Source organism: Cyprinodon tularosa, unplaced genomic scaffold (genome assembly GCF_016077235.1).
Source record: "Cyprinodon tularosa strain WSP-4 unplaced genomic scaffold, ASM1607723v1 ctg385, whole genome shotgun sequence".
Classification (NCBI taxonomy): domain Eukaryota; kingdom Metazoa; phylum Chordata; class Actinopteri; order Cyprinodontiformes; family Cyprinodontidae; genus Cyprinodon; species Cyprinodon tularosa.
Window position 1 is genome coordinate 421,898 of NW_024039102.1, and position 136,226 is coordinate 558,123.

The 136,226-nt window shown below is 37.9% G+C and overlaps 4 protein-coding genes and 1 long non-coding RNA gene across 5 annotated transcripts; 3 read left to right on the forward strand and 2 right to left on the reverse strand.

Moving 5' to 3' along the window:
* Positions 1-5,401: 5,401 nt before the first annotated feature.
* Positions 5,402-67,788, forward strand: LOC119791265 (titin homolog). Its single transcript, XM_038297282.1, has 9 exons — positions 5,402-5,702; positions 5,800-5,853; positions 52,276-52,317; positions 52,477-52,530; positions 53,566-53,607; positions 56,155-56,196; positions 65,157-65,240; positions 66,726-66,857; positions 67,098-67,788. Exons 1-9 carry the CDS (start codon positions 5,453-5,455, stop codon positions 67,379-67,381), a joined length of 984 nt encoding a protein of 327 aa, XP_038153210.1. The 5' UTR covers positions 5,402-5,452; the 3' UTR covers positions 67,382-67,788.
* Positions 26,932-38,808, reverse strand: LOC119791250 (zinc finger protein 260-like). The gene is made up of 3 exons (XM_038297253.1): positions 38,610-38,808; positions 31,880-31,994; positions 26,932-30,832 (listed from the first exon to the last, which is right to left on the reverse strand). Exon 3 carries the CDS (start codon positions 30,818-30,820, stop codon positions 28,505-28,507), a length of 2,316 nt encoding a protein of 771 aa, XP_038153181.1. The 5' UTR covers positions 30,821-30,832; positions 31,880-31,994; positions 38,610-38,808; the 3' UTR covers positions 26,932-28,504.
* A 13,849-nt stretch (positions 67,789-81,637) lies between the features above and the next one.
* Positions 81,638-91,888, forward strand: LOC119791276. Its single transcript, XR_005281826.1, has 3 exons — positions 81,638-81,690; positions 90,396-90,619; positions 91,848-91,888. It is a non-coding gene; the product is annotated as an uncharacterized LOC119791276 (long non-coding RNA).
* A 20,239-nt stretch (positions 91,889-112,127) lies between these two features.
* On the forward strand, positions 112,128-114,386 carry LOC119791262 (zinc finger protein 84-like). Its single transcript, XM_038297276.1, has one exon. The coding sequence runs from the start codon at positions 112,145-112,147 to the stop codon at positions 113,465-113,467; it is 1,323 nt and encodes a 440-aa protein (XP_038153204.1). The 5' UTR covers positions 112,128-112,144; the 3' UTR covers positions 113,468-114,386.
* Positions 114,387-123,450: 9,064 nt separating this feature from the next.
* Positions 123,451-125,483, reverse strand: LOC119791272. Its single transcript, XM_038297293.1, has 4 exons — positions 125,391-125,483; positions 125,095-125,187; positions 124,016-124,302; positions 123,451-123,918 (listed from the first exon to the last, which is right to left on the reverse strand). The coding sequence occupies exons 1-4, from the start codon at positions 125,398-125,400 to the stop codon at positions 123,586-123,588; spliced, it is 723 nt and encodes a 240-aa protein (XP_038153221.1). The 5' UTR covers positions 125,401-125,483; the 3' UTR covers positions 123,451-123,585.
* Between the last annotated feature and the right edge of the window lie 10,743 nt (positions 125,484-136,226).

Here is a 136,226-nt window from a genome sequence, read left to right on the forward strand (position 1 = left end):
GACTTTCAAGGTACTTCACCATCTTGCCCCCCCCATATTTGTCAGACCTCCTGCATGTTCCCACCCCCTCCCATGCTCTTAGATCCTCATCTGCTTTGAACCTGTCTGTCCCCTCCGCCCGTCTTACCACCATGGGGAGCAGAGCATTCAGCCGCTCTGCCCCCCGCCTCTGGAACTCTCTACCACCCCAACTTCAAAATACGGACTCAATTCTCCATTTTAAAATACAACTCAAAACCCATCTGTTCAAGATTGCTTATTCTCTTTAAAAATATCAATTTCACTGTCACAGCCTCTGTATTTTTTAAATGTTTTTAAATGTCTTTATAATTATTATTTTTATTTTTTCTGACACTTTTTATGTTTTTGTACGGTGACCTTGAGTGTCCAGAAAGGCGCCTTTTTAAATAAAATGTATTATTATTATTATTATTATTATTATGGACACCTGTTCCCAATGTCCAAATGTATGATCATGGCATATGGCACAACATGAGCATCGGTGCAGAAGGATTTCGCATAAAATTACCAAAGGCTCAGAACTTTGCTAGGCAAAACCGGCGTCAGACCAAGATCTCCCAGCTCAAGAAAGAGCTCAAAGCCCAGAATCGCCAATATAAGAGGGCGTGCGAGGAGGAAAGGCCAGCCCTGAGAGAACTCCGGGACATCCTGAGGCAGAAAGTTATTTCTCTGCGTCGGGCTGAGTGGCACAGGCGAAGAGGCAGCAAGAGGGCTCGTAAGTGAACGGCCTTTGTTGCCAATCCCATTGGATTTACGAAGCGGTTGTTGGAGCAGACGAGGAGTGAGACCCTGCAATGCTCAGAGAATGAGACCAACCAGAGCCTTAGTGTCACATACAGTGACAAAAGGAGGGAGCAAAATCTGCCTACCTGCAGAGAGCTACCCACACCTCCAATACCATCTGTATGGAAGTAAATCTGTGTCACTGGGATTTGAATTAAAAATGCCACTGAAATTTAAATGTTGTATGTTTGTACTTACTGTTTCAGTGTTCAAATATATTCAGAACACATTTTTGACCTAAAAAGAAGTTCATTGTCATTATTTCTACACAGTTGAAATTTAATTTGTTATTTTCTCTTCAAGCTAAAAATTCACATTACTATTTCAAAGTGATTACATTTTCAATACTTACTTTTCAGTTTAATTTTGAGGGTTAAAAAAATCTGCATTTAAAAAAGTTCAAACTTTCAAAATTCAAACTCAATATTTTCAGCCTCCTGAGATTCAACTGGCTCTATTTCACTGTCTTAAATTCGGTGAGAAGATCACTGAACTCAGATCCCTTGTCCTGAGGAAGGGGAAAGTGGAGGACAAATACAGCTTCTATATGTATGGAGTCCCAATTCCGACAGTGTCAGAGAAGCCCATAAAGAGCTTAGGAAGGATCTTTGATAGCACCCTGAAGGACAAAGCAGCAGTGGAGGCAGCCCATGTAAAGCTAAAGGCATGGCTAGCAGTAGTAAGTCTGGTCTCCTGGGGAAGTTTTAGGCATGGATATAGCAGCATGGCATCCTGCCAAATCTTCTGTGGCCGCTACTGATTTATGAAGTTCCAGTAACCATGGTGGAGGGCTTTGAACGCAATGTCCAATACCTACGAAGATGGCTGGGTCTGCCAAAGAGCCTCAGCAGCACTGTCCTCTATAGTAGGGTGACCATATTTTCATTTGGGAAAACCAGGACACCTTGGAGCGGGGGGGGGGGGGGGTGTAGAGGGGCGGGGGGCCTGGGTGTTGATTGAAAGAACAAATGTCTCATCATCGGGATTTGCTCCGTGATCAGAGGAAATGTTACTTGGCGCAGAACAGTGGTGAAAATTGGAAGTTCAGTTTAATATAATACAACTCTGTGAATAGTTCCGTCTGAAATGAATGAAAATAGTTGTTTTAATGGTTAATGAGTCAGATATGTGGCGGTAGTGTTTGATTTATCTAAAGGTTTTTATCTGTTATTGTGTAAATGAGTTTGGCTGTAATTTGAGGACAGATTCTAATAGATCTGCAGAGTGGGAACTATAAATCTGATAGGAGTTTAATTTTTTTCTTGTTGTTTTGCACAATATGCTTAACTAAGTATCTTTTGTTGTTGAATATTAGAGATTTTGCAGATATATTTTTATAAATACATTGTTTAGATTTACTTATGTATTTCTAACCCTTTTATAGAATAGAAAATCCCTTTATTGTCCCACAATGGGCAAATTTACTGCAGCAGAAAGATTATTGAAAATGGTCACACAAATGAGGACCTTAGAAAAATGTATAAGAATAACATAATAGGGAAGAGTTAAAATATAAAAAATACAATTCTGTAAAGTGTTTTAACAATATAAAACTGGAGAATTAATAACCAATATGCAGCTATGGACATTTTTACAGTAATGGATATTTGAAAATAGCAGCAACATCAGAGATGTGCAGAATGACAGCAGCAGGTTATTTAACTGACTAAGGTTTCTATCATTTGATTTTATTTGTTCCTGCTACCGGTGGTTGGAATCTTTATTCCACTCTGGATTCTTGTGAGTGTAGTCTTTGTTCACTTTAACTTTTTAAAAATAAATAAATAAACAAACAGTTTTGAAAACCTCGGTATTCATTCTTTTCCTGCTTTGTGTGTCAGCTTTCACGGTTGCTAAGCAACAGAGCATACGCCGGTAAAACCCGCCAAAGGGTGGACCTGTTCGAATTTACAGACAAAACTCTTCTGGCCTCCTTATTTTCAAGGACTTCGAAGGATCCAGTCTAGGTAGACCGCGTCCTTGGAGGATGCAGCCCAGGTTTTCGAACAGAGCCTCTGATTAAGAGCAGGGCTGCCTGCACTGAAGCGGCTCAGGGATTACGTCACACGGAGCGTCGTGCGCAGTGAAATCAGGACATTTCCTCACTTTCTAAAAAAAACCCGGGACGCCCGGGACAGGACGTGAAATACGGATATGTCCCGGGAAATACGGACGTTTGGTCACCCTACTCTATAGGCACTCCAACAAGCTGCAGCTTCCTTTGACTGGTATGACAGAGGATTTTAAAGTCACCAGAGCCAGGGAGGTTTTGCTTTACAGAGACTCTGCTGATGGCAGAGTCTCATCTGCCGGCATCACAGTCAGAACTGGGAGGAAATGGCGAGCACAACAGGAAGTCAACCAAGCAGAAGCAAGACTGAGACATAGCGTCTTAGTTGGCTCTATGGTAGCTGGACGAGTCAGGAAGAGATTCGTGCAGAGGTGGAGGAGGAATGCCAAAGAAGGATGGTGGCAATGCACCAGCGAGGAGCCTGGACCAATTGGAACCATGCGTCTGCCCAGAAGATCACCTAGACAGAACTATGGAAGTATGAACCAGCAAGACTTAAGCTTCTGATCCAGTCAGTGTATGATGTCCTTCCAAGTCCATCTAACCTTTATACCTTAGGCCTTGCAGAAGCACCAACATGCCCACTGTGCCCGGGTCATGGTTCCCTGGAGGACATCCTTAGTTGCTGCCCTAAAGCACTGGGAGAGGGAAGGTACACGTGGCCCCATAACAAGCTGTTGAAGGCATTAGCAGACACTATCTACACTGGAATCCTGGAGTCAAAGCAGTAGTCTCCTTTAAGGCACAATATCTTCTTTGTCAGGGCAGGGGAGAAACCTGAGAGAGCAGGTAAGGGCACATCTGGACTTCTAGCCATGGTTCGGGATTGGCAGTTGCATGTGGACCTTGGAAGGCAGCTAAAGTTCCCAGAGCACTTTGCAAGGATGTCACTGAGGCCAGATCTGGTCTTAACATCTGAGTCGACAAAGCAAGTCGTGTTACTGAAGCTTACAGTCCCCTGGGAAGAAAGGATGGAGGAGGCTCACGAAAGGAAGAAGCTTCTTGGTTCCTGATATTTGAAATATCTTGAGCTGATTAAGGCATGCAGATGCCGGGGATGGAGGGCCCACTGTGAGCCAATAGAAGTGGGCTGCAGAGGCCTCCTCAGTCAGATTGTGCATCTGACATTCAGGCTCCTTGGCATCAGAGGGTTGCTTGAGAGAATAGCTACCAGAAACATCAGTGAGGCTGCTGAAAGAGCCTCAAGGTGGCTGTGGATCAAGAGGGGAGAAGGGTGGAGTAGCGCGCTGCTTGAACACAAACTGGGGCCTGAAGATCAAAGACCCGAAACACCCTATGGCCCTGGGTCCTTCACTGATGATGTGTTCAAGCTGCACCGGCTAGGTGTTTCAAAATCCAATTATAATTTAAAAACAAATGAATCCATCCCACACTCTAGTAAAAATTAATATTACAACTTATATTTGATAAAAATATTTAGGATGCTAGAAAATAATTAAAAACGGTTCCTCACATACGGTCTCAGTATAATGTTCAGAAAGGGAATCTATGGCCGTTTCTCAATATGTGTCCTTGTGTGTTCTCATGTGCTCGTGAAATATCATCAGCCTCAGCCCAATTCCAATTCATGAGAACACAAGACCGAGAAAAGACAACGTCCCTGGACCTTGATCTCACCACTCAATGCAGAGCTGTCTGCTCTGAGTATGCATCAGAGCAGACAGCTCAGCAGCAGCTTCCAGTGGAAGCACAGAGCTCAAAGTATTAAAGGTATAGAAGTAGATGCTCTTTTTCCAGCTGCATCATCAAAATAAGTAGTCCTCCTAATTGTCAATCATTCTGGTGATATATTTACATAAGGCCGTCCTACGTGCTTGTCCCGATTTTGACTTACCAGTGGTGAGTCTATCATAGTGGAGAATTTGCAAATCTTCTTTTGGAAAGTAAGCTTGTATGAGCGATGCAAACAGCAACTTTTAAACAGAGCTTGCACGAGGAGAAATGGGCTCGTGCAAGCTCTCTTACGCGTTTAATATGCTTATACCAGCCTTCAGAATCCAAAATCAATTGAACTTAAGATTCTTCTACACCATTCATCTTTAATCATTAAAATATGAGAGAGAAAAATGGCGGGCTTGTAGGATTATCATGAGACATGACAGAATAATTACAAGATAATTACCATGAGACAGTTAAACAATGTAAATTGTAACAAAAAACATCCCAACAACAACTTATTGTCCTTAATATGGTTCAACTTAGAATATCCTCCAGAAAATAATATCGAAACTTGAGAAATTCAAATTGTTTTTTACTTTAGTTAAATATGTAGAACCTGTGGATTGTAGTACAGGCGATATCATATTTCCTTATGATTCAGATTTGAGATTAAAGTTCCATCTCTACAAACAGATAACATTTCTATGTTTGCTTTCCAAGGTACTTATTGTTTCCTGAAGTCAAAAGGCCAAGGTTTCAAGTCTTATCTGTGTTATTTAGAAACACGTGCAGATAAAATAAAACAGGTTAATGATTAGTCCTTGGTAATACATGGGATATTTAAGGTATGGGTTCCAAACAGTCCACAAAGCAGACCTGCAGAGACTTAAACTTAGAATGGAGATGACAATGTTTTTCCGAGCACTGCTGCTAATCTGCTCTCTGTCTATATCTCAGCTCCAGGCTTTGACCCACAAGGAACTAATTTCCCATTCAAGGAAAAATGGATCACAGGTAGAAGATGCTGAAATTGTTCCTAACCCTCAACAACCAATTCCACAGGACATCAATACTGTGCTGAGAGAGTTGATCGCCTCGGTGGCTGGACTGAAGGTGGAGACAAAGTACCTACAGAGAGATCATGAAGGTATATTTAGTAGCAGCTGTCTAGAATGGTTTCTTTGAATGCTTGTCTCAATGAAATAACAGCACAATTTACTGTTTCCTTTTTATTACTACAACAGCTAACACGAGAGAGCTGAAAGATGAGTTGGAGAAGGTGAAACAACTGTACCAAGGTTTTTATCAAACTACATTATTGCTGCTTTCATGTGAAGAATATTTTTATATTATATTTTTAATATTCATTTGCTCCTTTTACAAGTAACAAATTTTCAATATCTAGAGTGTAGTACAAATATATCCGTTACAATCTGCAAGGAACTGCAGATTGTGAGAAGAAAAAAAGAAACCTCTTAGTGAATCCAGATCAGAGTGCTTTTATTTGACATTGTACCGAGTACAATTCAGTTTCTTTCAGAACAACCCATGCAAGAGACACAATACAAAAACACATATGGTCAGACAGCTGCAGCAATTGGAAGGTGAAAGTGTTTCATCCTGGTCCTTTATTTGTGAGGGAGTGATCCCTGTGTAATACAAAAAAAAAAAGAAATTTTTAACCGAATTTATTCCACTTAAGTTTAACAGAAATATCTTATATTGAGCACACAATACAGATAATACATATAATCATAATTAGATAATCGACTAAGGTACACCTCAACATTTCTCTCAGAGGGTGCAGTTGAGTGTGATCTTAAACAGGTTTTTTATTCATCCGAAAGCTACAACCCCCTTCTTAAGATCTATCTGAGCCAAAATCTAAAGGAAAGCTTCCTGTTAACAGTTAACATGTAATTTCAAACAAAATATAAAAATACCACACATAGGGTGTAGATGAAGATACGTGGTCCAGTGGGGTCCTGTCGTTATGCCTCCAAATCATGATGCACCCTGGCTACTTGGCTAAGGTAAGTCCCTTTGGTCTGCATGCATGACTTTTGCCTGGGAGTCTGGGGATTGAATCCAATCCATAGATGCCACACAGGACTAAGACTTTTGTTTATGATAATATTTAATAGCACTAATACACAACACCTCATCTCAAGACCTTTTTCAAAGAAAATTAAATCACCTCAAACGGTCAGACTGGTAAAAAATTTTCTAAGGAAAACCAGCTAGAGTAGGTGATGTTAGACATTTACCGTATTTTCACGACCATAAGGCGCACGGTACTAAAAGACGCAGTCTCAGTTATGTGTCCCATTTCTGTATTTAACACACACATAAGGCGCACCGGACTATAGGGCGCGTTTTTTATATACAGGTACATGTCCTCTACTACCTTTAAATACCTCTAATGCGTATTTAAAAATACAGCGGGGGCAAAACTGAGTATGACTGTGCTTTATTCATGTATTTGTTAAAAAGTATTAATCAAACCTGGGAGCTGGCCGTGAGACAGACACATCGCAGATGACAGAGCGCTGTGATCACTCCTAAATTAACTTTAAATCCTGAAACCTGCCGACGGAATATGTTCGCTTTTATTACCGGTATCCTGGTGCCTGCAGTTTAAATTATTTAGATGAAAAACACCTGCCAGCAGCCGCGGTGAACCCGGAGGCGACCGGGCCCAGAGGCTGCTGATGAAGGGATTTCTACTGTCGGTGTACCGCTGGTATGTCGGGGTCTGAGCGCCTCCGACAGAAATAGATAATCTGGATGAACTGACTGCAATTATTAAGTTTTCAGGTGGACTTTCTCACTTAAAAACATATTAAAACTACTTAATTCCCACTGATCACAGCAAATATAGCTGCAAGATTTAGATTATTTAGATGAAAAAACACCTGCCAGTCGCCGAGGTGAACCCGGAGGAGACCCGGCCCAGAGGCTGCTGTTGAATTAAGTTTTCAGGTAGAAAAATAGAGCGGGAGCAAAACTGAGTATGTTTGTGCTTTATTCATGTATTTATTACAAAGTATTAATCAAACCCATCAAAGTCATCATCCTCTGTTTCTGAATTAAACAGCTGCGCTAAATCAGACATGCCAATTTCCCCTTCTTCGCAGTCAGAGTCACTTTCCGTGCCGGGCGGCTCCTCAGAAATAATGTCGGCTTTGGCGAAAGCTTGAACAACAGTGCCAGCAGACACATTAGTCCAAGCATCTACAATCCATCCGCAAACGGTGGCGTAACTTGCCCGGCGCTGCCTTCCACTTATCCTGAAACTGTGGTCTCTGTCTGTCATCCATCGCTCCCACGCCGCTCACAGCCTTACTTTGAACGGCCGGTTCACATCGATGTCGAGCGGTTGAAGTTCCTTTGTCAGACCCCCGGGATAACGGCGAGCACAGCGTTTATTTTTTTTCACTATGTTTTTCACATCAGCTGTGAGATGGGCACGCATGGAGTCACATATTAAAAGTGATGGTGATGCGTGGAAAAAAACACCTGGTCTCCTCACATACACCTGCCTCAGCCACGCTTTCATCATCTCCTCATCCATCCAGCCCTTTCATTTGCTTTAATATCATATGTCATCAGAGCGATGTGTCGTCTCGCTGTCAGCTCCCAGATCAGTTTCTCTGATTCGTTGATGCGGCGCTTCCAGCAGCAAAACTTCAATTTTTCCATCTCGAGCAGCAGCAGCGCGTTGGCGGCGCGCTCCCGACGCGCCTGCTGCTCATAACGCGCTGCGGGACCTTTTGCTGCGTCTATACGCTCGTCAACCGTTGACTTTGCATGTAAACTCGCTGCTTCTGCTGCACCTGCTGCGTCCGGTTCACAGCGAGCACAGCATTAATTTGTTTCACCATGTTTTTCACATCAGCTGTGAGATGGGCACGCATGGAGTCAGATTAACAGCGATGGTGTGGTGATGAGTGGAAAAAAACCACCTGGTCTCCTTACATTCACCTCCCTCAGCCACTCTTTCATCATCTCCTCAATGAGGTGGTCTCAAAAGTCGCAGTTGCAACACAAATAGGGCGCACCGCACCAAAGGGCGCACCGCACATTTTGAGGGAAAAAAAAGACGTTTATGTGCGCCTTATAGTCGTGAAAATATGGTATTTGCATTTTCCCATTGGCTTACAATGATCCATTAAAGCAATAACTTTGTAATTTGTTTTCACACACAGCTAAGACAGAGTTGGACAAGCTGAAACAACAGCACCAAGGTATTCACAAAGTGAGAAAAATGTATAAAGAAAGGAACACCAGCTTCAATAAAAGTATAAACATACAAATAATTTTTTTATATCACCACATAAAAATGGAAGCAAAATCTTGTTTGATAAGTATTGTTTTTGGATCAGCAGAGGTACCAAGTAATAGCCTGATAAACCAGACTAAATGGGAGATGGAAGGTGTTATTTAGTCTGGCCCAGATGAATGAGACATCGGAAGATTGTTGATGAGAACAACCCGTTGTTTGTGCCTATTGGCCAACGCTCTGACCAATGAGCGCAACTGACTGTGACGTAGTAAGTGCGACAGGAAGCTGGTGAGGGAGTGTAAACAAACAGCCTTTTGGTAAAACGGCGAATACGTCCTTCTTAAAAATTTATTAACGCAGAGCCTCTTCCTGCTCACGTTTTAAACGGAAACCCCAAGTCTAATCCTTCCAAAACTAATTCAAAAGCTGAGTCAAAAATTGCCATCAGGGCCAGCAGTCCTTCACACACGACTATACAGAGAGAGGGCTGCTGCAGACAGCCTGCTTGGCTGGTTTGCGGCAGCCCTCTTAACTTCAGATATTTTTTTTTTAAATTATGCATTAAATGGGTAAATTGACCAGATAGTGACACTTTAAAGTATAATATTCGCCTAGAATTATCTTAAAACATACTTTTATTGAACAACAGCAACAGAAAAGAAAACTTTTAACGGAGTGCTCCATTGAAAGCTGCTGCTGCAGCAGTGCATGCTACTGTTGTGCTTTCTCCAGCGTCGTTCAGCTTTGTTGTCAAGCCCTCAGAACCCCGCCCGCTTTGCATCCAGGCATTCAAAACGCATCTCTGCATTGTGATTGGTCCGCCTGGGGCATTGGTCGAGGCTAGACCAAGTCGCAGGCAAAAATGATTTTGGCCGCTGGCGGGTGGGGTTGGTTTACTAGGCTGACCAAGTAGCAAAGTACAAATACTTTATTATCTTACTGAAAGGCACATGGACTTTGAGACCTTAAAAGTTGTAGTTTTTCAAGAGGATGCATGGTTAAATTTGACACTGTTCCTATTAGTTATAAAACTGAGAAAATAAAGTATAAGAAATTATATTCCAGAATTGTAGAAAAATGCTCCTTTAAAAGGCTAGTGCAGTCTGTCCTTAACGCTGTCAGGGTTTGGTTGAGGTTTGAGGACCCAAATGCAGGGGCTGAGATGCAGAGGTGAGTTCTTGCTGTTTTTCATGAATCAATATACAGGTAACAGACGCAGGAATACAATATCGAACTTAAAATGTAAAACTTAACCAGAACCATGGAGACATCAGGGGAAAAGAACACGTGGAGTCAGGGAAAGGCAAGGAGAGACTAGGTAAGATGAGGAACGAGCATTGAGGAACTGCACAAGGAGAGTATTTATAGGAGACTGAACAAAGAGGGGACGAACAAGCAGATTGGGAGCAGGTGTGAAGAGAGGAGTCTAGAAAGGAGCTAGGGAAAAGGTGACCAACACATGAGGGTAACAGAGGGCAGCAAATAAAAACCTAAGAACTCAAACATATCGAGAAAACTCAACAACATAGAAATTAAATGAAGAAAACTAGAAAACATGGAGCAAAGTAAATCTGAATACTAAAAAACTAAATAAATAAATAACAGAACCAGGACCGTGACAAACCCGTTTTTTTTTTCCGGTGTTACTTTTAGACTTCAAATAGTTTTAAACATGGAGTTTTTACTTGAGCAAAAAGGTTAAGTTGATACTCTATCTTCTACAAAAGTGTTTTTAAACAGTAGGATTTCTACTTCCACTTGAGTAATAAATGTTTTTACTTTTGACACCTCTGTGCATCAGACATGCATAATTAAAAACAAAAACAAAAAATGGTTTACATAGAAATAAAGAAATAATGAATTTGATTTGGAAAACCTATGGGCTGTTCATATTTTCTACTTTATGAGTTTTGGCTAAATGTTACACGAATTCTATAAAAATATGTATTATCGTTAATATTGTAGCAGCTAAAATCCTATATTTTAGGCTACTGGTTGCCATTCATGAAAGGTGTTAGTTTTATGTGTGCTCAATTAAGATTATCATGCCGACCTTATAATACTTATAATAAAGTCATTAATGAACAGAACAGTATCCATTGTTTTAGTACTTTCCTTTCCATATACATAAATTCTACATTAATCTAAATCAAACACAGTAGAAAACTGTTGCATTCTCTCATTAACAGCAGAATCAGGGTTGGGCTTAAATAACCCCATCTTCCATCAGCCAATCAGAACTCAAAATGAAATACGCCCCCTAGTGATGACAAATACAGGAAAGGACAAAAGGCTCCTACAGTTATTAGGCCCGAGCAGCGACAGCGCTGCGAAGGCCTATTGTTTTGATTGTGTTTTATTATCGAATGTTTTGCTTTTTATGATTTCAGCTCAGATAAAAGAATTGATCAATATTAAAAGCAGGGCAACCATCACTGAAAACAGTGTGGAGGCTCTGAAGAAAGAAGGTTCAATCCTTCGAAGCAATAACTTTGTCAAATATTTTTATCTATTTTTTCCACACAGTTCAGACACAAGAGTTGGACAAGGTGAAACAACAGCACCAAGGTATTTAAAGAATGTGGAATTACAATTGGCAAGGAACACCAACTTCAATTAAAGTATAAACAATACATTTTTATTAACTGCATTTTTATAACATCACCCAATATAAAACAAGCTAAATCTTGCATGATAACTAATGATTAATAAGTATAAGAATAATTTTACTTATTGTCATGGTGTCTGCTAAATGAGGTTTAGCAAAATGTTACAAAACTTGAAATGCATATTTTTATTAATATCATGGTATTTGATGTATTTTATAAAAAATGTTTTGCTTTGTATGATTTCAGCTCAGATAGAAGATCTTATCAATGTTAAAAGCAGGGCAAACATCACTGAAAATCAGGTGGAGACTCTGAAGAAAGAATCCGAAGGTTTGTGAATCCAGAAATTAACTTCTTTGTCAACCATCACAACCATTAAGGTGCATTCACACTGAACACATTGTCCACTGTTAGAGCAGTGGATTTGCATATTGTCTTTATGCAAACTATACAGGAAAGAGTGGTCAACACTCGGCTCTCTCCACGTGCTACTAGTTTGTCTGTTTTAAGCTTATTATAAAAAAACACAAAACAAATAGTGTATTGTTCTCACTAAAAAGTTGGTAATTTTTTAATTCTATACGTTGTGAAGTATTCCTCAGCTAATGTGAATTTTTCTTCTTAATCAAAACCAAACCAAATCACAATACTTTCTTCCTTATAGTGAAACGAGTGGCTTTCTCAGCTTCATTGTTGGCCTCAGGCTCAGAAACTCTTGGTCCATTTAACTCGCACGTCCCTCTGATCTTCAGGCATGTTGTTACAAATATCGGAAATGCCTACAACCCAAACACAGGTAACTTGGTTTAATAATTGTTTCATATACTGTTTATTTATATCGTTCAAAGCACATGTCAAACTTTGGCCGAAAGGTGCTGAAATGATAATGTCACGTAAGAAAAAAAATTGCCTTTATATCATGTCTATTGATTCTGGAAAGGTTACTTTCTAGATCTCAATGGTGCTATTGAAAACTGGGAGTTTTGTCACAAATTTTCCAAATTATTGTTAGAATTATTAATTTTTTTTTTTCTTCAGGGTTTTTCATAGCACCACTGAGAGGAGCCTACCACTTTGAGTTCTATGTAGGTGCACATGGACATTCTTCACATCCTTCAGGTGCTGTGCTGGTCAAGAACGGAGAACACATTTTTATTGCACTTGAACATCAAGTTAATGGATATGGTTCTTCAGCCAATGGTGTCACATTGTTGTTAGAGAAAGGAGATGTTGTGTTTTTGCGTCAGTGGCAAAACACAAGAATATTTGATAATACAAATCATCATACAACCTTCAGCGGCCATCTGCTTTTCACCATATGAGAAAATCTGATTTCTCTATCAACATTATCAATTAGCAGAAACTATTGTTTTATGTTACAGTTTTAGTTTCATGTAAAAAAAAATGTAATCAAACTAAAATATAAATGATTCAAACCAACTCTGCTGCCCCGTAGTTTCCACAGGTTATTCATCTTGTGGTTCTGAAGGATTAAGGTGATTGTATTCAAGAAGAAGCATTAATAACTGTTTAGAAGTGCTGTGTGAATAAATATCTTTTATAAATTAATCAGTGGATGACTGTAGTGGGTATAGGTTTGTTTGTGTGTAATGCGTTTGTGTCTGTGTCTATTTTTAGATCTATGTGCATGTAGCAAACTATTCTGAAAACATTTTAAACTAAAGTATAAAATGTATTTCCCTGCCTTTGAATAAAAATGGAAATTGAAAAACCCAAAGTTTGAATTGTGATTTTAATGCATTTAAATACTTCAGTAGTATTAAAAAGCCTAGATTATTCAAACTATTTTTCTACTCTAACCCCTTTGGAACAAACCCCAATTTCAAGGATCTTTTGGACAACATAAAACATCAAAATTTGTTGTCATTGCTCATTGTTTATGTTTTACGTTGTCCTATTCTGACTGTCAGTATTGTTTTTGTTAGTTTAAATATCAATATATTTTCAATTATTTATACATGTATATAAATTAGGTTTAGTGAATTAGGTTTAGCTAAAACAAAAAAAAAAAGCAAGCAAACAGTTTGTTTCTTGTTTCTACATGGAAAAGTGATATTTCTTCGTCTGATAACTACATTTATAGTTTATATTTAATACCTACACCTAAATATTAAGTTTATTTAAACTTATCCTGAGTTAATATTAAAAAAATATTCTAAAATTCTACATGCAATATATTCTAAGGATATTCTACGATATCTAAAAAAAAAATCTTCATTATTCAGTTAGTTTTCTAAGCTTCCTAAAACTATAATATCTATTTTTACCTGAAATCAAACAACAAGCAGTAATGCTTGCTATTGCAGTTAATCTTAATGAAAACTCATTTAATTGTTTGATATGTTCAATCTGCATGATTCCTTAAACCAAATATTAAGAGGTGTCTTTAATCATGCGGTTTAGATTTTCAACTTATCTCCAAAAACATTCTGGAGCGTTTTTTTTTTTTGTTTTTTTTTTTTTTTTCCAGTTTAAATAAAAGCTGGTCATCATTTAGCACAATAAGATTACCATATTTTTTTTATTTTGTATTTTTATTTTTTTAACAGTGTCCTGTCTGGCAATGTGGCAATAAGAATAATTGTCTTGATGCCAAAAAGAGCCCAACAAATTTATTTTCACAAATGTAGCAGTATGGCAATTGCCATATTGCTCCACTTGTTTCATGCATATAAATTGTTTTAATATAATTATGCAGTGAATTTTACTGTTTATATGGACACTGCAATGTAAATAGAGCAGAAAAACAGAAGAAGTAAAGGAAAAAAGAAAGATGAAAGAAAGAAGAGATAAAAAGGAGATAATGACAAAACATTTTCAGCCTGCTTCATCACCTGTAACGAGATGAAAAAAGAACAGCACAACCGAAAGACATGCTAAGAGACATACAATAAAGCAACATCTTGAACTATCGATAGTTCAAGATTACCATGTTTTAACATGTATTATTATGTCTTTTACCTTTCCATATGAATCCATAAATCGTTATTTTCCAATGAATAAATTGTTATCTCTATAGGGACTGATGGAAAAAGAAACAGTATTTGTGACAGAATCTTCATTTTTATAATATTAATTAGACCATTAAGATCAGTTAGCATTAACCCTTTTCAACTCTTTTCACTTCTTTTGTAAATAGGGGATAAAAAGTATATGGGTGATTCCGCTAGCCAATATCACTTTATAACAATATATCTTATTTGCAGCCATACATCTTGGCTATATGGAAACATTCTTTCAAGGCGCAAACTCCTAATGGTTCAGTTTTTAAAGCTGGAGGCAAAAAAAAAAAAAACGTCTAAAAAAACGTAAAGCGTGTGACAGTAAATGTTTGGATATACTGTACAACCACAATATACATCCTATTATTCCTTGTTAATTGTCCAGATTGGTACCATGTGAGTCTCTGTGTACCAAAAATTGTAGCCAACACTCGAATAATTTTGAAGATATGGCACACTAAATATTTCTTAAACTTGTTTTTTTTCCTAAAATTTCTGGAACAGAAGTTTAACTTTACAGTAATTCCATTACAATTATCCATATGTATAATTGTGGCGAGAGTAGGTGGAATTGTAAGATGTTTTTGGAAAATTTTAGTTTAATAGGTTGCTCAACAACCTACCCACCCTGGGAATTTCACCCAGGGAATATTACCCCTTTGGTTTAAGGTACACAGGGTTAATTATGCAGAAGGTAAAACATCTGAGTTGGCACTTCAGAAAGTAGAAAAATGTTTAGTAAATTCTTTCTAAAATACTCGGTTCTTAGAAGCCAATTCTTTAAAAATGAAAAACAAAAACAAACCAAAAAAAAAACTGCAGTGGCTGAGGTTGCCGGCCGAAGGAGCACTATGGGGGCAACATCCAAACACAGCAAACCAAAAAAAAAACCTTTGACACACCAGACGCAGTGAGATAACCCAAACCCAGGAATCACGGCACACAAAAGAGGTAGACACTGTCACCACACGGACGCCGGACCTCAGCAACTGCAAACAGAAAAACAGTTAAACAAAACTAATTTAAACACAACAAAATAAACAAACAATATTTTAGAAATAAATCTTCAAGTTTAGAAAGAATCAAAACATTTGTAAGCAAAATAAAAATAAAGAAAGAGAAACTAAGAAAGAAAGAAACTAATCGATGTAGAAAACACAGATTAAAATAATCATCAAGGCTGGGTGCGGTCCTCCTGCCACGCCACGGTCTGCGGCATACTGGGTACGACGAGGCCACACCCCAAACGCAGCGTCGGAACAGTCCAAGTTTAAAGCAGGTACGCCGCCGAATCCAGGTAAAGAGACAAGGGCGTCCAATAAAAAGATCCAAAAAAGAAGAGAACAGAGCAGAAGTGATCCAAAGATGAGATGGACCTTTTAGTCCACCCAACCGCACGCACACACGCACTGGCGATGAGGACAAGGAGAGCGGCAGCGGGGCGCGTTACCACCAGCAATCAGAGCAGTTGTACGAGGTGCGATCCGTTGCCTCTTTTCTTTTGGTCAAAAACCCACGGGGCGCGAGCCACACGGTGGTGATACACAGCGGACACATGTCAAAATGAGCACAGCGGCCCTTTACATACCCCGCCCACTTTACCCGACTGGAGCTCCACACCGGCCAATAATTAGTATGGAAATACTAATATTTCCATACTTCCAAAAAAAAAACATCCTGTGCCTCGTGGCATACATACCTGTTAGAAAACTCATGTTGTTTAGATGTTTTCCATTTGAACCTGTTCATTTATATTGTGTTTTCGGTGAGCTTTCATATGTCTGAAACTCATGAATGCACCATAGGGGTTCGAAACCCCATTGTCCGCACCACACCTGCCTGTGAGATGCATGAAAGTTTTTTCTACTGATACAGCAGTGTACAGCTCGTTATTTCCCAATTTTTCCTAACATTCATCGTTTATATCCATATACCTACTTGACTTGCCCTACTGTACATGTCAGAAGATTAGTTAATGGTATTTAATTGTGCTGTATGGTATTACATGCAAATTTAATATTGGATGCCTAATGTTAGGCATTTTATGCTGATGTTCAGCTACTAAGCTAAGTTGCACCATGTTCGATGTGTGCTGTATATTCCTTTACAATATATGAGTCATATATGAGTTATTGCTGAATACAGTCTTTGATGTTAAGAGATACATATTTTATGTGTATGATGTATGGTGTGTTCTGCACTGATTGGTGTTTGTATTTCTTTATAGAACCACAGTAAATCCACCACAAACCAGACATCTGCCTCCGTGTCTTTTAATGGGAACGCATGTCATACACCTCGCCGCTCTAAACCAGCTAACTTTTGGAGAACAACTTATCTGCTTTTAATACCATTTCTAGGGCCAGGGCTCAAAGACAAATAGACAAATAATTAAAATTGTGTAATGTGCGTGATTTTTTTGACACAAACAGGTATAAACAGGTACTCTGCTAATAATAACGACCCTAAAGCTCCTTAAACACATTGAAATCTTAGAAATAAGAAATAACCAAGAAATAGGAGAAAAGTGCCCAAAAGTTGTGTTTGAATGTGGATAGATGTGCACCATCTAGTGGATGACTGGAGACAATCAAAGAAAACCCAAAACATCTCCCACAAACAGAACCCTAACAGTACCCCCCCTCAACGACTGCCAACTGGCGGTCCAGAAGAGCCCAAGGGCTAAGAGGAATGGAAGTCCGAGATGAGGGAAGGGTCCAAAATAAAAGAACTGGGCACCCAATATGTTAACGTACAAAGGGGGGTGGGGGGGGGGGAGCTCAGCAGGGGGGCACAAGGGGCTGGAGAGGACAAGCTTAAGCTGAGAGACATGGAAGGTAGGTTGAATCCGGAGGGAGGAAGGCAGGCGCAGGCGGGCAGCAGCTGGGCCAACCATTCTCTCAACCTCGTAGGGACCGATGAAATGAGAAAGTTTCCTAGACACAGACTTGAGAGGGATAGCCATACCTTCTGTCCAGGAGCATACGTGGGAGCGGGCCTCCTCCTACGATCCGCCCACCTGCGATTCTGCTCCGCAGATCTGTTTAGGGCGGCAAGAGTTCTGACCCAAACAGCTTTACACCAACAGATATGATCCTGGACAGAGGTGACAGCAATGTCCCTCTTATCAGCAGGGAACAGTGGAGGTTGATAACCCAACGAGAACTCAAAAGGGGATAAACCAGTGGCAGATGAGTGCGTACTCTACCCAAGGCAGGTAAATTCTCCAGTCAGATTGGTTGGTTGTGGTCAGACATTTGAGTGTGGCCTCCAACTCCTGGTTCATGCACTCAACTTGACCATTAGACTGTGGATGATAACCAGAGGTGAGAGAAACCTTGGCCTCGAGTGCAGAACAAAAACTCTTCCAAACCTGAGCAGTGAACTGTGGACCACGATTGGAGACGATGTCTTGAGGGATCCCATGTAATCTAAAGAAATGTTTGACCAGGAGTTGGGCTGTCTGAAAAGCTGAGGGCAGCTTTCTCAATGGAATCAAATGGCAGGCTTTAGAAAAACGATCAATGATGGTCAGGATTGTGGTCATACCTTTAGATACCGGAAGTCCAGTGACGAAGTCTAAGGCAATATGCGTCCAGGGCCTCCTAGGTGTGGGTAAAGGTTGTAATAGTCCAGTGGATTGCTGATGCAAGGGCTTGTTCCGTGCACAGGTTGTACAGGCTTTACATCCCTTTGGATGGTGGGCCACCAGAATCGCCGGTTGATTAAGGCCACAGTCCTACTAACGCCTGGATGACCTGAGAACTTGGAAGAGTGCATCATGTTGATAACTCGACCTCGAATGGCTGTGGGGACATAAAGTTTATTGGGAGGACAAGTACCTGGTACTGGCTCTGACTGCTGGGTCTGCTTAATGAGATCCTCAATCTCCCAGGTAACAGAGGCAACAGTGCAGCTTGGAAGGAGACTGAGATCGGGAGGCTTCTCAGAATCCTTAGGGGAAAACTGTCAAGAGAGGGCATCTGGCTTTCAGTGGCGGCTGGTGAAAAATATTTTTGGTGGGGCTGATATAGCCTAGTGTATGTCTCCAACTAATCCGGAATAAGAATTAGATTAAACAATTGGACAATACATACAATTTAACAGTAATGATTTAATTTACTATATAATAACAGTGATGATTTGGGTCACTGTGACGGGGTTCTTTGGCCTCCAAGAATCCAGGCTCAGTCGGGTTACCGGTGTTGGTGATTTATTGAGCTCAAAAAATCAAAACAGGGTGCAAAAGAAACTAAACATATACCAGATACTCTGGGCCTCAGCCTCCCTCCAGTTACCAGCAATGTAACAAAGAAACAAAACAAAAATTGCCGCTTTTCTTCCCACAGCCCTCATTAAATAGTTTAAGCCCCTCACCTCAGGCTCTCTTATTTCTGATTTCTTCTCATAAATCAGTTTTGTCCATATATTACCTCCACAAACAATTAATTTACAAAAACAAATAATTTTTACAACTTAATTCTTTTACACAGATTCGTTGACTTATTCAATTACACCAAACTGGGTTTGAACCCAGCAAAGATGCAGCCAGACTGAAGATGACAAGTCCCCATAGCATAAACACGTACACACCCACACCCACCACACACACACACACACACACACCCCACATACCACACACACACACACGGCTAACCCCACTGAAATATTAAGTGTGCACCCTCAATACGCCAGCAGGTAACCAGGAACAGCTTGTGTGTTTTAAGTTCATGGAGCTACTGGTCTCAGCGCGAGTGTATTGGTCCTCACAAACACAGTATAACAGGAACGTGTGTGTGGCGCGCAAAGTTAGAGAGGTTGTTTTAAGCGAGGAGGTGGATTCGTCACAGTCACAATAACCATGACATGAAATGTTCATATCCTACAACAGGGATGTTCTTCCGGCAAACGGGTAGATAAATAAGGATCTCACCGAATTTGGTGGAAGCTGCATCTTCCTTGTTACGTTCGCCATCTTCCCTCTCATTGTCTGCACCTGCGCTTGGGTTCTGAAGCCTGTAAAAGCGCAGTATTTTCAGCGCCCCAAGACCATAAAGTTCAGAGACGCTGATTGGCCATTAAATTCACCTAGCAAAAGTACATGATTGACAGATTCTCTGCAAATGTGGGTCAGTCTGATCACAGCCCCCAGAACAGAGACGGTAGGAGTCTGTCTGTGGAAATCCACAAATTAATGACAGTAGATAGGGAAATGTAGTTTATATAATTTGTTTTGCTTATAGGTACACAGTCTAGAGAGTAAAACTGACATTTATGAGTTAATTTCTAAAAATATATTTTACGTTTCTCTCTTCTTATCAGGGAGGGCGGTGCCCCAGCGCCTCCTATGGGCCGGCCGCCACTGCTGGCTTTACATTTCTGGATCCTGGGCGAAAAGAAATAGACAAGTTGAACCGAGAGAAAAATAGGTACCAACGAGACTGTCGAGGGTTAAGCATCTTAGCGGTCTGAAGATAGGAAAGATTTTTGTGGTCTTCCAGACCACCACAGGATGTTCAGTGCCCTCTAGCCAATGTCTCCATTCCTCAAGGGCTAGTTTAATAGCCAGTAGCTCTCGGTCCCCAACACCGTAATTTCTCTCTGCTGGAGACAGCCTGCGGGAGAAAAAGGCACAGGGATGAACCTTCTGATCATGCTCAGAGATAGAGGAGAGAACAGCTCCTACTCCAGAGTCGGATGCGTCCACCTCTAAAATAAACTGCCTAGAGGGATCGAGGTAGATCAGAACAGGTGCGTTAGAGAAGAGAGTTTATATCTGGGTAAAGGCAGCTTCAGCCTCTGGTGTCCAGCTAAAGGTGGTCTTGGTGGAGGTTAAGGCCGTTAAAGGGGGAGCAGTCTGACTGTATTTTCGTATGAATCTCTGATAGAAGTTGGCGAATCCTAGGAATCTTTGTAGTTGTCTCCTGGTTGAAGGAGTGGGTCAATCCAGAACAGCCTTTATTTTCTCCTCTGTGGGTCTTACCTGTCCACCCTCAAGAATGAAGCCCAGGAAGATGACAAACTGTTTGTGGAATTCACATTTCTCTGCCTTCACGAACAACTTGTTCTCTAGGTGGCGCTGAAGAACTTGGCGGACATGTTTCTTGTGCTCAGACTGGTTCTTAGAAAAAAATCAACATATCGTCAATGTAAACAAAAACAAACATTTTGAGGAAGTCTCTCAAAATGTCATTAACTGAAGCCTGAAAACAAGCTAAGGGAATTAGTTTAACCAAAAGGCATGGCCAAGTATTCGAAATGTCCAAGTGATGTCTTGAAGGCAGTTTTCCACTTATCCCCCTCACTAATGCGGAGCATGTGATAGGCGTTCTTCATGTCCAACTTTGTAAAAACTGTAGCTCCCTGGATTGGCTCAAAAGCAGAGGATATGAGAGACAAAGGGTACTTGTTCTTTATGGTAATCTGGTTTAAACCTCTGTAATCAATGCAGGGTCTTAAAGAGCCATCTTTCTTACCAACAAAAAAGAAACCTGCGCCAAGGGGAGAAGATGAGGATCGAATTATGCCAGCAGCAAGGGACTCCTGGATGTACTTCAGGGCTCGATGTTAACGATCGCCCGGAAGCAAGTAGTTTTTATTGTTGGGAGAGTACAAATTTCATTACATTTGCGCACCGGGCAAGTGCAATGTTCGCAAAAAAAAAAGTTATTTATCTCTCAAAATTACTTTAAAATCACAGACATTCGCTAAAAAACGACCCAGAAGCATTGCCGGCGCCATTTTTGTTGTTTTTGTACACATTCACGCCTGATTAGAAAAAGCTGCGTGATTTTCCGCCAGATGGCGTGATTTTTAGAATTGCCGTGAATCATTCACATTTCTATTGACTTAGCAGGCTAAAAAACAACCACAAGGCAAATAAATGTATGTACAGTAACACACCCACCACCTATTTTACCCTCCACCCATTTCACCCACCACCCAGATAACCCTAGATTAAAAATTATGGGTTGGGGATTAGAAAAACTGGCATAATTGTATGCCATGCGCACAGTGTAAATATGGCTATCATATGGCAGTATTCTGTACAGTGATGCAGGTGATACATTAAAAAATGTTCATAAATTTTTTTTCTCTTAGACATTGGAGAGGTGCATTTAAATGTTATAGAGCTAAACATGTTAAATTGGTGACCTGTTATTATTATTGTCTTGTTGCTGCATTTATTTTGTCAGGGAAAACTAATTCTGAGTCAGTTAAAAGTCAGGGAATTCTGAAATTATGTAAGACTGGGGAAACCCTGTATAAAATAACTATGTATAATGATTCTCTAGAAAAGTCACATTATATTAATAGTATTATCTTGTATAAACATACCGTGACTCTAAAATAAAAGTTATTCATTTGTGACATTGACTTGACTTGTGATTTATCTTAAGTTTTCAACCTGTCAAGTTTTTTTTTTAGATTTTTAACATTACAATTTATATTTTTCCAAGCACACAACAGTTTAAAGCAAAGTTTAGTTTGAAAAGAATGTGCAGGAAGGATTGAAAAGCATGTTAACACGGTAATGTAGGCTTGAGTTCATTATGTGACGCATGCATATACACACCAGAAACCTGTAAACTTAAAAAATACTGAATTACAAAAAACTTTTAAAAAAACAAAAATGTTTCATTGACATATATACAAAAATGAATATTAGGAACTATATTTATCAAACATTATACTGGGCAAATAAAAATTGTTTCTGGGCAAAGTAAATGTGAAAGTCACTTGCCCTTTGGGCAAGTGGTAAAAATCCTTAACGTCAACCCCTGTAAATTAGTATGATTCATAGAAATACAGCAGTGGGATTAATAAAGCAGCAGTATTGATCTATGTCCCCATCGCATTTAAAACAACACCTCACTTGGGAATTTGATGACCTTCATTCAGATTTAGAACAGCGACAGGACGAAGACATTTCTTCTACTAGAGGAGAGTGAAGTCCCTTTCTACTCAGCTGTCTGTGACCGTGACTGGGACCGAGGATGGAAGAGCCCAGGGCAGAGCACGAGACGGCAGGACAAAGAGAGCAGCGGTTGGATTTCCTCGAGTTCTGCTTAAAATTGGTATATAGCTCATATCCTTAGTAGAGATTTGATGTAACTAAGAACCAACTTCACCTCAGGCCTGTGTCAAATTTATATCTACATTTTCCGACTTATCCTCTCTCAAACTTTTATCCAGAGCGTGAGCCTCAAACTCAGTTGTACTTTGTATGTATTCTGCCTGTTTTACTCTTAATACTGATCGACTGTGCTGCTCAAGGGTCTTTCCAGTCCTGCGAAGATGAACAGCTGATGCAGGAGGTAAGATTGAGCTCTGAACTCAGGAAGCCGCATGTAACCATGAACTGTATTCTCTCTCAGTAAAAATTGTATTTTCCTTGTTCCCGCCCAGCTTGTAGCTCTGGGTGTCTTTGCTTATTTCGTGATGGAAACAATAATCAAGATGGTGGCTCTAGGGCTGCGTCTCAATTCGCAGGCTGCGTACTTGGTAGGACGCATTTTGAGGCCGGTGACGTTACAACGCTGCGCGGAGGCCGTCCCCTTTGGCAAAAATTCTGAGGACGCTTAAAATGCGTCCTCCTTTTCCCCGAATTCTGAGGATGCATCGCTACCGTCCTTAGTGGCCTCGCCTCCCACTAGATTTCCCGAGGTGCTTTGCGCGCTTCTTTTTTTTCTTTTTTTTAGTAGTTGAAGAAGAAGAAGAAGAGGAAGAAAGTCGGATTTTCTTCAGGTTACGGACAACCGAAAGCAGCAGCAGCGCCGACAGTAGTGCGGAGAACACCTTTAAATGTAAGTTTTTTTTGTTTTGTTTTTTTATGAACATCTATTAAAATACATGACGGTAACGGAGCCACCGGAATGTGTAGGACCTGCTAAAGCTAAAGCTTAGAGCTAACCTGTTGATACGTGATGTTCATCAACAGTTAAAAGCCTTCATACAAATGTCTATTTTTTATTTTAACCTACATCTTACTGTACTGATAGCCGTATCCCTCACTAATCAGATCTATTTATTCTCAAACAGTTTATTACAAAGGATTAGAGCTGTTAAAGCTTAATGCAGCTGAAGAAATAACATTAGTCCAGTTGTACTGGGCTGTCAATACTGCAAACGTTTTGTTTTAATACTCAATAACTAATATAGTTAATTTACAGTACAGTATAATACGGTTTAAAGTAGAATTCACTTGAAGAACAATACAGGCATAATTATACAGAACAGTTATTTTGCCTGTTGACTTAACAGAAATATGCTTTACATGTCATTTTGTTCCAGGGAGCAGACAGAGGAGTTGATAAAATGACCACCTTATCATCGGGGCCAAAGATACTGCTGCAGGCGGATGGAGGGAAGAGTTGAGGCAAAATTCCATCTACATGTTGCATTTCTATGTAAAAGTCACACAAGTTAAAAGAAGTCCTGTTCAAACACCAACGTACAAATATAATAATTTGATCACAACAAATGATGCTCAGATGCCACTTTTTGTAAATCTCATATTTGTGATAGAAGTGATCCTTGTGTGGGACAACTTAAAAAAAAAAAAAATACAAAGTATGTTCAGGTTTGGATAATGTAATGAAACACACACACACACACACACACACACACACACACACACATATATATATATATATATATATATATATATATATATATATATATATATATATATATATATATATATATATATATATATATATATATATATATATGTGTATGTATATGTATGTGTGTGTAGGGAAATTACATCTTTCATTTATTATATTCATGTTAATTTACACTTTGAGAAAACTTGAAAAAGTAATCTCCAGGTTACCATTCCAAAGTCTTTTTCTGTAGAATTTCATCAATCCATCCAAATCATGAAACATTCCTTTTTTCTAAAAAAGTTAAAAGACTTTAAGAACACACCGACAGCAATAACTTTTATAAACAATTTAATAATTTAATTTAACCATAACAGCAACACAGAACTTGGTCATCTGCTGTTTCGTCTGGAAAACAACCCATGCAACATGCATTATAATGCGATTTTCATATTTAATTATTACAATAACCATAACCGCGAGAAGCAACCACATTTTAATAGACAGTAACAATTGTGGTGCTCAGTCGCTGGGTGCATTTCTTCCATCACTTCTTTTTCTGGGTCCTCGGACTGCATTTCACCTTCATCAATCTCTCCAACTCTAGGTTGAACATAACTCCTGCCGGTTGGGTCATGACTGGATAGTAACAGGCTCTGTGCGTTATCTGACCTAGTCCTAAACCCTAGAGATGGTTGTGCGTGAAAATCCCAGTAGATCAGCAGTTTCTGAAATACTCAGACCAGCCCTTCTGGCACCAACAATCATGCCACGTTCAAAGTCACTCAAATCACCTTTCTTCCCCATACTGATGCTCGGTTTGAACTGCAGGAGATTGTCTTGACCATGTCTACATGCCTAAATGCACTAAGATGCTGCCATGTGATTGGCTGCTTAGAAATTAAGTGTTAACGAGCAGTTGGACAGGTGTACCTAATAAAGTGGCCGGTGAGTGTATGTGTATATGTATATACATGTATGAATAAATAAATATATATATATATATATATATATATATATATATATATATATATATATATATATATATATATATATATATATATATATATACACATGTATAAATATATGTATGTAGACATACACTATATTGCCAAAAGTATTTGCTCACCTGCCTTGACTCACATATGAGCTTAAGTGACATCCCGTTCCTAATCCATAGGGTTCAATATGACGTCGGTCCACCCTTTGCAGCTAGAACAGCTTCAACTCTTCTGGGAAGGCTGTCCACAAGGTTTAGGAGTGTGTTTATGGGAATTTTTGACCATTCTTCCAGAAGCGCATTTGTGAGGTCGCACACTGATGTTGGACGAGAAGGCCTGGCTCTCAGTCTCCGCTCTAATTCATCCCAAAGGTGTTCTATCGGGTTGAGGTCAGGACTCTGTGCAGGCCAGTCAAGTTCATCCACACCAGACTCTGTCATCCATGTCTTTATGGACCTTGCTTTGTGCACTGGTGCACAGTCATGTTGGAAGAGGAAGGGGCCAGCTCCAAACTGTTCCCACAAAGTTGGGAGCATGGAATTGTCCAAAATGTCTTGGTATGCTGAAGCATTCAGAGTTCCTTTCACTGGAACTAAGGGGCCAAGCCCAGCTCCTGAAAAACAACCTCACACCATAATCCCCCCTCCACCAAACTTTACACTTGGCACAATGCAGTCAGACAAGTACCGTTCTCCTGGCAACCGCCAAACCCAGACCCGTCCATCAGATTGCCAGATGGAGAAGCGCGATTCGTCACTCCAGAGAACGCGTCTCCACTGCTCTAGAGTCCAGTGGCGGCGTGCTTTACACCACCGCATCCGACGCTTTGCATTGCACTTGGTGATGTATGGCTTGGATGCAGCTGCTCGACCATGGAAACCCATTCCATGAAGCTCTCTGCGCACTGTTCTTGAGCTAATCTGAAGGCCACATGAAGTTTGGAGGTCTGTAGTGATTGACTCTGCAGAAAGTTGGCGACCTCTTCGCACTATGCGCGTCAGCATCCGCTGACCCCGCTCCGTCAGTTTACGTGGCCTACCTCTTCGTGGCTGAGTTGCTGTCGTTCCCAAACACTTCCATTTTCTTATAATACAGCTGACAGTTGACTGTGGAATATTTAGGAGCGAGGAAATTTCACGACTGGATTTGTTGCACAGGTGGCATCCTATCACAGTTCCACGCTGGAATTCACTGAGCTCCTGAGAGCGACCCATTCTTTCACAAATGTTTGTAAAAACAGTCTGCATGCCTAGGTGCTTGAATTTATACACCTGTGGCCATGGAAGTGATTGGAACACCTGATTCCAATAATTTGGATGGGTGAGCAAATACTTTTGGCAATATAGTGTATATTTAAATCAACAAAGTCCAATCTGTGATGGTCATTTTCTGAAATTGTGATGAACTTTTTCTATAACAGGAATGACAAGCAGAGCCAAACAGGCACCACCCTCTGTCTTCATTGATGGCATTTAGTACTGTGCTGATATAGGTCATTTCAGTGTGATCTTTTTCTGGGTTACCAAATTTTGGAAAATGTCAAAGACTGTAGTAATGAATAATCACAGTATTTGTATGCAAACTTATGTGGCAAAATGAGATTAGTGATGTCAAGCACCAGTGCTGGAGGACCAGTTTTCCTGCATGGTTTAAATAATACCTAGCTCCAGCAGGTCCTATTCCAATGATGTGCTCATTACCAGGCCTTTGCAGAACCCGGTAACATCCTGAAGATATTCAGATACACCAGCCCATCAGGACTGAAGTTTGACTCAGTTACAGTGGCGATTTGATAGAGGATGAAACCCATCTCTTAATGTACATGAAAATAATTCACACCACAACAACCAAACTGTTAATGCATTTTAATAGTTGTCACTTTTTCAATACAGGGAAATTTGTCCTTTAATTATTTATTATCAATAATTCCAATACAATCTGTTGAAACTCTGATTAAGCATAAACATGTATCATAATTTACAACAATTCCTAAGTCATTAACAAACACCCTGACAGCTTAAGGTGCAGACCAGGAAGCAGAGTCATAGTTTAACACAACTCTCTGTAGCTTCTCTACTGTTACCCACACATTAGTCCATCCAGACAGTGTTTTGCCCACGGCCAAAATCAAAGAAATTAAAAAAGAATCCCAAAGGAGTAAATCATGATAATGTAATTAAAACTAAAATAACTCCCCATTGGGGAAAAAGTTACATTGATTTAATATGGTTTATTTAACAGAAAATCCCTTTCTTCAAAAGGTCTGTTAGTTAATGACTTGAATTGTAATAATCACGTTGATTTATTTTGCCTTACAGAAATTTGGCTGCAGCAAGAGGATTATGTGAGCATTAATGAGACAATCTCCCTTTAGATATGTAAATTTTCAAATACCCAGAAATTCTAGGTGAGGAAGAGTAGCAACAATATTTCAGTCTGACTTAATGATTATCCAAAGGCAGTTAATTTAGTGAATTGTCTTTGTAAAGTGCCTTTGACATGACATGTGTTGTCTGCAAATTTATGGCCTCATAGTATAATGAGCATCGAAGAGTATATGAATATAATGACAGACAATATTTTGAGGTGTACTTTCTCACTTGAAAACATAGCATTATGTGTATCGTGTGACAGAAAATACAATTTGCTCAATTATGAAGGCTGAGATTTTTTAAGTCTTGGTAACTTGCTCCTGCTCCTCCCTATCCTGCCCCCACAGTGTGCTGTGGATGCATTTGTAATCTGGGCTCTGAGCAGCTTCCAGTTTGTTTTGAATGCTGTATTGCTGAGTAATGTAGCCTAATTATGTGGTTGAAATTTTTTTGCATGGCTCATGTAAAGGGTTGTAATAAGTTTATAAAGTTTTTTTTTATTAACTCAAATATTTTGCCAACAGTTTGATTGTAGCCCCTTTTAGTAGCTTTGAGAGCATGTTAAGCTAACAGGCTTTATGTTAATGAACATATGAATGGATTATTGTAGCTGCTCAACTTATGTTTTTTTATTTCTGTTTTTTTCTTTGTTTGGATGCATGTGTGTTGTCTGTCTTGATTATTTTGGACAATATTGTAGAAAGCACTGTACAATACAATACTATATTTGCTTTATTTTCCTATCTGTTATATATATATATATACACTTTTCTAATGTGAACATTTGGTGACCACTTTTACTATAACCTTTTGGTGTAACACCAAAATTTCCCCATTGTGGGACAAAGGAATTTTCTATGCTATTCTAATATAAAACATACTGTTTATTGTTACTCTTCCCACCCCATTCACATTTATTATTCAATTTCCCTATTCAATGTTTCTCATTTTTTGTCTTTTATCCATAATATTGATTACAACTGTTACTTGGATTAAAATCAAAAAGATTATGCCTTCCACAAACAATGTGATTATATAAAAAAATTACTTTCTATTTTGTGTGACTTCTCATGTGGCATTCCATTTTATATTTGCGAGTAAAACCTTTCCCACATTCTATACAAGAGAAAGGCTTCTCTTGCAAATGAATTCTCATGTGACAGTTCAATAATCTTTTTTCACTGAAAGGTCGTTTACATATATTACATGAGAAAGGCTTCTCTCCTGTATGAGATCTGATATGGACATTCAAAATACTTTTTTGACTGAACTTTTTTTCACAGATTTGACATGAGTAAGGCTTCTCACCTGTATGAATTTTCATGTGAATATTCAAACTTTTTTTTTCAAAGAAACCTCTTCCACATAAAATACATAAAAAAGGCTTCTCTCCTTTATGAGTTAAGATATGGCTATTTAAAGACGTCTTTATACGGAACTTTTTTCCACAGGTTACACAAGAAAAAGGCATCTCACCCGTATGAATTGTTATGTGTCTAGTCAAATGATCTTTTTTACTGAAACCTTTTCCACATGTTTCACATGAGAAAGGCTTCTCTCCTGTATGCGATCTAATATGCATATCTAAAAAACTTCTAAGACGAAACTGTTTGCCACAGGTAACACATGAGAAAGGCTTCTCTCCTGTATGAATTCCCATATGAACATTTAAACCACTTTTTCTCTTAAACCCTTTCCCACAGGTTTTACATGAAAACGGCTTCTCTCCTGTATGAGCTCGGATATGGCTATCTAAATCATATTTCCGACGAAATTTTCTTCCACAGGTTTGACATGAGTAAGGCTTCTCACCTGTATGAGTTCTCATGTGTGTAGTCAGATAATCCTTTTTACTGAAACCTCTTTTACAAATAGTGCATGAAAAAGGCTTCTCTCCAGTATGAGATGCGATATGGATATTTAAAGAAGTTTTAAAACGGAACACTTCACCACAGGTTTGACATGAAAAAGGCTTCTCACCTGTGTGAATTCTCATGTGGATTTTCACTTTTTTTTTTTCAGAGAAACCTCTTCCACAGATAATACATGAGAAAGGCTTCTCTCCTGTATGAGATCTTATGTGTGTAGTCAAATGATATTTTTTACGGAAACCTTTTCCACATGTAATACACGAGTAAGGCTTCTCACCTGTATGAATTCTCATGTGAATTTTCAATTTATTTCTTCCAGAGAACGCTTTTTCACATATATTACACGAGAAAGGCTTCTCTCCTGTATGAGATCTAATATGAACATTTAACACTGTTTTTCTAGTAAACCCTTTGCCACAGGTTACACATAAGAAAGGCTTCTCAGCTGTATGAGCTTTCATGTAGGTATTTGGGCTGTATTTTACACTGAAACTTTTTCCACATTTTACACATGGATGGGGTTTTTCTTCTGCAGAAGGGATCATATTCAAATTATCTTTTTGATTGAAAGATTTTTCACATTTTAAACTACACAACTCACACAGTTTCGATTTTTTCTCTTTGAAAACAATGTTCTCCTTTGTGTTTTTGTCTGTTTTATCACTTTTACGTCTGGTTTTCTGACCTTTCGTTAGCTGCTGTTTATCTCTGCTGGATCCTTGTTGATGTTCCTTTTCAGTAAAGTTCTGGAGGGGAATTTGTTTTTCACTTAGTTCAGATGGCTGGTGGTCTGTTTCATCATAAGAATCTGTTCCTATTAAGGTTTCGGTCTCTTGCTTCAGTGCATCCTGGTTTTCAACCTCACTCTTTACTGGTTGCTGAGATTCTGAGTTAGGATAATATTCATCATCTTCTGGTTCATCTTTGTTTTGCAGAGATTCAATTTCCTTGTTGTCCAAAACACAGATCCCTTTATGGTTGATAAAAAAATAACAAGCTAGTACACCTTGTGCAATATCCGAACTAACATCTAACTTTATTTGTTTCAGGTCAGGGTCCTCTAGTTCCATTTTTATTTCAGGAGAGCCAGAAACTGTTTCTCTTAAAGTTTCTGTCTCCTGCCTCAGAACATCCCAGTTTTCATTCTGACCAACACCCTCAGCCTCAATCTTTACCATCTGCTGAGATTCTAATTCACTGTTATTTCCCTCTATTTGATTCAATTCTATTTCTTCTGGTTCCTCTTTTATTTCAAGAAATCTACACACAGTTCCCATTAAGGTATCTGCCTCTTGCTTTAGAACTATGTAGTCATCTTTCTTTGCATTCTGCAGATGATCTGATTCATGCTCTTCTTCTTTTACTTGAGCAAGTTTAGATAGATCATCTTCTCTAGTTTTGAGAGTTTCTGCTTCCCTCTGGTCCAGAACAGTCACTTCTGTTTTGTTGGAGATAGAGTGATGTGCATGAACATCTTGCTTGATAAAAGAAATCATTTTGTGGCAAATCTGAAAAAAAAAGAAAAACAAATATAAAATGTTTTACATTTCCCTCATTACATACATTAATAGTTTCTGTTTATCTTCCATTGACCAGTAACTGAATAAAGAACTGGACTGATAGCTAAGTAAGTAACAACAGCTAACCCACAGGTAAAAAAAAACAAATAAAAAACTAAAACACATACCATTGTTAGCTGAACTGACTCCTTTAAGCTAGTAGCTAGGACAGAAAACAACAGGCCAGAGATCGAAAGTTGTCAGGTCACAACCACAACTCTGTTTTAAGAATTGCTTTATAGCTATAAAATAGCTGCCCTGCACAAGATTGAAGACCAATGAGAGCATGAGGGACTCAACTAAGCGGGGAAAGCAGCGGTTCCTTAAAATTACAACGCACAAATTGAATATTTGTCATGTCAATCAAAAAAATTGTTTCAACAAGTTCCTTTATTAAAAAAATGGATTCAACTACTACTTCTCCTCATCCAGGCAGAAATACCTGTTTAAGAGTAAATTGAAGGGATTCTTTACATTTTTATTGCTAAAGTAGTGGGAAGAATCTGTAGTGGAAAAATGTAATCTGATCATGTTACCTTGTTTATCTTGAGAAGTCATTTTATATTATTAACTTAATAATTATATCAATATTTGGTTCCAAGGGATGGTGTATGCTGCCCCTTGATGGCTTTTTAAATCTTTGCTACCGACAGTGTTTAAGGGGTTGGAGTCAGGCACATTCCTCCTCGGACGTAGACTGTGAATTTTCTCTAACGGACTGGTTTAGACTAGAAACACTTTGAAGTTTCTAGGGGGCATACACCCCCTCCTCTCTGATGTATTAAATTGGTTTCACATCTCCCTTCAGTGCTTTTTGCCTCTCTGGGTTCTGGAGCCTTTCAAAAGCTGTATGCCTTTGAAATAAATGTGCAAAGACCAAATCGATCTTCTTCTTTCTTACTGAGAAGTGTTCTCTCCCTCTTTGATAAATGAAAATTCCTCAACAAATCAGACATCAGGTTCAGAGCTCCAGGAAGCACTGTCAGAAGGTCTCACCCCGGTGGTGTTTCTGGATCCTCTGGTCTTCACAGCCCACTCAGAAGAACCTGGACTCAATCTTGCATACAGCAACACGGAGACTTGGCACAAGTTTTGTTGTGGATCACTGAACCTAGGGGAATGGAAAAAAACATTGTTTGGTTAACGCATCATACTGTTAATATGGTAACAGAGCTTCTGTAGCTGGGGTGCTCACAAGACATTTATTACCAGTATGTTCAATTATTGTGTCTCCACCTGCATTTTTTGGGTCATTTTTGCTTGGCAGGTTTGTTCAGGAGATTCATCCCTCAGGCCACACGGGTAGTTGGTCATGTCACCGATAAATCAATTACTTGGACAAACCCAGTCGATGTCGTTACTTTTGGTGCATAAATCTAAATTGGGATCACCATCATGACAGGCTAATATTGATGGGGTTTTTAGGTAAAAATGGGTTTTATATTTCCAAAAAGGAAATTTAACACAGATTGAAGCCTATACACATGAGCTCTTTCATTAATAATAAGATTTAGTAGGAATCCTAGCTCTAGTTAGTCTGGGTTTACAAATGTTGAGCTTGCACTGCCTGGGCTTTAAGCGAGGTATGTTTTTGGTGGTTGCAGGTCAGTAAAGGTTTAATTACAGCTACCATAAACACCATAGGTACATATCCCTGAAACAGGAATAGATTAATCATATGTAAAATGGAGGTAGATATCAGGGGGAATACTTTCTTAAATAACTTGGTTGGAACTGGATCTAACATACAAGTTGAAGCCTTAGATAAACATAATAGTTTTGCTAACTGAACAGCTATTCAAGAGAAAGGCAAACCAAAACAACCCCCTTCACCATACAATTAAAAAAGGGAAAGTGACAGACAGGCTACACACCACACAGAGACAGAATGACCTGAGGCACACAGCCAGGATAACCAATGAATGGCTCTGTTAAGCATATCCAGATTCTGATGTGGACTAGCCAGTCTCCAGACCTAAACCCAATAGAAAATCTTTGGAGGGAGCTCATCTCTATGTTTCTCAGTGACAGCCCACAAACTTGACTGATCTAGAGATGATCTGTGTGGAGGAGTGGGCCAAAATCCCTCCTGCAGTGTGTGCAAACCTGATGGAAAAACTACACGAAACGTTTGACCTCTGTAATTGCAAACAAAGGCTACTGTACCAAATATTAATATTGATATTCACAGGTTATCAAATACTCATTTGCAGAAGTAACATACAAATAATAAAAAATATAAAATTTCTTTTTTTTTTCTTTTAGATTACAGGTGCTGGTCATAAAATTAGAATATCATGAAAAAGTAGATTGATTTCAGTAATTCCATTTAAAAAGTGAAACTTGTATATTATATTCATACATTACATACAAACTCATATATTTCAGATGTTTATTTTGTTTAATTTTGATGATTACAAATGACAACAAATGAAAATCTCAAATTCATCATATCAGAAAATTAGAATATTACTGAAGACCAATAAAAACTAAGGATTTATAGAAATGTTGGCCAACTGAAAAGTATGAACATGAAAAGTATGAGCATGTACAGCACTCAGTATTTAGTTGGGCCTCCTTTGGCCTGTATTACTGCAGCAATGCGGCGTGGCATGGAGTCGATCAGTCTGTGGCACTGCTCAGGTGTTATGATAGCCCAGGTTGCTCTAATAGTGGCTTTTAGCTCTTCTGAATTGTTGGGTCTGGTGTATTGCATCTTCTTCTTCACAATACCCCATAGATTTTCTATGGGGTTAAGGTCAGGAGAGTTTGCTGGCCAATTAAGAACAGGGATACCATGGTCCTTCAACCAGGTACTGGTAGCTTTGGCACTGTGTGCAGGTGCCAAGTCCTGTTGGAAAATGAAATCTGCATCTCCAAAAAGTTCGTCAGCTGCAGGAAGCATGAAGTGCTCTAAAACTTCCTGGTATGTGGCTGCGTTGACCCTGGACCTCAGAAAACACAATGGACCAACACCAGCAGATGACATGGCACCCCAAACCATCACTGACTGTGGAAACTTTACACTGGACTTCAAGCAACGTGGATGAAGTGCCTCTCTTCTTTTCCTCCAGACTCTGGGACCTTGATTTCCAAAGGAAATGCAAAATTTACTTTCATCAGAGAACATGACTTTGGACCACTCACCAGCAGTCCAGTCCTGTTTCTCTTTAGCCCAGGCAAGACGATTCTGACGCTGTCTGTGGTTCAAGAGTGGCTTGACACAAGGAATGCGACAGCAGAAACCCATGTCTTTCATACGTCTGTGTGTGGTGGTTCTTGAAGCACTCACTCCAGCTGCAGTCCACTCTTTGTGAATCTCCCCCACATTTTTGAATGGGTTTTGTTTCACAATCCTCTCCAGGGTGCGGTTATCTCTCTTGCTTGTACACTTTTTTCGACCACATCTTTTCCTTCCCTTCGCCTCTCTATTAATGTGCTTGGACACTGAGCTCTGTGAACAGCCAGCCTCTTTAGCGATGACCTTTTGTGTCTTGCCCTCCTTGTGCAAGGTGTCGATGGTCGTCTTTTGGACAACTGTCAAGTCAGCAGTCTTCCCCATGATTGTGTAGCCTATAGAACTAGACTGAAAGACCATTTAAAGGCTTTTGCAGGTGGTTTGAGTTAATTAGCTGATTAGAGTGTGGCACCAGGGGCCATCAATTTTGAACCTTTTCACAATATTCTAATTTTCTGATATGATGAATTTGAGATTTTCATTTGTTGTCATTTGTAATCATCAAAATTAAACAAAATAAACATCTGAAATATATGAGTTTGTATGTAATGTATGAATATAATATACAAGTTTCACTTTTTAAATGGAATTACTGAAATCAATCTACTTTTTCATGATATTCTAATTTTATGACCAGCACCTGTATGTCTCTCACAGTGTAGTCTCACGGTAATTGAGAGAACTTGTAAAATAGCAGGGTGTTCAAATACTTATTTTCCTCACTGTATATATAATGTGAGGATGTATAAGGTCTGGATTAGGGCTCCCACTAATTATTTAACAAATCGATTAATCTGTCAATTATTCTTCCCATTAATCAATTAATAATTAATTAAAGAAGAACGGCAGAATATTTTATCTTAAATGCTAAATATTTGTAGATTTTTTTTTTTACAAATTTTGAGGTAAGTACAGCTCTAAGATGGTATACTCCAGTTAACCGATAATCGTTTACTAAATTAGTTGAAGATTATTTCAATAATCGATTAATCATGTTTAATCCGATTCATTGTCTCAGCCCTACTCAAAATATATATGATGGAGGCAAAACTTTTTTATGTCCTTAAGATGAAACAGTAGTACTTATAAAGATAGTTTTCTGAATATAAAACAAATCTATACGAAGTCTTAGAAGCCACTGATAAATATGCAATTCTCTGTGAATTAAGGCAACTGCTGGAGGTGAAAAGAGGATAACTGAGAAGAAGCAGCAGCTGCCCAGTGTCTGTGCTGGGAGGTAGGACCACAAAACAGTCCTCCTAGGGCTAAATAAAAGCTATGTACAAACCTCTCTAGAGCATTCCCTGCTTTATTATTATTTGTCAAAATTATTTTCTCTATCTTACATTGTGATTAAAAAAGCTTGTCTAAGCTGCCGCCTCCTCTAAAACAGTGGTCAATTTATGATACTTCCTCATCTCCAAATTGTCATACTTGATCATTGTATATGAGACAACAGTATTGAAGAATTTTTGGATTTGATGCTGTGATCTAATGTAAACAATCCTCGTAATAACTTGACAAGATAGGTAAAGTGGGTATTAGAGAAGCCATCCTGTACCATGATGGCCTTTATATCTGAGGGGAGAGGAAGTGGGGTGGGAGTTATTCTCGCTGCATTCTGCCCTAAATGTTACTGAAAATTACATACTTAATTAATTAATTAAAGGAGACAGAACATCTGCAGGGCAGTGATGCTGGACCAGAACATTTCCAATTCAGTGACCATCAGCAAGGCTGAGATCTTCCTGCTCTTCTACCGACCTGATACCGTAGCACACCTTTTAGAACCGCAGCTGGATTCTTGCAGCCAGTAATGGATGCTAGTCATACCCTCCTCCTCCACCGTGGGCAGTTCTAGACAAGGGCCAACAGGGGCCAGTGCCCCTATAGATCATGTCCTGGCCCCTGTTATGTCCCCAGTACTGATGATATAATAGGGCTTGGTCGTCGTGACGTAGGCACTTCGCGTCGCCGCCATGTTGAATGCGTCTTTTACCGCGGCTCAGACTACTGCCTATGACTACCGGGTACTGTACTCCCTCTCAGCCGTGTTTTAATTTGATTAATTTCACCTTAACTTGATTTCAACCATGGTAAACCGTTGCTGTATTGTGGGCTGTAACAGCTCAACGCATGATCGCCATGGAAACATAGAAAATGGGTTAACTTTCCACCGCTTTCCTGAATGGACGCGTAACCATGGAGACCAAGCGTCAGAGATAAAGAGTCGTCGGCTAGCTTGGATCGCGGCTGTAAGACGACCGAACATAACTTTCCACAGTATTCCAATGTCATTGAGAGTGTGTTCACTGCATTTTCATTCTGGTAAGTTAAAGATGCACGGTTTTATTTTATAGCCTACTTTGTTTCTTTCCTTCAAAGTTGAGATCTTTTACGGGAAAATATTTAAAAACGGCAGCGGGAAAATGCTCAAATACGTGAGAAACCCGGAGGGTTGGCAGTTAACGTTACTAACTACACCTTTGAAACACATAGCAGCTAGTTAAAAGTACATTACATGCGTGAGTGGTTGTTAGCACTAGCGGTTAGCAGTTGCTAAACTAGCAGGTTCCAGGGCCCTGTCGCTACCCGATCCGTACCGGTAGCACGATCCGTACCATCAGCTCATTTGCGCCTGCGCGAACAGAATAACTTCCGGGTTGCCAAAAAATAATGTAATTACGGTACTGAAAAAACTTTATTTATATCCTTAAATAATTAAAGAATACTAAACTACATCGTAAAGACAATATTGAAGACTTTTCTGGAAGAAATGGATGCTTTTTAAATTCAATCCATTGTTATTGCTTGACGTCATTTTTCTGGAATAAAAATCCAAATTTTCGGGAAATGTTCCCTTATCAATGAAAAACTGCAGGTCACGAAAGGTAGCAAATGAATCCATTGTGGGATTAGTACTGCTGGAGTGCATAGTTAAGTACAGAGTAAATCAAATATTTAAACAAATTTAAATATATACGCTGTGTGAGGTATATTTGCGCATGCTCAGAGCAGTCAAAGTAACTATCACAAGGCGATTGAACTTTTTTTATGTATTTCTGTTTTTTTATTTTTAGAAAATGCAATATTGACGAAAATACAAAGATATACAAAAAGAAACCCATGCCTCTAAAAAATAAAAAAGAATAAAAAAGTAAGAAAAAGGCCACCGGAAGTTATTCTGTTTGCGCACGCGCAAATGAGCTGATGGTACGGATCGTGCTTCCGGTACGGATCGGGTAATGACAGGCCCGTCTGATCACAGCTTACCTTCGTACGAATTACTGTGTTCCCACTGTTTGATGGCTTTATGATCTGCAGCTCCTGAACCCATCCATTCATGAACTGCACATGAGACTCCAAGGACATGTAGCTTCGGAACTGTTTTGAAGTATAGGCGCTCGGTCATCGGTGCTCCACTCATTGTTTGGAACTTTATATGGATCCAAATGATTAATAATGCTGATTTTGTCACCATACCGGTCCCTGGCTTCTCTATTTAATGTGTCCCGGTAAATTCCAGATCCTTTTCGGGATTTTAACATCTTTTTTCTCTCTACTTCTGTCTCTTCTTTCAACAACAGCGTTGTATCAGAGCTATGTTTACGTTTGCGTAGCCGTCAATATGACCGCGACGTCCCACAATGCAACGTGGATCCCGAGCCCTATACTCTAACGATGATATGTGCTGGAATAGACAGGGTTACTGATAGGTCCTTTGGATCCATTTCATTTTTTTCTTTACAAATTATTTTTTACTAATTATTTAAAAACAATAAGGTGATAGCATCAGTGGTGTTTAGATAAGAACTCAGGTTTCATCTGCTAAATGTTTTTTTTAATACAAATAAAAAGAAATGCTCTAATTTTACAGCTGAATTTATCAGATTTTCTTGATTTCTAATTCAGATTTGAGTAAAAAAAATTGTCATTTTGACTTACATTAAAATAAAGAAATATGTAAAATTCCAGAATTATGAATGTATATTGACCTAATAAGAAATAGGATTTTGATTAAACCTAATCGAATAGAAATTTCACTTCATGCAGCTCTCTTAATATATGTTTTTTACATCATGCCTTTCTTTGCCCCCATGAAAACACGCTGGCCCCCTGGTACATTTGGTCTAGAACCGCCCCTGCCCTCCACCCTCTCCTGCTTTTCTAGTTTTGAAAGCTTCTTTCTGGCATTTTTTTGGAATAACACACAGCCTCGTATCTTCAGAAGCTTACCACAGCGCAAGTGGTATTTCTTTCCTATTTCTAACAATCTGCTACAGTGAAATGTGGTTCTGAGTCTCCAATCAATGATCATTAGCATCAACACGTTCCTGCTAATTAGATCAGCTGAATCGGGGCCCAGACTCCGGAACATCAGAGTCAGATGGTGAATTCATCCTAAATTTGGAAGTGTCCCTTCATCAGAGCGCAGACTGCGGACATGATGCAGCTGAGTGACCTGCTGAGTGTGCAGCAGTTACTCACTGAGCGGATCCCTGTCTGTTCCTCCGTTTCTGTCCCTGGGAGGAAAAAAGTAGCCTCTTTATCCGAAGAAGGTAGAAGAACTTAGCTTCAGTAGTTCATGTTTAATTAATTCTGTTGTTTTATGGTCTTTATCAGTAAGAACAGACTGAGCCCGACTTTAGCTTAGCAATGGTCTTTTTTCCTCTGCACATTCGTTCTTCTTCTGCTGATACCTCAGCAGAACACAATAAAAATGTGCCAGGCTCCATCTAGTGGCTGGAAACACAAACAACATCCATGAAATCTTTCTCTTAATTATTTTTTCATTAACTTAAATTTCGTACAACTTACTTTGAATTTCTCAGTTTTAAAAATTCTGCGAGGGGCTGAGCACACACCTTATTAGGGGAATCTCAGGGAATTTAACAGAAAAGAGGGCTTTTTATTAAAGCCTTCTTGAGCATCTACCATCTAGTTTGAAGTCAAATAGTTTAATATGTGCAGTCTGTTGCATATACACATGAAAATACATAATTTGATTTAACCCATAAATATCAGAACAACAGATTATGAAAAAGCCTTTGGAATGAAATTATTGTCACTGTTGGATTAATCAAAAAGCAGGGGTGAGAGCGATTTCAAATTCTTGTTTAACATAAAATAAGTTACTGGCTGCTGTTATTTTCTTACTCCCTGTATGCATCTTGAAAATACAGGCCAATATAATCACATTAAACAGCTAAAATGCAGATTTTTTTTTGTGTGTATTGGATTACAATGGGCTCCATGTTTACACCATTAAGCTTTATCTCCCTGATTATTTCATGAGAAGAGATCACTTGGAACAAAAACCCTTTGTAATGTATATGAAATACATAACAATGAGAGTTGACAACAGGTTTAAGCGTCAAAGGTGTAATTTGTAGTTCATTCTAGATTATTTTAAATGAGGACGTGTGATGGAAGAATGCGAAGAATTAGATGACTCAGATAATTGTAGTATGAAAAGTGATTATTGTAAAAGAAGTGCAAAAACGGGAGACTGGCAAACAGTGAACCGAAGAAATAAGAAAAGGAAAGGATTTAAATCTCGTAACGAAAAAAGAGAGGAAAATAAAATAATGAAACTAAAGTGATTCTTAGATTCCAGAACCCATGTGCTTTGAATCCTTTAAAAATAATTGAGGCAATATATAAAATAGTAGGAGAGCTGAAAGCAATCAAAACATTAAGAGAGGGTGATTTATTGGTGTTATGCAGAGATAGAGATCAGGCGCAGGGACTAGTGAGATGGAAAACAAAATATTGGGAAAGACAATCAAGCCACAAATATTGCAGGAAGAAGGAAAAGTAATGGGAGTAATATATAGAGTATCAACTGATCTGACGAAGGAAGAGGTTAAAGGTAATTAGCTCGGGTGATTAGAGTAAAGCACTTGGATGTTACAAGAGAAGGAGTTAAAAGTCCTAGTAAGTCAGTTATTTAATTCCTAGAAGAGGATAGATTACCCAAAAAGTGATTGGGTGTCTCCGTTAAACAATGAGGCGATACATTCCTCCACCAACCAGATGCTGCAAATGTCAAAGGTTTGGACATATTGCTGCTGCTTGCTGAGCTAATGCCTGGAATCCCTAATCTGGAGGGGAGAGGGGAGTATGGGAAATGTTCTAAATGAACTAAGTTAAGTGTTGTAATTGTGGTGGGGAACATAGTGCTGCATTTAAAGGATGTGAAGCTTAAAAAAGAGCAGAGCAGGTACAACATATACTGTATGCGTAAAAGAAAAAGTTACCTATGCAGATGGTAAGTTCAATGTTAATGCTAAAAGCATTTCTGTGCACCAAACTCCATCTCAAACAACAGAGTAAAGGCAGAGCCAGAGAACCTTACGAAGTACAATGATTGTGGAGAAAAATAAATTTGTTGCATTTATTATGGAAGTAAATTGTTCAGCACAGACAGATAGTAGAACAGAGATAATTAAAATATTTCAAGCTGCAGAAAAATACCTTGAGATGGTCGTCTTGTCTTTTGAATCAAATTGCAGTTTTAACAACTGGGATACACGAAAGTCAACAGTGCAATAAAGATGAAACTTGATGATTTTATCCATATTAAAGTGGAATGCAAGAAGCTTAAGTGCTTATGGCCAAGAGGTGTTTTTTTTATTGAAAGACAGAATGTTTAACCAAATACAGTCTGTATTCAAGAAACCTGGTTAAAACCATCAATTGATTTTATTCCTAATGGATATATAGCACTATGTAAAGATAGAAATCCATTGGTTCCGCAGGGAATTAGTAATTCAGTTTTGAATATCAATAAAGAAATATAAGTAATTGGGGTTGAGGTATGGATTAGTAAATAAAAATGTAACATTCTAAAATTTTTTTGACTCTTGCAAAAAAAAGAGAAAGACTTGATTATGTGAACGAAAATGAAAGAAATATTTCATGTGGAGATTTTAATGCTCATAATACCTTATGGGAAAGTAAAAGGACTGATGAAAATGGGAACATAATTGAGGAATTTATGGATGATTATAAGTTAACTTGTCTAAATGATGGAAGATGTACTAGATTTGATACAGGACATGGAGCAGAATCTGCAATTGATCTTACTCTAGTGTCAGATCACATAGCAGGAATTAGTCAAGTAATTAATGATAACCTCCTTGGAAGCAATCATCATCCTATTCTGCTTAAGTTGTATAATTTTAAGGTAGTAGTTGAAGGAAATTGGTATCCTAAGTCGAGAATGAGTGAAGCTAATTGGGAATTACGCCAAACTTAAGCAACGATATTGAAGAAGTAAATTCAGTGATTGCAAATATGAATCTGCAGAAAAGGCCATGGAGAAATAAACTGGATTAAAGGAAGATAAAATGGTTCCTTGTTGAAACAATGAATGTACAGAAGCTATTTAAGTTAGGAATAAAACATTTAGATTTTTATTAAAGCATTTTATTAAATAATAATAATGTAACTTTATTGATCTCATATTGGAGAAATGTACCTCTGGGTTTAACCCATCCCCTTGAGGAGCAGTAGGCTGCCATCGTGAGGCAGCAGTTTTGGGGGTTAAGACTTTTGGTCAAAAACCTACAGTGGCGGTCTGTGAGAGTGGGGCTTGAACCTCAGGATTCCAAGCTCTATGCCCTAACCACTAGCTGCCACTCCCCTATCATTCATTTCATAGTTTAATATTATACAAATAAGCACAGTATAAAGTTAGGAAAATAGTTAAATAATCTAAAAAGAATTATTGGAGGGGTTTTTGTTGTACAATTGGAACAGAACTTAAAGTAAACGAGATCTGGGGAATGATGGAAAGATGGGAGGAATTAGAAGGGATTAGAAGGAATTTTTCTTTACCAAGAATTTAAGATAATCAGTGTGGAGCTATAAGAAACAAGGAAAAAGCAGAGATGTTTGCTAAGTCTTTTTGAAAGTGCATATCTCTCAAAATTTATTAAATGACGAATTATGATGGAGATTGAAAATGATTGAAGCTAATAGAGAAATTTTAAATAGGAAAGAGAAAGAAGGAGGTGTTTAAGATAAAGATTTTACATTGATTAAAATTAATAGATCTTTCATTGGAGGTAAGCATACATCTCAGGTAAAGATAGCATATGCTATAGGATGATTGAACAGTTATCAGATGCTGCCAAAGGAATAGTTTTAAAGTTCCATCCATTTCCTGACACACTTGAAGTGGGGTCTCAAGGGGTGCTGGTGCCTATCTCCAGCTGTCTAAGGGCGAGAGGCGGGAAGAGGCACCCTGGACAGGTTGCCAGTCTATCGCAGGGCAACACAGTGACAAACAGGACAAACAACCATTCACGCACACACTTACTCCGAAAGAGAATTTAGAGAAAGGAAATTAACCTAACATGCATGTTTTAAAGCATGCTTTTTTCTAAGCCAGCACCAGACATATAGGAGAGCACATGCAGCATCTTTCAGCAGCCTGAGAACACATGGGAACCAAAAGATCAAGTAGGGTAATCCAAGCCATACCCTGCAAGGTATGAGGCAACCTGAGAGACAGGAAACAGTGTTTCGAATTAGGGTACAACTCCTGTACAGTTACTCTTTGCTGGGATTTTCGTTGTTTCTTAGCTCCTCATGTGTGTTTTCCTCAATGTCTCCTGGTTTTCTGTGTTTTGTTATTTTTGGATTTTTGCCTCAGTTTCCACCCTTTGGATATTCTGCATCTGCAAGAAACCAATTCAGCTTCCATCTCTGCATTTTGGTTCTCTAGAAACCTCCACACAACCTGAAAAATATAAAGAAAAATAAATGTATTTTTAACCACATTTTGCCCTTTGCCATAATGACTCATGGTAAAAACGAATTTTTAGACTATTTCATTATTTTGTGTAGAAGTGAGTAATATCCAATGAAGGCATCAGAAAAAAAAACTGAACTATCCCTTTAATGATATCATCACTTCTGCTGCTGATGTCATCGGGAGAGGTGGAAAATTATTTTATATATATATTATAAACAAAAGCAGCATAAACAATAATTTTAACAACACAAACCTACAATTATCGTATTCTGTGGGGTGACAACTTAGCAGGAGCACCAGAATAGGGTTGAGCACAAGACCAACTAATTTTGAGGAAGAGGGTGTGAGTTTAAATGCTGCATATTACTCTAACTTTGTGCTCAAAGAAATTATGGCCACCCTTTTCTCACGTGTTACTTTATGAGGTAACATATAAAAATCTGTGAACAGTCAACAATTTCTAATAAATGAAAATATTTAAACTAGCTTAACATTGCTGCCAAGAATATTTAACAATTTCCTTAACATTGTTTACTATATAAACAGATAACTGTAGAACAAAGTCCATCTTGTCAGCTTGTAGGTTCACTGCACGTGTCTTTAATTGATGATTAACTGTTGATTATGGGCTGAGGGCTCTAGATCCTTTATACCGTACTTGTACATCTGCGGTAAATCAAGATTTAAAAAAATGGTGCCTTTAAAACTCTCTACAATATCTTAAAACGGATCTGGGAAGTTATCAACAGACCAGAGTGGTTTGACCCACTTTGAAGCAACATCACTACAGATAAGCTGAAGCTCCTTGATTTATCTTTTACTGTCCATTGTGAGAGAGGAGGATATCTGACATGTTTTAAACAAAAATATCCAACAGTTCATATGTCCTTCTTGGACAGGAAAAAACTTTGTTTAAAGTTGAACCTTTGTAATTAACCAAATGCCTATTTCACACGGTGATTTACAAAGATAAATTCCTTAAATATCCTATGTGACTTCCTGTTTTTTTTCTTTCGCTCATTTTGTCTCCCATAAAATAACAAATCCCTCTAATCTTTCTAAGTAAAAGCATTCAGTGGCTTTTTTTTTAACCTTATTTATGTTCATTTACATTTTTGTTTTGTACATTTTTTATTAGTGTCCTAATTTTTCAGGAGTTTCATATGTACATTAATTCTAACATCTTTAGTGTTGAAATAATTTTTCATAATGAATAAAGCTTATTTTATTCCTGTTTCTACCTGTAAAGCTGCTGTTTGCAGTCTCATGACGTAACTTCCTGCTCTCTCTCCTGCACTAGCATCAAGCTCTGAGCAGTTACACCTGTCTGGTGTGGTCTGGTACTCCAGTACCCAACGGAGGCAACCTGGCTTCTGATCTCTAAATTGCAGGATGTCTCTGTATGTATGTATTTATGAACCCTTGCCGGTAGGAGCTGTTGTTTGCTCACCATGTTTTGATCTGTCCGCATATTTACAAATTTTCTTAGGTGAGCAGTGCTGAAATTCTGTCCCCACGGATGCAGCATGGAGAAAGTGGAAGCCAAAAATTACGTCATTTGGCTGCGGAGACCTCGCGGACACGTAAAGCATAAACAAAGTTTATTTAAAATCAATGGGGATGATCACACCCGATTTCTCACAAGGGGGATTGTGTAGGTCCGACTGAGATAAACCTCAGGTCTTTTTTAGTCGGACCATGCAGCAATTCAGCTGCAATTTCATGGGCCTAAAAGGAAGAGAGATGTAGGTCACAAGGTATTACATATCCACTTTGGGGGATAAAACAAAATAAAATCTGTTAAGCGTACAGGAAAAGAGTCATTTTTGGAATTGCACAGAGGATACACAGCAAGCAGGACAGACTAACGCAAAAAAAAAAATCAATGAAACATTAAAAAATAGAATACTTTACCCATGATAGGAGTTCAGGAGGACACAAAATATAGTAGTTATCCTCTTTGAGCCTTGCAAAAAAACGAGGGACAAAAAGCACCACTTCTCCTAAATTATTTTAAGTGGATGAAAAACGGAAAGTGTAATATAGTGATCCTCTTTGAGCCTCAAAAAAACTAAATAAAGAGGGGCAAACTGAGCAGGTAAGCGTGATATATATCTCTCACCTCGTTATGAAAAAAAAGAAAAGAAAAACTTTGATAAACTTCCCAGATCTGTCATAGTTCTGGTTCTTTTATGTTTTCTTTTAAGTTTTCAGTTTTACTTTGCTCCATGTTTTCTTGTTTTAGTGGTTTAATTCTTATTTTATTGTGTTTTCTGGTTGTTTTCAGGTTTTTATTTGTTGCCCTCTGCTGCCCTCTTGTGTTCTCCTCTTTTTCTTGCTCTTTTCCTGCCTGCTCTGTTAACACCTGCTCCCAATCTGCTCGTTAGTCCTCTCTTTGTTTCAGTCTCCCATAAATACACCCTCTGTTCAGTTCCTCAGTGCTGGTTCCTCGTCTAACTTCCTCCAACTCCGTCTCTCTGAGTCTTCCTCCTCGTGATTGTGTTCCCCAAACGTCTCCTTGGTTTTTGGTTTGTTTTTGACTTTGTTTTCATGTTTGATTTTTGGATTACTTCCTCAGTTTTTTGTTAACTCTTCATTAAATCCACAAGAAACTCTCCTCTGCATTTGGGTCCACAAACCTCAACCAAATCCTGACAAGATATCTCTCTAAAAGTCACCTTTAACTGCCACAATCAGCGTATAAACCGCCCCACAGCATTTATTGCTGTTTTTTTCTTTTCTTTATACGTAGATCTCATTATGTTTTTAATATAGGAATACAAATGTTCTCTATCTGTTCTGGTTTGATATCCTGCACAGTCTCGTTAAGTGGGGCTTTGCTTCATAGAATGCACCAGTGTTTTTTTCTAATCCTAATAACTTTTCATAAATGTAGGAAATTTAAATTTGTCTGTAGCACAGGGACAGAAGAAAAAAATAATTGTGCAGATCTGCACTGCCTAGTCAGAGCTTTTGTCCGAGTGACAAGGAGATTAAAAAGTCGTATGCAGTCGGGCCCCCACTCCATTTCTGTAGGTGGCGGTAATGCATTTTAACGTTTTTTGTCAACCATTATTCCCACTAGAGGGAAGAAGATTAACTTCCACATGAGCTAAAGAGCATGCTAAAGAATACTTGATTGTTCTGTTTTGCCAAAAAGTGATGGTTTGCCAAAAGGTGATTGGCTAAGATCAGGTGCATCCTCACAGAATAGCAAGCAGCAGGAGGAGGGACTTGTTTACAGGGGGAATGAGCCTAGGCTGCCTCTGTTGTGTCAACTGTCTTTCCCTGTGTTTTAAATTTTTAAATTAAACACTATTAACACTAGTAAAACAGTTGTATTTTTATACCAAGGTCATTGCATGTTTGTCTTATTACCTTTCTACCCCTCTTCTTCTCATGCATGTTTGCCCTCATAAACAACTGCATCCAAACAGACTTTGGCAATAAACATAAACTTTGGATGACATATCCTCACTTTTTGATGTGATTTAATACTATTAAATCAAAATAATTTGTGCACCGTGTCCCGAGCCCATTGCATCATCAATGACCCCATACACACCTACGGTGGACTGTTCTCCCTGCTGCTCTCTAGGAAGAGGCTTTGCAGCATTCAATGCAGATCCAGCAGATTCTGCAACATTTTCTTCTCCACTGTCATCAGACTGCTGAATGTTTTGTAAAATGCTTTGTCGTATTGTATTTTATTTATCATATTTTATCATTATATATAAAAAAACCTGAAATGTTAGAACTGTAAATTTACAGTCATATGTTTGTATTACTGTTTTTATATATTACATATCCTTTGTATGACCATGTTCAGTTCTTCTACACCCCTCAACTTTAATCATTAAAGGTGCTATTTGGCTCATGCAGAATCCCCCCCTGGCTGCTTCAGAATGGCTTCCATAGAGCATGTCCGATAATGTCCTTAAAACAACCTTAAACGTTCTTTTTTTAAAATATGCTACTCACCGGGTCGTCAGCGCTGTTCAATGACGTTCCAAAAAAAGTTTCGTAAAGAAAAACCGTTCCTGTCTTGTTTTATTTAGCATTTTGTAAATCCCAGAACTATTTTTTCCGATACATCACAACCGCTTATAAACTCCCGCTTCCCGTTCGAATCTGAAGCGTTGCACACTCCAGACCACTAGTTGGCGACGGTATCCTCTACCGTCAAACTCAAAGTCCAATATGTCCTCCTCAACAATCCACCTTTCGTATTCCATTTTCAGAGTTTTTTAAAGTGTTTAACAGAGACGTTAGCACCTTGACGTCGGAGCACACAGAGTGAAGCAGAAACACTTGGGCCTTGCGAAAAGACTACAACTAAGCGTAAACAGGCCCCATTTCCGTTTCCGGTGGTGGAGGGATATTGACTATTCCAACAGAACTCAAGGGGATTTACAAAATGCTAAATAAAACACTACAGGAACGTTTTTTCTTTACGAAACTTTTTTTGGAACGTCATTGAACAGCGCTGACGACCCGGTGAGTAGCATATTTTTAAAAAAGAACGTTTAAGGTTGTTTTAAGGACATTATCGGACATGCACTATGGAAGCCATTCTGAAGCAGCCAGGGGGTGATTCTAAATGAGCCAAAAAGCAGAGACAGGAGCAATTGTCAAAATTTTGGTATTGATCATTCGATTTCATCCTGGACACTACAGAAAATGGGCTTAAAGTGTTAAAAACCGGAATTTTCCTTTAATATATAGTGAGAGAAAAAAATGGCAGGCTTGCAGGATTACCATGAGACATGACAGCATAATTACCATGAGGAAAAGAGGTATCTATGTTGAAATGACAACTTAACAAAATGTCAAGAGACTTTGAAAAAAATATATAACCTGCACAGATGCCTCACATGCCTAAAACTTCTGCGGATTTGGTGCTGTCAACCAAACTAACATAAGGGAAACTGAGAGATTTTAAGAAGTCGGCCACTGAATGCTTCTACTTTGAAAGATTAGTATGTTGAACATAAAGTAAATGAAATTGTTTTATTTCTGTCCAAAGAAGACACACTAAATGTTGGATATTTTTGTTTAAAACATTTCAGATAATCTCATGTCTCACAATGGACATAAAAAAATAAATCATAAATATTAATATTATATATTAATCATTAATATATCAATATTAAAGCACAAGGTACAAGTACGATATAAAGAGTCTAGACCCCTGAGCTCATAATAAAAAGTTAAATATTAAAGAAAAATTGAAAGACAGTCCCCACATGCTGACCATGATGAACTTTGTTTCAGAGCTATCTGTTTATATATTTACCAAACAGGTATTGAGGAAATAGTTAAACCTTCCTTGCGGTAAAGTAAGCTCATTGGAATATTTTCAATGTTTAGAAATTGTGGACTGTTTGCCAATCGATGTTAAGCAATTTTCATTGAAACCCAGCTTTAATTGAAATTCCAGAGACTTAAATGTAATAACATTTCTATTGGTAGATAAATTTATAAAGAAGGACCAAACATGGTTCTTTCCTTGTGTCTATCTGATGACCCAAATACTTTCCATCAACAATCTGATGAGCAATGAGTATTTTATTCATTTTTCCTCAATAAAAGCATTATAAACACTTTTAATCTGCAATATGTGTTTCTAAACAATATTTAAAAAAAATTAAGGATTAGCATTGTAGGAAAATTCCTATAGTCTACTTTAGCTATCACTCCAGATTGACATGATCTTTGAAAATTGAGAAATTATGATCAGCAATCTATCTACATGAACTTTTTTTTTGTTGTATAAGTATTTTCATAAAGGCTAATAATCTGAGCTACATGACTTTCATACCAGTTAAACTATGTAAACAACAACGATTTATTGTCCTTAATATGGTTCAACTTAGATTATCTTCCAGAATATTCTATCCTTGAAAGAAATTAAAACTGTTTTTTAGCTTAGTGAAATATGTAGAACATGTGGATTACAGTAAAGATGGTATCATATTTCCTATGATTCAGATTTGAGATCAAAGTTCCATCTCTACAAACAAATAACATTTATATGTTTGCTTTCCAATGTACTTATTGTTCCCTGAAGTCAAAAGGCCAAGGTTTCAAGTCTTATCTGCATGGGATTCTAAATAACACGTGCAGATAAAATAAAATGGGTGAATGATTAGTCCTTGGTAATGGGATATATAAGGTATGGGTTCCAAACAGTCCACAAAGCAGACCTGCCAAGACTTAAACTTAGAATGGAGATGACAATGTTTTTCCGAGCACTGCTGCTAATCTGCTCTCTGTCTATATCTCAGCTCCAGGCTTTGACCCACAAAGAAATTGATTCCCATTCAAGGAAAAATGGATCACAGGTAGAAGATGCTGAAATTGTTCAAAACCCTCAACAACCAATTCCACAGGACATCAATACTGTGCTGAGAGAGTTGATCGCCTCGGTCGCTGGCCTGAAGGTGGAGACAAAGTACCTACAGAGAGATCATGAAGGTATATTTAGTAGCAGCTGCATAGAATTGTTTCTTTGAATGCTTGTGTCAATGAAATAACAGCACAATTTACTGTTTCCTTTCTATTACTGTACCAAGGTTTTTAATCAAACTACATTATTGCTGCTTTCATGTGAAGAATATTTTTATATTATAATATTTTTAATATAATTTGCTACTTTTACAAGTAACACATTTTCAATATCTAGAGCAGGGGTTTTCAAAGTGGGTGCCGCGGCACCTAGGGTTACCGCGAGGTCACTACAGGGGTGCCGCAGGATTTTTTCATAGATTGATGAGTTTTTTATTGAATGTACATTTTTACATTTTAACAATTTTGTAAATTTATTTTGATGTAAGCAAATATATTCTAAGACGAGGGGCTTCATTTTATGTTTTCTTTACTACCGTATTTTCACAACCATAAGGCGCACCGTACTAAAAGGCGCAGTCCCAGTTATGTGTGCCATTTCTGTACACACATAAGGCGCACCAGACTATGGGGCGTGTTTTTTATATACAGGTACATGTCCTCTACTACGTTTAAATACCTCTACTGCGTATTTAAAAATACAGCGGGAGCAAAACTGAGTATGACTGTGCTTTATTCATGTATTTATTACAAAATATTAATCAAACCTGGGAGCTGGCCATGAGACAGACACATCGCAGATGACACAGCGCTGCGATTACTCCTAAATTAACTTAAAATCCTGATACCTGCCGACAGAATATGTTCGCTTTTATTACCGGTATCCTGGTGCCTGCAGTTTAAATTATTTAGATGAAAAACACCTGCCAGCCACCGCGGTGAACCTGGAGGCTACCCGGCCTAGAGGCTGCTGTTGAAGGAATTCCTACTGTCGGTGCACCACGCCTCCAACAGAAATAGTACAGGCAGGATGATAATCTGGATGAACTGACTGCAATTATTAAGTTTTCAGGTGGACTTTCTCACTTAAAAACATATTAAACTACTTTATTCCCACTGATCACAGCAAATATAGCTGCAAGATTTAGATTATTTAGATGAAAAAACACCTGCCAGCCGCCGCGGTGAAACCAGAGGCGACGCGGCCCAGAGGCTGCTGTTGAATTAAGTTTTCAGATAGAAAACAGGAGCGGGAGCAAAACTGAGTATGTTTGTGCTTTATTCATGTATTTATTACAAAGTATTAATCAAACCCATCAAAGTCATCATCCTCTGTTTCTGAATTAAACAGCTGCGCTAAATCAGACATGCCAATTTCCCCTTCTTCGCTGTCAGAGTCACTTTCCGTGCCGCGCGGCTCCTCGGAAATGACAGTGCCAGCAGACACGTTAGTCCAAGCATCAACAATCCATCCGCAAACGGTGGCGTAACTTGCCCGGCGCTGCCTTCCACTTTTCGTGAAACTGTGGTCTCCATCTGTCATCCATCGCTCCCACGCCGCTCGCAGCCTTACTTTGAACGGCCGGTTCACACCGATGTCGAGCGGTTGAAGTTCCTTTGTCAGACCTCCCGGGATAACGGCGAGCACAGCGTTTATTTGTTTCACCATGTTTTTCACATCGGCTGTGAGATGGGCACGCATGGAGTCACAGATTAACAGCGATGGTGAAATGGTGAAAAAAAACACCTGGTCACCTCACATACACCTCCCTCAGCCACGCTTTCATCATCTCCTCATCCGTTCAGCCCTTTTCATTTGCCTTAATATCATTTGTCATCAGAGCGATGTGTCTGTCTCACGGCCAGCTCCCAGATCAGCTTCTCTGATTGGTTGACAGCGATTAACAGCGATGGTGATGAGTGGAAAAAAAACCACATGGTCTCCTTACATTCACCTCCCTCAGCCACTCTTTCATCATCTCCTCAATGAGGTTGTCTCAAAAGTCGCAGTTACAACACACATAGGGCGCACCGCACATTTTGAGGGAAAAAAAGACGTTTATGTGCGCCTTATAGTCGTGAAAATACGGTACTTTGAAAAAACCACTGATCTAGAGTGTAGTACAAATATATCCATTACAATCTGCAAGGAACTGTAGATTGTAAGACGAAAAAAAGAAACCTCTCAGTGAATCCAGATCAGAGTGCTTTTTTTTTTTGACATTGTACCAAGTACAATTCAGTTTCTTTCAGAACAACCCATGCAAGAGACACAATACAAAAACACATATGGTTAGACGGCTGAAGCAATTGGAAGGATGAAAGTGTTTGAACCTGGTCCTTTATTTGGTGAGGGTGTGATCCCTGTGTAATACAAAAAAGAGACATTTTTAACAGAATTTATTCCAATTAAGTTTAACAAAAATATCTGATATTTAGCAGACAATACAGATAATACATATAATTATAATTAGATAATCGACTCTGGTCCACCTCAACATATCTCTTAGAGGGTGCAGTTGAGTGTGAACTTAAATGTAGGTTTTTTATTCATCCTAAAGCTACACCCTCTCAAGATCCATCTGACCCAAAGTCTAAAGCAAAGCTCCCTGTTAACAGTTAGCATGTCACTACATAGTTTCAAACAAAATATAATAATACCACACATAGGGTGTAGATGAGGATACATGGTCCAGGGGGGTCCTGTCACTATGCCTCCAAATCATGATGCACCCTGGCTACTTGGCTAGGTATGCATGACTTTAGCCTGGGAGTCTGGGGATTGAATCCAATCCATAGATGCCACATAGGACCTCCACTTTTGTTTATGATAGCATTTTATAGCACTAATTCACAACACCTCTTCTAATGACATTTTACAAAGAAAATTCAATTACCTCAAATGGTCAGATTGTTAAAAAGTTTTCTAAGGAAAACTAGCTAGAGTAGGTGATGTTAGACATTTATTTGCATTGTCCTATTGACTTACAATGATCCATCAATGCAATAACTTTGTAATTCTTTTTTTGTTTTTACACACAGCTAAGTCAGAGGAGTTGGACAAGCTGAAACAACAGCACCAAGGTATTTAAAAAGTGAGAAAAATGTATAAAGAAAGGAACACCAGCTTCAATTAAAGTATAAACATACAAATGATTTTTTTATATCACCACATATAAATGGAAGCAAAATCTTGCGTGGTCTTGTGCACAATTTACTGTTTCCTTTTTATTACTACAACAGCTAACACAAGAGAGATGAAAGATGAGTTGGAGAAGCTGAAACAACTGTACCAAGGTTTTTATCAAACTACATTATTGCTACTTTCATGTAAATAATATTTTTATATTATAATATTTTTAATATTCATTTGCTACTCCTGCAAGTAACTAATTTTCACTATGTAGAGTGTAGTACAAATATATCCATTACAATCTGCAAGCAACCGTAGTTTGTAAGACGAAAAAAGAAACCTCTCAGTGAATCCAGATCAGAGTGCTTTTTTTCTTTGACATTGTACCGAGTACAATTCCATTTCTTTCAGAACAACCCATGCAAGAGACAAAATACAAAAACACATTTGGTCAGACAGCTACAGCAATTGGAAGGATGAAAGTGTTTGAACCTTATCCTTTATTTGTAAGGGAGTGATCCCTGTGTAATACAAAAAAAGAAGAAATTTTTAACAGAATTTATTCCAATTAAGTTAAAAAAAGAATCTGATATTGAGCAGACAATACAGATAATACATATAATTATAATTAGATAATCGACTCTGGTCCACCTCAACATCTCTCTTAGAGGGTGCAGTTGAGTGTGAACTTAAATGTATGTTTTTTATTCATCCTAAGGCTACACTCTCTTAAGATTCATCTGACCCAAAGTTTAAAGCAAAGCTCCCTGTTAACAGTTAGCATGTCACTACATAGTTTCAAACAAAATATAATAATACCACACATAGGGTGTAGATGAGGATACAAGGTCCAGTGGGGTCCTGTCACTATGCCTCCAAATCATGATGCACCCTGGCTACTTGGCTAGGTATGCATGACTTTTTTCTGGGAGTCTGGGGATTGAATCCAATCCATAGATGCCACATAGGGCTTACACTTTTTTTATGATAGCATTTTATAGCACTAATACACAACACCTTCTCTAATTACCTTTTACAAAGAAAATTCAATCACCTCAAACGGTCAGATTGTTAAAAAGTTTTCTAAGGAAAAACAGCTAGAGTAGGTGATGTTAGACATGTATTTGCATTGTCCTATTGACTTACAATGATCCATCAAAGCAATAACTTTGTTATTTTGTTTTTGTTTTTACACACAGCTAAGACAGAGGAGTTGGAGAAGCTGAAACAACAGCACCAAGGTATTTAAAAAGTGAGAAAAATGTATAAAGAAAGGAACACCAGCTTCAATTAAAGTATAAACATACAAATGATTTTTTTATATCACCACATATAAATGGAAGCAAAATCTTGCGTGATCTTGTGCACAATTTACTGTTTCCTTTTTATTACTACAACAGCTAACACAAGAGAGATGAAAGATGAGTTGGAGAAGCTGAAATAACTGTACCAAGGTTTTTATCAAACTACATTATTGCTGCTTTCATGTGAAGAATACATATATACATATGTAATATGTAATTTGTAACATATATACATACGTAATTTTTTTATATCACCACATATAAATGGAAGCAAAATCTTGTGTGATAAGTATTGTTTCTGAATCAGCAGAGGTACCAAGTAATAGCCTGATAAACCAGACTAAATGGGAGATGAAAGGTGTTATTTAGTCTGGCCCCGATGAATGAGACATCGGAAGATTGTTGATGAGAACAACCCGTTGTCTGTGCCTATTGGCCAACGCTCTGACCAATGAGCGCAACTGACTGTGACGTAGTAAGCACGACAGGAAGCTGGAGGGGGAGTGTAAACAAACAGCCTGTTGGTAAAACGGCAAATACGTCCTTCTTAAAAATGAATGAGCGCAGAGCCTCTTCCTGCTCACGTTTCAACGAAAACCCCAAGTCTAATCCTTCCAAAACTGATTCCAAAGCTGAGTCAAAAATGCCCATCAGAGCCAGCGGTCCTTTACACACGACTTTGCCGAGAGAGGGCCACTGCAGACGGGCTGCTCCGCTGGTTGCCGCGGTCCTCTCAACTTCGGATGTTGTTTTTTTAAATTACGCATTAAATCGGTAAATGGACCAGATAGTGAAACTTTAAAGTATAATATTTGCCTCAAATTATCCTGAAACGTTCTTTTATTGAACAACAGCAACAGAAAAGAGAACTTTTTACGAAGTGCTCCATTGAAAGCTGCTGCTGCAGCAGTGCATGCTACTGTTGTGCTTTCTCCAGCGTCATCCAGCTTTGTCGTCACGCCCTCAAAACCCCGCCCGCTTTGCATTCAGACATTCAAAACGCATTTCTGCATTGTGATTGGTACGCCAGATTTAGGGCCTGGGGCATTGATCAAGGCTAGACCACTCGCAGGCAAAAATTATTTTTGCTACTGGCGGGTTGGGCTAGTTTACTAGGCTGACCAAGTAACAAAGTACAAGAGGATGAAAGAATAAATTTGACACTGTTACTATTAGTTATAAAACTGAGAAAATAAAGTATAAGAAGTTATGTTCCAGAATTGTAATAATTCAATACAGGTAACAGACGCAGGAATACAATATCCAACTTAAAATGTAAAACTTAACCAGAACCATGGAGTCAGGGAAAGACAAGGATAAACGAGGTAAGACGAGGAACCAGCACTGAGGAACTGCACAAGGAGAGTTTATATGGGAGGCTGAACAAAGAGAGGACTAACGACCTGATTGGGAGCAGGTGTGAAGAGAGGAGTCTAGAAAGGAGCTAGGGAAAAGAAGACCAACACAAGAGGATAACAGAGGGCAACAAATAAAAACCTTAGAACTCAAATATATCCAGAAAACACAACAACATAGAAATTAAACCGATAAAACTAGAAAACATGGAGCAAAGTAAAGCTGAATACTCAAAAAAATAAATAAATAAATAACAGAACCAGGACCGTGACAAACACTTTTTCCTGTGTTACTTTTATACTTTAAATAGTTTTAAACATGGTATTTTTTCTCAAGTAAAAAGCTTAAATTGATACTCTATCTTCTACAAAAGTGTTTTTAAACAGTAGGATTTCTACTTCCACTTGAGTAATAAACGTTTATACTTTTGACACCTCTGTGCATCAGACATGCATAATTAAAAACAAAAAATGGTTTACATAGAAATAAAGAAATAATGAATTTGATTTGGAAAACCTATGGGCTGTTCATATTTTCTGCTTTATGAGTTTTAGCTAAATGTTACAAGAATTCTATAAAAATATGCATAATCGTTAATATTGTAGCAGCTAAAAACCTATATTTTAGGCTACTGGTTGCTGTTCCTGAAAGGTGCTGGTTTTATGTTTGCTCAATTAAGATTATCATGCCGATCTTATAATACTCATTATAAAGTCATTAATTAACAGAACAGTATCCATTGTTTTAGTACTTTCCTTTCCATATACATAAATTCAACATTAATCTAAACCAAACACAGTAGAAAACTGTTGCATTCTCTCATTAACAGCAGAATCAGGGTTGGGCTTAAATAACCCCATCTTCCATCAGCCAATCAGAACTCAAAATGAAATACACCACCTGGTGATGATAAATACAGGAAAGGACAAATGGCTCCTACAGTTATTTTTATTGTGTTTTGTTAACAAATGTTTTGCTTTGTATGAGTTCAGCACAGATAAAAGAATAGATCAATGTTAAAAGCAGGGCAATCATCACTGAAAACAGTGTGGAGGCTCTGAAGAAAGAAGGTTCAATCCGATAAAGCAATAACTTTGTAAAATATTTTTATCTATTTTTTCCACACAGTTCAGACACAAGAGTTGGACAAGGTGAAACAACAGAACCAAGGTATTTAAAGAATGTGGAAATGCAATTAAAAAGGAACACTAACTTAATTAAAGTATAAACAATACATTTGTATTAACTGCATTTTTTTATAACATCACCTAATATAAAACAAGCAAAATCTTGCATGATAAATAATCATTAATAAGTATAAGAATAATGTTACTTATTTATGCCTAGTCATGGTGTCTGCTAAATGAGGTTTAGCAAAATGTTACAAAACTTAAAATACATATTTTTATTAATATTATGGTATTATTGATGTCGTTTATAACAAATGTTTTGCTTTGTATGATTTCAGCTCAGATAGAAGATCTTATCAATGTTAAAAGCAGGACAAACATCACTGAGAATCAGGTGGAGACTTTGAAGAAAGAAACCGAAGGTTTGTGAATCCAGAAATTAACTTCTTTTGTCAACCATCACAACCATTAGGGTGCATTCACACTGAACACATTGTCCGCTGCAAGAGCAGTGGATTTGCATACTGTTTTTATGCAAACCATACAGGAAAGAGTAGTCAACACTCGTCTCTCTCCACGTGTTACTAGTTTGTCTGTTTTAAGCTTATTATAAATTAAAAAAGACAAATAGTTAATTGTTCTTACTAAAAAGTTTGTAATTTCTAAATTCTATACGTTGTAAAGTATTCTTCAGCTAATGTGAATTTTTCTTCTTAATCAAAACCAAACCAAATCACAATACTTTCTTCCTTATAGTGAAACGAGTGGCTTTCTCAGCTTCATTGTTGGCCTCAGGCACAGAAATTCTTGGTCCATTTAACTCGCCCGTCCCTCTGATCTTCAGGCATGTTGTTACAAATATCGGAAATGCCTACAACCCAAACACAGGTAACTTGGTTTAATAATTGTTTCATATACTGTTTATTTATATTGTTCAAAGCACATGTCAAACTTTGGTCAGAAGGTCCTGGAATGATAATGTCACGTAAGAAAAAAATAGACTTTATATCATGTTAGTTGATTTTGGAAAGGTAACGTTCTAGATTTCATGGGTATTATTGAAAACTGGGAGTTTTGTCACAAATTTTCCAAATTTTTAGTATTATTTTAATTTTTCTTTTTTTCAGGGTTTTTCTTAGCACCACTGAGAGGAGCCTACCACTTTGAGTTCTACGTAGGTGCAAATGGACATTCTTCACATCCTTCAGGTGCTGTGCTGGTCAAAAACGGAGAACACATTTTTATTGCATATGAACATCAAGTTAATGGATATGGTTCTTCAGCCAATGGTGTGACATTGTTGTTAGAAATAGGAGATGTTGTGTTTTTGCGTCAGTGGCAAAACACAAGGATAATTGATAGTACAAATCATCATACATCCTTCAGCGGCCATCTGCTTTTCACCATATGAGAAGATCTGATTTCTCTATCAACATTATAAATGGTCAGAAACTATTGTTTCATGTTAAAGTTTTAGTTTCATGTGAAAAAATGTAATCAGACTAAAATATAAATGATTCAAACCAACTCTGCTGCACAGTAGTTTCCACAGATTATCCATGTTCCTCTTGTGGTTCTGAAGGATTAAGTTGATTGTATTCAAGAAGAAGCATTAATAACTGTTTAGAAGTGCTGTGTAAACAAATATATTTTATAAATTAATCAGTGGATGACTGTTGGGTATAGGTGTGTTTGTTTTAATGCGTTTGTGTCTGTGTCTATTTTTAGATCTATGTGCAAAGAATTCTGAATATATTTCAAACTAAAATGTAAAATTTATTTCTCTGCCTTTGAATAAAAATGGAAATTGAAAAACCCACAGTTTGAATTTGAATGCATTTAAATACTTCAGTAGTATTAAAAAGCCTAGATTGTTCATGTCATGATGCTTTTAAGGGACCTGACCCACACGCAGAAATCCACTCAGAGAACCAAGGGAAAGTTTAACAGGTTTATTGATGAAGACAACAGGAGGAGGAATCTTGAACTCAGTGAGCAGATGAACCGGAACTAGAAGTGGAAGGGAAGTTCACAGCGGTTAGTTCAATGGCCATAGGAAATTGAATAGAGTTCTTGAAACATTGAGGAAAGGGGACTCACATAGGAGGGGGTCTCAGTCAAAACTTTGATTCCAGAATGTGTGGGTTTTCCAGAGGAAGGGCAACTCATTGGAGGACGGACAGGTTGGTGGAGTGGTCCCTGAGGAGTATGACAGCGGACTGCCACTTGGAATTACAACGGTACTTGAACGGATTGTGTGGAAATTTTTCCCAGGTAAGTGTGAACACAAAAGATCCTTCCAGGGGGAGAAGGCCAAAAGGCAAAGACAAAGACACAGTTAATGTCAGAGAAACGAAACTCAGATGAGGCTCAGCTAATCACGGCTTGGCTAGAGTACCCAAAACTGGCAAACACTCTGGCGTCGAGGTAGTGGCAGTCAACGGCTCAAATGCTCCCCAGTGATGAACCAACAAGCCACAGGTGTGCTGGAGGGCCAACGAGGACAGGGCGCCACCTAGTGGAGGAGCGAGAGACGAACACAAAACAACCCACACAAACTGGATTCCTAACAGTTCAAACTATTTTTTTTCTCTAACCCTTTTGGAACAAATCCCAATTTCAAGGATATTTTGGACAACCTAAAACATAAAAATTTGTTGTCATTGCTCATTGTTTATGTTTTATTTACGGGTTGGGCTAGTTTACTAGGCTGACCAGGTAACAAAGTACAAATACTTTATTATCATACTTAAAGGCACATGGACTTTGTGACCTTAAAAGTTGTTGTAGTTTTTCAAGAGGATGCAAAGTTAAATTTGACAGTTAGTTTTAGTTATAAAACTGAGAAAATAAAAATATAGGTCTCAATACAATGTTGAAGAAGGGAATCTATGGCCATTTCTCAATGTGTGTACTTGTGCACATCAGCTTCAGCCCCAGCACTATTCCAATTCACGAGAACACAAGACCAAAAAACACAACGTGTCTGGACCTTGTTCTCACCCCTCAGTGCAGAGCTGTCTGCTCTGAGTATGCATCAGAGCAGACAGCTCAGCAGCAGCTTCCAGTGGAAGCACAGAGCTCAAAATATTAAAGGTATAGAAGTAGATGCCCTTTTTCCAGCTGCATCATCAAAATAAGTGGTCCTCCTAATTGTCAATTATTCTGGTGATATATTTACTTAAGGCCGTCCTACATACTTGTCCCAATTTTGACAGCAGCTTTTAAACAGAGCTTTCAAGAGGAGAAATTGGCTTGTGCAAGCTCTCTTACGGGTTTGATATTCTTTTGCCAGCCTTTGGAATAAAATATCAGTTGAACTTTAGTTTCTTCTACACCCTTCATCTTTAATCATTAAAATATAGTGAGAGAAAAAAAATGTCGGACTTGCAGGATTACCATGAGACATGACAGGATAATTACAAGATAATTACCATGAGACAGTTAAACAATGTAAATTGTAACAAAAAACATCCCAGCAACTTATTGTTCTTAATATGGTTCAACTTAGAATATCCTCCAGAATATTATATCCTTGAAACTTGAGAAATTCAAATTGTTTTTTTTACTTCAGATTCAGATTTTAGATTAAAGTTCCATCTCTACAAACAGATAACATTTCTATGTTTACCTTCCAAAATATTTTTTGTTCCCTGAAGTCAAAAGGCCAAGGTTTCAAGTCTTATCTGCATGTGTTATTTAGAAACACGTGCAGATAAAATAAAACAGGTTAATGATTAGTCCTTGCTAATACATGGGATATTTAAGGTATGGGTTCCAAACAGTCCACAAAGCAGACCTGCAGACTTAAACTTAGAATGGAGATGACAATGTTTTTCCGAGCACTGCTGCTAATCTGCTCTCTGTCTATATCTCAGCTCCAGGCTTTGACCCACAAAGAAATTGATTCCCATTCAAGGAAAAATGGATCACAGGTAGAAGATGCTGAAATTGTTCAAAACCCTCATCAAACAATTCCACAGGACATCAATACTGTGCTGAGAGAGTTGATCGCCTCGGTGGCTGGACTGAAGGTGGAGACAAAGTACCTACAGAGAGATCATGAAGGTATATTTACTGTAGTAGCAGCTGTTTAGAATGGTTTCTTTGAATGCTTGTCTCAATGAAATAACAGCACAATTTACTGTTTCCTTTTTATTACTACAACAGCTAACACAAGAGAGCTGAAAGATGAGTTGGAGAAGCTGAAACAACTGTACCAAGGTTTTTATCAAACTACATTATGGCTGCTTTCATGTGAAGAATATTTTTATATTATAATATTTTTAATATCCATTTGATACTTTTACAAGTAACACATTTTCAATATCTAGAGTGTAGTACAAATATATCCATTACAATCTGCAAGGAACTGTAGATTGTAAGACGAAAAAAGAAACCTCTCAGTGAATCCAGATCAGAGTGCTTTTTCTTTGACATTGTACCAAGTACAATTCAATTTCTTTCAGAACAACCAATGCAAGAGACACAATACAAAAACACATATGGTCAGACAGCTGCAGCAATTTGAAGGATGAAAGTGTTTGAACCTGGTCCTTTATTTGTGAGGGAGTGATCCCTGTGTAATACAAAAAAGAGAAAACATTTTTTACAGAATTTATTCCAATTAAGTTGAACAAAAATATCTGATATTGAGCAGACAATACAGATAATACATATAATTATAATTAGATAATTGACTCTGGTCCACCTCAACATTTCTCTTAGAGGGTGCAGTTGAGCGTGAACTTAAATGTAGGTTTTTTATTCATCCTAAAGCTACACCCTCTCAAGATCCATCTGACCCAAAGTTTAAAGCAAAGCTCCCTGTTAACAGTTAGCATGTCACTACATAGTTTCAAACAAAATATAATAATACGACACATAGGGTGTAGATGAGGATACATGGTCCAGTGGGGTCCTGTCACTATGCCTCCAAATCATGATGCACCCTGGCTACTTGGCTAGGTTAACTCCCTTTGGTTGATGAGTCTGCATGCATGACTTTTGCCTGGGAGTCTGGGGATTGAATCTAATCCATAGATGCCACATAGAACTTACACTTTTTTGTGATAGCATTTTATAGCACTAATACACAAAACCTCATCTAATTACCTTTTACAAAGAAAATTAAATCACCTAAAACGGTCAGATTGGTAAAAATTTTATAATGAAAACCAGCTAGAGTAGGTGATGTTAGACATGTATTTGCATTGTCCTATTGACTTACAATGATCCATCAAAGCAATAACTTTGTAATTGTTTTTTTTTTTTTTTTTTTACACACAGCTAAGTCAGAGGAGTTGGAGAAGCTGAAACAACAGCACCAAGGTATTTAAAAAGTGAGAAAAATGTATAAAGAAAGGAACACTAGCTTCAATTAAAGTATAAACATACAAATAGTTTTTTTTTATATCACCACATATAAATGGAAGCAAAATCTTGTGTGATAAGTATTGTTTCTGGATCAGCAGAGGTACCAAGTAATAGCCTGATAAACCAGACTAAATGGGAGATGAAAGGTGTTATTTAGTCTGGCCCCGATAAATGAGACATCGGAAGATTGTTGATGAGAACAACCCGTTGTCTGTGCCTATTGGCCAACGCTCTGAACAATGAGCTCAAGTGACTGTGACGCAGTAAGCACGACAGGAAGCTGGTGGGGTAGTGTGAACAAACAGCCTGTTAGTAAAACGGCGAATACGTCCTTCTTAAAAACGAATGAGCGCAGAGCCTCTTCCTGCTCACGTTTCAACAAAAACCCCAAGTCTGATCCTTCCAAAACTGATTCTAAAGCTGAGTCAAAAATGCCCATCAGAGCCAGTGTTCCTTTACACACGACTTTGCCGAGAGAGGGCCACTGCAGACGTGCTGCTCCGCTGGTTGCCGCGGTCCCCTCAACTTCGGATATTGTTTTTTTTAATTACACATTAAATCGGTAAATGGACCAGATAGTGAAACTTTAAAGTATAATATTTGCCTCAAATTATCTTGAAACATACTTTTATTGAACAACAGCAACAGAAAAGAGAACTTTTACCAGAGTTCTCTATTGAAAGCTGCTGCTGCAGCAGTGCATGCTACTGTTGTGCTTTCTCCAGCGTCATCCAGCTTTGTCGTCACGCCCTCAAAACCCCGCCCGCTTTGCATCCAGACATTCAAAACACATCTCTGCATTGTGATTGGTACGCCAGATTTAGGGCCTGGGGCATTGATCAAGGCTAGACCACTCGCAGGCAAAAATTATTTTTGCTACTGGCGGGTGGGGTTAGTTTACTAGGCTAACAAAGTAAAAAGTACAAAAACTTTATTATCTTACTTAAAGGCACGTGGACATTGTGAACTTAAAAGTTGTAGTTTATCAAGAGGATGCAGTTAAATTTGACACTGTTACTATTAGTTATAAAACTGAGAAAATAAAGTATAAGAAATTATGTTCCAGAATTGTAGAAAAATGTTCCTTGAATAGGTTAGTGCAGTCTGTCCTCAACACTGTCAGGGTTTGGTTCCGGTTTGAGGACCCAAATGCAGAGGCTGAAAGGCAGAGGTGAGTTCTTGCTGTTTTTAATAAATCAATACAGGTAACAGATGCAGGAATCTAATATCCAACTTAAAATGTAAAACCTAACCAGAACCATGGAGGCATCAGGGGAAAAGAGCATGTGGAGTCAGGGAAAGGCGAGGAGAGACGAGGTAAGACGAGGAACGAGCACTAAAGAACTGCACTGTCATGATTTTACTAAAGGCCTGACCCAAAAATGCAGAAGAGCAAACAATTAGACCACAGAAAATTTTAACAGGCTTTATTGAAGAGATAAGGCTCGGTGCTGAGTTGCCCTGAACTTAGGTCAACCGGAACTGGAAGGTGAAGGGAAGACAAACAATTAGTTCAGGCTCAGTGGGAAATTTCATTTGTGGATATGGAGAAGAGGATCTGGTGGTGATCTTTGACTCCAACCTGTGTGCTGTTTTCCAGTGTTATTCTGATTCGGTGGAGGGCGGAACAGGGTTTACCCAGAACTCGGATGATTGTTGGTGAACGGAGAAACTGACTGCCACTCAGATTTCCTGCGGTACTTGAACGGGTAGTAATGGAGATGATCCCTTGCTCAGAGAGTTAACTCAATGACCTCTTCAAGAAAGAAGGATCCAAACCTCCAGTTTGAATCCCCAGCTAGGTTTGAGGCTCTGTTGATTCCTTCATGGAGTGAAGGTCCGTAAAGGTCTAGTTTGCAGGATGACTTCCTGCCGAGAGGCAAAGACAAAAACGAAGTTAAAAGTCAGGTAGACAAGAACTCAGTCTTACTCAGCAAAAACACAGCTTGGCTAGAGTACCCAAAACTGGCAAACACTCTGGCGTCGAGGTAGGTAAGAGCACTCCGCTAACGAGGCAAGCATCATCAGGTGTGTGAGGAGGAGGACCAGAACCAGGCGCCTCCTGCTGGTGGAAGGGAGAACAACACAAAAAAGACAAACACACAGACTGGGGTCCTGACATGCACAAGGAGAGTTTATATGGGAGACTGAACAAAGAGGGGACTAACGACCTGATTGGGAGCAGGTGTGAAGAGAGGAGTCTAGAAAGGAGCTAGGGAAAAGGAGACCAACACAAGAGGGTAACGGAGGGCAACAAATAAAAACCTAAGAACTCAAATATATCCAGAAAACACTAAAAACATAGGAATTAAACTGATAAAACAAGAAAACATGAAGCAAAGTAAAGCTGAATACTCAAAAAAAAAAGGCAGAACCAGGACCGTGACAAACACTTTTTCCTGTGTTACTTTTATACTTCAAATAGTTTTAAACATGGTATTTTTTCTCGAGTAAAAAGCTTAAGTTGATACTCTATCTTCTACAAAAGTGTTTTTAAACAGTAGGATTTGTTCTTCCACTTGAGTAATAAAAATTTATACTTTCGACACCTCTGTGCATCAGACATGCATAATTAAAAACAAAAAAGGGTTTACACAGAAATAAAGAAATAATTAATTTGATTTAGAAAACCTATGGGCTGTTCCTATTTTCTACTTTATGAGTTTTAGTTAAATGTTACAAGAATTCTATAAATATATGTATTATCGTTAATATTGTAGCAGCTAAAAACCTATATTTTAGGCTACTGGTTGCTGTTCCTGAAAGGTGTTGGTTTTATGTGTGTTCAATTAAGATTATCATGTTGATCTTTACTATTAATAAAGTCATTTATTAACAGAACATTGTCCATAGTTTTAGTACTTGGCTTTCCATATACATAAATTACACATTAATCTAAACCAAACACAGTAGAAAACTGTTGCATTCTCTCATTAACAGCAGAATCAGGGTTGGGCTTAAATAACCCCATCTTCCATCAGCCAATCAGAACTCAAAATGAAATACACCCCCTGGTGATGATAAATACAGGAAAGGACAAATGGCTCCTACAGTTATTTTTATTGTGTTTTGTTAACAAATGTTTTGCTTTGTGTGATTTCAGCTCAGATAAAAGAATTGATCAATGTTAAAAGCAGGGCAACCATCACTGAAAACAGTGTGGAGGCTCTGAAGAAAGAAGGTTCAATCCGTCAAAGCAATAACTTTGTAAAATAATTTCATCTATTTTTTCCACACAGTTCAGACACAAGAGTTGGACAAGGTGAAACAACAGCACCGAGGTATTTAAAGAATGTGGAAATGCAATTAGAAAGGAACACCAACTTCAATTAAAGTATAAACAATACATTTGTATTAACTGCATTTTTTATAACATCAGCCAATATAAAACAAGCAAAATCTTGCATGATAACAAATGATTTTGTATCAGAAATATATATATGTAAAGAAAAAAATGGCTAACACAGAAACCAATAATCAATTAATGTTACTTACTTATGCCTAGTCATGGTGTCTGCTAAATGAGGTTAGGCAAAATGTTACAAAACTTAAAATACATATTTTTATTAATATCATGGTATTTGATGTATTTTATAACAAATGTTTTGCTTTGTATGATTTCAGCTCAGATAGAGGATCTTATCAATGTTAAAAGCAGGACAATCGTCACTGAGAATCAGGTGGAGACTCTGAAGAAAGAAGGCGAAGGTTTGTGAATCCAGAAATTAACTTCCTTTGTCTGTACCATTAAGTTGCATTCACACTGAACACATTGGGCCGGATCTATCAAAGGTTTGCGTGTATAAAAACGTGAGCTATTTCACTGCGCATGCTAAAAAATGTACAAACTGATCTATCCACAGCGTGCTAAAAGGATTTGGTATTTAAAACGTGCTAAATAGCGCCTCTTATCCATTTAGTACTTTTTCTGCAATGAATATGCAATATGGGGCGTTTACACGCAAAAGTGCGTCTTGTGGGAGGAGAACATGTAAATATATTAATTTAGCACTCGCAAAGTGATTTATCAAACCTGAAAGCAATTTTGCTAACGGTATCTGACTCTATATTTAACACGTTTCAAAAGAAGGTGCAAATGATCTGCATGCGTAATTGCGCACACATGGCAGCGGTTATTGTCGCAAGAAGGAGACGTTGAAATGAAGAAAGGAGACGCAGAGAACGCATTTTTTCACTCCGTATGAATATTTTTGGAATGAACGAGGAAACGATCATCAAAACATATTGTTTATCCAGCATTGCCATTTTGTAGCTGTTGGGGGAACCCCGAATGGATTTGGAGCCAGCCACAAGGAGGACCCATGCAATACCAGATATCACAAAACTCCTTGCAACATTGCACTTTTTTGCATCTGGGTCATTCCAGCGTACAGTTGCAGAGAGAGCTGGGGTCTCCCAATCTCGTTTTTCAGAAGTGCTGTCCGATCTAAATGCCATGTCGCCCTGACGCCCTACCGGAGAACCCCGACCTCCCCCCTGCGCCTGTGGAGCAACATGCCAATGCTGCGGGGATGCGTACACGCAGTAATCTGTGCATATGTGCATTTTTCTACAGGCCAATACAAAACAACTGTTTTTTGTTTTTTTTTACTGCAGTGAAGTAATATATAGTAATATAAAGTTTATATATATATATATATATATATATATATATATATTTATTTATTTATTTATTTTGGACGGGGTGGGGGTGTCACTGTAAGATTTAAATTTCTTTAATGCACTAGTTTGTACAAACTACTTTGCCGCAAACCACAAAACGCGCAAAACCATCATTTAAATAGGGCGTCTCCAACAGTTTTGCACCTGCCACCAGTTACGCAATCAATCTTGTTAAATCACCCGCAAACCATGGTTCAGCCCCTTGCACAAAATTCCAGTTTGCGAGCGCAAATTACTGCACGCAAAATTGGATCTTGATAAATCCGGCCCTTTGTCCGCTGCAAGAGCAGTGGATTTGCATACTGTATTTATGCAAACCATACAGGAAAGACTAGTCAACACTTACTAGTTTGTCTGTTTTAAGCTTATTATAAATAAAAAAATAGTGCATTGTTCTTACCAAAAATTGGTGATTTTTAAATTCTATACATTGTGAAGTATTCTTCAGCTAATGTGAATTTTTCTTCTTAATCAAAACCAAGCCAAATCCCAATACTTTCTTCCTTATAGTGAAACGAGTGGCTTTTTCAGCTTCATTGTTGGCCTCAGGCACAGAAACTCTTGGTCCATTTAACTCGCACGTCCCTCTGGTCTTCAGGCATGTTGTTACAAATATCGGAAATGCCTACAACCCAAACACAGGTAACTTGGTTTAATAATTGTTTCATATACTGTTTATTTATATAGTTCAAAGCACATGTCAAACTTTGGCCATAAGGTCCTGGAATGATAATGTCACGTAAGAAAAAAATAGCCTTTATATCATGTTAGTTTATTCTGGAAAGGAAACTTTCTAGATTTCATGGGTTTTATTGAAAAGTAGGATTTTAGCCACAAATTTTCCAAATTGTTGTTAGTATTATTAATTTTTTTTTTCTGCAGGGTTTTTCATAGCACCACTGAGAGGAGCCTATCACTTTGCATTCAAAGTAGGTGCAAGTGGACATTCTTCAAATGCTTCAGGTGCTGTGCTGGTCAAGAACGGAGAACACATTTTTATTGCATATGAGCATCAAGTTAATGGATTCGGTTCATCATCCAATGGTGTCACATTGTTGTTAGAGACAGGAGATGTTGTGTTTTTGCGTCACTGGGAAAACACAAGGATATATGATAATCCAAATCATCATACAACCTTCAGCGGCCATCTGCTTTTCACCATATGAGAAGACCTGATTTCTCTATCAACATTATATATCAGCAGAAACTATTGTTTTATGTTACAGTTTTAGTTTCATGTAAAAAAAATGTAATCAAAGTAAAATATAAATGATTCAAACCAACTCTGCTGCAACGTAGTTTCAACAGATTTTTCCTCTTGTGGTTCTGAAGGATTAAGGTGATTGTATTCAAGAAGAAGCAACAATAACTGTTTAGAAGTGCTGTGTGAATATATCTTTTATAAATTAATCAGTGGATGACTGTAGTGGGTATAGGTGTGTTTGTGTGTAATGTGTTTGTGTCTGTGTCTATTTTTAGATCTATGTGCATGTAGCAAACTATTTTGAAAACATTTTAAACTAAAATATAAAATTTATTTCCCTGCCTTTGAATAAAAATGGAAATTGAAAAACCCAAAGTTTGAATTGTGATTTTAATGCATTTAAATATTTAGTAGTATTAAAAAGCCTAGATTATTCAAACTATTTTATTTACTCTAACTCTTTTGGAATAAATCCCAATTTCAAGACTCTTTTGGACAACATAAAACATAAACATTTGTTGTCATTGCTCATTGTTTATGTTTTATGTTGTCCTATTCTGACTGTCAGTATTGTTTTTGTTAGTTTTAAATATCAATATATTTTCAATTATTTATATTTTGTATGTGGCTTTGATCTTCATTCTCCTCCCTGGCTCTATTACAAACCAATCTTTAGATGCGACTAACGATTGATAATATTGTTAAGCTTAACCACTAGCTTTACAATAGATTCATATCAATTAAAAGCTGTAGACAGTGGAGTCGGTGATGGACGGATCCCCACAAGCCAAAAGACATCCAGAATATGATCTCTCCTCTCGCAACGCTGTCAACATATTTAGTATATAAAGGGGTTATACTCCACTAAATTAGGTTTAGTGAATTAGGTTTTGTTGGGATCTGGAGCCGTACCACCTTCCTCCAGCAGAGTGCGCCGTGGGTCCTCCTGAGCTGAGCCTCCAACACACCTGTGGCGCATCTCATCATCAGAGGATCCACCACTATATAACCTGCCTTCAGACCTTGCCTCAACGCCGCAGTGTTGATCTAGTTTGGTAAGCAACCTGAGCCTAGAAAACCTGAGAATCTTTGCTATCTCCAGTTGAGATAAGATTCTAACTCTTCCTTGTTTTTGCCTCACAGGAATCCTGTCTCTCCTAGAAGCTCTGGATGAGCTTAACCTGCCGAGCCTGCCCTCGTGAGCCAAACCTGAAGACTCTTCTCTGGATTCCCCTGCAGCTCTTGGTTAAGAGCTGGAAACCCAAACCAAGGTCTGCCCTCAAAGTCAGAAGTAAGACGCTGAAGCAGTTATTGGACTCTGCCGAACAAACAGTCTCTGGACCCAACAGTTTCCTCTCTCAAAGAGAAACTCGGACTCCTTCAAGGTATTCCTCAGCAAACTCAAAGACTCATAACTCATCAGTCCATGTGCTAACTGAACTGTCATCCCTGCAGACTCCAGTGAACCTGCCCCCAGACCCGAACCAGTTTCAGTGCAATATTCTTGTGCTTGTGTTATCAATAAACCTTGTTAAACTTTTCATCAGCCTCCGTGTGTGTTCTGCATATTGGGTTTACTCTGTAACCAATCATGACAGGTTTACCTAAAACAAAAAAAAAAACAAGCAAACAGTTTGTTTCTTGTTTCTATGTGGAAAAGTGATATTTCTTCATCTGATAACTACATTTATAGTTTGTATTTAATACCTACACCTAAATATTAAGTTTATTTAAGTTAATATTAAAAAATATTCTCAAATTCTATATGCAATATATTCTAAGGATATTCTAGGATATCTAAAAACAATCATTATTCAGTTATTTTGCTAAGCTTTTTAAAAAGTATAATATCTATTCTTATCTAAAATCAAACAACAAGCAGTAATGCTTGCTATTGCAGTTAAGTAATACATGTTACAATCTTAAGGAAAACTCGTTTAATTGTTTGATATGTTCAACTTGCATTATTCCTTAAACCAAATATTAAGAGGTGTCTTTAATGTCATGTTGGGTTCAAGGCGTCTAACCCACATGCAGAAACCACTCTTAAGACAGGGGAAAAGTTAAATGATTTATTTACAATGATTACAATGAAAGATGATGCACGGTTCTGGGTTCTTCAGACTGGTCTCGGGAGGATCACCACTGAGGAGGACAGAGCAGTTAGAATAGATCCAGGAAATTTGCAGTTTACTGATGACGGGGACAAATACCTGCTCAGAGAGGATTCAGGACAGCAGGGGGGGAACCATGTGAGTCCAGAGGCTAGTCGGCAGGCAGAGAGCTGAGGGCAGAGGCAGAGACTGAGACTGAGTGCAGGCAGGCAGATCCAGGCAGAGATTTCTATCTCCAGAGTTTCTGATTTCCAGGAAAATCAGGATCTGTGAGGCAGAGAGAAACAGGGTCAGACAGGTTCACTAAATCAGGGTCTTAGATCAGGCAGGCTGGCTCAGGTTTTGCTAACCATTACTGGCAAACACTCTGGCAGGGAAGTGTCAGCCTCCTCCTCCTCCTTAAATAGGTCTTCTTGATGAGGAGACAGGAAACAGGTGTGTAGAGGTGAGCTCATGCCCTCAGGAGGAAGATCTCAGGCGCCCTCTGGTAGAGAAAGTGGACAAGCCTCCAGATCCCAACATTTAATTACGCAGTTTAGATTTTCAACTTATCTCCAAATGCTTTCTGGAGCGTTTTTTTTTTCTTTTTTTTTTCAGTTTAAATAAAAGCTGGTTATCATTTAGCACAATAACATTACCATGTTTTAACATCTATTAATATGTGTTTTACCTTTCCACATGAATCCATAAATTGTTATTTTCCAATTAATAAATTGTTATCTCTATAGGGACTGATGAAAAAAAAAGAAACAGTATTTGTGACAGAATCTTCATTTTTATAATATTAATGAGACCATTAAGATCAATTAGCATTAACCCTTTTCAACTCTTTTAATGTCTTTAGTAACTAGGGGATAAATAATATAGGATTGGATTGCGTTAGCCAATATTACTTTATAACAATATATTTTATTTGCAGCCATACATCTTGGCTATATGGACACATTCATGATTTATTTACAATGATTACAATGAAAGATGATGCACGGTTCTGGGTTCTTCAGACTGGTCTCGGGAGGATCACCACTGAGGAGGACAGAGCAGTTAGAATAGATCCAGGAAATTTGCAGTTTACTGATGACATGGACAAATACCTACTCAGAGAGGATTCAGATCAGCAGGGGGGGAACCATGTGAGTCCAGAGGCTAGTCGGCAGGCAGAGGGCTGAGGGCAGAGGCAGAGACTGAGACTGAGTGCAGGCAGGCAGATTCCAGGCAGAGATTTCTATCTCCAGAGTTTCTGATTTCCTGGAAAGTCAGGATCTGTGAGGCAGAGAGAAACAGGGTCAGACAGGTTCACTAAATCAGGGTCTTAGATCAGGCAGGCTGGCTCAGGTTTTGCTAACCATTACTGGCAAACACTCTGGCAGGGAAGTGTCAGCCTCCTCCTCCTCCTTAAATAGGTGTTCTTGATGAGGAGACAGGAAACAGGTGTCTAGAGGTGAGCTCATGCCCTCAGGAGGAAGATTTCAGGCGCCCTCTGGTGGAGAAAGTGGACAAGCCTCCAGATCCCAACATTTAATTACGCAGATAGGATTTTCACTTTAAATAAAAGTTGAAAATCTAAACTTATTTATTTAAATCTAAAGTTTAAATAAAAGCTGGTTATCATTTAGCACAATAACATTACCATGTTTTAACATCTATTAATATGTGTTTTACCTTTCCATATGAATCCATAAATTGTTATTTTCCAATTAATAAATTGTTATCTCTATAGGGACTGATGAAAAAAAAAGAAACAGTATTTGTGACAGAATCTTCATTTTTATAATATTAATGAGACCGTTAAGATCAATTAGCATTAACCCTTTTCAACTCTTTTAATGTCTTTAGTAACTAGGGGATAAATAATATATGATTGGATTGCGTTAGCCAATATTACTTTATAACAATATATTTTATTTGCAGCCATACATCTTGGCTATATGGACACATTCTTTTAAGGCGCTAACTTCTTATGGGTCAGTTTTTAGAGCTGGAGGCAAAAAAAGCATATAAAAAAAGTGAAAACCGTGTGACGGTAAATGTTTGAATATACCATGCAACCACAATATACATCCTATTATTCCCTTATTAATTGTCTAAATTGGTACCATGTGAGTCTCTGTGTACCAAAAATTGTAGCCAACACTGGAATAATTTTGAATATATGGCACATGAAACAGAAGCCTAACTTTACAGTTATTCCAATAAAACTATCCATTTATAATGATATTCACTGTATTACGTCTCCAACATGTGCACTTATTGAAAACAAAAACACCCTATGCCTGGTGGCAGACATGCCTGTTAGAAAACCCATGTCTTTTAGATGTTTTCCATTGGAAACTGTATATTGTGTTTTCGGTGAGCTTTCATATGTCTGACACTCATGAATGCACCATAGGGATTCGAAACCTCATTGTCCGCACCGCACCTGCGTGTGAGATGCATGAAAGTTTTTTCTACTGATGCAGCAGTGTACAGCTCATTATTTCCCGTTTTCTCCTAACATTCATCCTTTATATCCATATACCTACTGTACTTGCCCTACTGTACTTGTCAGAAGTTGAGTTAAATGGTGTGTCATTTTGCTGAATGGTGCTACTTTATATGCCTGATGTTAGGCATTTTATGCTGCTTGATGTTCAGCTACTAAGCTAAGTAGCACCATGTTCGATGTGTGCTGTATATTCGTTTACAATAAATAAGTTATATATGAGTCATTGCTGAATAGAGTCTTTGAGTGTGTATGTGTATTATGTAGGGTGTGTTCTGCACTGACTGTTGTTTGTATTTTTTTATAGAACCATAGTAAGTCCATCACAAACCAGAAATCTGCCTCCGTGTCTTTTAACGGGGATGCCCTTCATACACCTTGCCGCTCTAAACCAGCTAACTCTTGGAGAACACCATATCTCTTTTTTAATACCATTTCTAGGGTCAGTGCTCAAGGACAAATAGACAAATAATTAAAATTTTGTAATGCGCATGACGTTTATGACACAAACAGGTAATGTGCTTATAATAACCACCCCCAACCTCCTCAACACATTAAAATCTTAGGAAATCAATACAGAAATCGTGTCAAGCATTAAAAACTATGTAATAATGGACATAATGTGATTAAAACTGCTCGAAATGACCAAGAAATAGGGGAAAAGTGCCAAAAAGTTGTGTTTGAAGGTGAATATTTAGGTAGGTAATGTACATAACTAAATAAAAAACACTTGAATACAATAAAGGGACATCTGTTGAAACATGTATGGACCTATTAGCCACAGTCGGGCCGAAAAAAATAAGTTATTTACTGTTTATTCCTTGATAACTCACTTTCGTCACGCACATTACACACCGGGTTTTAGGAATCCAGTTTGTGTGGGTTGTTTTTGTGTTTTCTTTTTCCACCACTAGATGGTGCCCTGTCCTTGTTTGGGCCTCCTCGCACACCTGCGGCTCGTTGGGTCATCACCAGAGGAGTATTTGAGCAGCTGGCTGTCAATAGCTCGACGCCAGAGTGTTTGCCAGTATTGGGAACTCTAGCCAAACTGAGATTAGCTGAGTCTAACCTTTAGCCTTGTCTTTCTGAGTCTAAGCTTGCTTTGTCTTTGCTCTCCGTCAGGAAGCCTTCCTGATCCACTGGATAAGCCTGGACCCTCTACCCCCCCTGGAAGGATAGACTGAGTCACAATTGAGCAAGGGCAAACCTCCACATGATCCGTTCAAGTCCTCTTCAGGAAAACCTGGTGACAGTCCGCTCCATTGCTCCTCTGGACCCAACGTTAGTCTGTCTGTCCGCCCTCCAACGAGTTCTTTCATCTCTGGATAAGACCCCCACAAACTGGATCCAAAGATTAACCAAGAGTTCCCCAAACGTGAGTGCCTCTCCTGCAAATTACAAGCCTCAGTCATTTTTCCTACTGTCCCTGAACTGATCATTGTGATCTCCCCTTCAGAGTTTTCGGTTCCGGTTCACCAGTCCGCTGAGGTCCAACAGTGTTACCCACCTCTATATCTCTCAGTCTGTGTTTTTGTAAACCACAATAAACCTGTTAACTTTTTCCCTTGGCTTCTGATTGTGCTTCTGCATGTGGGTCAGATCATACAACTGGGTCGTATGAACCTTATATGGTGCCAAGCTTTAGGGGACTAGGTCGAATTGTCATTTGGTTAGATGCTCCTTCCATTACTTAAGGTTTACACATTTTCAGGGGTAAAAAAGGATATCAATACATGGCAGAGAACTTTATAGTCCACCTCTTATCAAATTTTGATCATTATTACTCACCTTTAGATGAATTGTGGATGACAAAGTTCAGAAAATTGAAGAGTGAACAGGCTCAAACTATGCGCAGACTCCTTTGAGAGTCCGTTCACTGGGTTATGCCTGGTGTTTACTTCCTCTGGTTAACACAAGGAGGCTTCAAGTTTCTCGCAACTACTTTTCACATGCCACCGTCACACGCTGTTGGAGGGGGGCAGATGACCTGTCGTTTTGTATAGGCAAGGCATGTAGGCATGTCTTTTTGTTCTGTTCATTTGCTTTTCAGTTGATGTTCATTAAAATCATTAGATTAATAAATACATGGATAATTTATTGTAATGCACCAGATACGGACCCAAGATTGATCACAACAGGTCAGTGATGATTTAAAAAGTTTATTGAAAAGACAGGTGATAGAAACGCTAATTTTGAGTCGAAACTGTACGATGGACTAACCTGACTACGCATGGAGTCCGGACTCTGAGAACCGGCCAGGAACAGGCAGTATGTCCAGAGATAGGCTCAGACACCCAGCAGATGAACAGAGGGAATATCCAGCAGGTTTGTCTAGTTTCAGATCCAGGTATACAGGTGCTGGTCATAAAATTAGAATATCATGAAAAAGTAGATTGATTTCAGTAATTCCATTTAAAAAGTGAAACTTGTATATTATATTCATACATTACATACAAACTCATATATTTCAGATGTTTATTTTGTTTAATTTTGATGATTACAAATGACAACAAATGAAAATCTCAAATTCATCATATCAGAAAATTAGAATATTACTGAAGACCAATAAAAACAAAGGATTTATAGAAATGTTGGCCAACTGAAAAGTATGAACATGAAAAGTATGAGCATGTACAGCACTCAGTATTTAGTTGGGCCTCCTTTGGCCTGTATTACTGCAGCAATGCGGCGTGGCATGGAGTCGATCAGTCTGTGGCACTGCTCAGGTGTTATGATAGCCCAGGTTGCTCTAATAGTGGCTTTTAGCTCTTCTGAATTGTTGGGTCTGGTGTATTGCATCTTCTTCTTCACAATACCCCATAGATTTTCTATGGGGTTAAGGTCAGGAGAGTTTGCTGGCCAATTAAGAACAGGGATACCATGGTCCTTCAACCAGGTACTGGTAGCTTTGGCACTGTGTGCAGGTGCCAAGTCCTGTTGGAAAATGAAATCTGCATCTCCAAAAAGTTGGTCAGCTGCAGGAAGCATGAAGTGCTCTAAAACTTCCTGGTATGTGGCTGCGTTGACCCTGGACCTCAGAAAACACAATGGACCAACACCAGCAGATGACATGGCACCCCAAACCATCACTGACTGTGGAAACTTTACACTGGACTTCAAGCAACGTGGATGAAGTGCCTCTCTTCTTTTCCTCCAGACTCTGGGACCTTGATTTCCAAAGGAAATGCAAAATTTACTTTCATCAGAGAACATGACTTTGGACCACTCACCAGCAGTCCAGTCCTGTTTCTCTTTAGCCAGGGCAAGACGCTTCTGACGCTGTCTGTGGTTCAAGAGTGGCTTGACACAAGGAATGCGACAGCAGAAACCCATGTCTTTCATACGTCTGTGTGTGGTGGTTCTTGAAGCACTCACTCCAGCTGCAGTCCACTCTTTGTGAATCTCCCCCACATTTTTGAATGGGTTTTGTTTCACAATCCTCTCCAGGGTGCGGTTATCTCTCTTGCTTGTACACTTTTTTCGACCACATCTTTTCCTTCCCTTCGCCTCTCTATTAATGTGCTTGGACACTGAGCTCTGTGAACAGCCAGCCTCTTTAGCGATGACCTTTTGTGTCTTGCCCTCCTTGTGCAAGGTGTCGATGGTCGTCTTTTGGACAACTGTCAAGTCAGCAGTCTTCCCCATGATTGTGTAGCCTATAGAACTAGACTGAAAGACCATTTAAAGGCTTTTGCAGGTGGTTTGAGTTAATTAGCTGATTAGAGTGTGGCACCAGGGGCCATCAATTTTGAACCTTTTCACAATATTCTAATTTTCTGATATGATGAATTTGAGATTTTCATTTGTTGTCATTTGTAATCATCAAAATGAAACAAAATAAACATCTGAAATATATGAGTTTGTATGTAATGTATGAATATAATATACAAGTTTCACTTGTTAAATGGAATTACTGAAATCAATCTACTTTTTCATGATATTCTAATTTTATGACCAGCACCTGTAATCTCAAGTAAAACTTGCAGAATGTTGGAGGAGGAGGCAGACAGGCTCAGTAACTTCAGGCAGAACGGGTCACAAATGTCCTACCCATTATATGGTCCAATGAAAAAACAGTGTTACTTTAATTAAAAAAGTTGCTTTAAACAAAAAAAAACTTGACTTCTAGCAAAAAGAAAACATTTTCAATCAAAGAAAAGCAGTGTTCAAATGTATTTTTTTTATTCTCAACTATATTTTTGCATTCAAATATTTCTTTTTCATTGAAGTAAAGGCGTTTTTAATTATACATAAATTGTTTGATTGAAGCAAACTTTTTTAAATCTAATAATAAAGAAATAAATCTACTTTCATACCTCATACATCAGCGTCACACATAGATTGTTAGCAGTCGTTCTCTTCACCAGTTGGTCTATAATACCTGTATGTGCAGCAGACTTAGAGGCTGGTTATACTCCCGAAGCAGTGTGTCGCAGTGACCTTGTTGCAGGTATGACGCATATTATGCCAAATATTAAAGCGTGGTCTGCGCTATGTTATTCCAAGCTACAACGCAAGAGGAAAAATCACAAACGTGCTGTGGGTCTAGATATGGCCAAGGCAGTGAGGAAGTGGAAAAGGCAAGTTTGTGCAAAAACAGAGGGACATGAGGTAGAAAAAAAATGGTGATCCAGGTGGAAAAAGGGTCCCAGCGTTCTCGTGCATCTCGCTCTTCTAGCTGGTCCATCTTCGTGAGTCGTTTTCCACAGTGGCGGTCATACAGACCAAACAAGCCGGTAAGGTACCAAATAGGAAATACGCACAGTGTAAATCGGATGTAGGTTTGACCAATCAGGGGCCTCCTATCTGTGACACTGTCTGCAGTTACCTACAGTTTTGAAGAGGTGCAGCAGAGTGTCTGCAGAAGGGGAGTTTGGCTCCAGTTCGTTGTTCCATCCACTCTGATTTTTGTTAAAGATTTTCTCAGAAATCACAGCAGTTTCATTTCCTACGTCTACTTCATGTTGTGTAACAGTGAATACCTCCAAATTAACGGTTTATTACAGCCAGTCTCAGAGTGTAATCAGCACCAAAATTACTTGTTTAAGTTTCACAGTTTCTTTAAGCTGTTTCCTATGAAGCATACATTCATTGTCTATGCATCATATTCAAAGCTGTTATGTGACTGTTGATTTTATGTCTTTGTAACATAGTTAAAATGGTTTAGGTTAAATCCTGCTAAAATGCACCTTCTGCTGGTAAAGTGCATTGCACCTTCACCTTAGGAAGAGCGGGGTATTATGGGTAACAAAGAATGTCACTGATGAGGAGCTTGTTTTATGCCAGAGACTGAGCTAACCTCGATGCCCATTATGTGAAATGCAGATGGAGATTTAAAGAAAAACAACTGATGCCAGCTTGAGCTCCCAATAATTTATTGCCACCGAGAGAAGCCACCAGATCCACATAGGCCACATATTTATCTGTTGTTTCAGGACACATCGGGCCTTTATGGAATCACTTGAAATGCAAACTTCTATTTTTGTTGTGATTTTTTAAATGTAGTTTTGGCCCAGTGGGGTAAACCACCTAATTTCTAAATGCTTCACATTTAACTGGTGTTTATATTTGAAAACAGATTTATCGGTTCGTACTTTTCATACAAAGAGTGACAGGAATGGTCTTTATATTTAACACGTTATTCTATAGTATTCTATAGTGGCTGGACATTTTTCCTAATGCTTCTCTGGTTCGATGCAAATTTCAAAACACGCATGCAGCTCTCGATTCTGTCTATTCTGACAAAACTAATTTTTGTACCAAACTAAATTCAACTAGAAAAGCACTTTGAGGGGGCAGACCTTCGCCAAGCGGCAACTTTTGCCCCAAATTACGAATTACTCTTATAGCTAAAACTTGTATATGATCTGGATCCTTACCCTATTTTAAATTAGATTTTCCTTGGCATGAGGAACACCTCTGGTAAAAAAAAAAAAAAAAAAAGGTAAATATAAAAAAAAGACATAAAATCCATTCATAAGGTTTCAACTGATCCTGTTGACAAGCCAACAACGTTCCCGTTTCTTGTGGTTTTGTCTTCAGAAAAATACCTGAGGCTACAAATACTCCCTGTTGCCACTATCTAGTTTTGTGGGGAACTGCTTGTTAGAGTGATAACTATCCTGTGTTTCAACCAGAAGGGTCATAAACTTTTATGACCACCTGTAGGTCATGAGGCAGAATCACACGTTTGTGTGACTTCCATCCAGCCAGTTGGTCAATTCACACTATCTTGTTACCTGCATCCTCGCAGACAATCATTACTGGGCCTTCTGTTTTAGGCCCGCCTGTTTGATGTTGTAAACTGTTAATAAAAGGCTTTGCTATGAAGGGATCTGTGGGAGAAGGTGATGGCTTTCCAAGCCAGCATCTTCTCTCCACCCGGCACACGCTGACGTCACAAAACCCTGTCTCTGTGTTGATCATTTTCCTTTTAATCTTTTAAACTCACATTTCTCTGGATTAAAACCAAACACTGCTATTTCCATCAAATATCCTTATCTCACAATGTTAGAGAATTATGATCATCAAGAAAAACTAATTGAATGTTCCTTGGAATGAGGGACACCTCTGATAAAAAATAAATTAAAATCCATTCATAACTTAATTGGTGAAAGAAATTACCAATTAAGAGAGAGCAAACAGGCCAGATCATGACAAATTCTCTACTACCAAAACAGAGAGTTTGCTTGAGGAGTAAAAAAAAATCTGTTCATAGCTTTCTCTTTTTTAATATTGTCAAAGCAAGTACTCTAAAAGTTGTATGCTAAATATTTTCAAAGCTGTCTAAATATCACATTCAGAATTCAGAGTGATATCAGCATGTACATCTGTTTAGGTTTTTTGATCACTTCACATAATAAAAAATAGTTTCTGTTTTTTTGTTTTCCTTAATGTTTAACTGATAAAAGTATTACTCGATTGTAAACTGACATTGGTAGATCTTAAAAGATTAAAGGCCTTTCAGCAGTTGGAATTAGCAAAAATGTCAGCTACTATTACCAGAAATAGCAAAGAGAGCATAAAGTTAAGGGTTGAATTGAAAACATCCTGGGCCAGTGGCTGGCTGAGGTTTAGGGTACCCTTTGTCCGTACAGAGTCAGGAAAAATTAGTCTTGAAGTGGTCTGCAGCTGAAGTTGAGGTTGGAGTCTCTTATTCCTTTATCTATTGTTAAACAAAAACTCTCAGACATTTTAAACACATCTGGCAGCTGTAACAGTAACTGAAATTATGACATGTTTAAATTTCAATTGGGTTTTCTATGTTACTCATATCTTGTTGTAAATAATTCATCCTTTTTGGCTGACAGGCCACACATGACTTTAACCTTGGTGTGTGTGGGATCATACATGGTTGAATTCTTCTGTTACTTTTATGTATAATGATGTACACGTAATGCTTTGTTTGCACATTGCGCTATATGCTGTTTTACATCTTGGCCAGGACATCATTATAAAAGGGATTCCAAATCTCAATGCTTTCTTTCCTCATAAAAGAAAGGTTTAATTAATAAAAAAAATCAAAATACAAAATACCGCATGTAGCAATAGTATTATGCAGAATGATTAAAAGTCTCCGAGTCTTCCAGCAGCCTAAAACTGTGTCCCTTTGCTCTGAATAAAATAAAAAAAATCAGTAATCTGTATGAATATTGATATATGTAGCTATTTTCGTTTTTGTTTTTTGCTTAAAACCCATGGCAATTTTTCATAGCTTTCTAATAATCTCTTCTTATATGACTATTGGTATCATATTACATTAAAGCTCCCTCATCCCCCTATAAACAGTTTATAGATATGTTATTACTAAATATGTCAACAATTAGTAATATATGTGTTTATTATGCATTGATTAAGGGTGAACAAGAAACAAAACTTACCTGTTTCTTGCTACGTGGTAAGCCTTAGCTGTTCAAAATATATTTCCTCTTGTGTTTCAGGCTTAGTTACTAGATTGTGAGCAAAAAAAACAATATACAATATACAATTATAAAACATTTATTTCAAACAAGCAAAAAAGAAAAGAAAAAAAAAAACAAACGGAACAAAACAAACAACAGCACAGCATAGAAAGTAATAACCACATCTATGGGTATGCGGACAACTTACATCTCCACATATCTTGTTACATATACATTTTATCCATTCTGTGTTCATGACCTTTTAATCGTCAGACACTTTAAGAAATTCTCATACTTCTCATTTATCTAAAAAAGATAATCAGACAATCATCTTTTGAAAGTTACAACTTCAGATATTAGATCTATCTATGAGTCGAAGGGGCATCACTAATAACCCATTTGGTCCATTGTAACCTTCTGAGCCAACATTAGGAGAAACTGAACATTCTCAGGGCCATGAGCTCTCAGGGGTCAGGTATAAGTCCCAGCAGACACATGAGTGGGCTGAGTGGGTTTGTGTGTCCTACCACCAAACTGATTTCTCTACATACTGCCTGCAAGAATACCCATATGTCACTGCACTCCCAAAGACAGTGATATGTAGTGCCTTTAGTTAAATTACATTTAGGACAATTTGGAGAAGCACCTGGAGAATAGATGCTGTATATATAGGGAAAATGTAAACATTGTGTTGGATATTGAACTGCTTTTCTTGGTATCTATTACAGATTGATGTTCTGGAAGGTGACATCAACATTTCCTCCCATGATTCAGATTCTATGCTCTCTCTGCTTTTTCTCATAGTAGCTTCATCTGGTCTGTTCGTGTTCGGCTGTGACACCATCCTTGAGAGAAATATCAGCTGTGTTGCTGCCTTCAAAACCTTTGCTTATAAATATTGGAGATTGGCCTGTTTTTCATTGTAGTCCTGTTTCTCTGACTGTGAGTGGCTAGATGTGCTCTCTTCATCCTCTGACATGGGAGTTGGCTCGGACCTCGTATGCCTGGCTGTGTGTTTCCCGGACGGGGCCGCCTGTGGAGCTGGTTCACAGTTGCCTTTTGTATCTCTGCTTCTTTCTGTATGTCTGTTTCTGTCTCCATGAACCCCAGTCGGCCTCGGCAGATGGCCGCTCATACGAGTCTGGTTCTGCTGGAGGTTTCTTCCTGTTAAAGGGGAGTTTTTACTCTCCACTGTCCCTACTAGCATGCTTGGTGCAATCAACAGTTTTTTCTTAGGTAGAAAACTTTATATCAATTTGACTGTATGATCTAGTGAACTGTAAAGTGCCTTGAGGTGACATGTCTTGTGAATTGGTGCTATATAAATAAACTGAATTTATTTGAATTTTATATTTTAAACAGTATATTCCAAGACGGTCTTAATTTTTCAGTTTGTCTACTGTTAAAGCCTGCAGTACAGAATAGAATCTTGACACAAAAACATCCACGTTTCTGGCAGCCGATTAAGGTTTGTTCAAGCAAGCATTTTACTATATTTGGTATTATTTAGTATATATGCAAATTTTTTTAGCATGGATATTCTAGTTAATGGATAATGAACTTATGGATGAGTTATAAAATGATTACAGATCAATTAACCTATCTATAAACTATTAATTTGCAATTTATAAAGGGACCCTAACTGTAAAGTGGTAAACGCCAATATACACCACAAGGTGGCGGTATTGTGCCATCAGGGTGGGAGTTTATCACTGTTACACAACCGGAAGTAGGAACTAGTAGAAGATGTTGGATCACAGGTGATCTCCGAGAGGTTGAATTTAAAGGTGGTTTTGGCATAATCTGGTTTGTGAGTGGATCAAGACAATGGCTGGTTGTAGTGGGGGGTGTTCGGAAGATGAAAATATGGATACAGAATGGTCTAGGGTAGGAAATAGAAGAGAGGGAAGAGATAAAATTAAAAAGGGATTAAATGTTGGAAAAAGATCTCTTGAGGATGAGGAAGAACGAATTGAGACAAGAAAGAAAATTATGATGGAAGACTGTAAAGTCATATTGAAATTTAAGGCTGGACAGGATATGAGTGGAGTAAGTCCTATCACCTTATCGAATGGACTAAAGAAATTTGTTGGAGACGTGGAGTTAGCTAAAATCCTGAGGGATGGAAGCTTACTTATCATTTGTAAAAATGCAGAACAAAAGAACAAGGCCCTAAAATTACAAATGGTGTGTAAAAGGGAAGTGATAGAAAGAAAGGTAGTTGGGGAGGAAAGAGGAGTGAAAGGAGTAATATCAGGGATTCCGGTAGGAGAAAACTTGGAGGAGCTAAAGAAAACAATAAGAGGAGGAGAGATTATGGGCATCAAACGTTTACAGGCTTTTAGGAATGGGGAGAAAACGGACAGTGCATCTGTTCTTCTGGATTTCAAAGGTAGAGTTCTGCCTGATAAAGTGATGATTGGCTACATGAGTTTCAATGTAAGAGCTTATATACCACCTCCTCTAAGATGTTACAAATGTCAAAGATATGGACATACTGCAAATGTTTGCAAAGGGAAACAGAGGTGTGGTAGGTGTGGAGGTGAACATCCTTATGGTGAGTGTGGAGATAATCCTGTTAAATGCTGTAACTGTGGTGGAAATCATAGTGCAGCGTATGCAGGGTGCATGGTAAGGAAAGAAGCAGCTGAAATCCAGAAAGTTAAAACTGATAAGAGAATTACTTACGCTGAAGCAGTGAAAGAAGTTAAAAAGAATGATAATGATCAGAAAATAAATTATGAAAGGAAAAGGATGGCAGACAATAATCAGTGTAATGTTACATTAGAAAAGTTGATTCCTTTTCTTGCATACATCATAAACTGTTCAGAGCAAGCAAAAACTAAAACTGAAAAAATAAAAATTATAGTTAAGGCAGCTACAAAGTTTTTTAGTATCAAAAACTTGTCTTGGGAAAAAATTCATGATGAGCTCAGGCATGGGGAAGGATCTCTGGAAAATGAGGCCTCTCAAATCATTACATAACTCTAATATTACAATGGGACACTCGCAGTTTATTAGCAAATGGTCAGGAATTTAAAGGCTTCATTAAAAATTTAAATAAAAAAAACAGATATAATATGCATTCAGGAAACATGGCTCAAGCCATCATTGCAGTTTAGTATTCATGGTTACTCAATATTACGTAAAGATAGAACAAGTGGGAATGGAGGAGGATGTGCCATATTTATGAAAGGAAAAGTTAAATTCATTCAGCTCTAAATAATATCAGATTTAGAATTTATTGCAGTAGAAATTTGGACAAATGAAGGGAATCTTAAAATTGCAAATTATTACAATCCTTAATAGAATCTTTAAAATAGAAAAGATAAAATTTGAAACAATATTAGAACACTGGTGAGGGAAAATAGTTTGGTGTGGGGACTTCAATGCACATAGCACTTTATGGGGAGATCAAGATGATTATAATGGAGGAATTTTAGAAGAGAACATTGAAGAAAAAGAATTGGTAGTTTTAAATAACGGGGTAGGTACTCGGGTAGACTTGGTAAGAGGTAAGGAATCGGCTATTGATCTGACTTTAGTTTCTCAATCTAATGCTAATAATTGCAGTTGGAAAGTCTCTTAAAATAATGAATAAGCATAATACAGGGTGTTGTATTTGTGGGAAATTAGAAATTATCCAACATATTTTTTTTAGAATGCAATAAATATACTCAGGAAAGAGAGATGTTGTGTAGAGAGTTAGACAGGAATAAAAGTAAACCAGATATAAGGGAATTGTTTCAAAGGTCATCTGGGGATGTAGTGTTTGGGAGTATTTTTAATTTTCTAAGAAGAACGGCTATTTTAGGGAGAATATAATAGTTTGTCTGATCCATACTCCATTCTGGAAGGTGGCGGTAATGCACCTATAAGTTGTTTGCCAACCGCCATTAAAAAAAGAAGAAGAAGAAGAAGAAGAAGAAGAAGGGCTCTGTTCGAAAACCTAGGACGTGTCCTCCAAGGACGCGGTCTACCTAGACTGGATCCTTCGAAGTCCTTGAAAATAAGGAGACCGGAAGAGTTTTGGCTGTAAATTCGACCAGGTCTACCCTTTGGCGGGTTTTACCGCCGTATGCTCTGTTGCTTAGCAACCGTGAACGTTGACACACAAAGCAGGAAAAGAATAACAGAACAGAAGTTTTCAAAACTGTTTATTTATTTCTTTGTTATTGTGAAGTGAACAAAGACTACACTCACAAGAATCCAGAGTGGAATAAAGGTTCCAACCACCGGGAGCAGGAACAAATAAAATCAAATGTAATGATAGAAACCTTTGTCAGTTAAATAACCTGCTGCTGTCATTCTGCACATCTCTGATGTTGCTGCTATTTTCAAATATCCATTACTGTAAAAATGTCCATAGCTGCATATTGGTTATTTATTCTCCAGTTTTATATTGTTAAAACACTTTACAGTATTTTATTGTTTATATTTTAACTCTTCCTATTATGTTATTCTTATACATTTTTCTAAGGTCCTCATTTGTGTGACCATTTTCAATAATCTTTCTGCTGCTGTAAATGTGCCCATTGTGGGAAAATAAAGAGATTTTCTATTCTATTCTATAAAAGGGGTAGAAAGATATAAGTAAATCTAAACAATATATGTATAAAAAATATATCTGCAAAATCTCTAATATTCAACAACAAAAAATAGGAAGTTAAGCATATTGTGCAAAATAGCAATAAAAAGAATAAAATCCTATCAGATTTATAGTCCCCACAGTGCAGATATATTAGAATCTGTCCTTAAATTCCAGCCAAACCCATTTACACAGTAACAGATTAAAACCTTTAGATAAACCAAACATTACCGCCACATATCTGACTCAATAACCATTAAAACAACTATTTTCATTCATTTCAGGCGGAACTATTCACAGAGTTGTATTATATTAAACTGAACTTCCAATTTTCACCACTGTTCGGCGCCAAGTAACCTTTCCTCTGATCACGGCTTGCTTGGTCTCGCAATGAATCCTGGGATATCCAAGAATACCGAGGATACATCGGACCCGTCCTTCAAATCGGGCAAAAAGAAGGACGCATTTTAAGGCCGCATAACGAGGACTCTTGGAATCCGACCAGACCTCGGCGCCGCGCTATGACGTAATCGGCCTTCGAATCCGGTCTTCTAAGGATGCGTCCTAGGTTTTCGAACAGAGCAATGATCTCCGAGAGGAAAGGAACACCGGAGGTGGGTGGAGTTTGTACTGCATCCGGAGGCTCGCGCGCGTACAGCAACGGAAACTCCTGCAGTCACTCAATTGGGGGAGCGGAGAAGCTCTCGGTTGGACGGTGCTGGCGGAGCAAAAATTTGTTTTGTTGAAGTTAAAGTGACGGAGGTGTAATTTGGAGTTAGTTGTAGATAACTTTAAATAAGGAAGTAAGATGGAAGAATGCGAAGAATTAGATGACTCGGATAATTGTAGTATGAGTAGTGATTATTGTAATAGAAGTGGTAAAACAGGAAACTGGCAAACAGTGAGTCGAGGAAATAAGAAAAGGAAAGGCTTTGAATCTGATGAAGAAAAAAAAGAGGAAAATACAAGAAATGAAATGAAAGTGATTCTTAGATTCCAGAACCCATGTGCATTGAATCCGTTAAAGATAAGTGAGGCAATATATAAAATAGTAGGTGAAGTGAATACAGTCAAAACGCTAAGAGATGGCAATCTATTGGTATTATGCAGAGATAGAGATCAGGTGCAGGGACTAATGAGAAGCAAGACATTGTTGGGAAAAACAATCAAGCCGCAAATATGGCAGGAAAGAGGAAAAGTAATGGGAGTAATATATGGAGTATCAACTGATTTGACGGAGGAAGAGATTAAAGGTAATATAAAAGGAGCTCGAGTGATTAAAGTGAAACGTCTGTTTGCTACAAGAGAAGGAGTTAAAAGTCCTAGTAAATCAGTTATGTTAGTACTAGAAGAAGATAGATTACCTGAAAAAATGATGATTGGGTTTGTCAGCTATACAGTTAGGCAATACATTCCTCCACCAACCAGGTGTTACAAATGTCAGAGGTTCGGACATATTGCTGCTGCTTGCAGAGCTAAGGCCAGGTGTTCCAAGTGTGGAGGGGAGCATGAATATGGGAAATGTTCTGAAGGAACTAAGTTAAGGTGCTGTAACTGTGGTGGGGAACACAGTGCTGCATTTAAAGGATGTGAAGCTCATAAAAGAGCAGTACAGGTACAAAATATACGTGTCAAAGAAAAAGTTACCTATGCAGATGCAGTTAAAAAGGTAAGTAACTCAAATGTTAATGCTAAAAGTATTTCTGTGCCTCACACTCCACCTCAAAAAACAGAGCAAACCCAGAGCCTGAATACCTCAGGAAATACAATGATTGTGGATAAAAATAAATTTGTTGCATTTATTGTGGAAGTAATAAATTGTTCAGCTCAGACAGATAGTAGAACAGAGCGAATTAAAATAATAATCAAAGCAGCAGAAAAATACCTTGAGATGGAAGACCTGTCTTTTGAGTCAATCAGTGCAGTTTTAACAGGGATTAATGAAAGTCAACAGTCCAGGAGTGGTGACAATTGATGGTTTTATCCATATTACAGTGGAATGCAAGAAGCTTAATTGCTAATGGCCAAGAATTAAAATATTTTATTGAAAGACAGAATGTTAAACCAAATATAGTATGTATTCAAGAAACCTGGTTAAAACCATCACTTGATTTTATTCTTAGTGGATATATTGAACTACGTAAAGATAGAAACCCAAATGTAGGAGGAGGTGTTGCCATATTTGTTCAGCAGGGAATTAATTATAAAGTTTTAAATATAAATGAAGAAATAGAAGTAATAGGGATTGAGGTATGGATTAGTAAATCAAAATTTAATATAATAAATTATTATAATCCATGTAAAAAAATAAGTAGAGAAATACTGGATAGTATTTATGTGAAAGAAAATGTTAAAAATATTTTATGTGGAGATTTTAATGCTCATAATACCTTATGGGGAAGTAAAAGGAATGATGAAAATGGAAACATAATTGAGGAATTTATGGATGATTATAACTTAACTTGTCTAAATGATGGAAGAGGTACTAGATTTGATGTAGGGCATGGAGCAGAATCTGCAATTGATCTTACTATAGTCTCAGATCAGATAGCAGGAATAAGTCAATGGGAAGTAATGAATGATAACTCCCTTGGAAGTGATCATTATCCTATTCTGCTTAAATTAAATAATTTTAAAGTAGCAGTTGAAGAAAATTGGTATCCTAAATGGAGAATGAGGGAAGCTAATTGGGAAATGTACAAAAAGATAGCAAGTGACATGTTTATGGAGATTATGCCAAACTTAAGCAATAATATTGAAGAATTAAATTCAATGATTACAAATATAATATACGAATCTGCAGAAAAGGCCATTTGCAAATCTACTGGATTGAAGAAAAAGAAAATGGTTCCTTGGTGGAACAATGAATGTAAAGAAGCTATTAAAGTTAGGAATAAAGCATTTAAAAAGTTAAAAACAAATCATTCATTTGATAATTTAATATTATACAAAAAAGCACAATCTAAAGTTAGGAGAACAGTTAAACTATCAAAAAAGAATTATTGGAGAAGTTTTTGTAGTACAATTGGAATGGACGTTAAAATAAATGAGATCTGGGGAATGATTAGAAAGATGGGAGGAATTAGAAGGGATTTTTCTTTACCTATAATTAAAGATGATCAGTGTGAAGCTATAACAAACAAGGAAAAAGCAGAGATGTTTGCAAGGTCCTTTGTGAAGGTGCATAGTTCAAAAAATTTATCAAATGAAGAATTATCATGGAGATTGGAAATGATTGAAGATAATAGAGAAATTTTAAATAGAAAAGAGATTGATGGAAGTATTTTAGATAAAGAATTTACATTGTTTGAAATGAATAGAGCATTGATAGGAGTTAAAAATACATCTCCAGGTAAAGATGGCATATGTTATAGGATGATTGAACATTTATCAGATGATGCTAAAGGAATAATTTTGAAGTTATACAATAAAGTATGGAAACAAGGTGAATTGCCCTTAAGCTGGAAGCATTCAATCATTGTACCAATATTAAAGCCAGGTAAGGATAAAGGAGAGGTTAAAAGTTATAGGCCTATAGCTCTTACTTCTAATTTATGTAAATTGATGGAGAGAATGATAACTAGGAGATTAATGTATGAAATAGAAAAAAGAGATCTTTTATCCCCTTATCAGAGTGGTTTTAGAAGTGGACGGACAACAGTAGATCCAATTGCTTGTTTAGAAAATGAAATAAGAAAGGCTCAGGTAAATAAAGAAATTCTCTTGGCTACATTTTTTGATATTGAAAAAGCATATGATATGCTTTGGAAGGAGGGTTTATTAATTAAGATGAATAAAATGGGAATCAAAGGAAAAATGTTTAATTGGATTAAAGATTTTTTAAAGAATAGAAAAATAGAAGTAAGAGTTGGGGTAAATTATTCAAACATTTATGATATACAAAATGAAACTCCACAAGGTAGTGTATGTAGTCCAGTGCTTTTTAATATAATGATTAATGATATTTTTGATAATATAGATTTTAGAATTAATAAAGCATTATATGCAGATGATGGGGCATTATGGGTGAGAGGAGGGAATCTTAGTTATTTAAAAAATAGAATGCAATCAGCAATTAAAACGGTAGAAAGATGGTCACACGAATGGGGGTTTCGTTTGTCTGTTGAGAAGACACAAGTATTATGTTTTTCAAGGAAAAGGGATAATCCAACAGTAGATCTTAGATTATATGGGCATGAATTGAAACAGGTAAATATGATAAGGTACCTTGGTGTATGGTTTGATGAAAAACTTTCATTTAAGATACATATGCAGAAGATTATTGATAAATGTAAAAAAGGTATTAATATATTGAAATGTTTGTCAGGGAATGACTGGGGGGCAACTAGCTCATCCTTGAAAAGAATATATGATGTTTTAATTCGATCTGTGTTGGACTATGGATGTATTGTTTATAAATCAGCTGCAAATTCTTTGTTGTTAGATTTAGATAGAATCCAAGCCAAAGCGCTTAGGATATGTAGTGGTGCTTTTCGAACATCTCCAGTTCCTGCTCTTCAAGTGATTACTGGAGAAATGCCACTGGACTTAAGGAGGATGAAACTGTCAATAAATTACTGGTTAAATTTACAAGGGCATGAGGAAAATCACCCTACTAAACAGATATTCAGAGAATGTTGGGAATATGGCCATAATATAAGGAGTTTTGGATGGGAAGGAAATATTTATGCAGAGTATTCTGGGATAAGTAATATAACATACTGTAAAACTGTAACTACATCTAAAATTGCTCCATGGTTTTTCGAAATGCCAATAGTAAATTTAGAAACTAAAAAAATAGAAGAGTCTTGTGGAGGTTTGTATCAAATTATTCAGCAGCATTTAGAAGTAAGGTATGAAAATATGACACAAATATATACAGATGCATCAAAAGAGGAAAATGGTAAAACAGGAGTAGCAGTATATATTCCAAAAGAAAATATTTCTATCAAGAGAAGAACAACAGATAACTTATCAATTTTTTCAGCAGAGATGTTGGCAATTATTTTAGCGTTGCAATGGGTGCTGGAGGTGAAGCCTAGAAATGTAGTTATCTGTTCAGATTCAATGTCTTGCCTGACTAGTTTTAAAAGTGGAAAATCTGAAAGCCGTCAAGATCTTTTAGATGAAGTCAGTTATTTAATGTATGGTATAAGGCAACAAAATATAAGTATTCAATTCACATGGGTTCCAGCACACAAAGGAATTTTAGGTAATGAAAAAGTAGATAAGTTAGCTAAAGAAGCAGTTAAAGTAGGAGAAATTGAATATGATGTCCCGCTAAGTAGAACAGAAATAAAAGTAATTATTAAAGATAAAATAAATAAGGTATGGCAGAAGAGATGGAATTTAGAAAAAAAAGGAAGACATTTATATAAAATACATAAAGATATTAGCATAAGATATAACAGTATAATGAGTAGAAGAGAGGAAATATGGATAAACAGGTTAAGGATTGGGCATACTAGTTTAAATGCAGGTCTAAAAATAATAGGGAAACATCCAACGGGTAATTGTTGTTATTGTGGAGAAATCGAAGGAGTAGAACATGTGTTGATCTATTGTAGCAAATATACAAAAGAGAGGAAAGAACTGGAAAGGGTAATGGGGAGTTCAGTAAAGATGGCAGATTTATTAGGGAAGCATCAATCAGATAAGATAATTAAAGCACTTATTAAATATTTAAAAGATACAGAATTAGCTGGGAGAATTTAGTGTGTGTATGTGCGTGTGTGTAAGTATAGATAGAATTTAGTTTCATGAAGATATAAAGATATACAGACATTATATTTCTGAATTACATCTCCGTCCAGTTGATGGCGGTAATGCACACAGGATGCAAACTGCCAGAAAACTCAATAGAAGAAGAAGAAGAAGAAGATCTCCGAGAGACTGTTGGACCCTCAGAGCCTTTAACAGACAGCTGGGTGGGCCGAACCAGTTACCAGAATGAAAACTAGGTCCGTAAAACATTTCATTTAACCCCGCACTGCTGAAGCTGAGTTCGGCTGTTTGCTTCGGAAAAAGAGGCTAATTTTCCTCCCAGAACCGGAGCCAGCAGCCTACAGGAGCCGCTGAGGACACAGAGACAGAGGGACAGACAGGGATCAGCTCAGTGAGTAACTCTGCTGCACATACAGCTGTTATAGACCCACTGGAGATGAAATCAACTGCTAACAATCTATGTGTGACGCCCCCTGTGTTTAAAGGGAAGGTAGCTGTGATGAGGCCTGTTTAAAATACTTTCAATGCAACGTTTTATATCTGTGAAGATTCTCAGTCATCCAGGTCTTGGTTAAGCAGTGAGATAAATATACTGTGGGTCTAATTAGGTAGCTTTGATTGGATCGGCCAAGGTGTCCTCCTCTGTTAACAGCTAATCTGGTTCTCCAGGATTCATCTGAAGATGTTTTACAACTGATTGAGGACCTTTAGTTCATATTTTCAGATAGTTATTATAAACAGGGTTAATATAAGCTGTTTTGCTGATTTATGGTTGTCATTTATGAGCATATACCCCCAGGCGCTGGTGTGCTTATCTATTACTCAGTTTGGATAAATGAAAGTTCCTCATGAAAAAATAGGAGTCAGTAAAAGGAAAACTGAGGGAGACAAGATCTGCATGATCTGAAAATGTTGGTTTCAGAGGTAACCACCCACTTACTGTTTTTTTATTACGTTGTGTTGGCTAATATTAACATAATAATAATAATATGTGTGATGAGATTATTCCAGAAAAACCCTAGTATCAAAGTTTCCAGCCTCCAATAGAGTCCCCTCCGTCTCTCTGTGAGGTCTAGAATCACAAGATCTATTTTTCTTAATATATGCGATCAAGTTGGCATTTCTTGTTATTACATTGACATTCATTTATGCCATCAAAATATACATATTTTCTGAATGTTGCAAAGGTAATATGGTCTTGTCTGGGATTCCAATAACACGCTACAAAAGTGATCTATAAATTTGTGAAAATGTCTTAAAATAAGTGTATTTACCCTTAATTTGAGTACATAAATAAGAAAATCTCCCAGTGGATGGAGCATTTTTAACCTTAAATTCAGATTGTTTGATATTATGCATGTATTTTTCTTATTTTAAATGTATATTTTCTTATTCCATTTGCAAAGTGTCTCACTTACCTGCTCAATTAAAGAAAAAATGCACTTATTTTAAGAAAATTTAACTTACTTTGATTTCAGTTTCTTGCAGTGCACTCTTTGCTTAGATATTTAAAGTCTTTCAGTGTGTGCCCTATAAAGGGTTAACTTTAGTTTTCACTAAATCAGTTACGTTCTAATGTTTTTGGATTGGCTTGTGATTATATTATGTCTCTGTTTTAGAATAGTGCAAGATTGATAGAAGAGGAGAGAGGAAGGAGATGGTAAGACTGATGGAAAGGAGACTGAACTAGAGAGGAGGAAAATAGCAGCACTGATGAAAAGAACAGTTGAAGAAGATAAAGTAAAGCAGACAGACGCCAGAAGAGGGCTAGAAAGAAAATGACCTCAGTAACCATCCAGAGATACCTGGTTTAATCAGATTGTCCAGTAATGAAGGACAGGAAACAAAGGAGCTGCTGAAGTTCAGGAAGTAATGGAGCTGTGCATAAAGTCTGTTAGAAGGAGAATCTGTCTGAAAGGAGATATACTTGCGATTCACTTTATCTCATTTATTTCAAATTATAACAAAGGCAAAATAGGCAACATTTACAAACAATTTAGTGATATTCGTTTCAGATTATAAATGACTTAAATTCTGTTTATTTATAGATAATCTGCTTATTTTTGCCGAATTAAGAGACACTTTGATAATATGCAACTTAAAGAAAGCACAATGACTTTATAAACATCCATCTCTACCTCCCTCCCATAGTGGGACCAGTGCCTGTCTCCGGCAGTCTATGGGAGAAAGGTGGGGTCACCAGGGCTTTATAATCGTATAAAAAAATAATTAAAATTTTGCTCCAGCTGATAGAGGTGTATTTGCTTATGTATGTTTATGTTCCAATTTTACTCATGTGGCATATGATTTTTATGTTCTTTGTTATTGTTTATTGACATTTTGTATTGTAATGAATTTTTCAATTTATACACGAATGAAAGATAAAACAAGCACAAAAAAAGTAAAATAATTACACAAAGAAATTTTTTTAAACAAAACCGGGCCCTTTCCCAATCTGCTTTTTTGTGCCCAGAAATGTCTTTTGAAAAAAAAAAAAAAAATTCTGCAAATCATTTCAACTTGTTTTAATATTCTTTGGAAATTAGTATCCCAATACAGTTCATTTAAAACAAATATAAATATATTGACGTTTTGGTGGGGGGGGGTTTCCAAATGTGCTTCAGTTTACGGGCCAAACCCGGCGATTAACCCCTCTCTCATCAGTAATGAGGCGCCGGGGGGGATGAAAATGACAGGCTGTAGCGGAAAATTTCCCCCCAAAAAATTTTTCCCATAAAGCTGTAAAAAGGAAAAAAAACTTTGTAAAAAAAAAAAAAAAGTTTCAAAAAAATTTCCCCCCAGTTAAAACAAACAGAGTGATGTACTTTATTTTATTTTGTGTGGCGACTTTTGGGGGGAAATCAGAAATTTTGTGCAATTTAAAAATTTAAACCCAAAATTAAATTTTTTAACCCCCCTGAACCTCCCTGGGGAATTTCCCCAAAGGGAATTTTCCCCCTTTTTTTAAAGGGGTACAAGGTTCATTAAAAAAAAGGGTTTGGGTTTTCCGATTTTTTGAAGAGTTTCGTTTCCCCATCCGGGAAAAGTTTTTTTAAATTTTTAAAAAATGGGAAGCAAAACCGTTTTCCATACTCGGAAACCAAGTCCATTTGGGTTTTTTTAAAATTTTTTTTTTGGGAATGTTTTATGACCTGGATGCCCTAAAAAACCTTCATCAGCATACGTACACAGGTTCAGTTATGCAGGGGTTGAGACATCTGAGACAGTTTTAAATTTACACAGAGCTATTTATTCAATTCTTTTTAAAATACTCTTAAAACCATTTCTTTATAATAACAAAAACAGAAAAACAAAAGAAAGTAGAATAACTGAGTTACCAGCAGAGGGGGCCACTAGGGGGAAAATGCTTTTCCCACCAAACAAAAGAAAAAACAAAAAAAAAAAACCTTTAAAGCCCCAAAAACCGCATTTGAGAAAACCCCAAACCCCAGGAACCCCGGCACACAGCCCAAACCTAAAAAAAACACCACTATACTTGTTCATTTAAAAAATTTTACCAAAGTAACTTTGTAAGTAAACTTCATTTTTTTGGTGACGGGCCCACATGATACCTGCCCAAAAAAACCCCCTTTTTGGCTTTTTCCCCTGCAGTCAAAAATTTTAGGGGGTTTGGGAACGCGTCAATAGTGGGGGAATTTGATTTTGGGTATGTCACTAGATCCCAAAAAAAAAACCCCCCTTTGTATTGTTCAGGATGTTTTTTTAAAGGGGTTTAAACCCCACAATTAAAACCAAACCCAAAAAAAAAATTAAAAAAACCTTTATGTACGAATGGGGTGTTTTCATAAAATTGTTGACAAGGAAGCGCAACACATATGTCCAAACCCGCAAGATCTTTTTTTTTTATTAGATGTTTGCACTATTCGGGCGGCTCCCCAAATTTATAAAACCCCCTTTCACATTTTTTCGGGGGAAAAGGAACCCAAGATTTTTCCCTGCAGTGGGTTTTTCCTTTTTAAATTTATTTTTTATTTATATCACAATTTAAGCAAAATATAAAAGAAAAAAATGCAGAGATAAACTCGGTGTCCTCAATGGTAGTTACAGCAATTTCCCAAATCTGAAAAAAAAACGGGTAGCTGCGGGTTTTTGCATCTTTTTTTTACTTCGGGAAAATTAGGTTTTTTTTCAGGTTGACACAAAAAACATTTTTTGCAGTTTTTTGTCCCCCAAAGGAACCCATTGGTACAAGATAATGCAGTTTTACTTTTCCCTGTGATAAAGGGTAAACATGTGTAAACAGTAAAAAAAAACCCCAAATGGGTTTTTTTTATGTTAATAAAAAAAATTTAAATCGGTTCAATCATGTCTTTCAAACGGATTTTTGCTCATCTTATCATTTTTTGCAGCAATTTTGTAAAATCACCAGAAACTTCCCCAAGCTTTTTAAAAAAAAAAAAATTGCATGTCTTTTTTTGCCCCAAATTTTATTTGGAATCTGTAAAAATTTTAAAAAATGATACAATATAATAAAAAAAATATTTAAAACAAAAAAAACATTTAGGGATCCCGGAAAGGGGAAAATTTTATTGCCACAGCAGAAAACCCTACTGGCTTTTCTGGGAAAAAAAGGTTTTTCACAAAAAACAAAAATTAAAAGTTTTTTAAAAAAAAAACAGAACAGGGCCATTTTTTTTCCAACCCAACTCTTAGTTTTTTCATCTCCTTTAAAAATTTATAAATTTTTAATAGCCTTCACCCTCTATTTTAACCCAAAGCCTTCTACCAGTGTCAGTGCCAGATTATTTTTTCTATCTGGTTCTTGACCCTCCCGTCTCCTTTAATTTTTTTATTTCCCGATCTGTCCTCAGATTTCTTGTGCTTCTCCCTTGGGGTAAAATCTGGAACTGTTCCCCTGACCCCTTTCCTGGACCCCCCTTTCCCGGTCCCTTTTTTGGATTTTTGGTTGCCCCCTTTGACCCCCTGATTTCCCTTGGACAGGGGGTTTTGGTTTTGGGCCCTGAGGGTTAAACCCTTCCCTTCCCTTTCCCGTCTGCCGGTTCTGATTTTCCTGCCTGTTCTGACCCCCCGGGAAATTTCACTTTTCTGGGATCTCTGGACGGTCCCCAAAATTTTTGGTTTTCTTGTTGGCGTGATGGTTTAAAACCAACGTATCCTCGGGGCTTGGATTTAACCTTATGACCATTTTTAGTCCCCATGTTCATTATCATCCTCCGCCAGATAGCCCTTGGTCATAACCTGTGTTTTTCCCCCTGCAGGGGTTTCCCTAGTTTCCCCAAACCCCCTTCGCTGTTCCCCTGCGATTTTCCCTAAATTAAAACATTTTTTGGGAAAATTTTTTGTCTCCCTTTTAAAAATAGGTGTTCAAGTTCTGAGCCTTGACAATTTTAACATTTGTTTAAATGCATAAAAAGGTTTTTTTTGAAAAAAACTTTCTTTTGGGGAAAGGGTCATGTTTTTCTGTAATGGGGTTTTTCTCTCTAAGTTTTTAAACCCATTTTATCTGTAAAAAAAAAGCGGGATGAAAAATTAAACCCCAAAAATGTTTTTATGTTTTACATTTGCATCAGAAACTGACCTGTGAACTATATTTGATTTAACATCGCCGCCATAGTTTAGCCGTATTATCATAAACTGTTTAATATAAAGAAATCATCTATTTAATAACTGTACTGATTTCATGAAATGACAAGGTGCAATTTTTTTTTTGGATTCCCATTAAATAACCTATTTTTTCTCTTTCTGTTTTTCTTTTATTCTCCTCTCTTCATCTTTTTGGTAAACATTCACAACAAACTAATGTTATCAAATATTATTGATTTCTTCCCCCTTTTTTTTTTTTTAAAGAAATTTTAAAATTTTTAAAAGCCTTTTTTTTGCTTTTTTTTAAAAAGCCGAGGGGGAAATTTTCAAAAATTATTTGGGTTTTTAAATTTATTCGGGGGTTTAACAATTTTTCTAATGAAATTTGATCTTAATATGGTTTAGGAATTTAGATGGAATTAGGAAGTACAGGATTATTTTTTTTAAAAGGGTTAAAAAAATTAAATTTTTTTTCATTGTTGTTAAAAAAAAAAAAAAAAAAAAAAAAAAATATTTTAAAAAAAATTTATTTTTAAAAATTAAAAAAATAAAAAAACCCCCCCAAAAAAAAAAAAAAAAAAAAAAAAAAAAAAAAAAATTTTTTTTTTTTTTTTTTTTTGCAAAAAAAAAAAAAATTAAAAAAAAAAAAAAAAAAAAAAAAAAAAAAAAAAAAAGGGAGGCTTATTTTTTTCTAAGTGTTATTTTTTGGGAAATATTTTTATTTATTACTGGGAAGCATTTGAAGTAAAACCAAAAGGGCCCCCTTAAACGGGAAAGGGCCTGTTTTTTGTTTTTTTTATAAATTTTTTTTTAAGAGCTTTTTTCCAAGAACAAAAGTGAAATTTTTTTTAAAGGGAGAGGTCGTTAAGAAAAATTTAAAAAAAATAGTATGAAAGCCCAATTGTGTTTTTTTTGGGCCCATGTGTTACAGGGGAAAGCTTGTTTTCCCCAAATACTTAAAAAAAGGAATTTAAACTATTGATAAAAGGATGGTTGAAAATTGCCCACCATGAATATTTTTTTGTTGAGATGGGGTTTTCTATCCCGGAAAAAGGGAAACCCTTGGGGGACTTGTGTTGGGTCTCCCCCCTTTAAAATATAATATCACAAAAATTTTAGGAAGGGTTGGGATGAACCACCAGGCAGGGGTTAAAAAATAAATCCTTCAACGTTTTGTTTAGGCCCTTTTAAGGTTTTGTTCTTTTTTTTAATTATGGGGGAAACAAAAAGTTTTAAAAAAAAAAAAAAAAATTAACTTTAAATGCTACATTTTGATGTAGAAAAAATATGTTTCTACATCACTTGTATAAAAAGTGAAGAAATAATCTATTTCAGTCTATTTTTACCCTTAAAATTGCATTTTAGAAGAAAAAAAAAGAAAAAAAACTTAAGCTATTTGATCTACGTGATCTACTGTAATGAAAACAGAAAATGTGGCCCCCAAAATTTTTTAAAAAAATTAAGAAGGGGAAGGAAAAAGGGGAAAAAATTTAATTGGGGGGGGGAGAATTGAACTTTTTATTTGGGGGGGTTTTTTATGAAGTTTTTTGGAAAGGAAAAGGGTTTTGAAGGATTTACTTTGAAAAATTTGGGTTCAATGAGGGGAAGTGCAAAAAAAATCAAAAGGGGGAAGGTTACCGTTGGGGAATCGGGGGAGTAGAAAAACGTTTTAGAAAGGGGGAAAAAATAACAAAAAAGAGATGATTTACCCCCTTTAAGAAAAAAGGAAACTATTTTGGAGAAACAGGGGGGACGGGTTTGGATTTTAAAGGTATGAAAATATATTTTGAAGAACTTGAAAATGCCTATCTGGATTATTTGATTGAACTGATTCTGTAACTTGCTTAAATGATGATGCATTGAGAATTAACACTATAAATAGGAACTGAATTTTACTAAAAGTGAGTTAAGGGTCAAATGAAGGCCTAAAACAAACAGGAAAATGTTCCTGAGGACCAGAATTCAACACCCCTGATTTGTGCCTGTACAAACAAGGGCCTGCATTTCATTTTCATCAGAAAAAAAAAACAGTTGATGAATGAACTCTAGTCATAACTTGTATCTTTGAACTAATATATTTTAACTGTTATTCTACTGAATTAAAGAAGAATAAAAAATTTTTTGGGTCTGCAGTTTTTAAATGTGGGGTTTTTTAAATTTTTCCTTTTGGTTTTTTTTTTTCGGGGATTTTCCACATTATTTTTCAATTGTAAAGGGAAAGAGGGACTTGCTCCCCATTTTTCCAAATGTTTAAAAAGTTACCTCGGCTGTTGTTCAGGGGCCCCGGAATTTTCTCAAATTTTAAGGGGGAAAAGGGGGGGAACCCGAACCCAAAAACAGCTAAAAGAAAAAGTATGGACCAAAAACCAATGGGGGAAAATAATTTTTTAAAGCCCAGCTGGTAAAAAACGGGGGGTTTTTAATACCCTGGTAAAACGGGAATCTGGATCTTTGCAAAAAAAGAAAAAACTAAAAGGAAAAAAAAGAATTTCGGGAAAGATGTTTTGTAAAGCGAAGCTAAATTCAGTAGGGGGGGACTAAAAGCTAAAGGGACACTGGAACAGGTTTGAAAAAAGCATGATGCAAACAGAAATTGATAATCCAAAAACAGTAAAAAAATTCTGGATCACTTGAATTTAGAGGAGGAAACCGGGAAAACCCCTAGAACCAAAAAAATGAAGGAAGAGGAGCAAGGATGTATCCTCGCAGATTAAAAAACCCAAAAGAAGGGCGGGGGGGGGGGACACCTTTTATTCGGGGAAAAATTGAAAAAACCAGGATATTCGGGGAAGTGGAATTGATTTCCCTTTCCTGTTTTGCTTCTTTTAAAATCCCCCCCCTCAACAAAACCAAATTTTAAAACCAAATAGTTTTTAAAAAAACTCTTAAAAGCAGAGTGTTTTCCCGGGAAAAGGAAAATTTTTTGGGAATATCAGGACCCAAGCAGGGGGAGGGGAACAGAAAGCAAAAAAGAGCTCGGGAAAAACCACAGGCCCAAAAAATGAAAAGGTTGGAAAAAATAGTAGTTTTAAGGGGGAAAAAAGGGTTTCTATATTTAAAAAATTTTAAATTTGCTGTAAAATAGGGTGGAAAAAAGTTTCAAATCAATTTTAAAACCGGAGCGGTTTATTGAGGGCCCCCTCGCAGCTCGCCCCGCCGGGTTTGGGGGTTCGCAAACCCGCGGGATCCAAAGCGACCCCCGGCCCCAAAGGGGCCCTTTCCCAAAGCCTATTCCCCGGGGCCTCTTCAGCCTATGCCTGCTGCTCCCTTCCCCTCATCCTCTTCATCCCCCTTTGTGCTGTTTCCTCTTAAATCCTCCTTTTCTCCGCTCGGCCTATGGACCCCCCGGAGGTGAGGGGCCCCGGGGGGGCCCCTTTTGCCCCTTTTTTTTCCCACCCCAGGGGGAAAAAAAAAAAAAAAAAAAAAGCCCCCCACGCTTCCCCCTCGGGAAAACCCAAGCCGGGAGAAAACCCCCAAAGCTTTTTTTGGTCGGGGGAAGGGTTCAACTAGGGATAAAAAGATAATATCTGGGGGTTTTGAATCTCATCTTTTTTGAGATATTTGCTTTTAGAAAATCCCCAGTTGGTGGGTCAAAAGTATATATTCAAAAGGGTGGAAAAAAACGGGGCACCTAAAAAAAACCCCCACGGTTAGGGGGTTATTACCCCCCTATCAAAAAAAAAAAAATATAAATTAAAAAAAAATCCTTTAGTTTGCAAAAAAATTTCCCCAAAAAATTTCCCCAAATGTAAAGGGAAAACACATCTTGCATCCCCCTAGATTTTTTTTTAAAGATGATTTATTAAAAAATTAAAAGGGAAAGAAAAAAAAATTTTTAAACGGTGAATGCCTTTTACTGGGGCAGTTGAAAATTTTATCCGGGCTTTTATCTTTCCACTTGGACCAAAACTTTTAAGGGGGAAAGAACGAAAACGTTTGAAAAAATCAAAATTTGAAAAAATTTAAAGGAAGCCCGTTTGCGGGGGGGTACCAGTTTAAAAACCAAAACGGGTTTTTTTTAAAGGGGGGGGAACATATTTTAAAAAGGGGGATTTTGGGGGGTTTTTGGGGGGAATAAAGGGGGGGGGGGGAAAAATTTTATTAAAAAAAAAAAAAAAAAAATTTTAAAAAAAAGGGGGGGGGGGGGGGGGGGTGGGGGGGGGGAAAAAATTGAAAAAAAACAAAAAAAAAAAAGGGGGGAAAGGGGGGGGGAAAAAAAAAAAAAAAAAAAAAATTCCCCCCAAAATGGCCCCCCCCCCCCCCCCCCCCCCCGACCCCCCCCCCCCCCCCCCCCCCCCCTTTTTTTTTTCCCCCCCCCCCCCCCCCCCGGGGGGGGGGGGGGAAAAAAAAAAAAAAATTCCCATTTAAAAAATCCTTTTTTTTTTTTTTAAAATTTCCCCCATTAAAAAAAATCCCGAAAAAAACCCAAAAAATTTTAAAGGAAAACACATCCTGCAGTGCCTGATTTTTTTTAGATGATGAAATAAAAAAATTTAAAGAAAGAAAAATCTTTAAACTTGAATGCCTTTTACTGGGGCATTTGGGAAAAAAAAACCCCAAAAGGGTTTGCCCCAAACATGCATAGATTCACCCCAAAAATTGGTAGAAATTTTTCTAAAATTTTTTTAAAAAAAAAAAAGGAAAAAATAACTTTTTCCTTTTTGGGGCTAGGTTTGCTAAAAAAACTTTTTGAGGAGACAAAAAATTTTCCCGGGTTAACAAAAACCCTTTTGAAAAATCAGGTGGGGGGATTTTTTTAAAAAAGAGCTATGTGTTTTTTCCATAAAAACAAAACCCCTTTAAAAGGGAAATTTATATTCCAAAAAGTCCTAGCTTTTTTGAAAAATTGGGATTTTGGTTTTTTTTGGGGAAAAAAATTTTTAAACATATTTGATTCTTTTTTTTTCAAAAGGGGGAAACCTTTTTGATTAAAAATTTGGCCGACTTCATGAGGGGTTTTTAAGCGGGGGCCCCAAATTTTAAAAATTTTTTTTGTAGGGGGGGGGTCATACAGTTGTGTGCCAAATTTCTTTTTTATCTAGGAAGGGGGGGGAGCTTTTTTGGGGGGGCCTTGAATTTTTTTCCCGGGGTTTTTTTTATCTTTTTCCAACCCTTTGGCGAACACTAGGCGGAAAAAACCCCAAATTTTTTAAAAAAAATCAGAGTGACGGACTTTAAAGAAACACTTTGCTATTGAAACCCCCGGGGTTTAAACGGGCAGGTTTTTGTTAAAGAATTTTTTGGGAAATTTTTCTAGCTCATTTGGAAAAAATCCAGATTTTAAAAAATTTTTTGAAAAGGGCCCAGTCCCTTTCAAAAACGGGATTTAAAATTTAAAATTTTTTTTTTTTCCCCCAAAATTTGGCCGACTTGGGGTTTTGGGGTTTTAGACCATGGGTCCAAGAGGTTTTTGGAAGTTTGGGGCCTGTTTGGAGGTCCCAAATTTTGGGTTAAAAAGTTTCAATATTCTAGGATTAAAAACGGCTTGGGGTTTTTGGTTTGGGGGTTTTGGGGAGGGGGTTTGGGGGTTTTTTTTTTTTAAGGGGGCCCCGGCCCTTTTTTTTGGGGGTAGGGAAAATTTTTTTTTTTTAACCCCCCGCCCACAAAATATTGGGCCTTGGGGGATTCCTGTTTGGATTTGGGAATGGGATTTTCCCCTTGGTTTTTGGGGCCCCAGATCTGATTATAAATGAGGAAATGGGGAGCCAATCTTTTTTTTAAAGGGAAAGCCTCACTTCCCCCTGGGGGGCCCATGGAACCCAACCTTTTTGACAAAAAGCTCCGGGCCCCTTAAAACGAATTTGGGGAAAAACTTGTTTTTTGGGTTGGGGACCAGTTTTAGGTTGATGGGTCAAGTAGGACAGGAGGGACCATTAAAAAAAAAAAAAAAAAAATTTTTGATTTCCCGGGTTTTTTCTCGGGGGGGGGCGTGGTTTTCCAATTTGAAACCCAGTTTTTAACATCCCGTTTTTTTGGAAACCGAAGAGGGAATTAATACTACCGGGTTTCGTGTCTTTTCCCATTTTTCATATGTAAAAGTTTTTTGCATTTTAAAAAATTTTGGGCGAGTACCCCCAACTTCGAGGCCGGGCCCACCCCCCTTTTTTTAAAAATGCGGGGAAAACTAAAAAAAGGGTTTTGAAAAGGGTTTGGATCTCACATCCCTTATCGCTTTACTTTGGCCAAGTTTGAACCCGATGGCCCCCGGGCCCAGGGGGAAATTTCGGGGGGAAAAGCCCGACTTTAAAAAAACAAAATTGAAAAAAGGGGGCCCCAAAAATGGCCCCTTTGACCCAAAAAAATGGCCCCAAATTTTTCCTGTAGGTTTTTTTGGGGGAGCAAAACCCAAAAAAATTTTTTTTGGGTTTTAAAATTTTTTTTCATGATTTGGTGGACCCTTTTTTTGCCCTCCCAAAATCTAAAAAAAATCTTTTGTGACTTAGGTTTTTCCCCCAACTCACGTTAGGGGGCCCCCTGTAGAGCCATTTTGGCCCAACCCTTTTTTGGTTTTCCATTAACATAGGGGGGGGTTTAAATTTTTTTTTGGGGGGGAAAATTTTAAATGCCAAATTTTTGGGGTTGATTTTTTGGGGGGCAGGGTTTTAAAGCCCAAAAATTTGGGTTTCTTTTAAGGGGGAAAAAAAAATAAGAAAAAAAAAAAAGAAGAAAAAAAAACCCCGCGGCGGTTTGAGGCCCTCGCAGCTCGCACCGCCTGGTTTTGTCGCGGCCGGGGAAAAACCCAAGGGGCCGGGCGGGCCCCACGTCCTTCCCAGCCTATTCTCCTGCTCTTAAAGGCCTTTATCCCGGGCTGCTTTTTTCCCCCTCTTTTCCTTTCTTCCCCCCTGGGGTGCGGTCTTCATCCCCCTTCTTTCCCCGCTGGGCCCTTTCGCGAGGGGAGGGGGGGGTTGAGTGACCGCTGCCCCCTTGCCCCTTTCCCCAGCCAGCGGAAAAAGTGCCAGGGCTTCATTTCGGGGCCCAGCCGGGGGACAACCTTTTTGGTCGGGAAAGGGGTTTAAAACTAGGGAAAAAAGAAAATTTATCGGGGGAAATGAACCCTCTTTGGGTCAGATTTTTGTGAAAGCAATCTCAGTTGGTGGGTAAAAAGGGTTTTATATTAAAAAGGAGGGAGAAACAGCCCTCCCAAAAAACCCCCGGGGTTAGGGTTTTAACCCCCTACTCAAAAAAAAAAAAATCTTTAAAAAAATCCATAGTTTGCAAAAAAAACCCCCAAAAAAAATTCAAAAATTTGTTCAAGGAAAAACATCTTGCATGTCCTAGATTTTTTTTTTAGGGGGGATTTATTAAAAAATTAAAAGAAAAAAAAAATCTTTAAACGTAAAAGGCCTTTATATTTGGGCGTAAAAAAATATATCCGGGGCATTATTGCCCATTTGGGACCAATATTAGGCAAAAAACGCAAAGGGTTTAAAAAATCAGGTGACAGACTTTAAAAAAAGCGCTTTGCTATTGAAAACCAGCTTAAAACGGGCTTTGTAAAAAAACGTATTTTGAAATTTTTTGCTCTTTTGGTTTAAAAAGGGTAATTTATACACTTTTTTAAAAAGAGGTCCTTTGATTTCACAAAAAGGGTAAAATGTAATTAAAAAAAAGGGCCCGGGACTCTACTCAAAAAAAAAAAAATTCATTAAAAATTTTATGTTTGCAATAAAATCCCAAAAAAAACTCAAAAAATGTCAAGGAAAACATCTTGCATGTCCTAGATTTTTTTTAGATGATTTATTAAATTTTTTAAAGAAAAAAAAAATCTTTAAATTGAATGCCTTTAAAATGTGGCAGATAAAAACCCCCATAAGATGCTCAAACATCCCTGGTTTCCCCCAAAACTCGGCAGTTTTTTTTTATAATCAAAGGAAAAAATAAACTGTTCCAAATTTGGTGGATTGCTATAAAATTTTTTAAAGATACAAAAATTTTCCCTTTTAAACCAAACCCTTTTAAAAAAATCAGAGTAAACGGATTTTAAGAAGAGCTATGCTGTGTTTCCTTTCAAAAAGTAGCGATTAGAGGAATATTTCCCAAAAAGTCCTAGCTCTTTTGGGGGAAAAAAGGGTTTTTTTTTTTTAGAAATATTTTAACTTTAGTGATTCATTTTCATAAGGGTTTTGTTTGATTCAAAATGGCCGATTTCATGAAGGTTTTAGGACCATGGTTAAATTTGAAATTTTTGTAGGGGGAAAGAGTTTTTTTAAACAGATGTGTGCCAATTTTTTCATTACCCTTTAAGAATGAGATGGTGGGGGCCCTAAATTATTTCCGGCTTTTAAATCTTTCATTTGGGCCCAAATTTATTAGGGGGAAAACGAAAAATTTTTGGGAAAAATCAGAGTGAGGGATTTTTTAAAGAAGCGCTTTGTATTGAAAACCAGCTTTACAGCGGGCCCTTTGTTAAAAAACGTTTTTTTAAAAGTTTTAGCCTTTTGGGGAATTAAAAAAACTGATTTTAACAATTTTTTAAAAAAGAGGCCCGTGCTTTCAAAACAGAGAAAAATGTTTTCCCAAAAGGGCCACTTCCGGTGGGGTTTGGGACCATGGGTCCAAGAGGTTTTTTAGTTAGGGCCTGTTTAAAAGGGGGGAAAATTTTGTTAAAAGGGTTTTAATTTTTGGGGACAAAAAAAGGTTGGGGTGGTGGTTGAAGTTTGTTATTTCTAGGGGGCGCTGTGGGAAAAATTTAAAGCCCCCCCCAAAAAATTATTGTTTGGGTTTTCCCTTTTTTGGATTTGGGACTAGGTTCATCTCTTGTGTTTTTTGGTCCCAAGTTTTGGGATTATAAATGGGGAAAAATGAGAGAAAATGGTTTTTTCCGGCGAAACGCCCCCTTTTCCCCAAATGGCGCCAGGGGAAACACCATTTGAAAAAGCTCTCTGTGCCTTAAACAAAGTTAAAAACAACATGTTTTTTCGGGTTGCTGACACTTTTTTTAGGTTATGAGGTAAATTTAGGACAGAGGGGGGCCCCTTTCCCAAAAAAAAACGTGATTTCCCGGTTTTCCCCAGGGGGGCGTGGCTTCAAAAATGTAAAAAATTGTAAAAAAACAGTTTTTTTGGGGGAACCCGTGAGGGTTTAAATATCCCAAAGTTTGGTGTCATTTCGTTTCATTTTGTAAAAGTTTTTGGGCATTTTAAAAATGTTGGCGAAAAAGGGCCAAACCTTCGGGGCCTGGCCACCCCCCTTTTAAATCCCTAAAAAAACTCAAAAATTTTTGATAATTTTTGATCTCAAGGGCCTTATCTGCTTAAAATCCCCAAGTTTGAACCCGATGGCCCCAACCGTCCCTAGGAGGAGTTCGCAAAAGGTTCGACGTAAACAAAATTAAAAAATTTCCAAAATCGGCCTTTGAGCCAAAAAAGGCGGGACTTCCTGTGGGGTTTTGGAGCTTTCCCCATAATTTTTAACTTTTTTCATGTTTGGTGTAAATTTTATGAAACCTCCCAAAAACCCTAAATCTCTGCGAACTTAGGGTTTTTTTCCCCAAAACTCACTTTTAGGGGGCGCTGTGGGACCCTTTTTTGGCAGCCCTTTTTGGGAAATTCCCTTTTATCATACGAAAATTTCACTAGGGGGAAAATTTTTCTGCAAGTTTGGTGATTTTTTGAAAAAGCAAAAGCCCCCAAAATGCTGTTTCTTTTACGGGGAAAGGAAAAATAAAAAATAAAAATTTAAAAAAACGGGGAGCGGTATTGACGGCCCTCGCACCCTCGCCCCCTTTGGAATGTCGGACCGGGGGAAACCCAAGGGGCCCCCCCCCCGGTCCACGCTTCTTCCCAGCCTATTCTCTTGTTTTTCACCTATGCCTGGGCTGTTTCCCCCTCATCCTCTTCACCCACCCTGTGCGGGTTCCTTTTTTCCATCACCCTTCTTTCTCCTTTGCTGCTGCCACTTTTTTCCCCATCCTCCCCCACCTGCAGCCTTTTCCTCATCTTAGTAAATCCTCTGTTTAATGCAGCTTCTCCTCATTTTCCTTTCCTCCCGTCCCTTTTTTTTGCTGCGTTCCCTTCTCCTCCCCTGCTGTCACCCCTTCCCTGCGTCTCCTTCCCCTCATCCTGTTTGCTGCTCTTTTTGCGTCTCCCTCATCCTGGGGCGTTTTGGGGGCGTTGCTTTTCTCCCCCTGCTTTTACTCTTGCTCCCGGTCCCCTTTCCTCATCCTGCTCCCTGCTCTTGTTGCGTCCCCTCCTCATCCTGCTGCGTATTTTTGTGCGTCTCCTTCCCCTCATCCGGGCTGGGCTCTTGTTGGTTCCTCCTATCCTGCTGCGTATTTTGCTGCGTCCCTTTCCTCCCCCTGTGTTGCTATTGCGCTTCCCCTTTCTTCATCCTGCTGCTGCTCTTGCTGCATCCCCTTTCCCCTTTCATCCTGCTTGCTTTTTGTTTGCGTCTACTTCTCCTTTCCCCCTTCCTGCGGTCGCTCTTGCGATCTCCTTTTTTCCTTTCCCCTGTTTCACTCTTGCTGCATCTTTTTCTCCTATCTTGCTGCTGCTCTTTCTTTTTCATCCCCTCCCTTACTGCGTTTTCTCCTGATCCCCCTTCATCCCCCTTTTTGCTTCAAAAAACCCTCCTCCTTTTCCCTTCTCCCTTTTTTTCTTTTAAATCATCCCCCCCCCCTGTGTTTCCTTCTCTTCATATTCCTCTTCCTGCTGCTGCTTTCACTGCATCTCCTACTGCTGTTTGTTTCTCATCCTCATCATCCTTCTCCTCCTCCTAAAAGCATGGCTTTGTATGATTGGAGTTAACAGTTTGATGCTTAGCCACGCCCACATGCTTCCATGTAGAATAATAATTTTGATAACTTAATCTGCTATGACTATAGTCCATGTAAAGTTAATTTGAAGTCTCTAACTAAAAAAAAAAAAACCAAGAGCCCTTCACTTAGATATGTCATGACTTAAAAAAAGAAAATGGTATCTTTGATCCAAAATGGCTGACTTCTTGTTGGGTGTGGACCATGGCTTTAATTGACTTTTTTGAGCATCCTGTTGCGTTATACAGATTTAATAATCCTAAAAGCAGGGCCAGAGGCAGTTTAGTCATACTCTAATGGCACAAAGTCTGATTTTGATGCTTGGCCACGCCCACATGGTTTGTCACAGCAAAAATCTTTTCATTGCTTTTGACCCCTTATGTCTTAAATCGAGGCTCAACAAGTTAGAAGTTTGCCGCCCCCTTGCTCCTTCCCAGCCAGGGGAAAAGGCGCCACGCTTCACCTCTGGACCAGCCGGAGAAAACCACAGCTTTGGTCAGGAAGGGTTAAACTAGGGATAAAATATAATATCTGGGATGAATCTCATCTGTGAGATAGATGCTGCAGCCATCTCAGGTGGTGGGTCAAAAGTACATGTTCAAAAGATGGAGAAACAGCACTGCCAAACTCCACGGTTAGCGGTAATACACCCTACTCAAAACAAAAAAAAACATTAAAAATCCATAGTTTGCAATAAAATCCCGAAAAAAATCACAAATGTCAAGGAACACATCTTGCATGTCCTAGATTTTTTTTAGATGATTTATTAAATAATTTAAAGAAAGAAAAATCTTTAAACTTGAATGCCATATACTGCGGCAGTTGAAAACCCCATAAGATGCTCAAACATGCATAGATTCACGCCAATCTTGGCAGACCTTACTATAATCAAAGTATAAATAAATGTTCCACATTTGGCTAGTATTGCTATAAAACTTTTTGAAAAACAACAATTTCCTGTTAACACAAACTTTTGAAAAATCAGAGTGACGGACTTTTAAGAAGAGCTATGCTGTGTTTACCATCAAACACGAAGCAATTAAAGGAATATATTCCAAAACTCCTAGCTTTTTTGAGAAATCGACTGATTTTTTAGAAATATTTTAACAAAGTGATTCTATTTTCATAAGGGTACTGTTTGATTCAAAATGGCCGACTTCATGAGAGGTTTAGACCATGGCTCCAATGAAACTTTTTGTAGGTGGCGGGCTCATACAGATGTGTGCCAAATTTCATTATCCTAGGAATGAGCATGGCTAGGGGCTGAATTATTTCCTGGCATTATCTGTCCACTTGGCCAACTACTAGGCGAGAACGCAAACTTTTGAAAAATCAGAGTGACGGACTTTAAAGAAGCGCTTTGCTATTGTAACCAACTTATAGCAGGCTTTATAAAGAACATATTTTGAAAGTTTTAGCTCATTTGGATAAAATACTGATTTTATACAATTTTTTGAAAAGAGGTCAGTGCTTTCACAACAGAGTAAAATGTAATTCAAAATGGCCGACTTCCGGTGGGGTTTAGACCATGGGTCCAAGAGGCTTTTAGTTAGGGCCTGATGAGGTGCAAATGTGTTCAAAGTCTCAATATTCTAGGACTAAAAACGGCTTGGGGCTGGTGGTTTGAAGTTTGTTATTTCTAGGGGGCGCTGTAGTAAAAATTAAGCCCCGCCCACAAAGTATTGCTCTGGATTCCTGTTTGGAGTTGGACTAGGATCATCTCTTGTGATTTTGGTGCAGATCTGATTATAAATGGGGAAATGAGAGCCATTCGTATTTTCATGGCGAAACACCTCACTTCGGCATGGCGCCACGGCAACACCATTTGACTAAAGCTCTCTGTGCCTTAAACGAAGTTAGGACAACGTGTTGTCTGTCAGCTGACACAGTTTTAGGTTGTTGAGGTCAAGTAGGACAGAGAGGGACCATTCCAATTAAAAAACGTGACTTCCGGTTCTCAGGGGGCGTGGCTTCAATCATGTCAAAGTTTTAATATACAGTTTTGTTTGGAACCCAGAGAGGATTAATACTACCAAGTTTCGTGACATTTCACGTTTATATGTAAAAGTTATTGCGCTTCGAAAAGTGTTGGTGAGTACGCCAACTTCGAGGCCTGGCCACACCCCTTTAAAATGCTGGAAAACTCAAAAAGTTTGATAAGTTTAGATCTCACATGCCTTATCTGCATACATGCCAAGTTTGAAGCCGATGGCTCACCGTCCCTAGGAGGAGTTCGATCAAATATAGAGGCTAAAAATGCAAAATCACAGTCAAAATTTGAAATTGGATCCAAGATGGCGGACTCCCTGAGCATAATTTAGTATGACGTTAATTGACTTATTTGTAAGTGTGAGGACGCTCTACAAGTGTGCCAATTTTCATGTCTCTATGAGAAAAAAAGGTCAATGGGGAGGGTATTTTGAAAATTTTAAGGGGGCGCTGTTGAGGCATCTGGTTAGCAATTTTTACGGGGCCATTAAAATACGTAAATTTTCACCAGGTCTGATGCGTCTGCAAACTTTGGTGAGTTTTGGAATATGATAAAGCCTCCAAAAAGCCATTTTATTTGTAAGGAGAAAAATAATAATAAACACTACAGATACAATAGGCTCTCGCAGCAGCGCTGTCGCTGCTCGGGCCTAATTAAAACCGCGAGCGGTATTGACGGCCCTCGCAGCTCGCACCGCCTGGTATGTCGCGACCGCGGGAACCAAGCGACCGCCGGCTCCACGCTCCTTCCCAGCCTATTCTCCTGCTCTTCAGCCTATGCCTGCTGCTGCTTCCCCTCATCCTCTTCATCACCCTGTGCTGCTCCTCTTCATCCTCCTCTTTCTCCGCTCGGCCTATCGCGACCGCGGGAGGTGAGCGACCGCTGCCCCCTTGCTCCTTCCCAGCCAGCGGAAAAAGCGCCACGCTTCACCTCTGGACCAGCCGGAGACAACCACAGCTTTGGTCAGGAAGGGTTAAACTAGGGATAAAAGATAATATCTGGGGATGAATCTCATCTGTCAGATATTTGCTGTAGCAATCTCAGTTGGTGGGTCAAAAGTATATATTCAAAAGATGGAGAAACAGCACTGCCAAAACCCACGGTTAGCGGTATTACACCCTACTCAAAACAAAAAAAATCATTAAAAAATCCATAGTTTGCAATAAAATCCCCAAAAAAATCACAAATGTCAAGGAACACATCTTGCATGTCCTAGATTCTTTTTTAGATGATTTATTAAATAATTCAAAGAAAGAAAAATCTTTAAACGTGAATGCCTTATACTGCGGCAGTTGAAAATTATATCCTGGCATTATCTGTCCACTTGACCAACTATTAGGCAAGAACGCAAACGTTTGAAAAATCAGAGTGACAGACTTTAAAGAAGCGCTTTGCTATTGTAACCAGCTTACAGCAGGCTTTGTAAAGAACGTATTTTGAAAGTTTTAGCTCATTTGGATAAAAGGCTAATTTTATACACTTTTTTGAAAAGAGGTCCGTGATTTCACAACAGGGTGAAATGTAATTCAAAATGGCCGACTCTACTCAAAACAAAAAAAATCATTAAAAATCCATAGTTTGCAATAAAATCCCGAAAAAAATCACAAATGTCAAGGAACACATCCTGCATGTCCTAGATTTTTTTTAGATGATTTAATAAATAATTTAAAGAAAGAAAAATCTTTAAACTTGAATGCCATATACTGCGGCAGTTGAAAACCCCATAAGATGCTCAAACATGCATAGATTCACGCCAAACTTGGCAGTCTTTTCTATAATCAAAGGATAAATAACTGTTCCAAATTTGGCTAGGATTGCTATAAAACTTTTTGAGATACAACAATTTCCTGTTAACACAAACTTTTGAAAAATCAGAGTGACGGACTTTTAAGAAGAGCTATGCTGTGTTTACCATCAAACAAGTAGCGATTAGAGGAATATATTCCAAAAGTCCTAGCTTTTTTGAGAAAACGACTGATTTTTTAGAAATATTTTAACAAAGTGATTCTATTTTCATAAGGGTACCGTTTGATTCAAAATGGCCGACTTCATGAGAGGTTTAGACCATGGCTTCAATGAAACTTTTTGTAGGAGGAGGGCTCATACAGATGTGTGCCAAGTTTCATTATCCTAGGAACGAGCATGGCTAGGGGCTGAATTATTTCCTGGCATTATCTGTCCAATTGGCCAACTATTAGGCGAGAACGCAAACTTTTGAAAAATCAGAGTGACAGACTTTAAGGAAGCGCTTTGCTATTGTAACCAACTTACAGCAGGCTTTATAAAGAACATATTTTGAAAGTTTTAGCTCATTTGGATAAAATACTGATTTTATACAATTTTTTGAAAAGAGGTCAGTGCTTTCGCAACAGAGTAAAATGTAATTCAAAATGGCCGACTTCCGGTGGGGTTTAGACCATGGGTCCAAGAGGCTTTTAGTTAGGGCCTGATGAGGTGCAACTGTGTTCAAAGTTTCAATATTCTAGGACTAAAAACGGCTTGGGGCTGGTGGTTTGAAGTTTGTTATTTCTAGGGGGCGCTGTCGGAAAATTAAGCCCCGCCCAAAAAATATTGCTCTGGATTTCTGTTTGGAGTTGGACTAGGATCATCTCTTGTGATTTTGGTGCAGATCTGATTATTAATAAGGAAATGAGAACCAATCGTATTTTCATGGCGAAACGCCTCACTTCGCCATGGCACCACGGCAACACCATTTGACTAAAGCTCTCTGTGCCTTAAACGAAGTTAGGACAACATGTTGTCTGTCAGCTGACACAGTTTTAGGTTGATGAGGTCAAGTAGGACAGACAGGGACCATTCCAAGTAAAAAACGTGACTTCCGGTTCTCAGGGGGCGTGGCTTCAATTATGTAAAAGTTTTAATATACAGTTTTGTTGGGAACCCAGAGAGGAATGATACTACAAGGTTTCGTGTCATTTCAGTTTCATATGTAAAAGTTATTGCATTTTGAAAATGTTGGCGAGTACGCCAACTTCGAGGCCTGGCCACACCCCTTTAAGATGCTGGAAAACTCAAAAAGTTTGATAAGTTTGGATCTCACATGCCTTATCTGCATACATGCCAAGTTTGAAGCCGATGGCTCACCGTCCCTAGGAGGAGTTCGCGAAAGTTCGACGTCAACAAAATTGAAAAAGTGCCAAAAATCGGCCTTTGAGCCAAAATGGCTGACTTCCTGTAGGTTTTAGAGCATACCCATAATGTAACTTTTTTCATGATTTGGTGAGATCTATGCACCTGCCAAATCTCAAATCTCTGCGACTTACGGTTTTCCCCAACTCACGTTAGGGGGCGCTGTAGAGCCATTTGGCCACGCCCATTTTGGATTCCATTATCATACGTAAATTTCACTAGGGGGACAATTTACTGCCAAGTTTGGTGAGTTTTTGAACATGCTAAAGCCTCCAAAATGCTGTTTCTTTTACGCGGAGAAAAATAATAAATAATAATAATAATAATAATAATAACAAACGGTACAGGAACAATAGGCTCTCGCAGCGGTGAGCTGCTCGGGCCTAATAAACGGTACAGGAACAATAGGCTCTCGCAGCGGTGAGCTGCTCGGGCCTAATAAGGATTTAACAGTTCATATGAGAACTCACACAGGAGAGAGACCTTACTCATGTGTAACCTGTGGAAAGTGTTTCAGTCACAAATGTACTTTGACTTCACACCTAAGAACTCACACAGGTCTAAAGCCTTTCTCATGTCTGACCTGTGGGAAGAGTTTTGGCCAGAGAGGTCACTTATCTTCTCACCTGAGAGCACATACAGGAGAGAGGCCTTTCCTATGTGTAACTTGTGGAAAGGCTTTCAGTAGAAAAAGTTATTTATCTCATCACCAGAGAATTCATACAGGAGAGAAGCCTTTTTCATGTTTAATCTGTGGAAAATGTTTCACTCTCAAAACAACTTTAACTTTGCACTTAAAAACTCATAGTGGTGAGAAGCCTGTTTCATGTATGGCTTGTGGCAAAAGTTTTAGCCAGAGAGGATACTTATCTGCTCACCTTAGAGCTCATACAGGAGAGCGCCCTTTCGCTTGTATAGAATGTGGAAAGGTTTTCAGTCAGAAAAGTAGTTTAAATCGCCACCAGGAAGCTCATACTGGGGAGAAGCCATTTTCATGCATAAACTGCGGCAAAGGTTTTATTCATAAAAGTTACTTGAACAGCCACATGAGAGTACACACAGGAGAGAAGCCTTTTGAATGTATGGCATGCGGAAGAGGTTTTGTTCGAAAGTGTCATTTGGACAGTCACATGAGGGGTCATAGAGGTGAGAAGTCTTTCTCATGTATAACTTGTGGAAAAGGTTTTAATGAAAAACGCAGCTTAAATAGCCACATGAGAAGTCATACAGGAGAAAAGCCGTACCCATGTATAACATGTGGGAAAGCTTTCAATGATAAAGCTGCATTGAATGTTCACATGAGAGTTCATACAGGAGAAAAGCCTTTCTCATGTATAACCTGTAAAAAATGTTTCAATCAAAAAGTTAGTCTGATAAGCCACATGAGAACTCACACAGGAGAGAAACCTTTTTCATGTATGATCTGCCAAAAACGGTTTACTGTAAAATCTAATTTGGATAACCACATGAAGACCCATACAGGAGAGAAGCCATTCTCATGTACAACCTGCGGAAAATATTTCAGTCGCAAAGCTCACTTGAATGGCCACACAAAAACTCATACCGGGGAGAAGCCTTTCCCTTGTACAACCTGTGGCAAAAATTTCCGTCGCAAAGCTCATTTAAATAATCACATGAGAACTCATTCAGGAAAGATGTCTTTTCCGTGCATAACCTGCGGAAACATGTTTACACATGACAATGATTTAAATAGCCACATGGGGCTTCATGGTGGAGAAACCCCTTACTCATGTATAGCCTGTTGGAAGGGTTTTAATTAAAAATAAAAGTTCTGCTTGTTTTGGAACTCATACAGGGGTCTGTTTCACAAAGCAGGTTTGACAAACTCAGATTTAAATCCTCAGCTCTTAACTGAATTAGCCTCAGGTTGGAAACTCTTGAGTTTTCAGTTTCAATAAGGCTGTTCTTGTTCAGTAAACTGCTGTCCTCTGTTTTGGCTGTCCTTAGTGCTAATTACATTATTTTATTTCCTAATTTAGTTCGAAGATTTCTGTTTTAGTTTTGTGCAACCACAAAAAAAAATCATTCACTAGGTCCGTTTGACACATTAGCTTTTAAAATCAAATATTGCATGACGAGGATCCTATTAAAGAATTATTACCATAAATTCACAAAGAAATATTTATAGGGATTGGATTCTACAACTCAGCTGACAGGCTATGAGATTTATTGGAGTTTGTTTTGTTAAATATGGGCGACATGCAGATATTTTTTTCTTTTTTTTTTTTTTTTTTACAGTACATGAAGAACTCAGATTATTTTCAGATTACACTTAAATAGATTAATTAATTTCATGGGATAAAAAGTAATTACTGAAGAATTAGGATTCCTTCAGTGATAACAACAATCTACTGAGCCTAATAACGGGCATTTATTTGTATTACAACAACCGAAGCAGCTACAAACAGCCACTTAATATTTACTGCGTAATGGAAGACAGAATCAAAATGAGGAGGAACCCCATGAGATGATGCACGGGTCTTACCTGTTAGAACAACATTTTGATACCCCAACTTCACTATGTAATGTTATCATAGTTTCCACAGGGTATGGCAAGCCATTTTGATATGTATTAGTTTGACTGGAGGTGTATTTCACATATCTGAAAAAACATTGTGTTCTTGTCATAATGGCCATTTCAAACAAAATGACGTCCTTCACATCTAGAATAGAAATTCTGGGTCTGGGGGTGGATGCCCGGGGGGCTGCTGGCTCATTCCAGGTGGCCTCTCCGCTGGCCCCGGCCGGCCGGGGCTTTGCTGGGGCTCCTGTCTGGGGATCGTGGCTGTGCTGCTTTGGCTTCGTCCGGTGGGGGAGCGGCGTGGTTCGCTCCGCTCTGGCTTTGTGCTGCCCCTCGGGCTGCTGGGGGGGGCGGGTGGTTGCGCCGGCTGCGGTCTGCTCTTCTTGCGGTTTTGCGCCGGGCGGCTTTTCTGCTGTCGGGCTGATTGTGTGTGCGGTGTGTTGCGTTGCGCGCTGTTGGCATCGGTCTTGGTGGGGTGCGGCTGCGCTTTTGGCCGGGGGGGTGTTTTGGGGGGGTCCCGCCGCGCTCGCGGCCGGTTCGAGGCGGATGCGCATGGGCCCTGGCTGCGGGCGGGGCCGCCTGAGTGTTTTTCCTGGGTGGTGCGGTCGTGGTGGGTGTTGCGGCCGGTCGCCGGGGCTTGGTGCCGGGGGGCGGGGCGTGTTTCGGTGCTCTGTGGGGCTGGGGTGTTTCGGTCGGTGCCGTGGGGGGCCTGGTGTTCGGTGCCCGGCCCTACTTCAGGGTGGCCGGCTGCCCCGCCTTGGTGCCTTCGCTTCTGGGGTCCCCTTGGGCGCCTGGGGCTTTGGGTCTCCCGGCGCTGGACTCAGTGCTCTGGGGGGTGTGCCTCTCCGGCTCTCCACAACCACTATTGAGCATTTTTTCTATGGTTAAAACTTTACATGCACAAGTTCACCCTCACAAACAACTACAGGTGCTAGGCTTCAGGTACTTAGAGATTCACTTCCAAACAGAAACCCCACATTCATATCTTCAGGTAACACAGAGTACATGTCAGACTTAATAATATTACTTTAGCGATAGTTTCAAGGTGTTTGCTTTATTGTATATCTCGTACCATGTCTTTTGGTTGTGCTGTTCTTTTTTTTCATCTCATTGCAGGTGATGAAGCAGACTGAAAATGTTTTGTCATTGTCTCCTTTCTATCTCCTCTTTCTTTCATCTTTTGTCCCTTTTTTTCTTTTTCCTTCTTCTTCTTCTTCTGTTTTTCTGCTCTACTTACATTGCAGTGTCCATATGAACTGTAAAACTCCCTGCATAATTATAATAAAGCAATTTATATACATGACAAGTGGAGCGGTACACTTGTGAAAGTAAAATCTGTTTCGCTCCTTTTGGCATCAAGACAATTATTCTTATTGCCACCTTGCCAGACAGGACACTGTAAAAAAAAAAAAAAAAAAAAAAAAGAAATTCTGGATGTCTAGAGTTGAATTTCAGATCCTCATGTTCCTATTGTTACTGGTCATCATTTGTATTATTTTGACTTTGAAGAAATGTATATCGGATATCATAAATACATATTCAGTCAAGCTGGTAAATGACAAAATGACCACTTAAAATGTGTAAACAGTTTTTTTTTTTTTTTTTTTTTTTTTTTACAGTGTCCTGTCTGGCAATGTGGCAATAAGAATAATTGTCTTGATGCCAAAAAGAGCCCAACAGATTTTACCTTCACAAGTGAAGCAGTAGGGCTATCGCCATAGAAAAAGATGAAGGAAAGAGGAGATAAAAGGGAAATAAAACATTTTCAGTCTGCTTCATCTCCTGCCAAGAGATGTAAAAACAACTGCACAACCAACGGACATGTTACTGGACATACAATAAAGTAACACCTAGATACTATCGCTGAAGTATAAGTAGTATTATTTAATCTGGCATGAATTCTTTGTTACCTGAAGATAAGAATATGGGCTTTCTGTATGGAAGTGAATCTCTTAGTACCTGGAACCAAGCGCCTGTAGGTGTTTGTAAAAGTGTACTTGTGCATATAAAGATTATCCAAAGGAAAAAATGCTCAATAGTGGTTGTGTAAACAGTTCTAAATATATAAAACTCAGTTGTTACTTCTTCTATTTATTTTTTTTAACCTTCTGAAATTCAGTTTCTGCTGGCCAAAATTTAATATTTAGAACTTCTATTATTACAGTTCTGATTAGGAATGTGATTTTAACAGGAAGTGATCCACAAACAGAACAACACAGAGGAGTGTGCATTTAAAAATGATTTTTAAAAAAATGAATAAAGACCTGCCATATGACCCATGCATTAACTTGCAGCAATCTTCTAACATGCAATCTCCCTCTCCTTTGCAGCTGTAGCTTTGTTGCTCTTTAAAAAAAAAAACTTTTTCCTATTAGTTTTTTTCATTTCTGCATTAACATCTCTAGTTCCAGTTGGGTAAAATAAGTACTTTCTGTTGCCTGTCATCATCATATTTGTTACGCACGTGCCTCACTCACAGCAGCCTTTGTGAGACCAAAAACACAGTTTCTAACCTTAGGATAAATCAATTTAGAGTTGAGGATTTGAATTTGGAGTTTGTTAAACCTGCTATGTAAAATGGACCCCACTTGAAACATAACCTATATAAGCCTTTAGCTAAAGAAATTATTTGAGATATCTCAGGACAAATCATGCATTCCTCAAAACATTTTCTTGTAAGGAGCAAAATCAAATATTGATAAACCAAAGTGTACCTGAAAATACTCCCACTAAAAATCTCAGGCTTTGCTGACTCTGGTGAATTGACTAAGCCTTAGGAAAAATATGTGCAGTTCAATTAAATAGCCATTGAAAGAAATTTTATCTTATTCAGTTTTCAGTAACAGAACAAGTAGCAAGTGCTGTACAAGGACATAACACACAGGAAAGTACATTGCTTATGCATAAACAAGACACATTAAAGATTAACAGTGTTGAGCAGGAACACTTATTTATCTAGTATATACTTTGTTGGATATTTAGTGCTGTACAAAAGATTCAGGTTTGACTAATGCATCTCTTGAGTAGAAACAACTGTTCACCTCATCTATAGTCATCAACATGTCAGTGTTTTCTGGTCTGATATACATAGTTGGAGCTTACTCGTTAATCTTGAGATCATTTTTACTAAATACTTATTCATATGTGCAAATGAAAGAATATCACTTTATTTGTTTTAATTAAGAAAATACATGTCTTTCAGATGTATTTTCTTAATTATTCAGTCACTTCAGTCCATCTCTAGATTATTAAAATAAAATATGCCATGATAAAAAAAAAAAAAGAAAATATGTTCCCTACCTGCCTTTGTAAACCCACACTCCTCCCAGTCATGGCAGCAGGCTTAAATCTGACACAATCAGCCTTTGACATTTGTCTAGGACTCTTTCAAAACTGTCAGTTTGCACCAGAGCAATCTGTTGTTTCTGGGCTACGATTTGCCATTTGAATCAGTCAAAAATAAAAACTGAGCAAAGCTTTTGTTGTATGTCTCTAAATCTATGCCATTATTGCTTCTGTGTCCCTTTTATATCATCTTTATGTACAAAATGCTCTTTCTACAATCTCTGATATGAGAACAACTATATATCTGTCAGTTGTACTGCCTTGATTTATTGTTTTTCACATTTTTGTATAATAAATGATAATAAAGACAGGTGAGGTTGGACTACACACTTTTTTTTTTTATTTAAAAGTTTATATAGCACAGTAAAAATGCAACTAGAAACATGTTTTACATTTGATTTCAACCAACCTAGTGTTGCAGTACTTTTAAATTGTTCTATACGAGTCTTTCAGATAAGTAGAACAATAAGAAGGAAACAATGCTTCTCAATTTTCTTTCTCGGGTCATCTTAGGCAACTGTAATGTATCATAAAATCTATTGTCTGTGATCCAGATAGCCAGTCTAATATGACCGATGTGCTCTACTTTCTTAGTTTAGTGATGATCCACCTGGGTGATTATGGATCAGCTAAAGTTGTCTGATCCAGTTTTTAGGCAGATCTGTGAGGAGACTGTTGCAGGAATCAACTGAAGATGCATGGATGGGTTCAGGTTAAAGTTTTTCTAGGTCAGTCTTAATCCTGGAAATGTTCAAATAAGGATGAACCCAATAACAGTGTAGCACACATAGACGTCGTTTACTATTAAAAAAATGAACATCCAGCTCTCCCATCTTTCTGGCCATTATATACACACCATAATAGGATCATCACCATCACATCATCATAGGATGGGTCCATTTAGAAATGATAAACAGACATCTATGTATGTAAAGGTGTTTCTTTGTTTTTCCTTTTACAGCTGCACATTTCAAGTTTTCAGTTTTCAAGTATTTAATTAAGATAAACTGTAGTGGATTAGAAATATACATTTCAGTTCACAAGTGGGCCAGTTCAATACAGTTTGGTTCAGGTTTAATGATGCAGAAAACAACAATCTGTTGGTACAATTTATTTATGTCGTTTTATAATAATAAATAAGTGCTATCAAATATTTACTCATGTGCTTGCATTGATTATCTTTGGCCATGCTTTTTTTTTTTTTAAATAAATAATCGGTCTCCGTCAGTCACGTGACATTTGTTGCTAAGACGCCATTTTTGGCGTAAAGGCGTAGTGTAAACAACCGCAGTATAGCTAAACGAAGGACTAAAGGATTGAGTTTGTCTCTCTGACTATATGGAAAAAAGTAAGCAGAATGTGAAATTACCGTAGGCTACGGTGTCGTGCCAAGGTAGTTATCCCTGCGAAAATTTGTATCCCCTCGTCGGGATCGCGCACGGAGTAGGAAGAACAACCCGAGTTAACTCCGCTTCGATTCCAACGTGCAGAACTTGAAATTTGAAAGGTTTTACGTACATGAGAGTTGAGCTTTACTGTTTTATTCTTTACTTCACATGTTATAGCAGAATATCGCCAGTGATATTGATCTAAAACTAATAATAAAACACAAACGTTTGCTTGAAAGCTGGTCGCTGACAGCAGTGTCTACTCCTTCCTCTGAAAGCAAACAGATCCTTGTTCTTTTCCACACGTTCATTAAAAAAAATCTCTCATTGTTTCAGTGTCCAAATGTTCTCATCCCATTGAAAACTGTTGTAAACCATATACTTGTAATAAAAATGAAATAGAAAATGGAGTGCACGTGTAATCATTAAAAACTACTGTATATGCAGAAGGAAATAATTTTTTCCTCGTTGAAATTTGGTACTTAAATCTATATTTGTGTTTATAGTAACTTGCAATGTATCTATGTTGTACTATCCTTAATAAACAGTTTGTGTTCTAACATCAGCCATTTTATTTCATCCCATTTTGCCAGAACTGGCAATATGGGATGAAATAAAACCTGCTGTAATCTGTTCCCCCTGTCTAAATCATGCAAGAAAGGCCCCAGCTTTTTCATTTTTGGCTTATAAGTATCTTTTATGATGACAATTTATTCCTGAAACTTTGGATGTGATGGACCTTTATTTCTTAAAGTTACAAGGAGGGAACAAATTATAGCAGGCCACCTGCTGTAATCTGTTCCCCCTGTCTAAATCAGACAAAAAAGGCCCCAGCTTTTTCATTTTTGGCATCATAAAAGATGCTTATAAGCCAAAAATGACAAATCTGGGACCTTTTTTGCCTGATTTAGACAGGGGGAACAGATTATAGCAGGTGGTCTGCTATAATCTGTCCCCCCCTTGTAACTTTAAGAAATAAAGGTCAATCAACTCCAAAGTTTCAGGGGTTAGTTGTCATCATAAAAGATACTTATAAGCCAAAAATGAAAAAGCTGGGACCTTTTTTGTCTGATTTATACAGGGGGAACAGATTATAGCAGGTGGCCTGCTATAATTTGTTCCCCCCTTATAACTTTAAGAAATAAAGGTCAATCAACTCCAAAGTGTCAGGGGTTAGTTGTCATCATAAAAGATGTTTATAAGCCAAAATTAAAAAAAAAGCTGGGGCCTTTTTTGTCTGATTTAGACAGGGGGAACAGATTATAGCAGGTGGCCTGCTATAATTTGTTCCCCCCTATTAACTTTAAGAAATAAAGGTCAATCTACTCCAAAGTTTCAGGGGTTAGTTGTCATCATAAAAGATGTTTATAAGCCAAAAATGAAAAAGCTGGGGCCTTTTTTGCCTAATTTAGACAGGGGGAACAGATTACAGCAGGTTTTATTTTATCCCATATTGCCAGTTCTGGCATATGGTCTTTAATGATTACACGTGCACTCCATTTTCTATTTCATTTTTATTGCAAGTATACGGTTTACAACAGTTTTCAATGGGATGAGAACATTTGGACACTGTGAAACAATGAGAGATTTTTTTAATGAACATGTGGAAAAGAACAAGGATCTGTTTGCTTTCAGAGGGAGGAGTAGACACTGCTGTCAGCGACCAGCTTTCAAGCCAACGTTTGTGTTTTATTATTAGTTTTAGATCAATATCACTGGCGATATTCTGCTATAACATGTGAAGTAAAGAATAAAACAGTAAAGCTCAACTTTCATGCACGTAAAACCTTTCAAATTTCAAGTTCTGCACGTTGGAATTGAAGTGGAGTTAACTCGGGTTGTTCTTCCTACTCCGTGCGCGATCCCGACGAGGGGATACAAATTTTCGCAGGGATAACTACCTTGGCAAGACACCGGGACTGGCAGCCTCTCACACAACACGATCGTGTCATTTCTGGTAAATAATTGTGCCGAAAGAACAGCCGCGTGTGGCTTATCTCGACTTTACGCCTAATATGGTGGTTTTCCCACGATGCACCGCGCCCGAGGTAAACAATTGACGTCACCTGGCGGAGACCGATTGCCCCAAATTTTATTTGGTGCCTATTGTGCCCCTGTATAGTATTGGGTCAGCTGACGCCCCTGCTCCGGACGGGAGGAGCCGCGGAGGATGAACTTTGCTTTGCGCAGGCGCACTGGAGCGCAGCGGGGCGGAGCGTTTGCGGAGGATGTGGGATTTCGGAGATGAGGGTTCTAGTTACTCACTGAACAGGATCCCTTTCTGTCCCTCTGTCTCCTCTGCGGCTAATGGACGCTGCGGGCTCAGCTTCTGGAAGGAAAATCAGCCTCTTTTTTTATTTTGTTGCAAAAAAAGAACATACAAGAACACTATAGAACATTATTAATTACAAACAGATACAACTTCAAAGGGCTTTATAAAACAGAACAATTTTACGATGTCAAAATCAAATCTGTGCTCGAGGGTTGCAAATCTTTAAGGGCAGTTATGATTTTAATGGCTTTAGCATTTGAACTGAATTCTAAAGATTCTATATAGATATTATTAGAAGATAATAAAATCTGGAAATTAGGTTTTTGTTGTAAATATTTGGAGGTGTGTATATGATATTTACCATAAATAATAAAAAGAAAATTAACAAAATATAAGAATTGTGCTTTGACATGTTCACATTTCTCCATCCCAAACAAAACATCCTTATCTGTTAAAGTAATATTGAGATTTCTTTGACATTGACTTCTCTTTTTAAAAAATGCATTAACAGAATAAACGTTATGAATAATTGTATAAGAAATTTATCTTATTTTGTTGTTTATTAAGTATTTTTTAAGGAGCAGCCAAGTCCACTTCCAATTTATATTTTCAAAAATGTTGGACCAATAAAATACACAAGCAGGTGAAAAAACAACATCTCGTAATAGAATATTTCTTAATCTTTTGTTTGTTGTTTTCTTACTTATAAAAGAACAATCGTAATCAATATAAATGGAGTTTGGATCAAAATTTGGCATTTAGTGAATTTGATGTGTAGGGAAAGATGATAAAAGCTTTAATGACCCACTGGGGATTGCGTGAAACACAACAGCATATTCTTTAGGGGTAACAGGAAATTGGAAAAGTAACATAAAGTCAGAATAAGATAATAAATGGCCATTTGGATTTAGTAATTGGCTTACAAGTAATATTCCCCTATCAAACCATTTTCTATAAAAGATTGTCTTATTTTTGTATTTAATGTCTTCATTATTCCAGATATAATATTTATGAGGAGAAAATTTGTGCTTATACAAACGTGACCAGCTTAACAGCATTTGTTTATAAAATGTAGATAATTTTAAGGGTATTTTGGGTATACTGTAATTGCATCTAAGAAGAAAGGGTAATCCTCCAATTTTGTCAAAGTTGTAAGAGGATGGGTTTTTTTAGAATATTTTTTAAATATTTAATTTTGAATGAATTGTTTAGAGATGTGAAGTCAAGGGCTTCAATTCCTCCTTTTTCAACTTTATTCATTAGAATATTTTTCTTGATAAGATGGCATTTCTTTTTCCATATAAAGTTAAAGTTTATTTTATTAATGTTGGTACTGATCTTTTTGGGAACATATGTATATACATATATATCTATATATATAGATATATATATATGTCGGGGGGGGGTGAAAATAGAATGCATGTATGCTCTGAATAAAACTGAACAACACAACAAACGGCGCTTAAAATCCGCTAATAATTATTTTAGCAGCACAAGCTTTTCAAAGCTTAACATAAGCAAACAAAGTAATTATGACATGAAATGGAAAAATTGTTACTTTTATATGGATGAAAGGTTAGCTCCTGTTGGTTACCATTATGTTCAGATGCTCACAGCAACCCTGTCTGTCTTTTACATTTCTGAATTGCATTTAGAACATTTCACCTTTTATTATTTGTCTTTTTTTAACCAAAATCCATCCATGGAAAAAATGACTAGCATTCTTAGTGTAGAATGAAAATGTAACATGAGAACATGTTCATGGATCGTACGTACTATGGAGGTTTAGTGTATTTTTTACGAGGGACTTTTAGTTGCTGCCAGCAGGGAGATGATCAGTTTCTGTCTTCTCCCCGTTAGTCCTGTCAGGGTCGCGGTTGGGCTAGTAGCCTGGCAGTCTATGGGGCAATAGCACACCTGGACAGGGAGAGGCACAACCATGCGCACATATACTCGCACCTAAGGACTACTTAGCCACATATCTTGACAGTAAGGTTTTTGGACTGTGGGAGGAAGCCAGAGTACCTGGAGAAAACCCACGCGTGCACAGAGAGAACATGTAAACTCCATGCAGGAAGACCCTGGGAATCGAACCCAGAACCTTCTTGTTGCAAAGGCAACAAGGCTACCCACTGCAGCCCCATACAGTATTTACACATAAAAATAGGTGGAATGAACACACTTCAACCATGAAGTTTATTTAAATAGAATCTGCCTTTTTATTTAGAAATATCCATACAGTTTCATACATATCTTTTAATAATAACAGTAAATAATTTAAATATTTCTATATTTAGCTCCTTCTCCTGTGACCTTCATGGGTCCCCCACCTGCACTAAACTGACTGTGGTTCTACTCTTGCAGTGAGGCGTAGAAGAAGTTCTTCTCGTTCTGCATTTGCTGCCGGAATATTTCATTGGCCCGTTTGATCTGACTGGGCGTCGTCAGGTACTTGTTGAGCAGATCCCTGTAGTGCTTTTCTGGGTTCCCGTGCATGTTGTTCTTCTTCCAGATGAAGTAGGCGTTGCAGTAAGTCTCCTGGAGCTGGTTGGCAATCCAGATCCAGAGCCTGGAGCAGGGAAGCAGACTCACAGCAAAGAAAATGGGTTTCTCCTTCACCATGATGGTTTTATAATCAGCAAGGTATTTCTCCATGGCGGGGATGGGTTTGATGTCTGGTAGGGCCTGCAAAGAAATGAAAGCATCAGGAATCAGCCAACTGAAAAGTCTCACATGTAAATCTTCTCCTCCCAGCTTTAGCTAAGTCTGTTCAGATTCTTACATTCAGGTTGAACTGCTTCAGCATCAGATCTGCAAACTTTTTGTAACTCTGGTATCTGTTCTCCATGAAGAACCTGAGGTCGTCGGGTTTCTTGACCTTCTGCGCCATCTGCTTCAGCATGTCTGTCACGTTCAGCAGGTAGTAGATGTCTTGGAGCATGAAGCTGACGTAGTCGTCGGCCTGCAGGTCACCGGACTGCATGTGCTGCAGAAATGGCACCGACAGCGTCTGCTTGGCCATGTCCTCGTTGTCAGTCCACAGACTATCGTAGATGTCCTGAACGTCTCCTGCAGATAAATTGGCCCAAAATCAGACAAAAAACTTCTCCTGCTTTTAAGTTTTCAGCAAAACCATGAAAGTCTGAGTTTAATTTAAGAGAAAAGTGGTTTAAAGCTCCTGATTTTTACTAAAATGCTTCAGAATGAAACAGCAAAGCAGAAATGAGCAGATTGAAGATTTTATTTATTTCTTTTCTGTCAGTGATCTAGTGGCCTACTTCTTGTATGCTGACCATTGCTTTCTGTAACACCATTGTTGATGCTTTTGTTTTTTTGGTTTTCAGACTTTAAGCTGTTGCTAATGCTTGCCTTGCTGCCACCTAGCTATGCAGTGTGGATGTATCTGTTTTACTAGGAACACAATAATATGTGAAGAAATAAAAGCCAGAAATATTAGTTTAAAGGAGTGGAGTAGGAACATAGAAAACATAAAAGTACATAAACCAAAAAGGATATCAAAATGACAACAATAAAAGACTGAAAGATGAAATTATACTGCTTCAGAAAAGCTAATTTTGTGTATTTAACCTAATCCGGTTTCCAGCCAAGTAGGTCAGCAGCTCCTTATTCATAAAATCTACTTTTAGTATCTCCACTCTGTGGACAAATATATAGAAAATAATGCTTTTACATTTAAATTATTTGAGATTGTCCAATACTTGCATGTTATTCCATGGAATAAAAAGGTTTTCCTTTAAAATCCACAAACAATCTAAGCAGAATCTGCCTTTTGTAATGAGGATCTGTTAATGTTTATAGTTCTTTTCAGTTTAAAGGCTTGTTTTCAGACGGTCGGCGTACCGCTGTACCCATCCTTTGGTTCGGTTGGGAGGCCGCAGCAGGCAGACAGAAGGCTCACCACCAGCCAGCCCGCCTGAAACCAGAACGTCCTTCCTGTGGATGTCAGAAATAGAGAAAGTTCAGAAAAAGTGTGATAGATCATCATCAGAGTATCAGATCCAGAAAAGTGAGGTAGTGAAGGGAATGGACCAGCAGACCAGCCTCTATGACCCAGCATCGTTTTCAGCACTTCCATCTTAATCATAAAGGTTCTTGTTCTATTAGATCTTAACTAATCTGGAAGAAAGAGAAGTTACCTGAGTCCATCCTTCAGTGTGTGAGGCCTTCGATCGCAGTCTGATGCTGCACTGCTGATGCCCATCTGAAGTCTTCCTTTTAAAGAAACAAAGTCAGGGTGGAGTCGGAACATTTTCCTTCATCATTTGATGTCCAAACATTAGCTTGTTGCTGTGGTTGAAACTAATATTGACTAACTTTCTTCCTGTCTGACATCAAAAAATACTTGATGTCTCACCCCCCTATTGCCCAACGTGTTAGAGAAAACAGTATTACATTATAGTGAATCATAAAGAGGAATTAGTGTAGATTCCATTTCTCAAAAAGAGTTCACAATAATGATGCCAAGTCTATTTGTGCTCTGTGCCTTGAACAATCATCCCTTCCTCCCTGGAGCCATTTTATGTTTCCTAACATCCTAGAATTACAGAGTATTTTGAGAGTTTCCTCCATTTCATTAGTAGAATTTGGGCCCTAACCTCCAACCAAACTCTGAAGACATATTAATTTGTTTATTGGGATAAAAACAATAAATATGACAAAATCACAGACTGTTCAGTGTTGTACTTTCAGCCCCCCTAAAATCATACAGTAGAGCATCCTACAGCAGCAATCCCAGCTAGAGGTCTCTTTGGATCAGTCTCTCTGAGATTGACTTATTTGACTAATTCACTCCAGCTTCTTCATGCTGGATGGTTTGCAGTGTAGAACAGTGATCCCCAAGTCTAACCACAGACTCAATTGTTAGAGGTCTGGACTTTGACTGGACCATTTCAACATGTTGAATGTTGACGGCTCTGATGGTTCTCTGGAAGAGTATCAAAAATTATGATATTCTTCAGCATACATATTCTTTATTTATATACTTATTATATGTATGTTTGTTTTTCCCTTACTAGTTAGAAGACTTAGACTCTCTCTATCTATCTATCTATCTATCTATCTATCTATCTATCTATCTATCTATCTATCTATCTATCTATCTATCTATCTATCTATCTATCTATCTATCTATCTATCTATCTATCCATCCATCCATCCATCCATCCATCCATCCATCCATCCATCCATCCATCCATCCATCCATCTATTCAGACTGGATAGAAATTGGTCAATGACTTCATCTGGATGGCATTAAATAGGTATCTTATACTAAAACATATTGCTGTTATTTCTTAATCAGGGCTTATCATTTATATCCATTATTAAAGTTTTTAGAATTTCTTTTGTTCCTGCAAAATTAATATATTCTTTACTATCAGGAAGTCTACAAACTGTAGTTAAAAGCCTTAAGCTGATCCAAAATTCTGCTGCCAGGGTACTGATGGAAATTAAAAAGAGAGATCATATCTCTCCTATTCTAGTTTCTCTTCATTGGCTTCCTGTTAAATCCAGAATAGAATTTAAAATCCTCCTACTCACATATATAGGCTAAATAACCAAGCTCCGTCTGATATCAGAGATGCTGCTGCAGGTGGTTTATATCTCCTTCTATTGAAAAGCCACTAGGCTGTCTTTTAGTGTTTAACTATGTTATAACCAGTGGTGTCAAACATACACATTTGTTACTTAAGTAGAACTATAGATACTGTAGTTTAAGTATCAACTTGACCTCTTTACTCAAGTAAAAGTGAAAAAGTATGTGCTACAAAAAAATCTTAAACTATAAAAGTATAAAGTAACCTTTAAAAAAAACTGCCAGGTGCCACTATATGAACAGAAAGCTTAATTTTTTGACTATTTGGAAAACTTCTTTGAGATAGGGCCGAGGATGAGGGAGGTCTTGTTGGTCTCCGTCTCCTGATACCCTCTCGCCTGTGTCCGACCTTTCAGACATTTCAACATCTTTTCCTGAATCCTACATTGTAGCATGGCATAGACAGTTCACATTTGTAGTTTGAAGAACACCTGCTTGCTTCTGATGATTTCCTTTAGCTAACCAATGAGTGTTTGCGTTATATGACTCATCCAGTTACACTAGTTTTCACTAGATGTGGATGGCGCCAATGATCTGCATTGGATGGTGCACATGACGTGAAAAAAATATTTATAAACATTAAACCAAAGCCAAGAGTAACGAGTAATGTTTGTTTTAAAAATGTAAGGAATAGAAAGTACAGATACTTGTGTGAAAATGTAATGAGTAGAAGTCAGAAGTAGGAAGAAAAATAAGTAATGGAGTAAAGTATAGATACCTAAAAAGTCTACTTAAGGACAGTAACGAAGTATTTGTACTTTGCTACGTGACACCTCTGGTAATTTTTCTTTTCTCTTTGCTCTTGTAGACGTGAATACTGAGACATCTGTTAAGCTGTGCTTCTCTTCAGTCCTTATTTATCTAGATGAAGCCACTATAGGCGCTACTGTGACTAACCTCCAACTTTTCTTTAACATGGGAGGTAATCTGGTATCAGTGCTTCTGTCTTGTTAAACACCCACTCAGCCTAGGCAGAAATACATTCACACTGAGTCTGGTTCTGGTCCGGGGGTCTTGCATTGAAGGAGGAGGTTTTCCTCTCCACTGCCGCTGAATAGTTTCCTTCAAAAGAAAACTTTTATCAATCTGACTGGATGATCTGATAACTGAATTTGTAAAGCCATTTAAGATTACAAGTTTTGGAAATTTGTAAAAGGCAGTCCAGTGAAAAACAGATTATTTATCCTAATTAAATATAGAAAGTACTGACAGTTTGTAACAATTTGGGGAAAATTTTGTTCCGTCATGACATAAACTAATTTGGAGCAATGTGATGCCAAAGCCAGATTGCAGTAGCCGAAGGTAACAAAATATTTTCTGTTCAAATGTTTCAGTAGCGTATTTACACCAAAAAGGTCACAGTTACTAATAAACAAAAGTTTATCAGATTATATATTTGTAGAAAGATCATATGTGAGTAAAAATAGAGATTTATAATTTTCTGACTTAAATATTTTCATTATTTCCCGTAAAATCTGTTCTTACTGTAAAGGAGAACTGTAAAGGAGAAAAGAAGAACCTCTGACCTACACTGACTAAATATTGACTGTGACTATGACCTTGGAAGATCTGAGTCACATTCTGTATAGAAAGAGATCTTTCCACTGACCACTTACAGTAATAACAGAAAAATTCCTGGGAATTAAACTAAAGAGGAACTAGAGACATTTCTCAAACCACACCTTGGATCAGCTGTGAAGAACTGAGGAAATGGTCTGGAAATCACAGAATAACCAGCTGCAGCCATGAGACCAGCACATTTCACAGATCCAACTCAATGGTTCTGTGTGAACTAACAAGGAATTATCCTCAGTTTTCATAATCAAAATCATTAACGGTTCAAACTTCAACCACAACACATAGAAAGATTGCTGAACAGGGAAAATGACAGGTGGTTATTGTTCAAAAACCATTTGTCCAGAAAAGTGTGTGACTACTCAGAGTCATCGAGTTCAGAGAGTCACCCTGGTGACAGAAACCGTCTCGGTGTCCGACTGTTTCTGCCATCAGAAACAATCAGACCATCATTCCAGGCAGGGTCTGCAGATACATTAGGTGCTCTTTTTGAGATCTCAAACTTTCATAGGCCATGGATGGAGGGAAGTAAATTAAAAATGTGTTTGAAGAGCAAAATAGTCACAGAAATGTCTTGAATCTGAAGTAATTCTTTCTAGAACCATGTTCCCTACAGTTTTAGATCCATCCATCCATTTTCCATCTCGCTCATCCCTGCTGGGGTCGCGAAGGGTGCTGGTGCCCATCTCCAGCAGTCAATGGGTGAAAGGGCACCCTGGACAGGAAAAAAAAAAACAGTCCATTGCAGGGCAACACAGAGACAAACAACCATTCACGCACACACTCACTCCTAAGGAGGATTTAGAGAAACGAATTAACCTAACAGTCATGTTTTTGGACTATGGGAGGAAGCTGGAGTACCCGGAAAGAATGCTCAGGAACAACAGACTACATGCAAATAGACCCAGGCCGGGAATCAAACCCAGAACCTTCTTCCAGCAAGATGTAATATTTTGAACGTGTGACTCTGAATGGGAGCAATAACTGAAACAGTTGGTATAATTGAAAAGTTTATTGAAAGAATGGAAATGAACAAGATTGAATTTCAGCTGGTCGGGGGTCTTGTGAGCTCTGCTGGGAAAGATAGGGAGGATAGTGAAAAACTTGAGCTTTGGGATTTGTGAAAATGATGTTTGGATGATGAACTCACTGAGGTGGGGGCTTGGGCTTGGTCTGGGGGAAGAAGTGCATTTCAGTTGTCCGGGTTGTTGGTGCAGATCCAGATCCTCTCTCTGTGTTGGTTTGTTGGAGGGTGGACAGGCAGACGACTGCAGGCAGGAGGGCTGACAGAAGGATCCAGGGTTCTTCTCTGGTACAAGACGGTTTCCAGGAGTTTTTTTTTTACTTTTTTAGTCTGATCCAAGGCGTGGGTTTCCAGGTCTTTCACTGGATGGCTTTCTAGGAGGAAACGACAAGAACGAGGTCAGGTTAGGGATAATAGGTTTAAACAAGGAGATGGTCAGTACCACGCTGAAGCGTAAACAAACTGACGCCCTACTTCTTGTTCTTCTTTATGGAATTTTTTGACAGTTGGCACGCAACAAAATGGTGCATTACCGCCACCAACTGGTATGGAGTGTGGATTAGAATGGCTAATAATTTATACTAAACAAACAAGTCACAATCAAATTACAAAAACCAATATCAACAAAACCAAAATAAGATTCAGATCCTCTCAATTACATTTATTAATCTAAGATAATGAAAAACAATTACATAACACTTATCTCTTGAGTTTCTCTAAGTATTTCTTTCAAATCAAATTGTATTCTTTCCATTTTTAGATTTTGAACCTTTTTTTTTCTCCTTTCTCTTTCTTACTTCCTACAGTATCTGACACCCTCCTTCTTCTTCTTCTTCTTCTTCTTTTTTTAATGGCGGTTGGCAAACAACTTATAGGTGCATTACCGCCACCTTCCAGAATGGAGTATGGATCAGACAAACTATTATATTCTCCCTAAAATAGCCGTTCTTCTTAGAAAATTAAAAATACTCCCAAACACTACATCCCCAGATGACCTTTGAAACAATTCCCTTATATCTAGTTTACTTTTATTCCTGTCTAACTCTCTACACAACATCTCTCTTTCCTGAGTATATTTATTGCATTCTAAAAAAAATATGTTGGATAATTTCTAATTTCCCACAAATACAACACCCTGTATTATGCTTATTCATTATTTTAAGAGACTTTCCAACTGCAATTATTAGCAATAGATTGAGAAACTAAAGTCAGATCAATAGCCGATTCCTTACCTCTTACCAAGTCTACCCGAGTACCTACCCCGTTATTTAAAACTACCAATTCTTTTTCTTCAATGTTCTCTTCTAAAATTCCTCCATTATAATCATCTTGATCTCCCCATAAAGTGCTATGTGCATTGAAGTCCCCACACCAAACTATTTTCCCTCACCAGTGTTCTAATATTGTTTCAAATTTTATCTTTTCTATTTTAAAGATTCTATTAAGGATTGTAATAATTTACAATTTTAAGATTCCCTTCATTTGTCCAAATTTCTACTGCAATAAATTCTAAATCTGATATTATTTAGAGCTGAATGAATTTAACTTTTCCTTTCATAAATATGGCACATCCTCCTCCATTCCCACTTGTTCTATCTTTACGTAATATTGAGTAACCATGAATACTAAACTGCAATGATGGCTTGAGCCATGTTTCCTGAATGCATATTATATCTGTTTTTTTATTTAAATTTTTAATGAAGCCTTTAAATTCCTGACCATTTGCTAATAAACTCAGGTGTCCCATTGTAATATTAGAGTTATGTAATGATTTGAGAGGCCTCATTTTCCAGAGATCCTTCCCCATGCCTGAGCTCATCATGAATTTTTTCCCAAGACAAGTTTTTGATACTAAAAAACTTTGTAGCTGCCTTAACTATAATTTTTATTTTTTCAGTTTTAGTTTTTGCTTGCTCTGAACAGTTTATGATGTATGCAAGAAAAGGAATCAACTTTTCTAATGTAACATTACACTGATTATTGTCTGCCATCCTTTTCCTTTCATAATTTATTTTCTGATCATTATCATTCTTTTTAACTTCTTTCACTGCTTCAGCGTAAGTAATTCTCTTATCAGTTTTAACTTTCTGGATTTCAGCTGCTTCTTTCCTTACCATGCACCCTGCATACGCTGCACTATGATTTCCACCACAGTTACAGCATTTAACAGGATTATCTCCACACTCACCATAAGGATGTTCACCTCCACACCTACCACACCTCTGTTTCCCTTTGCAAACATTTGCAGTATGTCCATATCTTTGACATTTGTAACATCTTAGAGGAGGTGGTATATAAGCTCTTACATTGAAACTCATGTAGCCAATCATCACTTTATCAGGCAGAACTCTACCTTTGAAATCCAGAAGAACAGATGCACTGTCCATTTTCTCCCCATTCCTAAAAGCCTGTAAACGTTTGATGCCCATAATCTCTCCTCCTCTTATTGTTTTCTTTAGCTCCTCCAAGTTTTCTCCTACCGGAATCCCTGATATTACTCCTTTCACTCCTCTTTCCTCCCCAACTACCTTTCTTTCTATCACTTCCCTTTTACACACCATTTGTAATTTTAGGGCCTTGTTCTTTTGTTCTGCATTTTTACAAATGATAAGTAAGCTTCCATCCCTCAGGATTTTAGCTAACTCCACGTCTCCAACAAATTTCTTTAGTCCATTCGATAAGGTGATAGGACTTACTCCACTCATATCCTGTCCAGCCTTAAATTTCAATATGACTTTACAGTCTTCCATCATAATTTTCTTTCTTGTCTCAATTCGTTCTTCCTCATCCTCAAGAGATCTTTTTCCAACATTTAATCCCTTTTTAATTTTATCTCTTCCCTCTCTTCTATTTCCTACCCTAGACCATTCTGTATCCATATTTTCATCTTCCGAACACCCCCCACTACAACCAGCCATTGTCTTGATCCACTCACAAACCAGATTATGCCAAAACCACCTTTAAATTCAACATATTACTCGCCAAACAATCTCTAGACCGCTGACTCTCCTCACATGCCAGGCGTGTCTTTCCCTGGCCGCTCGCCCGCTGAAAGCCGAAATGTTGACTTCCTGTTGGCACCGGTCTAAGAGCCACCCTGACACCCTCCTCCTGGTTCCAGCTCCTTATGAAGGGTGGTAATTAGCTCTGATTGAACGCACCTGCCCATCCAGCCCTGCAGAGGAGGTAGAGAAAGAAAAAACAGACCTGCACCTAAACCACAGAGTATGACACAAGGCAGTAGGGCTACAACTGCACTACTATGAAGCCCTGCAGTTTTCCCATCGTCCTGTACACCAGACGCGGTTCTTTTACCTTGAACATTTGTCACTTTTTACCTTAACATACTTTTTCATTAACTGTCTCGCTTTTTTTTCTCATGTTCATTTTCACTTTTAACCTTTTGTGGGGGAAAAAATTATGAAATGATTTACCTTCTGCCTTAACTTTCTGTTTTGCTTTGATCATTTTTAATCAAATGGATGTTTTATTAGAACAGGAGCCTATTGAATGAGGATTGTTTTATTTCTGTTCAAGCGGATGGAGACAGGCAACATTTGGGGCAAATAAATACCTCCAGGAGTAAAGGAGCTTCCCCAGCTGCATCTTAAATATTATCAGAGAGCTTATATTCTCAAGATATATAATTGAAAGTACAGTTATTTGTGCAAAAGGGAGTTTAGATAATAAATAGAACCGTAAACATACATTGTTTTTTTGACCTGTTCTTGGGTTTAAGTCTGTATGTTTTATCTCTGCGTGTGAAGAAATAATTTCACTGATATGAACCAATGATGTAATGCTGTGATGTTTTGACAGACTACGATCCGGTTTCTGACTCATTTGCTTTATTTTTACTCCATAGTTACAAGAAAAAAACCAAGAACAGCCCAAAAAAAGGAAGTAGTTAAAAATGAAACAGAAAGTCTTTTTTAATCTGAGGCCTGATCCTCCTGCTTCCACCATAATGCTTTGCCTCAAAATAATGCAGACCTATATTAAAAAGAATCGCTCTGCAAACCCTTGACCATTAAAACCATAAAACTGTGACCTGAACCAAGTCCAATGATTTGGTTCTGATCATCCTGGAAACTTTCTACATCTGGGTCAATAATCGAAAAGTAGTTCCTGGAACCAAAATTCATCTGATTGCCTTTAACAGTGTAATTAAACAACACAACCCAAAACCAGAAGAACCTTTCAGTACAGTTCCCCTCCTCCTAGATGTCCTCCGTCAGCAGGGGACATCTGGACGGAGGGGAACTCCGGAGTCCAGGATCCCGCTCCATGAGGAATTTCAGGCATTATTCCAAATCCTTAAGTTTTTGTCCAAGTTCTTGTTCCTAGTCTCTCCCATACTCCCTCATAGGACCTGATCTAGGCAGCAGCCAAACCTTCCTCTTCCTGAGCCTGGTCCCTGGAACGGTTCCTTTGTCTTGGTGAGGAATTAACGCCATTGTTAGTGGGACTCTGCTTCAAGGTTGAAGCCTCTAAGTTCCAGACAAATAAACACCAAGAATCTTCAGCAAAAGTTGCTAAATCCAGGTTTGAAAGGATTTTTTTAAGCTGAACCTTGAAAACCTATTATTTGAACTAAGTGGAAATAAAAACTAGAAAATGATTAACAAATTATTTTCTTTAAATCTTTAACATCAGTAGCTCAGGAACTGAGCAACATAACATTGTGTTAAGGGACAGGCAGGTAGCATCAGTACAGAGTCTGTGGGAATTTCCTTCTTTCTACCATCCCCAAAAAATTTAATGAATCTTTTAATATATATATATAAGAATTGAAAAACATTTTTTTCTCTAAATGATAACTATAAAATGAAATGGCCTCCAGTTGTTTATACTGTATCCTGGACAGCTGAAGTCTATTGGGTAGCCTCCTGCAGCCTGTATTAAAATCTCTGTCGATATTTAAAAAGTTTACATTTTTATATTCAAATGAAATTACAACCATTAAAAGACATTTATAAATCACGATCTCTCATGAGCAGCCTAAAGCAGCCACAACAAAAATACATGTTTTGTCATTAAACATTTACATGAATAAAAAACAAATTCTCACGTGGAGTATAAAAATAATCTGTCCCTTAATAAAGTTTTAGTAAAGCCTAATAGGAATATATTTTCACAATCCTAAACCTCTTTTCTTTTCATGTGTACATAGATACAGCTGTTTTTGTTTTAAAAGAGCTGTTATTATTTTGATAGGATGTAAATGTAAAGTTTAAAGTTAATGTATATTTAACTTCTGATAATTATGTTTATTAGTATAGGATGTTATCATAAATAACATTCTGATAATTTTCCTTTGTAGAAATTTTAAAGTAACAATTACATTGGAAATGTAAATGATACTCTTCAGGGCATCTTTATAGAGGTTTTAAAGCTTCCATGCATTTTGTTTTTGGCGGAGGGCCAAATATGTCCAAATAAATGTCTTTCATGGGGCCCCAAATTCCTTGCGAGGCAATAAGTTGATGCAATAAGCTGGTTTTCCTTATAGAAAACTTTGAACCAATATGACTGTATGATCTGGATGAATTGTCTCTGTAAAGTGCCTTGAGACGATATCTGCTGTGAATTGGTGCTATATAAATAAAGATTCAAACATTTCTCCCTCTATCACCAATTGATTAACATAAAAAAAAATGTACCGTTTAAATCAAAACCGCTTTTCTGTTTGTAAAGAAAGGTTTGATTATACTTTTTCAGCGTCTGCACCTTAAGAATAGCTCCTTAAAAGTAATGATAGGGGGCGCTGCTGAACTAGAACTTTTTGTTTTATCACATTCAAATGGCAAGTATCAAATTTAAAACAGAAAATCCTAAACATACACACAGCTAGTACATAGTAGTTCTATTAAAGTTAGTTTATCATAATTTTACTGAAAAGTGTTTCTGCGTGCTGAACAATAAGGCCTTCATTTGACTTGATAAATTCATAATTCAAATGCAAAACCAGCATCCACCCATGTTTAAAATAATATGAACATTTACTTTCTGATGTAGGAGTAACAGTTGAGGATCATCAGGAACTTTAAATCTGATGCAGTCATTTGAATCAAACTTAAAGCTGCAGCCCGATCTTGATGCTAAATGGTAGAAATCAACTCGCTAGTTATGCTTAGTTTATATGCAAATTAAATTATCCATTAATCAGAGGATCCCGTATGTGTTTGTTAAGACATTTTTGGCATTTTTTCATCCTTAAACGTTTCCCACACAGAGACCAGGGTGAGGGAGGTCAGACCAGAGACCTTGCGTGGACAAAGAGTGAAGGTTTCAGATTAAAGCTGGGAGAAATGGGGAAACCTGCAGCATAAAAACAAGATCCTGGTGTTGCTCACCTCTCCTTTGAACATCCTAATCTGTGGCGAGTCAGATTCAATTGCAGGAATTGCTTTCACCACCTGGTCCCCAACTCACAAGGAGGTATAAATACCTTGCAACACCTGCCAAAATAACCATGGTAACAGGGCTGTCACAGAGAAGCATGGTCTACGCCATGAAGGACATTTAAATGAATTACAGCAGAGTGACAGCAGTGACTAAAAAAAATTTTGTCGACTCAACTAGTGTGATTTTAAAAGGTGTTACAGGTCCAAACGCCTGCTGTTTAAAATCCATCACAGCCTAATATTTTCTGTTAGGAAGACTATGAGAAGTAGGTCCATTTTAAATTCTTCAAATGATCTACATTACCTTTGAAGCCGAAAACATGTATTAATAATAAAAATGTAACTCTACTGCAGTCTGAATGCAGAGTTTTGA

Excerpts from the sequence above, each read along its gene's own strand:
- LOC119791272 (XM_038297293.1), bottom strand. Across the intron at positions 124,303-125,094 it reads ACCAAAGGATGGGTACAGCG|GAGACGTTCAGGACATCTAC; the intron begins GTACGCCGACCG and ends ATTTATCTGCAG. Across the intron at positions 123,919-124,015 it reads TGAAGCAGTTCAACCTGAAT|GCCCTACCAGACATCAAACC; the intron begins GTAAGAATCTGA and ends ATTTCTTTGCAG.
- LOC119791250 (XM_038297253.1), bottom strand. The coding sequence starts at position 30,820 with ATGATTTCTTTTATCAAGCAAGATGTTCATGCACATCACTCTATCTCC.
- LOC119791262 (XM_038297276.1), top strand. The coding sequence starts at position 112,145 with ATGAGAACTCACACAGGAGAGAGACCTTACTCATGTGTAACCTGTGGA.
- LOC119791265 (XM_038297282.1), top strand. The coding sequence starts at position 5,453 with ATGGAGATGACAATGTTTTTCCGAGCACTGCTGCTAATCTGCTCTCTG. Across the intron at positions 5,854-52,275 it reads GGTGAAACAACTGTACCAAG|CTAAGTCAGAGGAGTTGGAC; the intron begins GTTTTTATCAAA and ends TTTTACACACAG. Across the intron at positions 66,858-67,097 it reads TGCCTACAACCCAAACACAG|GGTTTTTCATAGCACCACTG; the intron begins GTAACTTGGTTT and ends TTTTTTCTGCAG.